The 144,179-nt window shown below is 39.5% G+C and overlaps 1 protein-coding gene and 1 pseudogene across 1 annotated transcript; one reads left to right on the top strand and one right to left on the bottom strand.

Moving 5' to 3' along the window:
* Nucleotides 1-48,631: 48,631 nt before the first annotated feature.
* On the top strand, nucleotides 48,632-137,938 carry SIAH3 (siah E3 ubiquitin protein ligase family member 3). Its single transcript, XM_072617204.1, has 2 exons — nucleotides 48,632-48,873; nucleotides 136,857-137,938. Exons 1-2 carry the CDS (start codon nucleotides 48,739-48,741, stop codon nucleotides 137,538-137,540), a joined length of 819 nt encoding a protein of 272 aa, XP_072473305.1. The 5' UTR covers nucleotides 48,632-48,738; the 3' UTR covers nucleotides 137,541-137,938.
* LOC140509579 (ATP synthase F(0) complex subunit C2, mitochondrial pseudogene) lies at nucleotides 76,925-77,471 on the bottom strand (annotated as a pseudogene).
* Nucleotides 137,939-144,179: the final 6,241 nt, after the last annotated feature.

Raw genomic sequence — 144,179 nt, 5'->3', positions numbered from 1 at the left:
CAGGGCAAATTTATTACTAACTTATTAAGTTTAATATATGTATATACATATATATTTAAAAAAACCCTATATGTAATAGAAACTCATGGCTTCTATACAATCCTCTTCATGAATGTTGATGATTACTGATAATTATTAAATAAATAATAAATATTTTTTTAAAAAGAGGATAGACTTTAGATTGTAAAGGACAGAGATTGTGATTGAAGGAAGGCCTGACAAAGAAAATAGAGCTCTTAAAGCAGTATATAGCCACTCATTTTATGTAGAAAGGAGCAGAGGAAAAATTGTGCCCTTCCAATTATCTTTTTTTAAAATTTATCTTATTTATTTTTAGTTTTCAACATTCACTTCCATAAGATTTTGAGTTTTAAATTTTCTCTCCCTCTTTCTCCTCACCCCCTCCTTACGATAGCATGCAATCTGACATAGGCTATACATATGCACTCATATTAAGCATATTTTCATATTAGTTGTGATATAAAGAAGAATTATAACCAACTGGAGGAACCATGAACAAGAAGAAACAAAACAGTAATAACAAAAAGAGAGCGAATAGTCTGCTTCCATCTGCATTCGAACTCCAAAGCTCTTTTCCTGGATGTAGATGGCATTTTCCATCACGAGTCTTTTGGAGTTGTCTTAGGTCTTTGCATTGCTGGGAAGAACTATGTCTATCAGAGTTGGTTATTGTACAATGTGGCTGTTACTTTGTACCATGTTCTCCTGGTTCCGCTCACTTCACTCAGCATCAGTTCTTGTTTCCAAGTTTTTTCTGAAGTTCATCTGCTCATCCTTTCTTAAAGAACAGTAGTATTCTATTACATTTGTATATCATAACTTGTTCAGTCATTCCCCAATTGATGGGCATTGCCTCAATTTCCAATTCTTGGCCACCACAAAAAGAGCTGCTATAAACCTTTTTGTACATGTGGGCCCTTTTCCTATTTTTATGATCTCTTCAGAATACAGACCTAGAAGTGATATTACTGGATCAAAGATTATACATAGTTTTATAGCCCTTTGGACACACCTTCCAGTTATCTTGAGTTAGAGTAACTGGGAAGGCTTTTGTTGACACTGGTCTCACTGTCTCTATAATGAAAGATGTGATTATTGTAGGTGGGGGTGGGGGGTGGGCAGATCACAGGGTGCTGGCATCCTATTTCCTTTCAGAGTGTTGCCACCCTCTTTTCTCTCTTGTAGTTCACCCCTGAGCCTTTTCTGGAAGGATCAGAAGAAGAGTTATATTTTCATGCCTCTCAAAATATTTTTAACAAATAGGAATAGTTAAAATCAAAGCTGAAGTAGCAGGGCTGAGTCAAAATGACAGAGTAGAAGAAGGGACCTACTTGAAGTCTTCCCCCAAGCCCCTCAAAATACCTGTAAAAATGACTCTGAACAGATTTCTAGCCCAAGACAATCTGCAAGGATGACAGGAAGGGTCTATTGTACTGGGCTCAGGCTGTGCTGGCACAGACAGAACTGGAGCAGGCCTTAGGGCACTGATTGATTCGCAGTTGTAGCGGTTTCTGGACTTCTCAACCCATAAACACCAAAGACAGCTTCAAAGGTCATTGAGAACACTCTCTCACCTTGGGTAAGAGGGTAGCATGGTCCAGCCCCAGCCCCAGCCCCAGGACTGTGGCAGCAGCCACTGCTATATCAGATTTCTTTTTTTTTCTTCTTTTTTTTAAATTTAACTTATAACATTCATTTTAACAAAATTTTGGGTTCCAAATTTTCTCCGCTTTTGTACCCTCCCCCCACCCCAAAACACCAAGCATTCTAATTGCCCCTATCACCAATCTGCTCTCTTCTATCATCCCTCTCTGCCCTTGTCTCCATCTTCTCTTTTGTCCTGTAGAGCCAAATAACTTTCTGTACCCCTTTACCTGTATTTCTTATCTCCTAGTGGCAAGAACAGTACTCGACATTTGTTCCTAAAACTTTGAGTTCCAATTTCTTTACCTCCCTCCCTCCCCACCCCTTCCCTTTGGAAGGCAAGCAATTCAACGTAGGCCAAATCTACGTAGTTTTGCAAATGACTTCCATAATAGTCGTGTTGTATAAGACTAACTATATTTCCCTCCATCCTATCTTGTCCCCCATTACTTCTATTCTCTCTTTTTATCCTGTCCCTCCCTATGAGTGTCGACCTCAAATTGCTCCCTCCCCTCCACCCTGCTTATCCCCTTATCCCCTACTTTTCTGTATTGTAAGATAGGTTTTCATACCAAAATGAGTGTGCATTTTATTCCTTCCTTTAGTGGAATGTGATGAGAGTAAACTTCATGTTTTTCTCTCCCCTCCCCTCTTTATCCCTTCACTAATAAGTCTTTTGCTTGCCTCTTTTATGAGAGATAATTTGCCCCATTCCATTTCTCCCTTTCTCCTCCCAATATATTTCTCTCTCACTGCTTGATTTCATTTTTTTAAGATATGATCCCATCCTTTTCAATTCACTCTTTGCACTCTGTCTCTATGTGTGTGTGCATGTGTGTGTGCATGTGTGTGTGCATGTGTGTGTGTGTAATCCCACCCAGTACCCAGATACTGAAAAGTTTCAAGAGTTACAAATATTGTCTTTCCATGTAGGAATGTAAACAGTTCAACTTTAGTAAGTCCCTTATGACTTCTCTTTGCTGTTCACCTTTTCATGCTTCTCTTGATTCTTGTGTTTGAAAGTCAGATTTTCTTTTCAGCTCTGGTCTTTTCATCAAGAATGTTTGAAAGTCCTCTATTTCATTGAAAGACCAATTTTTCCCCTGAAGTATTATACTCAGTTTTTCTGGGTAGGTGATTCTTGGTTTTAGTCCTAGTTCCTTTGACTTCTGGAATATCCTATTCCACACCCTTTGATCCCTTAATGTAGAAGCTGCTAGATCTTGTGTTATCCTGATTGTATTTCCACAATACTTGAATTGTTTCCTTCTAGCTGCTTGCAATATTTTCTTCTTGACCTGGGAACTCTGGAATTTGGCCACAATGTTCCTAGGAGTTTCTCTTTTTGGATCTCTTTCAGGCGGTGTTCTGTGGATTCCTTGAATATTTATTTTGCCCTCTGGGTCTAGAATCTCAGGGCAGTTTTCCTTGATAATTTCATGAAAGATGATGTCTAGGCTCTTTTTTGGATCATGGCTTTCAGGTAGTCCCATAATTTTTAAATTGTCTCTCCTGAATCTATTTTCCAGGTCAGTTGTTTTTCCAATGAGATATTGGACATTATCTTCCATTTTTTCATTCTTTTGGTTTTGTTTTGTGATTTCTTGGTTTCTCATAAAGTCATTAGCCTCCATCTGTTCCATTCTAATTTTGAAAGAATTATTTTCTTCAGTGAGCTTTTGAACCTCCTTTTCCATTTGGTTAATTCTGCTTTTGAAAGCATTCTTCTCCTTATTGGCTTTTTGAACCTCTTTTGCCAATTGAGTTAGCCTATTTTTCAAGGTGTTATTTTCTTCAGCATTTTTTTGGGTCTCCTTTAGCAGGGTGTTTACTTGTTTTTCATGCTTTGCTTACATGTCTCTCATTGCTCTTCCCAGTTTTTCCTCCACCTCTCTAACTTGATTTTCAAAATCCTTTTTGAGCTCTTCCATGGCCTGAGCCCATTGAGTGGGCCTGAGCCCATTGAGTGGGCTGGGATACAGAAGCCTTGACTTCTGTGTCTTTCCCTGATGGTAAGCATTGTTCTTCCTCATCAGAAAGGAAGGGAGGAAATGCCTGTTCACCAAGAAAGTAACCTTCTATGGTCTTATTTTTTTTCACTTTTCTGGGGATTTTCCCAGCCAGTGACTTGACTTCTGAATATTCTCTTCACAACCACTTTGCCTCCAGATCTGCCCAGCCAGCGCTTGGGGTCTGAGATTCAAATGCTGCTTCCCAGCCTCAGGGTGTTGGGCAGGGGCAGGGCTGCTAGTCAGTGTGAGATCAAGTTCAGGTGCTCAGGTGCGGGCAGGGCCGCCTCACAGGGCTCAGTTCCCTCAGGGGGTTTATGCAGAGACCTTCAACAATGGATCAGAGCTCCTGCCTGCTTGGGGAGCCCTGGTCTGCTCCCGCCTGTGCTGCTGCCTCCCGAGGGGGCCTGAGTTATGGGGGTACCCCACTCCCCTCTTGACCCACCAAAGAGACCCTCTCACCGACCCCGTCACCTGTGGGTGGAGGGACTTGCATGGCCACTGGAGATTCTGTCCCTGAAGCCTGCTCGGATCTGCTCCTCTTGGTGCCACACAGCCGAGGCAGGGCTGTGCTCAGCTCCTGGTCCACAGCGTGACAGACCTTTTGAGGAGGTTTTCAGGCTCTCTGGAACAGAAGTCTCCTCTGCTCCACCGTTCTGTGGCCTCTGCTGCTCCAGAATTCGCCGGGAGTTCTTTTTTACAGATGTTCTATGGGCTGTGGGTTTGGAGCTAGTGTATATGTGTCTTTCTACTCCGCCATCTTGGCTCCGCCCCTGCTATATCAGATTTCACACCATCTTGGGGAGGCAGGAGGAGGTGGGAGAGAAAATTTAAAACTCAAAATCTTATGAAAGTGAATGTTGAAAACTAACAGTAAAGAAGCGGTTGCTTCTACAGCTCACAGCCTACAGACAGTGCAGGAATCGAGCAGCTGATCTGGGTCTCAGTCCTGAATGGCAGTCCTGGAGTGAGGAGGAGCACTGGCCTGGCAAAGCTGCTAGTGACTGTGGAGAGCAGAAAAGAGTGCTGATGGTTGCTCACAGACTATAGCACAGGCCAGGAGAGGAGTTAACCACTTTTCCCTTGATTATACCACTTTGGAGGAACTGAGAACTTACAGGTCCCCAGAGATATCTCTGAAAACAGCTACACAAGCCCCCTGAAACTTGGAGTAGTACACCTTCCACTTAATAAAGAGCTCAAAATCAAGTAATTGGCTAGGAAAATGTCCAAAAAAAAAGGGAAAAAGTAAGACTATAGAAGCTTACTTTCTTAGTGAAAAGGTATTTTCTTCTGTCTTTTTGGATGGGGAAGATCAAAGCATAGAACTAGAGGAAGATAGCAAGGGCAAGGCTCCTACATCCAAAACTTCCAAAAAAATATGAAATGGTCTCAGGCCATGGAAGAGCTCAAAAAGGATTTTGAAAATCAAGTAAGAGAAGTAGAGGAAAAATTGGGAAGAGAAATGAGAGAAATGCAAGAAAATAATGAAAAATGAGTCAACAGTTTGCTAAAGGAGACCCCCAAAATGCTGAAGAAAATAGCATCTTTAAAATTAGACTAACTCAAAGCTGAAGCAGGCAAAGTTGTTTGTCTCTCCAGTTAGCACTCAAGCTCTTTGAAGACAGGGTCTGTATCATATTTGTCTAACATAATACCTGGCATGTACTTGTTGAAAAGGGTTGATGTTCTCCTGCCTTCCTTTCTGGCCCCTCTTCCCTGACTTTGTCCCTAGCTACCTCCCATAGGCACATATCCTGCTTCCTTTTCCTAACAGATATTATTCTCCATTGATGTCAGTTTCAACCTACTAAATGGTTTACCTCTAATCACATTGTTAACTGAGCAGGTAAGAACTTCCCAGTAGACCTCAAAGACCAAAGAGCCTTTAGCAAACAAGAGTTTTTTACTAGTAAAAATGAGAGCCATAATTTTCCCAAGAGGATTCCTTCTATCAGTTAATCAACAAGCCTTTACTGTTTCAGGTATCAAGCATGCACAGGCAAAGTGAATTAATTCCTGACCTCAAAGAGCTGTAGAACCAAACCAGACCACTGTAGGCAGCTCCTTGTAAGCTTAGCCAGACTGACAATTTTACTTAAGAAAAGAACAAGTGTTTATTAACTACACAATCTGTGTCAGGCACTGGACTAAATGTTTTCTCAAATATTATCTTATTTGTTCCTTACAACAACCTACAATAGGTAGGTACTATTTTTATTACCCCATTTTACAATTGAGGGAACTGAGGCAGATGGGGGAGAAGTGACTTGCTCAGAGTCACACAGCTAGGAAGTATCTGAGGCTGGATTGGAACTCTGTTTTTCCTGCTTCCCAGCTATCTATCTATCTATCTATCTATCTATCTATCTATCTATCTATCTGTCTGTCTGTGTCTATCTATCTTCTATCTACCATCATCATCATTGTCATCATTCTATCATCTTTTCATCCATCTATGCATTCGTCTGTCCATCCATCCATCTGTCCATCCATCCATCCATCCATCCATCCATCTATCCATCCATCCATTCATCCATCCATCCATTATCATTTATCCCCATGTCACTTTGCCTGTCAAGGATCAAATCATTCTCTGTGAAACCCATGTATGTCTGGGATGGGAACAATTCCCCTTTTTCACTGGGGCCATGTAGCATATATGGACTACTAATGGAAGGAATGAAGGAAAGAAAGAAGAAAGGAAGGAAGGAAAGAAGAAGCATTTATTAATTCCCTACTACGCAACAGGCACTGTGCTAAATATTTTACAAATATTACCTCATTTGATCCTCATAACAACTCGGGGAGGTAGGTAATATTATCTCCATTTTACAGATATGGAAACTGAGGCAGATAGAGGTTAAATGACTTGCCCAGGATCACACAACCAGTAAGTGTTTGGGGCCATATTTGAACTCAGGTCTTCTTGACTCCAGGTTCAGCACTAAAACCACTGTGCAACCTGGGTGCCCAAGTAATGACTTGAATACTACTCTAACATGGTCTAATTTCAAACAATCTAAAAAGAAAATAGTACCACTTCACACTACTGCCATTCTGCTTTTCATGCCCTTGTACATGGTAACCTTTTTAAATTTGGCTCTGTTTCCAAATCTGAGGTTCTCTCATGCTGAGTATAAACCTCAGCTAAAGTTGGAGCTGGAGAGAAATGGAGATTTCTCCCCAACCCCAGGACAAAAACATTTCACATTTATATGGAACTTTTATTCCAGCAATTTTGTCAAGTAAGTATATGATGCAATTATTTTTATCTTCATTTTACCAGTGAGGAAACTAGGACAATGAAATTACTTGCCCAAGGATGTAAGATTAATTTGTGACAGAGTTGGAAATGGAACAGATCTTTTGACACTAGGTCCAATGTCCTTTCCACTACATTACGTTGCTGAGAACTACCTATTCTTGAATGTTTAGCTCTTAGGAATGCTATCTTCTAGTTATAGATCATATCTATCTAACCAAATGTTGCATAAATCCCTCTCAACTCTGCAATGCCTTGCTATGCTTGGACTTAACATGCAGTGTGTTCGATAATTGTAATTATGCAAATATATCTTAAGTCCCCATCCAGTACAACATCTTTTGATCAGACCAATAGGAATCATCAATCAATAAAACAGCATTTGCGTGTGTGTATGTGTGTGTATGTGTGTGTGTGTGTGTGTGTGTGTGTGTGTGTGTGTGTGTGTGTTTGTCCTTCGTTGCCGAAGACCATGCCATCAGAGAAATAATGACATGACTTGCACTTGACTTTGTTTGGAGTAAGGGAGGGCTGTGCAGGTCACCAGCCTCCCTTCTCCTCCAGAGCCATCTGAATCCGGTGACCAGATATTCATCAGGATGACTGGAGATGACCCAGGATGGCAATTGGGATTAAGTGACTTGCCCAAGGTCACAGAGCTAATGAGTGTCAAGTATCTGAGGTGAGATTTGAACTCAGGTCCTCCTGACTCCTGCACTGGTGTTCTATTCACTGCACCACCTAGCTGCCCAAAACAACATTTATTTACTCTTTGGGGATTCAAATAAATGTGAAAACAATCTTTGTCCTCAAGGGGCTCACATTCTAATGAGGGAGATAACTTGTAAATAATTTGTTATATTCAAGATACGTAGCAAAGGATTTAATTGAGACAGAACAGTGAGGTACATAATAAAGGGTGAGGCAAATCAAATAACAGAATTATTTTAAGCCTCTAGACATAAAATGGATACAGTCTCCCACAGACTCTCACGCTGGAAAAAGGAAACACTCTTTGGACAACTCATTCTCTGAGGTGAGGAAGGGCTGCATTCTGATGGAAAGACTCCAGAGTTTAGGTTGAATGACTTCCACGTAATCTGCAAGTCAATGAGACTGGGGAAAAATACATATACCATCATACTCCTGGCAACTAGCTGGGGAGACATGCAAATTGCCTGGAATGATAACCTTCAAGGAGGCACTTAGTAACACTAGAATATAAGAAGCAAATCTGATAACCTTTCCCCTGAATTCTTAGCATCATGTTAAAAAGTCTCAGTCCTGATTACACAGTTATGGCTAACAAATTTTCTACCCAAGTCCTACTCATGATTCATTGAGTGCAGAGGACCATTGTTTCTCAAAGACTCTGCCAGTGAAGGGTAAGGTCTGGTAGTTCTTACCAATCTATAAAGGATTCAAATAGAAGTATTTATATGTATATACGTAATGTATTTATATGTATACATGTAATGAATTACATATCTCATCCAAGGGCCAGCCCAATTAAAATTGGAAGGGCTTGTCACTATAAGGTTAGCCATTAAATGACGAAGATTTTGGCTACAGAAACTTAAAGAGATCATCTCCTGAGGTCTATAAGGAGTTGTAAACTGCTTTATAGAAGAAACTCCCACACCAATGAAATCCAAGATATTTTGATGTATTTGAGTAAGAGGCACCTATAAAAAGCAGTTAGGCTACACTTCTCTGGCATAGAAGGGAGGCTGGGTTGTTCAGGATAGGCCTTTGAATGCAAATCTTTGTTGGGTGTGGAAGAAAATGGCCCCTTTAAAGTGGGCCTCCTGATGATATGACTGAGCCTTTTTCTCAAGTATGGACTCAAGACTATAGTAGTTTTTAAATCTTTAACAGCAAGTTTCTCATGGGATTTTATATTGTCTATCAATCTTCTAAATAATTTCTGTTGTAACCCAGACTTAATTATCTTTTAAACACTTTAAGATTCTGCTCTCTAGCAATGTAACAGAAACAGGAGGTACTATTGGCAAGGGTTCAATGAGCATGAAAGAATTCTTTATTGAACAAAATCTTGGAGTTTCTTTTTGAAGAATGGGTTTGATTGCTATCTCTTGTTTTTATATCACCTAGAATTTCCTCAGAATCCTTCCCCTTTATTCTCCCTCTCCTACAGGGTAATCTTTTATAGGAAAGAATTTTTAAAAAAGAAGAGAAAAAATCAGTAAAATCAATCAACACATTGGAAAAATAAACATGACATTATATTTAACGTCTTACACTCATGGACACTCACCTTTGCAAAGGAGTAAGGGGGAAATGTCTGCTCATATCTCTTCTTTAGGACCAAGCTTGGTCTTTTAAATTTTACAGCCTTCCATTTTGATTATCGTGGTCATTCTTTATAATAGTTATTGTATATATTCTTTTCCAGACTCTGCTTACAATATTTATTTACATCATTTTAGGTAAGTCTTTCCATGCCTCTCTGTATTCATCATGTTTATTGTTTCTTAGAACACGGTAAATATTCCATTACAGACATATATCACAATTTGTCGAGTTATTCAGCCATCTATGGGCATCTGCTTTGTTTCTGTTTCTCTACTAAGGTGGGAGCCTTTTGGTCATTTTTAGGATACCATGATGCTGAGACATGCCACAACATGACTTGATTCCTTCAAGGTTTCCCTCTTTGTACATACATTCACTAGTTTCCCCTTTGCTTGGGTTCAAGTTAGGATAAAAGGGAGACTAGCTCTCTGACTACCAGCAGCCTTTTAATGTGGACAAAACAATTTTAGTGTGCTATTTCTGAATCAGCACAAGGTTCTTACAATGGCAGCCACTATGAGAGCAGACAAATGATCATTTATATATTTTTTCCCTAAACATATCTCAGTTACGGCTTCCTTCGGGAATATATGGCTCAAGATTGGCTAACTGGTACCCTTACCCTATTTGACTCAATATCCAGTTCTCATTTCAGGGTACAGCAGTATCAAGGAAACAGAGGAAAGACTGTCAAAGAAAGGGTGGCCCATAGGCTTCAAAGCAGCATTGACTTGTGCTAGGTCAAGGTAGCCTTCTCTCTTTACATGTTGTTCTTGCCAGTGAACTTAGCACTGCATTTTATGGTAGACATATCAAAATCAGCACAATATGTCACTTTTCCTAGTTCACCTAGATCCTTTGCTATGTGTAGCAATGACCAATGTGGCTCTCTCAACTGGCAAGCAAATTCTGAAACATCCCTTGTCCTTTTGGGCTATCCACTTGTATTTCAGCTACAAAGCTTTTTCCCTGCAAAAGCTGTTCAGGGAATAGTTGATTATTGTTTTTCAGAATCAGATGTCCTCATCATCTGATTTAAATAGATGAGAAAAGAGTATTCTTGGGGGCTCTCTGTCTAGTTCAGAATAACAACATTTTGGAAAGGTGACCAGGAATGGATCATCCAAGACAGAAGAAGAAATGGAAGCTATTTACAAATATAGTGGGGAGTGAGAATGGCAATGAACATATATCTGAAGGACAGGGTAGGCTGAGATGAAACTAGATCCCTAATCAAGCATCCTATGGAATGCCACCTTGTGCAGATGCTTTCCTGTTGTGGTTGGCAAATTATGTGGAGGGGGCAGCTTGTGGATGAAAGAATTTCTTGCCGGTCAGATAAGAGAGCAGTAGTAGAAACAATCAATAGACAAACAGCAAACTTTCCCTTAGTGCTTAAATTACTAAGAATATCATTCGCAAGTAATTCACTGTAGGCATTACATTTTAAGGTCAAGAAAAAGGCAGGCCCTCTACTTAAACCTACATGTATCATTTGCCCATCTATGGTGGTAGAATTGGCCAGTTGGCAGGAGCTGAAAGGCTACACCAAGTTTCTTTTCATGCAGAATGTTAACTACTACTGCTTTTCCTAGCATTCCTACAGATACAACCCATCATTCGAGCAGACCTTGGGACCCATAGTCTCTAGGTTGCCAAATGGCCCTGACAAAATGATGTATTGGCTTTCCAAGATTTCTCTCCCAGCCCCTGAATGATGGCCCCAAGTATTCTGTCCCTGTCTTGTCCTCAGAGATTTTCTTTTAGATTTTGTATCAAAAAAAGAAACTGCATAGGACGTATTGTGCTAGAATTTCTCTTGCTCATGAATTGCCACCTGGGATTTAGAGCTCCAAGGGACCTTAAATACATCCAATCCAGGCATTTTTAAACTTTTTTTATGTCATGGATCCCTTTGGGAGGCTACTACAGCCTATGAATCTCTTCTCAGAATAATGTTTTTAAATCCATAGAGTAAGATATAGGTAGAGTAAGAGGATTACAAAGGAAGCCAATTATGTTGAAGTATGGTTATCAAAATATAGCCAAAAAAAGTTAAGAATTCCTGATTTGATCCAGTCCCTCCTCACTCTACCGATTTTATATATTAGGAATTTGAAGTCCAGAGAGGTGGAATGTCTTAGCCAAGGAGATACAGCTGCTAAGTGACAGGAAAGGGACTTGAACCCAAATCCTTGGACTCAATACAACCCTCTTGGTAGTCCATCATGCTGCCTCCTGGCTCGCAGCACATTGTTATTCATTTCGCAGGAGTCTCAGAAAGAGAAATGGAAGCAGTAGGAAGGATTTTCTCAGGGGAATCCAGAGGTCAAATTTAATTTCTTCATAGCTCCTAGCATAAAATCATGGGCACATGGGTGCTATGAAAATATTCCTCTCATACATAAATAACTCAGAGACAGGGTTGGAACAAGACAATCATATGAGTCCCAGATGATCTTTGTGTTAATTACAGGAGAGCCTAGGTCCATATGGAATTGGTAAAGGGGAGAGGGGGAGGTCATGAAATACATGGTGTTTTCCTTCTCTTCTCCTTTATGTGTTTTCTGACTTACCTGTCAGTAAAACAGAATAATACAATTTGCTAGAATCCCCAAATGTCAGAGCTGGTTAGTGCAACTTATAAATGAGCAGGAATCCCTTCTGCAGCATATATACTGAATAAGTGGTCATCTATTCCCTATTTGAGAACACTTTAGTGACAGAGACTTCACTAGTTCTCAAGTCAGCCCCTTCTTTTGGACAGCTCTAGCTTTTCCTCACATGGAACTAAAACTTCCTTTGTGTAACATCTACCCATGGGAAGAATTATGGACTTGGAGTTGAAAGATCTGAGTTCAGATGCAAGCACTAGTAATTGCTAGTTAGGGAAATCTCAATTTCTTGATCTGTAATATGGAGATAATACTTGTTCCATTGACTTCAAAGAGTTGTGAATAAAGCTTGAAATATTAATGTGAGGAAGTATTAATATTATTAATAATGAGTTGAAAGATAGAGAACTGCCCTTTCAGTCAGAAAGAACTGAATTTCAGTGCTGCTGCATGACCCTGGGGAGTCATGGAAGCCTTTGATGCCCCAGGAAATTCTTTAAGACCATAAATCACAGAACAAGTGATGATCCTTGGTAAATGGAGTGTCTCATTGGGTATTGAGTCTCCCCATGCCAGTGAAATCACAGATCTGCATACACACACATGTGTTTAGTGTTACTGCTCCTACCTCTTTTCTCTGATATCAAGTATAACAAAGGCAATCCTTCTTCCACATGAGAACTCGTCATATATTTGAAGATAGATAGCTATCGTGTCCTCCTCCTTTCCACTCCTCTTCCTTCCAAGTCCTTTCTTCTCCTTAGTTCCTTCAACAAATTGTCATATGACCCACTGCCTCAAGACCCCCCAGTCTCCTGCTCCCCTCTGTCTGGATATGACCCAGTTTGTCACAGTCAAGCTGACCTTCTAAGATAATCCTTTCCATCCACACACGGTTCAATGGTTACTTAAGGAAGTTGTCACATTCTTAAATTCTGTCAACACTATAAATCACTGGAGTTACATTTTTGGAGAGGAGCATCTTGAACCACTGTGTCACCATCTCCTAAAGTCTTTTATTTTGTATGAAGGATTTTGGGCTGTGTGGAAAAACTAAATTCCTTGCATCTTCTAGAAGAATGCATGAAGGGAAATCTGCTGTGACAGCCAGAATTTATATAAGCACTTGTGAATGTTACCCAGTTTGATTAGAGGTGCTATTATTTATCTTCATTTTACATATAAGGAAATTGAGACTGAGAGACTTGCCCAGGGCCAAACATCTACTAAGTATCTGAGGCAGGATTTGAACTCCAGTGATCTTTCTCACTCCAAGGTCAGTGCTCTATTTGCTATGCCAACTAGCTACCTCATGATGGCACAAAAATCTAGGCAGAAAGTATTTTTTCCCATCCTCTGAAAACTGCTCGTAATTCTTTGGCCTTTTGTGGTCAGGAGGTTGTGATTTTGCAGCATACAGGTAGTGTGTGTTTGCGTGTATGGATAGGGGAGTACAGGTATAGTAGTTTTAAGGGAGAGTAGCGGTACCATTTTTCCTCTTGAGGGCCCTCAGTCCTCAGATCCCATTAATTACCTGACTAAGCAATTCAACAAATATTTATTAAGCCCTTACTCACTATGTGCCAGGCATTGTGTTAAGTGCTTTGGATACAAAGAGAAAGCAAAAACAGTCACTGTCTTCAAGTGGTTTACCTTCTAATGGAGGATGTTGACCTATAAAACTTGGGTTATCTTTGGTTTGGTTATCCAGACTTGCTCATGAAGGAGCCATGACTGTGAAACACACCACACAGGTGACTCACTTGCCCCCAAAAGGACGATCCAAGTTTGGGGAGATCCTTAGGAAGGCATCCTCAAACAAATAAGATTTTCAGATTTGGTGTGCCCTTCTTGGTTAAAAAAAATTAAGCTGGCATGGATTTTTCCTGTCCTACTTGCAGATGCACCCAGAGGGCAATAAGCCATGAGCACATCCAATAACTGTAGTAATTGAATAATAAATAAATACGCAGTGAGGACAGACAGTTTAGAACTGGAAAGAGGCAATTCAGCCAAGCTAGAGAAGCATTTCCCTCCCAACAGTGCAAAAGCAAGTTGAGACAGATCAAAGAGGGAATATTATGATAACCCTCTATAGATTTCCTGACCTTGGCACTGGTCCAGGCTTAACTGTCACAAGCACACCAACCAACCAGTCAACCCTGGAATGTGCATCCTTGCATACCCAATCTCACTGCAGTTGGGAAAACACCTGCTGGCTGGGTCCTTGTTTTAGTGTGGGGTTAAGAATGCATTGGCTTCTGCAGCGGTTCAATGGTCCCGAGTCATACAGATCCTCTTTGCTAAATTGGATGGATTCTGACTGCAACATCAATCAGCTTCTTCTACTCCAGGATGGGGATGGAAGGCGATAGAGAGGGAAGAATGAAAATATTGGGTAGGAAGGAATTAGCATAATGGAAAGGGGTGGGAGTCCACTGTAAAGTGTAGAATCCCTTAAAGAATGTGATTTGTTTGTAGGGTTCTTTCTTTCAGGACTCTTGGCCAGCTTTAGTCGGACTCATTTAGGGAAGTGACTTTTTCTTCCATTTCAGTGGCAGGTGGGGTCATGTGGAAGGGCCTCTCTGCAGCAAAGAAAGCAAACTGACCTCAGACCCATAGAGAAGGCCGGGGATGCATCTCACAGCTGTTTGCATTTCATGAGGGAGTTACAAAGCAAGGCACAATCTAATTACAAGGGACACCACTCTTCCTCCAAAGAGTTTCTTATGCATTGCTGCCATGGCTACGTTTAATTTAAACACATAGAGCTTGCTGAAGGCCACCTTACTTTGGGTACTGGTAAGAGGAAGGAGCGGGTGCCAAATGCACTGTCGTGCATCGTTTTATTAAGGAGCATTTTTGTTAAGCACCTACAATGTACAAGGATATTATTCAGAACCGAAGATAGGCCCTTACTTTAAATCTAAAATGGAAAAACCAAGCCATTAAAAAGATTTATCTGTGCAGACTAATCTCTTACATTTGCAGAGCACTTTGCAATTTAAGATCAGAGATTTATAGCTGGAAAGGAACTCAGAGGCCATTGCATCCAACCCTCTCATTTTACAAGGTGCTTTCATGCACATTATCTCATATGATCTCTACAACAACCCCACGAACTAGGCGGGAAGGACCTTATGAATACCATTTTATAGATGAGGAAACCAAGGCTCAGAGAGATTGTGAATCGTCCAGGATCATGTAATAATAGTAGAGGGTAGAACTGGGACTTAAGCCAGGGTCTTCTGTGTGATCTTGACTTAGCCTCCTTAGGAATGGAGACAGGAAGACCTGCCTCAGACACGTAATAGCTGTGTGATCCTGGGCAAGTCACTTAACCCTGTTTGCCTCAGTTTCCTCATCAGGCTGAGCTGGAAAAGGAAATGTCAAACTCCTCCAGTATCTTTGCCAAGAAAACTCTAAACAGGGTCCTGAAGAGTCAGACAAGTCCAAAAAATGATTGAAACCCAACATGAAGTTTAGCCCATTGGACATGAAGGCTTACTCATCTCTTAGAGCAATAGTGATGCACGTGCATGTACTGAATGAAAGACATCAGAAACTGAAGAAATCTGTCTCATTCACAGAATATTAGAGCTGGAAGGGATTTTAGTTAGAAGGCAATACCCTTATTTTACAGATGAGAAAGCCGAAGTCTAAGTTGGCCAAATGGCCCACTACAGTTTATATACACTTTGACCTTTGTCTTAAAGAGTTTATAATTTCTTAATTTCTCTGTCCAGAGAGGCATTTGTTATTTACATGAATACATAGAAAAACAAAGCAAACCAATCTATCATGGGGTGCCAATTACCAAAGCCAATTTACAGTCTTTGCCATCCCATCAACCCTCTGAGTTTCTACCCAGTAGGCAATGGAGTGATTTTTATTTTGTCCAATGTCCAGAAGCCCGTGTCTCCTTCAAATGGTCTTAACATTTGTGCAATGAGTTAAGACGAGACTCTGATTACAAGTCAGCAATGGAGATAAGCGTGCCATAATAACATAATATCCTGACATTACTGCAGTGTTCCATCTGAAACAGGACTGGCTGTTTGCTTAGGTTGAGAATAAGTACTCATGGCAAGAGCTTAGAAGCTGAGAACACTGAAGCTGGAAAGGACGTTGGAGAACGATCAGACATTATTGAGAAGCTATAGAATCTTAAGCCTCAGCGTCATAGGTATGTGACATATTCTCCCACCAACACACATACACAGGCACTTTCTATGATTTTTAAAGCTATCTTTTATTATAATGATTATTAATGACATTATTTACACTAATTATTCTATTTGATACATGCTTATAAAGTGAACTAATGGTGCAGTAGATAGAGCACTGAACCTGGAGTCAGGAAGACCTGTGTTCAAATATGGCCACAAACACTGGTTGAGTGACCAGGGGTGTTATAAGGCTTAAATGAGATAATGAGCAGAAAGTGGTTTGTAAACCTTAAAGCTATATATATAAATGCTCATTATTATTATTTTTATTACTATCCTACAGTCACTAGGCTGGTGATAACTTCATTGCCTGAGCTTTCTCTTGTACTCCTGCTGATCTCAAGCAATGTTTATATAGCAATAGATGGATGTGGTGGTAACTGTTTAAAAGTTAGTCTCTCCCAGAAAAAAGTGTACACACTCACTTTTAAAGTTATTAACACTTTCTTAAATCTAAATAATCAACAATAACAAATCAAGTTCTGATTTTAGCAATTGCTAAGTTTGTAAGAGCTGGTTATAGTATGTCTCTATCACTGGGCAAGTCTCTATCTGTCTGTCTCAATCTTCTGATGGGAAAAATGGGGATAATCATAGCCCATACTTCCCAGGGTTGTTGGGAGGATGAAATGATGTAATATTTGTAAAATGTTTTGCAAATATTATAGATAGGCTATCCAAAGCACCACTGTAGGCATAAGGATATGAAGATGGAACAGAACTCATCTTGTCTGAATGGAGCTTCTAGTCTGATAGGAAAGATACAGTATATACACAAGTAAGTGGGATGAAAAGTAGCCATGGTCATTAACAAGCATTTACTGAGCATCTTCTATATGCCAGGAACTGTGCTACGTGCTGAGGACAGAATGGTAAAAACAGAGCGCTTGGCAGCAGGGACCTCACATTCTCATGGGGAAGACAACATGTAGACAACTGTAGATAGAAGATAAATAGAGTGTAAATGGGAGGTAATTTAAGAGGTAATGAAGGGAGTAAGGGAGAGACCAGAAGGGACTCTTGTAGAAGGTATAATTTGAACTGAATCCTAAAGGGAAACAGGAAAGCCAGGAAGCAGATGTGAAAAGGGAGACTATATTAGGGAAAGGGGTCAGCCAGTTAAAAGCATGGAGGACATATCCAAGGAATACCAAGATGGTGGATATCCCTGGATCCCTCAGAAGAGAGGGAAGCATAAAACGAACGGAAGAAAAGGAAAGGGCCAGGCTGTGAAGAGCTTTAAAATGCTTGGCCATGCTGTTGAATGGGAGGAAGACAAAAGAAAACTCAAAGTGTAAAAAAAAAGGTACTTTGAGGGAAGAGAAGCCATTTTTTAGCAGTAGGGATGAGGAGAGGTTTCAAGAAAGAAGCTGACCCCTGGGCTGTGCCTTGAACAAAGTAAGGAAGACTGTCTTTATCCAGAAAGCTAGGAAGTGCAAGATTGGAGGATGAAGCCAAGAAAGAGCTGGCAGTTCAGTTTGGTTGAATTGTCAAATAAGGTGAGCAGCATGCAATGAGTCCAGAAAGGAAGGTTGGAGCCAGACTCTAGGTCTTAAATGCCAGACAATGGAATTTGTGTCTTATCCTAAAGGAAATATGGAGCCACAGAGGCTTTCTGAGGAGGCAGTAACATGATCAGACATATATTAGGACTGGCTGCTATTTTGAAAAATTACTGGAGAAGGACAAACTGGGAAAAGGTAGACTAGCAAGAGGCAAGTGTAATGAATCCAGTGAGATGGGAAAAGGGGGCTGAGCCAACAGGGTAGTAGCCATGGAAGTGTAGAGGATAGGGGTAGATACAAGAGGTGTTATGGACATAGAACTGACAGGATTTGACAAGTAGGTGTCAATGTGGGGTACGTGGTGAGGGAATGGGAAGAGTCAAAGGGAACTTTGATGTTTTGAATCTTGGTTACTAGGAGGAATGGTAATGAAGAAAGGGAAACATGAAAGCTGAGAGGAGGGAGGGAGGGAGAGAGGGAGAAATAAAGAGAGAGAAATACAGAGAGACAGACAGAGAAAGAGAGAGGAGAGAGAGGAAAGAGAGAGGAGAGAAGATAGAAGAGAGAGAAGAGAGAGAGGAGAGAGAGAGAGAGAGAGAGAGAGACAGAGACAGAGACAGAGACAGAGAGAGGCAGAGACAGAGACAGAGACAGACAGAGACAGAGAGAGAGAGAATGCAAATTGAACTGTTCAGTTTTGGATGAGTTTGGGGTGCCAATTAAACATACAAATGAAATCAATTCAACTCAACAAGCATTTATTAAGTTCTATGTTCCAGGCACTGTACTAAGCTAGGAGATATAAATATAAAAGAAAATAAAGGCAGTCCATACCCTCAAGGAACTTAAATTTTTAAGAAAGACAACATATAAAAAGAGAGCTGAAAAGTAGGGGCATGGTTTCAAAGTCCAGAGAGGACAAAGCATAATCAGGAGAGGAAATAAAAGGATGACCCATCCAGGTGGAACCTTCTACAAAATGGAGGTTCTTGGAGGAAAGTGAGAAAGCTTCAAGGATGGAAGGATGTTCCAGGATGACAGAATAGTTGAGAGGTGTTGGCAAAGTCCAGAGAAAGAGAAGGAGAGTCAGGAGAGGTGAGGATGTCCAACAAGAAGCTGGTTATATGGCACAGTAGTACAGGAAATAGATAGAGGCTGGTTAGATAGATTTGGGAGTCATCTGGATTGAGGTGATGATCAGAACCATGTAAGTAGATGAGATTGTCAAATGCAAAAGTATGGAGAGAGGATTAGGGAGAGAGACCTGGGGAAAACTCATATTATAGGAACAGGAGGAGGAAGATGAACCAACAAAGGAGATGGAGTTATCAGAAAGGGAGTATGGCAAGGAGAGAACAGTATTATGAAAAGGCTGCCTTTCTTCAAGCAGAGAGTGAATGACCACATAGGTATGTTCTACTGAGCATTCCTTTGAAAATGGATTGTATTAGATGCCCTCTATGGGACCTTCTAATTGCAATCTTGTCATTTTGAGATACTGTGAATACAGACTATCAAGAAGGAAGGGGCTATCAATTATGCCAAAAGCCAAAGAGGGCAAGGACTGAGAAAAGTAAAGTGGATTTGTGGATTAAGAAGTTGCAAGAAAATTAGAGGAACATGAAACATTTTATTTTATCAAACTTACAGATAGGCTAAAAAAGAAATAAAAAGCAAAGTCAGGTGTAAAATGAGTAATTTTGATTACACTAAATTAAAAGAAGTTTTTATACAAATGAAAAATGTAACTAAGATCAGAAGGAATGTAGAAAATTGGGGAAAAATTTAATAGTTTATCAAATAAAGATCTCATATCTAAAATATATGAAGAGTTTTGTCAAATTTATAAGAATATGAGTCATTATTCAATTAATAAGTGGTCAAAGGATATGAACAGGCAGTATTCCAATGAAGAAATCAAAACAATTTACAGTCGTATGAAAAAATGCTCTAAATCATTATTGATTAGAGAAATGCAAATTAAAACAACCTTGAGATATCATTTTACACTTACCAAATTGGCTAAAATGATAGAAGGGGAAAGTGACAAATATTGGAGGGGATGTGGAAAAATTGGGACATTAATTCACGGTTGGTGGAACTGGGAAATAATCCTACCATTTTGGAGAGCAATATGGAATTATACCCAAGAATTATTAAACTACCTATGCCCTTTGACTCAACAGTACCACTACTTGGTCTAGTTTTGAAGATAATTAGGGAAAAAGGAAAAGAACCTATATGTCCTAAAATATTTATAGCAGTTCTCTTTGTAGTAAAAAAGACCCCAAAATCATGGGGAGGCCCATCCGTTGGAGAATGGCTGAACAAGTTGTGGTATGATTGTGCTATACTGCTGTGCTATAAGAAATGTTGAGCTCAGTTAGAAAAAACATGGAAAGACTTGCATGAAGTAATGAAGAGAGAAATTATTATAAATACCTAAATTAATTACTAAGGATACATGAAGAAAGACATTTTCATCTAGAGAAAGATCTGACAAATAGAAGTACAGAATAATTTTACTTACACATATACACATACGTCTATTTATGTCTAATGATAGTCATCTCTAGGTTGGAGAGGGGCAAGAGAAGAAAAAAAGAAATTTACATGATAATTTCATTGTACATTTGAAAGGAATAGCAAATTGTGCATTGTAGATCTGCAGTTTTATATACAATCATCTTTTTTAGTGCTATATTATGGAAATGCTTGTTTTATTCCATAAATTAAGAATAAAAAAAGAAGTTTCTAGTGATTTTGCAAAGAGTAATTTAAGTCAAACAACAGGATCAGAAGCCAGATTATGGTGTGTGTATCTATCTATCTATCTATCTATCTATCTATCTATCTATCTATCTATCTATCTATCTATCTATCTGTCTGTCTGTCTGTCTGTCTGTCTGTCTGTCTGTCTGTCTGTCTGTCTGTCTATCTACTCATAATGAGTATGAGTGGGTGGTGAGGAAATAAAGTCAATTGTTGTAAATTACTATTTCTAGTAGAGAAGAGGAGATACCTTTAAGGTCAACTAATCCAACAGATGAGGAAACTGAGGCTCAGAGAAGGTAAATGATTTGGCTTACAGTCAGTATCTCATCATACTCCTATTGTACCATGCTGCCTATAAGGCAATAGGTAGGGGTAGGGAAAGGTGTATTTATTTATGAATTTTGTTTCATTTTGTTTTAGAATATGGGAAACTTGAGCATGCCTGTAGAAGGATAGAATGTCCAGACTGTAAGGAAGTTCTAAAACCATTTAATCCTTGAGCAGGAATCCTCTCAATTACATTTCTGACCAGAGATCCTCCATCTTTGCTTTGGAGATTGGTAGTGATTAGGAATTCACTCCTTCATGAGTGAAGGTCTATTCTACTATTGGATATCATGAAGTGTTAGGAAGTTTTATTTATGCCGAACTCAAATCTACCGGGAAGAAGAAGTCTAATCCCTCTTTTGTATTACAGTTTGTTAAATACTTGGGTAATTATCATACTAATGAGCATTTGCCTAGTGCTTCAAACTTTACAAAGTACTTTACATGAGTTATTTCGTTTCATCTTCACAAAGACTCTGTAGGGGAGGTGCTATTATTATTCTCATTTAACAGATAAGGAAATTGAGTCTGAGAGGTTAAATGATGTGCCCAGGGTCATATGACTGATGTCTAAATCTGTATTCAAACCCAGGTCTTCCTGATTTCCAGTCCAATAGTCTATCCACTGTGCTACTTAGCTTCCTATCACATTCCCTTCTTCTATCCTCCAGCTTCAACATCTCAGTTTCTTCAAGAGATTCTCATAAAGCTTGATTCCGAGGAGCATCACTCATCTAGGAGTGCTTCAGCTGTCAATGGCCTTCCTAAATATGGTTCACAGAACTAAACACAAGGCTGTGTGGCCACAAACAGTCTGGTGGGACTATCACTTGTTTCTTTTTGCACATGATGCTTCTTTCAGTGAACACAATCTGAGATCACATTGGTTACAGGACTTCCATGTAACACTGTTGATTTACGTAGAGGTGGCAGTCTGATAAAAACCCTAGATGTTTTTTGCAGGAACAGTAATCTAGACACATTTCCTGAATCCTATGCTTGTCCAACTGATTTTTCAAACCAAAGAACAGGACATAACTTTTATTCTTATCCATTTTCAACTTCTTAGTTTCAGCTGATAGAGATCTCTGTGGATCCCAGTTCTACCCCTGACAGGTTAACTAGTATTCCCAGCTATGTCATCCACAAATTTTAGAAGCATCTTCTCCACTTTCATCCAAGTAATTGATTTTTAAAAATTGCTATGGCTAAGGTCAGATGTCTAGGGCATTCTTCTAGAGACCATTCTCCATGTTGACATGCATGATATTAATGGATCAACATTTTCTGAGTCCAGTTTTTTAAACTAATTCTGAAACCATTTAATTTTTCTGTTACCCAATCCATATCTCTGTATTTTTTGAAATTTATATTTTGGAAACTTTGTTCAATGTTTTGCTAAAATCCAGGTATAATTTGTCAGTGGCATTTCCCTAATCTACCACTTAAAACATTGATTTTTTTTTTAAACGAAAAAGGATGCAGGGTTAGTGTGGTAGGAGCAACCAATGCTGGCTCTTAATTATCACTACTTCTCTTTTTATGTGCTAACAAATCATCATTTTAATAATAGATTCTAGAATTTCCTCAGGAATCAAAATCAAGCTCGTAGACTTCCACTTTAAATAATCCACCATATTCCCTGCTCTTGAAAATCAGGACAGATCACACAGAAAATCAGGCGGATGCCTGTTGCCGGTTCTGTTAACACTCCTTTCATTCTTCAACAATCAATAAACAAGCATTTATTAAAAGCTTACTATGTTACTTAGTCACTATGTGGCACTGATTTTAGGGCTAGTGATACAAAGGAAATGCAAAAACAGTCTCAGAACTCAAGTAGTTTATATTCTAATGGGAAAGACTGAACCCTGAACAGCCACATCTGCAAATTCTTTGAGTATTCTTGGATATAATCTATCTATATCTGTAAACTTGAACTCATTAAGGGTATCAAGGTGCTCTCCTCTCTCCTCACTTGAATTTCAATTCCTTATTTACCACTTTTGTTGTACACTTCCCAAGTGTAAAGAATATTCTTTGTGGAATTCTATGTGGAAAAATTCAACAAAATAAAATTTTAGTAGTTCTGGGTTCTCTCTGTTGCCCGTTATTATTGGTCTTCCTAGTTGCTTCTTAAATTTTCTTTTGACTTTGTTACAACTAAAAAAATTATTTTCTTGGTATTGATCAAAAATTCATTGTGGGCCTTACCATTCTTAGTGTTATTCTTACATGACCAGGCCACTGTTTTATATTTAAACTCAGTAACCCATATTTGTTTCCACATGTGCACAATTTTTTCCTATTGTACATGTTTTAAAGTATATGTTTATTATACACATAACATACATACATATTGTCAACATTCAGAATTTGGTCTAAGAAAAACAAATGGAATTAGGCTGTCTGCATGTTTATTTCTCTCAAAGCATGCATGGGAGCTGGCGTCAGAACTGAGCATGCTTTGGGGTTGGGCAGCACAGATTATAAAATCTTATAAAATAAATAATTAAATAAATAATTAAATAAAAATCTTATTAAATAAATAATTAAAAAAATAAAATAAAAATCTTATAAAATAAGATTATAAAATCATGAAGCAAGGAAGTGCCCCTGACTCAGGATGTTTGGCCATTTGTCATCTGAGATTACAGAGATTACAGTTTCCAATAACTGCAAGCTCCATCTGGTCTTGTGATTGCTGACGTAGCAGAAAGATTTTCCAGTTCACTCCGAGAGCATCAGAAAGCATCGCTGGTATGTCAGTCCAAAAGGGCTCAAATCATCCTCTCGATTGGCTCGTCCCAGGTTTTCAGCCTTCTTTAGACGGTGAGGGGGTCTCACAATATACACATGCATATATATGTAAACCAGTTTGCTTCCTCTGGCTTCTTTTTTCATCTTTGGAATCATTTGTACTTGTGCCATCAAAATTTTGCTCTTGAACATCACTGAGTCTTCTATTCCTTGCAGAATGTGAGCTTTGAGATACTGCCTTGATAGGAAAATATCTCGTCCAAACTCTTTCAAATCTATTCCCTCCCAATTTATGGTGGATGTCAGATTATGCTCAGCTTCCCCTTCCTTATCTATCATGACAGTGTGTGGATGTGACATCATGACACATGATGGTGTGATCACTTGGATCCATCCATTCTTCTTTAGCAGTGCATCCTTTTTGTTGTTCAGAAAAGCCATTTTCCTTATTGCTTCTTCTGCTTTTTGAAGAATAAAGCCATCATTAAGGAAGTTAAGAGCTTATCAGTTACTCTCAGTGGCAGAGAGTAACCTCAGAAGATGTCCAGTTACCTCAAATTCCCCATTACCAAGAACGATATCTCAGCACTAAGACCATGACCTATTTCCCAAACTCCTCATTCATTTCCTCCTCTCTGGGTGTTCTATAGCAGTGGCATCAAACTCACATAGAAATGGGAGCCACTAGTAGGCATCCACAAGGATTCTTACAGGTGGCATATTAGAAAACCACATAATAACATTGTGTTCTATTGTATTTTTATTTATTTGGTGAAATATTTCCCAATTACATTTAATCTGGTCAGGCTGCATTCAGGAGTGTTGTAGCTACCATATGGCCTGTTGACCTTATGTTTGATGACTGTGTTCTATGGTATGGTATAATCCCACCATAATATTTATCTTTCTTTGATCTTTAACCAAATTTTCATCATTCTAATCTACTCCCTTTCATGGGTTTCCCCACAGGAAAAGTAGACAGTGGTGAACCTTCTACTCCACCATTTCTTTTCTTTTTTTTTTTTAACCCAGTAGTGGAACAGCATAATGTTAGTGGAGCATAGGTCTTCATTTAACCAAAAGTCAGGCATGAAAGTAGAGACACCATCATTCCATCAGTCAGGGTTCAGTCTGCACCCCTCACTCTTCTCAGGGACTGGGTTTGGAGTATTCTGCCTTCTGGTACTTTCTATGAGGCAGCTCAGGTAGTTTAGGGGATAAAGGGTTGAATTTGGAGTCAGGAGTTGGAATCATGCTTCAGAAACTTACTGGCTGTGTGACCAGCATGTACTTGAATCTCAGATTTCAAACCTACCTCACAGTTTTGTGAAGGTCAAATGTGAAGGTCCTTTGTACACCTTAAAGCAGCACATGTTATTAGTCATTACAGTATCATTACTGCCCATATTCTATCCCCTCATAGGCTGTGTCTACTCTGCCCTGTGTCACTGAACCATGCCTTAGCTATCCATCACCCTCAGATACTCAAGAAAGTGGAAGCCTTCACTTACATTGAGAGCCTTTACCTAGCACCTACTCCTCCCTTCCAAATCTGGGGCTCTGACCCTGGCCCCTGTCAGGAAATGGATTTATTAGTTTCCTTGCTCTGAAACTTACTTTCAAAGGTGGAGGAACTGACTCTTTTCTTTCTTCACCACATTGTCTAGGGAAAATGTTAACAAGTTAGCCCCTTCAAGGGCTTAGACACCAGGCCTCTTACCACAAGATCCCTATTCAGGACCAATACTTCATACTCCAAGACTGACCAGGAGCCATGTGCATTTTCTATTTGTTGGCTATCAGTTCAGCATGTGGTCCCATCATCTAGAGATGAGGCAGATGATGAATGAGTTGTCAGTCTTTTGGGTATCTGATCAGCAAGTATTCAGCAACACAGAGTCAGTCTTTTTGCTGACTCAATCTTTTCTTCCCCGAGGTATGAAAACAGACTGACCCTATCCAGTCTTTCACCCCCAGAGAGCTAATATCCACTCCTCAGTTCCTTTCTTTCTTTATCCTTCATTTTATCCTCTGAAATTCTCTATCATTAACCAATTTCCCTTTCTCCTAACCTTTTTTTTTTATGACATTCCATGTTCTTATACTTATAGAAACTTGGTTCCCTCCAGAAGAAACTATCCCTGGCCACTCTCTCCAGTACTGGGTGTTCCCTTTCTCATATCTCATTTCCTGAAGTGGGCCAAGAGAGGCATACTCCTTTATCCTTACTATCATTCCTCTACCCTATCTCTACCAAAATCACTCAAAAATCACTTTCTATGAGTTTCAATCCATCTGTCTATATCTTCCTGTTCATATCATTCTTCCTCTTTGGTCAAGAAGTTCAATACCTGGCTTATAGTCTTCCTTTCCATTCCAATCCCTACCCAAACTTCAATATACACATTTACATCCCCTCAAACACCCTGGCCTTCAGATGAATCAATTCCTGCAACCCTGATGATTTATCATCCCATATGAACCACTGACAGAGATGGTCATACCTTAGATCTCACTGTCACCCATAAAAATGCCACCTCTCTGATATTAAAATCCTAACTCCCTCACTGATCATAAATTCCTATCTTATCATTCTTCTCTCTGCATTGTACCTCCTAAATCTATGCTTTGATGTCAGTGATCCTTCCAGTATCTCCATTTCTCTCTATTCTTCTAGCTTTCACCTCCCTGTTCTAAACCCCAGTTTATCTCCTACCCTGTCCTTCTTGTTCTTGCCTCACTTTCCTTCCTTTATGATCTTAACTCTATAGTTATAACAGTTGTATAATCATTTAAATTGTATACCATTTTCTACTACTGAATAACTTTTGCCACTGTCCTGCTGCTTCTCACAAATACCAAATTCCAACCCTGGGTTACCCTGATGTAAGAGTTCACCTTTTCTGCTCCAACTCATAAGCCTCTGAGCAAAGTAACATGATTGTGCCAACTGGGTCCTCTACAAATTTATGTTATCTAATCTCAACTGAGCCTTCACTGCCACAAAGCAATCTGTTACTCTTTCCTGACTGACTCTCTCATATTCCCCAAAGCAGCTGTTCTCTTCTTTCTTAAGCCCCCTACATATCACAGAATTACAGAATTTGGGAGCCGGGAGGGATCTTAGTTGCCATCTATCCCAACTAGTATCTTAAAGAAATCCCCACAAGAACATATCTGACAAGGGTCATCTAGCCTTGGCTTGAGGACCCAAGGAAGCCTTGTAGCTCAAGGCAGTCTATTTCACTTTTGGAGAGCTCTAATTGGGAATTTTTTTTTCTGACATCAAGCCTAAATTCGACTTGTTGCAACCTTTCCCCATTGCTCTTGTTTCTGCTTCCTAGAACCAAACAGAATTAGCCCCTCCTCCATGTGATAGTTCTTTAGAATATCCAATCTGATATTTCTCTCCTTTAACCTAAACATTCCAAGTTCTTAGACTCAAGACTTTTCACCATCCTAGTTGCCCTTTGGACACCCTCCAGCTTCTCAGTGGTACCCACAACTGAATACAATACAATACTTGAAATAAATTCTGATGATAGCAGAATACAGTGGAACTATTACCTCCTTATTCCTGGAAGCTATGCTTTCTTTTTGTTACTGCTCAATATGGTCTTATTGGAGCTCTTTTGGCTGCCATATCATATTGCGGTCTCATATTGAGCTATTATTCCATATGAGACCATGAAAACCCCCTGATGTTTTTCAGACAAATTACTGTCAAACCATGCCTCCCCCATCTTGGACCTGAAGATGCTCACTTGTACCCAAGGGTAAGGCTCTATATTTTATGATATTTAATTCACTTTATTAGATTCAACTCCAGTGCTTTAACCTGTCACAATCTGACTCTGGACTCTGACTTGGTCATTGAGTGTTTGATGTGCCATCTATGAAAGGAATGTGCCCATCTATGCTTTTAGCCAATTCATTGACAAAAATAATGAATAATTCAGGATGAAACACGAATTCTGGGGGTACTTTGCTGGAAACCTCCTGCATCAGTGATACTGAACCATCAACAACTGCTCTTTGAATCCAGTCAGTCAAGTAGTATTGAACTTTATATCTCTCCATCTTCTCCTAAAAAGTAGTAAAGAGATATTTTATCAAAAGTTTTGCCAATGTCTAGCGAAACTATGTTGGCAGTATTCCCTTCATATGCCAGTTTAGTAACCTTGTCAAAAAACCAAGTAAGGTTAGATGGGCATAAACAGCTCTTGATGAAGCCATATTGGATCTTTGCATTCACTGATTCTCTTTCTAGATCATGGGATCATAAGATTATGTCTTTAGAAGTGGAAGTGACCTCAGGACAAATCATCTAGCTAGGCCATTCATTTTATAGAGGAGACTAAGGCTGAGGGAAGTTTTGTCTTGTCCAGTGTCACACAGGTAGAATCACAGGTTAACCAATTCTTTTGCAATTTCATTCTTGAATTTTTACATACACTGATATCAAGTTCACTGGTCTAGAGTTAGCAGCCTCTGATTTCTTTCATAAAAACAAATTAGCACAACATTTGGCCTTCTCCAATCTTGTGGTTCAATTTAGTCATTTCGGACTCTTCCTGACCCCATTTGGGATTTTCTTGGCAAAGATATTAGAATGATTTGCCATATCCTTCTCCAGCTAGCTTATTTTACAGATGAAGAAAATGAGGCCAACAGGGTTAAGTGACTTGCCTAGAGTCACACAGGTAGTAAGTGTCTGAGGCTGGATTTGAACTCAGGAAGATGAGTCCTTTTGACTCCAGGCCCATGTAGCAGCAAGTACCCTGACACATCCAGGATGGCTTGCTAGTACAGGTTCTTAGATCTGCTTTTCTAAAAGGAGAACAACTTTTGAGGGGTCAACAAATCTTCTTTAATAACATATGCCAACAGAGAAAATACAAGCAGAGAAATAAAGAACAACAGAAGGGCTTCTAACTGCCTGACCATAGGCAATACATACATCATAGATCAACAGACAGATCCAATTGTCTGACCTTTACATACATATAGTTACCAGAGAGAGAAGCACCAACATCTGGATTTTCAAAGTCAGGGGGGCTCCTTAACGGCTACCCAGAGTCTCATCTGGTCATATCACACTAGAGTAAGCCCTGAAAGCAAAACCTCACCTCAGAGTATGTATACACTTTTCAGAGCCAGAGGGTATCACGACCCTTGTGACCCAGTACCTCATTAACAATTAACAAAAGGTGTCAGCCTTCCTACAAAACAAGCCTCCCCTAATCAAGCTTCCCCCAATAGATTCCACCTGAGGCCTATTAATGGGTGGGGAAGATCATTCATTAACATAAATCTTATTAGCCTTACAACCCAGCATTCTATCCACCGAGGCACCACCAAGGCACTACCTGGGGATGCTCCTCCTGTTTTCCATGATCCAAGGTCCTTGCCTACTGCTTTACTGAGGAAATTGAGACCATGAGCTCTCTTTTCTCCCTTATTATAAATATCTTAAAACCTTTCTATATTATCCCCCACTTTCCCCTACTTTTCTCTATTCTCTTAGAAAGAGGTAGACCTGCTCCTTTGTGAAGACCAGTCTCTACCTAAATCTTTAATTCTACCCGCTCTGGTTTCTTTTGGGTACCTATATCTTTGATGATTCCCTTTATCTCCCTTTCATCTTCAATCTCTACTTAATCTATCAGCTCATTTCCTACTGCCAAGAAGAACTCAGGCCTTTTCCATCATTAATTACACCTTCACTTGACCCTGCCAAGCTTTCAATGTATTGTTCTATATTCTAAATTGTTCTTGGCCTGTTGCTTTACCTACAATTCACAGCCAAATTCATAGAAGTTTTCTATACCTGTTACATCCATGGCCTCACCTCCCACTCCTCAAAGCCTATCTTCTGGATCTTATCTTCTGACCTCTGATCTCCACCATCCAATCTCTGACTAAGGTCATCAGACACTCTTTTAACTGGTAAATCTGAAGGACTTTTCCTAGGCTTTATCCTGCTTACCTTTATAAAGCTTCTGGCACTGTCAGTAAGTCACTCTTTCTGAATACTATCTCCTTTCTTGACTTCTGTAACAATGTTACCTCTTAGTTCACATTTTTTCTCTTCTGTCCAATTACTCCATCTTGCTCTTCTTTTCACACCTTTATCCAACTTCTGTCCCCTAAGTGAGGGTGTACCCACAAAGAACTGCCCTTGGCTCTTCTCTCTCTTTTCTCTTAGCACTGCCATCTGCTGTCATGGGTTCAGTTATTAATTTAATTAATTAATCTAGAATGTAAGTGTCTTGAGGGTAGGGTATTATTGGCTTTGTATGCCCATGTAGGTAATGGGGTTGATGTACAAGGCTCCAGCATAGTGTCTTGTACAGGAAAGGCATGTAACAATTATTAACTCTATTTGGACTATTCCCAAATGGTTATGTCTAGCCCTATTCTCTTTCCTAAACTCTAATAACTCACCACTAGTCAATCAATAAGGATTTGTTACAGGAACAACAAGCCTGCTAGATATCCTCACTTGATATCCCATCAGCATCTCAAACTCAACCTGTCTAAAGCAAAAGTCATTATCTTCCCCATAATTTTTCTCTTCTTCCAAACTGCCCTGTTTCTTTGGTGGTTCTACAATTTTTCCAATGGTCTAGGATCATAATGTCAGAGCAATTCTTAATGTTGTTCTTTCTCTGTATCTCTGTGTGTCTCTTTTCTGTTTGCTGTTTCTGTCTGTCTACTGCTTACTCTTTCAACACCCCTCCTCCATCAATTAGATTTCATTTTAAGTTGTTGTCCATTTTGTCTCCAAAACATAACTCTCACTCATTCCTTTTTTTCAGTAACATGGCTATTATCCAAGGTCAGGTACTCATCATCTTTGATCTTAGCACTAGAATAGCCTGCCCTAGCCAATCTGCCTTGCAAAGAGCCCCCCCATAAAATCTTCCTAGATTATAGATCTATGTCACTCCCCTTCTGAAAACAAATCTTCACCTGCTCCCTATTACCTACAGGATAAAACACAAACATTTTAAGCCTGGTGCTTCGGGCCCTCTGCAATCTGACTCCAGTTTATCTTTCTACATTTATTCCACATTATTCTCCTGGATAGACTATGTTCTGACCTATTAGCAGTTCCCTGAGCTTTGCATTCCCAGATTTTGTTTTTATGCCTTTGCTATCTGAACTGCCCAGAATCCTTCCTAACTTTGACTTTTTAGGATTTTTATCTTCCCTTAAACCTCATCCCAGGAGCCTTTGCTTAACTTCCCTGTGGTAAGTGCCTTATCCATCTTCAAAAGAACTAATATTTACTAATCTAGAATGTAAACTCCTTGAGGGCAGGGACTATTTATAACTGTCTTTGTACGCCCCAGTAGGTAATGGGGTTGAGGAGGCTGATGCCCTAGCACAGAGCCTTGTACAGGAAAGGTGTGTAACAAATGTTCGTTGTTGTTGAATCGAATCTTTTCCTTTTGAATGAGAAATACGTTGCTCTTGTAATTTTCTACTCCTTAGTTGCACCCTACCAAGACTTTGGAATCAGAGACCAAAGGAATTCTTTGCACTGAGTTCATTTTATTGCCCATACGCTGGTCATACAGGCATAAAGGACATGGGTGTATTATTCATCCAGTCCTTGAATGATGCCTCCTGTGAATTCCTGGGTCTCTTCCCTGATGTTTTTTGTCTTTTGTGATACCTGCATGGTATTTGTCATAGTGGATATATGTGGGGCAGTTTGTTCTCTCCATTTTCAGCTGAAAATCCTCTCAATCAGATTTTCAGCTCTCCAGGCAAATACATACACTGACCATCTATCACTGGATGTGTTTCCTCTCCAGCCAAGAGCCCATCATTTCTGCATCTTAAGGCCAACTTAAGAACCAGACTCCCTTCTTTGTCATCATCCTCCTGACTAGCTATTCATTTTCTCTATCTATCTTTCCCTTTTAAAATCCCTAACATGCAGCAGTGATGAAAACGTCATCTGTGCCTGAACCGATTGATCAGCAAGCATTTCTTAAACACCTATTACAAGCCAAGCACTGTGCTAGGCTCTAGAGATGCAAAGACAAAAAACAAGTCCTACTTTTAAGGATCAAACAGTCTATCTGGGAAGATAACACCTACAGGTATATGTTGCAGGGAGATTATTAGTTGGGGGGAATCAGGAAGTCATTGTGTGGTGCTTGAACTGGATTTTAAAGGAAGTTAGTCAGAGATCCTATGAGGCAGAGGTGAGAAGGGAGGGCATTCCTGGCATAACAATAATAGGGCTTTAAGTCTGTTCTAATAGGCCCATAGTCTGTTCATTCGGGCATAAAGGACTACAAGCATTATCTCATTCAATCTCCACAGCCCTGGGAAGTAGCTGCCATTATTATCTCCATTTCACAGATGGGGAAACTGAGGCAGACAGAGGTTAAGTGACTTGGTCAGGGTCACACAGCTAATAAGTGTCTGAGGTAGAATTTGAACTCAGGTCTTCCTGACTTGCAGGTCCAGCACTCTGTCCACTATATCACCTAGGTGGCTAGCACAAAGGTATATTCTGAGTAAATGAAGTGACCCGTGTGAAGTCCAGTTTATCTGGACCATGGAGTGTCAAAGTAACAAGACGGCAAGTTAGCTCATGGCCAAGTTATGAAGGGATTTTAAAAAGTCAAACAGAGGAATTCACTTTTATCATAAGGGCGATAGCGAGCCAGGGGAGGTTATTGAGCAAGGATGTGACATGGTTAGATTAGGTTCTACAATCACTACTAATGCCTTTTCAAATGCTTTCCTGGATGGATCTCATTTGAATCACCAGAAGCTCATATTGTGAGCATACTTAACTATGCTCCCTGGAAAGATAAACTTCTTTCCTGATTGTTCACACAAAGATAAAAATGAGTTTCTCTCTGCAGAGCTGCCACTTACCTCCCATTATCAGCTGGATCTGTCTTCTCAAATATCCGCACCCAAGGCTCCTCACCAATGGCAGAGCAGGGATTAAAAGCTTCTAAACTTGGCTTCTGGAAGAGCTGGCATTCAGATTCTTATTAACTGGGTGATTCTGGAAAAGTCAACTACCATCTCCTAGCCTCAGTTTTCTCATCTGTAAAAATGGGGATAATAACATCTGTAACATTGATTTCACAAAGTGGTGGTGAAGACTTAGATAATGATGAGCTAACATAGCTCAGAATTAGCTAGCTTAGCTAGCGGGGAAGGCACCAGACAACTGGGGCTATTGGTTTCAGCAAGTCCTCTAGAGGGTGCTAGCAAGGGGGAGGAGATGACTTGGTTTTCCAGCAGCTATTGCTCTCATCACTATCATCACTCGATAGGGGCAGCTTGGTTAGAAAGTCCCAGGTTCAAATCCCACCCCTGACACAAGCTTTCTGATTTTAGGCAAGTCACCTAATCCTTAGTGTGCCTCAAGCAGTTCTCTGGGATTTAGCCATTGAGTGACAGAGGAATTGTGTCAAAGGGTCAGAGGGAATTCTTGTTTTCCTTTGTATGTCACTGTATTCATTCCATAGAACAAGAGTGCTTTTTGTCCCTCCTCAGAGAGTCCAGCTCAAAATGCAGTCTGATATGCTAGAGGCAGCATAGTACTGTGGAAAAAACCCTGTCTGAGGAGTCAGAGGCCCTCAGTTCAAATCCTGCCTCTGGCATTTATTACTTGTGTGACCTTGGGTAAGTCATTTTTCTTTTCCTGGACTTGGTTTGCCCCCCTGCCCTTTCCTTTTCACTTTAGATCTCTGAGACATGCAGTGTCACATTTTTTTCACTTTAGATCTCTGAAACAATGCAATGCCTCATTCCCCCCCCCATCACCCCAAAAGTTCACTGGTCTTTTTTTCTCTCCTTCCTTCTCTGGGTAACATTCTTCTGAACTCCTGGAACTAGTTAGGATTCTCCTCTGTCCTCTTTAGCTTCAGCTCTCACCTCTGTTTTCCCCTTGAAACCCACCCCTGCCCTGCCTTGGTTTTTCTCTTGGTTCCAGGAGCACTTTCTCCTTTCTGAAAGAGAGAACAGCATTTCTCCCACCCTTTGCTGTTCTCTGTAGGAAAATCAGCCTGCATTTTGTGCACACACAATAGCTACTTTGCGCTGTCTGAAGCACAGATAGCTGGATTTCTGTTCTCACTGGTGTATTGCCTTTCTGGAGGTTATGCTTGACAAGGGTGTCCTCGAAATAAAGAGACTGGGGAGAGGAGGACAGATGACAAAGGCCCGAGGTCCAGTAAGAGACAAGTGTATCTAATGAGAACATGGAGCAGGGGGTGTGTGCTTAGCATGTGTGTGTGTGGGGGAGAAGATTGGGGGACTCCAGGAAAGAGCTAGTTTGGAACAACTCTTGGGGGGAGTTTGAATGGAGTGTAAAAATGGAAGCAAGCAGAATTAAACGAAAGGATTGCCATATAGTTGGTGTTAGATAGCAAGAATTAATAGGGGATCTCAGGTGAGGAGAAGGTCAATGGTGGAGGGATGATTGAGGTGTAGGTGTTAGTTGGGCAAAGACAATGGAAATATAACAAACCAAAGAATGCAAAGGTGGAAGACAGTGCCTTGTTGAAATGGCTGCCTAGAATCAGAAAGAATGGTGGTTGTCCTTTCTTCTTGAAGAAGACCAAAATGACATCACTATGCTAGCGTTTTAGTGTGTCCAACTGTGGCTGATCAGACCAATATAAGCTTGGAATGCTTTGCCACAGGTTGGGCATAAATAGTCGGTGTGAACATTTGGGGTGGATTTTCTAAATTTCTGCATATTGAGTTTCTTTTGAGCTATTTCAATTCTGATAGAGCACAGCACCTTCTCTGCATGCTTGAGAGGTCCTGTGCCAGGGTCTCCCAGGTCACACAATCAATTAGAAAGTTCTTAAGAGAGACCTTGAGAGTATCCTTGTATCACTTCTTCTGACTACCATGTGGATGCTTGCCCTGTAAGTTCTCCATAAGATAGTCTTTTTGGCAAGAGTATGAAAAGAGGAAAATAAAAGTAAATTAGAGTACAGAGGGACCATGGGACCCAAAGGGTTCTACACCTCAGGCAGTTAGGTGGCTGAGTGGATAGAGTACCAGACCCAGCGTCAAGAAGACTCCTCTTCCTGAGTTCAAAGCTGATCTCGGACATTTAACTAGCTGTGTGACTCTGGGAAAGTCATTTACAACCCCCTACTACTCTTTGTTTCAGTTCATCATCTATAAAATAATCTGGAGAAAGAAATGGCAAACACTCTGGAAGATCTGAATTCAAATCCTACCTTTCTAGTTGTGTGACCCTGGGCCACATCACTTAACTTCTGTCTGTCTCAGTGTCCTCATCTGTAAAATGAGGATAATAATAGCACCTACTACCCAATGCTGATGTGAGGATTAAATGAGGGGATATTTATGAAGCTCTTTGCAAACCTTAAAATGCTAGCTATTCTTTGGTTGATTTGGCTGGAACATAGAGTATAAACAAGCATTTATTAAGCACCTACTATATTCCAGGTACTGTGTTTTACAATAGTATCTTATTTGACTGTTACAACAGCTTTGTGACATAAATGTTATTATTACTCTGATTTTATTAGTGGGGAAACTAAGACAGAGGTTAGATGGCTTGTCTGGCATCTCATAGCTACTAAGTGTTGGAAGGTAGATTTGAACTCAGGTCTTCCTGATTTCAAGCCCAACTGTATCTACTATGCCACTTAGCTGCCTCTAAGGTGAGTAATGTACAATAAGCAAGGAAAAGATAGCCAAATTGTGAAGTACTCTAAGTGCTAAATGGCGGAGTTTGTAAATTATCCTTGGAGGCAATGGAGGGTCAGAGATGCTTTATGAATAGAGAGTTCTGTGTATATTGATTTGTGAGTTGTGGAATGGAGTATGAATGGAAGAGGGGAGAGACTTAAGACAGGGAGACAATGAGGATGCTATTGCATTGGCCCAGGAGAGAAATGATGAGGGTCTAAATATTGATTTCCAAACAAATATTAAAATCACCAAATGGGATGGTGGGATTTGGGGTGATGAAGGAGAGCAGCAGGAAAGTGCTGTCATCATTGGGGAATATGGGAGGGTACCCTTGGAGACAGAATATCTCAGTGGAAAGGCTGAGGACAGGGTTACCAAATCATCTTGGACAAGTTAGATACAGTCCCTCCTGAAGGCAGCAAAATGAGTCTTAATATTTATTAAAATCCCTGTGATGTATATATGTTTTTATGTTAATACTGGTGCCAGAGCAGTTTATGGAATTGCTTTGTTTGTGAGTTTATTATGGAAAAAGTTATCAGGTCTCTCTGTCTCTGCCTCTGTCTCTCTGTCTCTGTCTGTCTCTGTCTGTCTCTCTGTCTCTCTGTCTCTCTCTCACACACACACACACACGCACGCGCGCGCACACACACACACACACACACACACACACACACACACAAACATTTCTCAGAATCAGCCTAAGATATAATCTCTACCATGCAGACGGGCCAATATAGGTGAGAAAGAAGTGAGCACCTTGGTGAGTTGTAATTTAGGAAAGGAAACAGTCATCCTCCTTCCCCAGAAGCCCACACACTCCTCAGGGACACATGAAAAATCCATTGCCTTTTGGCTTCGGTGGAGAGAACACCACAGAGAAGTAATATTACCCATCCACAAGAGGCACCTTTGAAACTCCTTTCCATCACCTGTGCCCTTGAACGCCTGAGGGAAGTGTAGGACTTTGCTGATGAGAGGTTAACAGGAAAGGTTTTGTACAGCTTCTGAGTAGCAAACAAAGAAAACTGGGCAGACAGCCATGAGCCGGAAAAATATCTCTTGACAGGGGAACAGAGGCAGGTGAACTGGTTCCAGTGGGTGATAAAAGAACTCAGAAGGTCAAGTTGTTCCCAGGGCCATGCCCTTTGAATGGTTTCATTGTCTCTTTTTCTTCCTTTTGCAAGTAAGGACAGCACTAATACTTCGTATTTATATCTTGCCAATCTTCTGAAAAGTTAAAAGGAGCTGGTAAATATCATCTTGACAGTTTTCTTGGCATCCCTCAAAGAAAGAGAAGACAGATGTGCTAAGAACCCTTTCACAGGTAGCAGAACTAATGCCAGTTAAAGTGGATGGCTTGTCGAAGGTTGGAGAATGGAAGATGGAGCCACTATGTAAAGTCTTACAGCTTTAGTCATAATTTTCGGTCTCACAACTTTCTGTGTTGTATCATAACCACTGAGAAGTATGATATAGACTTTCTAGTCCAAATGTCAATATGACATTAGTTTTTCGAATGGTTGAAGTTTATTCTATTTTCCTACTTCTTTTAGCTTCTTTTTTGTACTGTTAATGAGACTTTCTGTTCCCATCTTTATACAACGTCTTAAGATGCATTAGGAAATTTTTAAGATATCCTTGACTCTCTTTATCCTTTCTATGCTCCCTCCACCCCCATCTGTTAGGGTTTCCATGGTAATTATTCAGGCTCATTGAACTATTCACAGCTGTGTTTAGAATTTAAGTAAAATTTTGGAACCTGGATTCAAGGTTTCTTAATGTAGCCTCTAATTCAGCTTAGATAAAATGAACTTACACATGAATTAACACCCTTCCTCCTTAGAGACATTTTATGTTCATAGAATTCACTTGGATAAATGTTAATTTTATATTTCCATGTTCAGTCTTCCTTGTTAGACTGTAAGTAACTTGAGGGAATGCTGGTATGCACTTTCAAGTGTTTGTTTAGATTGGGAGAAAGATACCAAGCTGATACTGAAACTTGGTTGATGCCTAGGCTAAGGACCTGAAATAAATTGAACTGTGTCCAAGTAAAAATTTGATTTGAATAAAAATGGAAAATACAATACAACTCTGATAACCTAGAATGTTGAGGGGATGAGGGACTGTAATAAATTGAATTTCTAAGTTTCCTTGGGGTACAATAAAACAGACCTAGGCTTCCTGAATTTAACTGCTGGCAGCTTCTCCATGCTACCACCTGAGAATTTAGGAGCTCAAAGAATAAATCTAATCCCTCTTCCTCATGACAATCCTTCACGGATTTGATGGCAGATATAAGGTGTCCCCTTAAATCTTCCTTTCTCCAAGCTTAGCACTTCTACTTCTTTCAATCTGTTCTTTTACTACATGGTTTTTGAGCACCCTCCCCCTCCTATATTATTCCAGTCACCCTCTTCTTAACATTCTTTAGCTTCTCAATATTTTTAAATTACGGCCTAGAATTGAACCTAATAGTTCAAGTGTGGCTGAGCAGGATAGAGTATTGTGGGAACGTACACTTTGATTTTTCTATTTGTGTTGGAATGATTGTTAAGGGACTTCATCTTACTTCATCCATTGAAATGATACTCCTTTCCTCCCCTCTCCTCCCCTCCCCTCCCCTCTCCTCCCCTCCCTTCCTCTCCTTTCTTCTTCCTGGGCAATTTTCCACCAGATAACTATCATGGCATATTGAAGAACTTCTTTGTCACAACCTTACTTCTTATTTAAGTCTACATGTTACTGATTAGTGATGATTCAATATAATAGCCAAACTAATTTACCTTTCTTCATTGTTCCTTCATGTGCCAAGAACCTTACAGAACTTTCCCTCCTTTGTTGAGTGGCAGAGAGGCATAGTAGAAAGAATCCAAACTTAAATCAGAAGTCTTGAGTTTGCATCTTGATTCTGCCATGTATAAGTTTTGTGACCTTGGGGAGATCATTTGCTGAGACTTATTTTCTTCACCTATAAAATGAGGACATAATAACTGTACTACCTACTTCACAGGATTTCTGTGAAATTCAAATTAGGTAACTTGAGCAAAGTATTTTTTTTTAATCTCTAAGGCTCCTTGTAAATGTCTGTTACCACAGTTAGTCTGACTCTGACTCTTAGAACAGTCCAAATAATATTAGGTTTCACTCATCTACAATGAAAAAAGCAGAAAAAAAAATCCAACGGTTTGCCACAACATTTATCTGCCTGGGGAATTGCCCAGGATGAGGCAAGAAGAATGAGCATGTTGATTTACCAGTTGCTATACATACGTATATATGTATAACCCCAACATTGGAGGCTCTCTCCTTCCTTCCCTATCTTAAGTCTTTGGGGAATCAGTTCAGCACTACACTGTCCTCTTGTCTGTTTGTCCTACTGCTGATCATACCTTACCAAACTTTAGGTTATTCTTACCATCCATCACTTTCATTCCTATTCATGTGCTATGTGAAGAAAGTGATGAAATTATACTGTTTGGGTTCAGTACAAATTTATGTTACATGTGCACTGTCCAAGTAAGGTGTACTTTTTCCATGTGAAATATTGTCTATACTATCTAAATGTATAGGCAGTTGACTCAAGGAGATTTTTCTGAAATCTTGCCTACCACTCTGCAAGGGAGACTTGCCTGTTCCCCACATGTATCCCCACTATTGACTTCCCTTCCCTTCCCTTCCCTTTCCTTCCCTTCCCTTCCCTTTCTTTCCCTTCTCTCTTTCCTTCCATACCATTTTCTTTTCCCTCTTTACTGTCTTGCTTAGTGACCTCAGCAGCTATCATGGCTTTAATTACCATCTTTATGCAGATGATTCCCCAATCTATATATCTAACACCAATTTCTCTCTTGAGCTATCATATCACCAGCTGCCTTCTGGACATCTCAAGCTGGATGTTCTGTAAACATCTTCAACTCTACTTGTCCAAAAAGAACTCATCTTTTCCCCTCCTCTCCCTTACCATTGAAGGCACCACCACCTTCCCACTGACTCTCATTAACAACTTTGGTATTATCCTCAATACCCTCATCCCCTTATATTCATTCCACATTGCTAATCTGCTCCCGAGCCTGTTTTTTTTCTACCTTCACAGCATCTCTCCTCTAATTCTCTTTTCTTTCATGCACACGGTCAACCCCTGGTATAAGCCATCATCATCTCACACTTAGACTACTTCAATAGCCTTGAAGTTAGTCTATGTGCCTCAGGTCTTCCTCTACTCCAAACCTTCCTTCATCCAGTTGTCAAACTGATTGTCTTAAAGTTCATGCCTGACCATGTTACACCCTACTTAATAAACTTCGTTGACTGTCTATTATCTTTAAGATCAAATATAAAACTCTTTCATATTTAAAGCCCTTCTCAACCCATCCCCTTCCTATCTTTCTGGTTTTCTTATACTTTCCTCCCTTCCACATATTTTATGATCCAGAATGCTGGCCTTAAGCACATAACACATCATTGCTTGACTCTATGTGTTTTCCCTGGCTGTCCCTCTTGTCTGGAAGGCACTCCCCCTTCATCTCTGCCTCCAGGCTTCCCTGGCCTCCTCCAGAATTCAGCTCAGATGCCCTCTGACATTATCTTCCATTTGCTCTTGTGAACATATGTATGGTTATTTGCTTTTATTTCCTCCATTAAAATATGAGCTTCTCAAGGGTAGAGACCAAACTTTAGCCTTTCTTTGTATCCCAGTTTTTAGCACACAGTGATTGGTACATAGTAAGAGTTTAATGAATGCTTATTGATTGACTAATAATAGATGCTGAAATTTTATCATGTTACACTATTTTTAAAAGTTAATCCCTCACAATTGAGCTTAAAATAAGGATAGAACAAGGTCCTTATTTGGAAGACTTTAATTTTATTCTATTTGAGAAAGAGTAGCATGATGCAATTGTAATATTAGTAGTAGCTGACATTTACGTAGTCCTATAAGGCCTACAGAGCACTGTAATGTATTAATTTCAGGTGGCCGTTAGAGATCATGGGGGATGGAGAGCTGGATTTTCAGGAAGATTTAAGTTTTAATTTTGTCTCTGACCCTTCCTGGCAGTATGTTCATAGGTGTATCATTTAACTTCTTTTAGACTCAATTTTCTCTGTCTGTAAAATGGGGATAATAATATACCTCCTACTTCACAAGGCTATTATGAGACTTGAAAGAAATATACCTAAAGCCATCTGCAAACATTAAAGGCCTATATAAATGCTGCTATTATTACAGACTTACAACCATGGGAGGTCGTTGCTGCAGGAAATATCACCCTCATTTTATGGAGAAAGAAACTGAGGTACAGAGCAGTAAAGTGAGTGTCATTGCTAGTCTGTGTCAGAGGGAGGATTTGAAGCTAGGTCAACCTGACTCTAAGCCCAGAATTCTAGAGCAAAGTGAGCCCTACACTGGGACTAGTGGGTTGGATTCTAGTCCAAATTCTTACGTCCTTAAGCAAATGATTTCACCATTCTGGGCCTCAGTTTCCCATGAAATGAGGTGGCTGGATGACATGAACTTTAGAGGTCCTTTCAGCTCTAACATTCTATAGTCTGGGTAAAAACCACCCTAGAATGTTGTCCTAATCTCCCAATTTGTTTTTACTTACTCTTCTTTCTAATCCTTTCCTCTCCTTTTCCTCTGATAAAAGGAAGGGAAAGAGGGTATGTGGGGGGATGACAGAAGAATTTGAAGGGGGAAGAGAAAGAGAATAATTTGAATGCCATCCCCCATCCAGTTTACTGATAACAATAACAGCCTCATAGGCATCTTTCACCCAGATGAATAGAAGTTATGATATTCACAGCTGTGAATACCATGAAAACATCAATGCATTTTAACGCTCAAGGGATAAAGCTACAAGTAGTAAGCTTTCTTCCCCACTGCTCTGGCTTATGGAGGAGAAATTGGCAATCTGACCAGGAGATCATGATACCATATGTAGGGCCACAGGTTATGGTGACAGGTGGACTATGGTATTAAAAATCACTCTATAAATACCCTTTCACTGAAAAACCTTCAAGGGCCTTACAAACACCACCAGGTAGAAATATCTGGTGCCTTCTGATTTCCTTGCTATTTTCCTGGCTATAAGTTGACAGCGTCCTCTTGTCTGTGTGTTTCAGAATATTTTCCCTCCCTGAGCATCCCAGAAGCAGCTGTGGTTGCCTTGGTAACATTTCAGTGTATGCTTTTGGGCCATCTGTATACAGTGTGGTGAGTTGTGTTTGGGCTGTTTGTTTCCTTTACTCAGTTGTCTGGTCGTCTGTAAATCAGTCCTGTTTAGTTCCAATGCTTGCTTTACAGAACGCTTTATGAAAACCACAAGAAATCTACTTTACCATAACTTTTGTTTCAAGGAAACTGAGAGATGTACACTCCAATGTCAACCATAAAATCAGACTAAATAAGTTGACATGTGTAAAGCCCTTTGTGAATTTAAAAGCCCTGCATGCATTCTGTTATTGTTAGAAGGTTCTCCTATAGATAAGATCATAGATTTAGAGGTGATAGGATTCTCTAGGCACATTCAGTTCTCTTTTTACAGATGTGGAAACTGAGGTCTAAGATCAGTAAGCCCCTGAGCTGGGATTTAAATCTCTGACAATACATGACCTCTTTTTCATCCATCTGCTTTCCCTCCACCAGTTTGTAATTTTCTTCATGCCTCAGGAGACATTTTATGAGTTCCTAAAACAAAACAAAACTAAACTATAAAAGGCATTGCCTGTTGACCAACCCTCTGATGTTGGATCTCTTTGTACTTAGTTTGACTTGTCCTCAGAGCCAAACAGACAGAGTCTGTTACCAGGTCTTGCCTCGAAGCTTTTTTGATCCAGCAACACTGGCCTTCTGACTGTTCCGTGAACAAGATGCTCCATTTCCAGACTCTGGGTACTTTTTTCTGTCTGTTCTCCATGTCTGGAATCCTCACCTCATCTCTGTCTCTGTCTCCTGGCTTCGAGTTCCAACTACAATCCCACTTTCTACTTAACCTTAATCCCTCCTCTTTCCCTCTTAATTCTTTCCTATTTATCCAATTGGTTACTTTATATATATTTGTATGTCATCTCCCCCATTAGATTGTAAGTTCCTTGAGAGCAGAGACTGCCTTCTGCCTCTTTTTGTATCCTTAATGCCTGGCATACACTAGGTACTTAATACATTTTTTATTGACTGACTTGTGCTCCAAAGGCACAATCTTTAAGAGATCATAATCACCGCTCCTCTGGGATGAGGCATCAGAGGACTTTAGTGGAATAATGCTTTTGCTGCTGCTAAGAATGATGCTATCCTACACCTGCATGATCTTATCACTACTGGAGCCATTTTGTGATAGCATCATTAATACCTGACAACCAACCCTCCGCTATCAGGCGCCATGACCACATGGCAAACATTTCTTACCAAGCTAACTGACCCTCTATAACAGTGGTGTCAAACTCAAATAGAAACAGGGAGCACTATAAAGGATCCTCATAGGCCACATATTGACTTAGTTTTAGAATGTTGCATTTTTATTGATTTAAAAAATATTTCCCAATTTTATTTTAATCTCTTAAAAATTTTAATTTTAAAATTAAAATTTAATTTAATTGAAATAAATTTAAATTTAAATTTTTAATATTTTAATGGTTCATATCGCACTGGAGTGTGATGTGGGCCATATTGAGGCCTTGGGCCACAAATGGACACTTTTGCTCTGTAACATTGTTTACTATTACCATGGAACTAATGTACAGTCTTAGGGCATGTTTATGGAGTACATTATAGTTTACACAGGGACTTTACCTACTGGGCTCTTCTGATCTTTTGATAAGAAGAGATGATCAATGATTTGTATAAGGTCACAGAATTAGTGAGTTGAGGATACAGGTCTAGAATCCAGATCTTCTGACTATAAGTTCAGTGTCAATGGGCTGAGAAAATCCTGTCTGACTCAAAGTCTGTGTCTTTCTTCAAGATTCAGCTCAAGATTTCTCCATGAATTCTTTTCTGGTCCTCCTAAATGCTAGTGCTTTCCTTCTAAACTAACTCATCTTTATTTTCTTTAGGGTAGCTAGATGATGCTGTGGATAGAGCAGTGGGCCTGGAATCAGGAGGATCTGAGTTCCAATCTGGTCTCAGACACAGGTTACGTGATCCTGGGCAAGTCACTTAAGCCTCTTTGCCTCAGTTTACTCATCTGTAAAATGACCTAGAGATGGAAATGGTAAACCACTCTAGTATCTGTGCCAAGAAAACCCCAAATGAGGTCATGGAGAATTGGGCACAACTGAAAGAAATGAACAACAAATTTATTTTTCTTATACTTATTCTATATAATGGTAGCTAGAGTTTACATAGCACTTTAAGATTTGCAAAACACTTTGCAAATATAATCTTGTTTTATCCCCACAATTACCTTAGGAGGTAGAGGCTGTTATAATATCCCCATTTTAGGGATGAGGAAACTGAGGTCCAAGGAGGTTAAGTGACAATGCATGGTCATAGGGTAGTTGAGTGGCTGAGGCAGGATTGAAACGCAGGTCTTTCTGACTCCAGGTCCAGCAACTGCCATGTGTACTTCCTAATGTGCTTGTTTTTCTGCCAAGAATGTAAACCTCCTGGGAGTAGGGTTTGTTGAATTCTTTGCATTTGTTTCCTCAGCTCCTTGTACAGTGCCTGGCATGTAAAAAGGTGCTAATAAATGCTCACTTGCTTGATTGACTAATTGAGGCAGTGCAGGTTGGTATAAAATGGGGATATTAACACTTAAACTACAAAGATATTTTTATACCCTAAACTACCAAAGGAGATAACAGATGTAAAATGCTTTACTACAGAATTAGAATAACAATAGCTCATATTTTTAAAGCCCTCTAAGTCTTAGAAAGCACTTCCCATATAGCCAGGGAGTTGACCCATCCACTCTGCTTCTGGCTTTCTATACATCATGACTCAGCTGCCTTCTCACCCTGGAATATCCTTGTGTATTCCAGCCCCCTTTTCCTTTTTTTGGGGGGGGGTGGAGTCTTCTGGGGATAGATCTAGTTTGGTTATTCCCCTTCCAGCTGTATCTCTGACTCTCTGGATTTCACCATCATGACTCAATTGACTTCTCACATACAGGTATCATCCTACTGTGATAAATGCTTAATAAATGCTGCCTGACTTCTTGACTAGGCCTTAAATACAAATAAATGAGAGCATTTGCTAATGAATCAGAGATACTTAGGAAATAAGAGAAAGACAGATATCTCCCGTAGGTCCCCAATTCTATTCCAGAGAGAGTAGCAAATGACTCGGTCCCCTGGACCTGGAGATCAGAGCCAGGATGGACTGGTATCCCTGGAGACAGGCCTACATGTCCGTACAGACTCCAAGAGAAAAGATGCCAAGGCTTGGAAGATAAGCAACCTGAACATAGCCCTTCAAAAGTATTGTGAGTCATGTATACTGTATAGGTTCCTGGGGTGTAGGATCACTAAAGAATCAAAGCTGTCTTGACTACTTAAAAGTCTGACTGTGTCCTATGCATTTTCTGTCTCTTCAACAAACCCTTTCCCACATTCAATATCTTGTTAACCTGAGTGCTTTCATGGGAAGTGAGACCTTTTTCTCTTCCTTTCCTTTCTTTTAGGAGAGCTAGACATAAGATGAATTCTGATGTTCCTAGGGGAATCCCTAGGTAGGAGAACAAATATTTAAGACTGACCTTGGAAAGATCCCACAACACCAAAACATTCACAATAGCCCTCTTTAAAGGGAACCCCCACTCACCCATAAACACTACGTGGGTATTCATTATTTTGTAGAATTGCCAAAGAAAGTGTGGTATATAAATATGGGCTTTTATTGCACCATAAGCAATGGTGAATATGAGGAATTCAGAGAAATTTGGAAAGATTTGTATGCAGAGTGAAATAGTGCAAAATCGGATTCACTCCTGAACCAAGAGAGCAATAGACATAATGACAAGAAAGGAAAGGAAAACAGCATTAAAAAAAATCAGAATTTAGATTAAGGAAATGACCAGTATTGACCTCAGAGGGCTAGAGATGAAGCATATCACATTCCTCTTAGTTAAGAGGAGTAATCCACAGGTTCAGAATGGGGCATATGTTGTCAGAAGCCTGATGTGTCAATTTGTTTTATTTAACTGTACTGCCTTAGAACAAGGGAGGGTTCTTTTGGATTAGTGGGATGTGACAGACAGCTAGGCAGTACAGTAGAGAGACACTGGCCCTGGAGGCAGGAAGACGAGTTCAAACCCAGCTCAGGCACTTATTAATTATTTGAGCCTGGGCAAGTCACTAAATTTTGGTTCCTCGTCTGTAAAAGGGGATAATAATAGAATCTACTACCAGTAGTGGTAAGGTTGTGCAGGTGGAAGCATCTTGACTTTTGTCTTGCCACTGGACTTCAGTGACTGGAGGAAAGAGTGAGGCTGATGACTTTGTGCAGCTCTGCCTCACTTAAGCCCATTTTTAGAGTAAGTCAAGACCTCACCCTTGTGATGTGATTGGTCCTCTTGGAGAATGAAGGACAAACAACGAGAATACTTACCAGGGTTGTTGTGAGAATAAAGTGAGGTAATATTTGTAAAGCGCTTTGCAAAATGGAACTATCTCAGGGGGAATCTGTGACCTGGAGGCCACATATAGCCCTCTAGATCTTCAAGTGTGACCTTTTGAATCCAGACGTCACAGAAAAATTGACCACATGCAAACTCCACGTCCTAGGTTCCTCACCCCTGATCTAAATAGTAGTTACTATTACATAAATGAATCCAGGGGTGTGTGTATGTGTGTGTGTGTGTGTGTGTGCATGCGCACATGCATGTGTGTGCACGTATGTGCTTTAAAAAGACTGAAAGAACCTGGCTCATATGAACCCAGTATTTCAGTTAATAGACCACCCAACAATTGCATGTATACTGAATGATTTCTAAAGGCTTTTTAATAAAATCTTAGATCTTCCCAATTACAGTAGGGAAAGATCATAAAGATCATCTCATCTCACCTTCTCTTCCCATATGAGGAAACTGAGACCCAGAAAGGTTAAGCAGCTTACCCAAGGTGAAAAAGGTGATAAGGGGTAGAGCTGGAATTAATCATTTTGCCCTATATATCTCATGAGGTAGTAATGAGTATCGTGTGACATTTTATAGTGAAGAAAGAACTTCTTATACATTTGAACGCTAAACATTATTAAAAGATCACATATCAGAGGCCATTTAGTCCAGACCTCATTTTACAGATGCAGAAAATGAGGCCAAGGAAAGTGGAGAGACTTGCCTAAAGTCCCACAAGCATCAGTAGAAGGACTGAAGCCAAGCTCCCTAACTCCAAAGCCAACGTACTCTCCGCCATCCTAGCCACTGGAGGCCATAATATCATAATATTGTGGGTTTTTAAAAAAGTTAAGTTAAGAATACTCTGGGGATCCTTTCATCTAACAGCACTGATGATAATAATAACAATTAATAATAAGCACTTAAAAGTTGCTTAGAATGGAGACTTTTCTATATTTGTCCCGGTGATTTGAGGGCAGAATCCCTTGCTGTCTCATTTTTCTTCTCTGCTGTATTAGAAAGCTCCAGGGATTTTCCTGAAATAAATTATTAGTTCAAATTCAATAAAGAGAATATTCTGATATTCTGATTTACTGCCAGCTTAATAATTTGCTTTCTGTTTAAATTCTCTGAGTATCTGAGGGAGAAAAAGTTTAGTTTACAATTCAGTTAAAGAATCAGCACCTGAGAAGCTTAGCTCAGCAGACAAATTCAGTTTCTTCTGATTTTGTAGTTCATCATCCAAATAAATTTCCCAAAACCACATGTGTTATAGGCATGTAGTTTTTGCATATGTTGACTCATGGGGAAGGACTGGTATTTCTGGAAATCTTCCTTTTCTGGGTATAGCTCATGAAACAGGATGGCTTCAGAAATGAGCAGTGGGTACAGGGTGACTGCAGTTCAGATACACAAACCAGCAGTTAGTCGACACAGCATGGGGGCTTTTCTGACCTGAGCAGAATCCTGATGCCATTCAGGGTTGATTTTACATGAAAGAGAAGACACAAGAATACGGATGAGAGAACACACACATAGACACACACACAGACACAGACACACACACACACACCCTTTCTCATCCCCACTACACACCCCAACCTTCCCAAATCTACCTCTTCTTGTTTGGTTGGTTGTTTTGTTTTTTCCCAGGAAAAAAAGGAGAATTGTACATAGTAAAAGAGCTATCAACCCCTTTCTGTCAGAAAACCTAAATAGCGCCCCTACAGGATGGCTTGGCAGAAAGCTAATTCAATTAGTTCCCTTTGATTCATTAACCAGCAGAACTGGCTGTCACTCAGGTTGGCCCTCCACAACAAATCAGCTTTTTGATCTACATAGGCTGACTCTGTTCACTCACAGTCTAAGCATTTTGGGATAGCTCCCTTTCAGGCTCAAGTAGAGAAATGCGTTACTGCTGGAAGCAGAGGGGAAAAAAATATAAGGGATCGCGTACATGCGGACTTAATCTCTATTTTAAATGTCACTAACAATCCAGTGGTTAATCAGCAATTTGCTGCCCACCAGTATGCAAATGAATGACAAGCAAAGACCCTCAGCAGCTGTAATTATTTTGCTGATTTTTACAAGCCACTTTCCCCCTCAGTGTTAGTTTTTCTGTGTGTGAGTGCATTCATGCATCATGGATTTCATTATTTTTAGAAGCTTGCTCTATGTATTTTTATGCTTTCATACTTCTAGCTTCTAGTAATTAGTGCTCTTGAGTACTACATGTATATGTGTGTGTGCAAGTATATATGTGTATATTTTAATAAAGATGCATTTGCTAGAATTTCCTTTGCCCACAGGGAGTGGAAAATAAGATGTAGCAAGCATCTGAAATCCAAATCGCAATGTGTAGAGAGGCAGAGCCTAAGACTGAGAGCGACTCACTTTTCCTCTTGCTGCCAAATTCTTCCGGGGGACTGTTCTAGTCTTGTAATATTTGGTTTTTCCTTAAGCAGCTTGTGAGAGACAAGCTTCACTCTTTGTGTGTCTGACTACTTTTGAGCAGGATATCTAAGGCTTAAACGCTCCTCTTTTGGGGGGCGGGGGGCGGGGCGCTAAGGAGGGTTCTCATGTTAAATTAAGTCAATTAATAAATGGAGACATTAAGCAATCAATTTGGTCAGCCCATCTCCCCAGCATTATGTATGGTTGGCTGTAATCACAAGATAAATGCAATGTGCTGATATATGGTAATGTTCAATAATCCATTCTCCACCAGGCTCAATTCATCAGGGAGTTTCTGGAGGGGAGGCATTTGTTATTGGCTGTCTCTGCACCTCAAGGATAACATTTCTGTCCTTTTGATTGGCCGACCCACTGCTGCAAGATTCTAACCGTCTTATTTTGATGATGAATATGAAGGCATGCTAAGCGGTGCCGGAGAGTAGTTTTTCCGAGCGCTGCACTCTTCCGAGCACAGCTCAAGGACTGACAGCCTCCTCCGCTGTTTTCCTCTACCAACAACCCCCCAGCCCCAAAAGTTGTGATGCTTTTCTTCACCCAGTGTTTTGGGGCTGTGTTAGATCTCATTCATCTCAGGTTTCAGCACTACAAGGCGAAGAGGGTCTTCTCCGCTGCCGGGCAACTTGTGTGCGTGGTAAACCCGACGCGCAACCTAAAGGTGAGCTGCTCTCCGTCTGAACCTCACCCAGCTTGGGTTCCAGTGCGTGGTTTTCCAGACATTTGTACGCAGTTGGAGACAATTCTGTCCCATTCTCTCTCTCTCTCTCTCTCTCTCTCTCTCTCTCTCTCTCTCTCTCTCTCTCTCTCTCTCTCTCTCTCTCTCTCTCTCTCTCTCCCCCTCTCCCCCCCCCCCCCCCCCCCCCAGGAAGCTCGGAGATATTTTGTGGTTGTTTTGTTTGCTCAGAAAAAGAAAGGTAGCCAGAATGTATTCTCATTGCTTTTCATAAAAGGCATCCAAGTGGGACTGGGGTGGAAGAGCAAGGGTGCCTGCACCCTCTTCTTATCCTTCTGTCACAAATATTCATGGGACAAATGTTCAGGAGAAATGATTTGAAAAGTTAGAGAAATGGCAATCTGTTCCAATGTGTTTGGAGAAACACTAACCACATGGATGCTGGAAGCTCCGTCTGGCTGGTGCCAAAGTGAGCGATGTGCCTGATGGGAAGACTTCAAGGGGCGGGGGACATCAGAGAGAAGAGAGAGAGTTCTCTTCTGTAAGTTGTTTGCCCTTGCCCTTAGAAGGGTAATTGCATTTGGTTTGCTACTCTGGACCCTGTGAGCTAGCTGTGCTTCAACCCTGAAGCCAAGGGAGAGGAAAAGAAAGGAAGGAAAGAGATTTGTCTGAGGCTACCTTAAAACACGTTGGTCCTGTTGCTTGGGCTAGCTATGGCCTCTGTACTGAGAATCTTGGAGCTGCAGCTGCTCCAGACCTTGTGAGTTAGTGTCTCTGTTAGAGAGCAGCCAGGTTAAAGGGAAACCACTGATGGATTCTTAACAGATATTATCAGTGGGGAGATAAGTATCAGCAGCTCAGCTAAGAGAATGTTGAGAGAGGAGAACAGCAGGATATATATGATTCTGCTGAATATTCTCTGAATATGCTGTAAAAACATAAAATGGATTCTTAAGGACTTGTTCCCCTTTCACTGATGCCCGCCTCTTTTGCATTTCCTGTTCCTACATTCTGTTTGAGAGAAGAGGCTATGTCAGTAAAATGTATGGGCATCCTCAAATAGGATAAATAGGGTATTCTCCCAAACTCTCCTCTGATCACCTGGGGAAGCTGCCATTGGTTTATTTTTCCTCTTGTGAATCAGTGCTAAAGTGTAGGGGCCATCAACCCAATCTTGAACTTCATAGGAGTCTTTAGGAGAGACAGTCACCTACATGCTAGGGTCAAGATGCAAGAGGGTTACTTCTTCCTAGAGGGAAGTTATGTGCTCTTCAGCTATGGAAAGGACCTGTCCCAGGTGCTGGGTCTTTATCTTTGAACAGGTGACGGACTGACTTTGTGTTTTCATCTTTGCCTGAAAAGCATGTCCCTCTTCCTAACCCCATTCAGAAATATGTTTTTCTTAATGACTTATTCTTATAAATGAAGTTTATTCTCAGTGAGTTTCAGCAGTGTGTTTGTATAGGATATCTTTTCAAATTCCATTTCATGGCCAATTTGAGGCCATATCTACTGTTCCTTTAATAATTATACTTCTTTGTCACTTTAGTTACCTAGTGCAGAGAGGAAAGGACCATTTATTATTATGATTTTTAAAAAAAAGTTCTATCTTTTTAAATGTTTTATCAAAATTGCTTTTACTTAGTAACTTAATACATTTTAAAGATTTATAATACATTTTTATATTTATAATTTTTTAGATTTATAACCTTAATACGTTTTTAGATTTATAGATAAAGTTGATATGAGAAGATACCCTTGTTAATGGCTTGAAAAGAAGAAGCGATATATGAAAGGTTTCCAAGTAAATAAGAAGAGTTTAATTGTGAAATAGCAGCCCTGATCCTATTCCAAAAGGAAGTTCTAAATTGTCACTTAAAGTCTTTAGACTTTTGTTTTTTTCATTTTGGACTGGACCTGTGATTTTTATTGGTATGAGGAACTACCAGTGAGGAAACTCCCTTTATCAATGCATGTCAACATCTGCTCTGCAACTTGCAGTCTTTTAGAGTTGCCAGAGGCAAGTGACTAGCCCAGGGTCACATAGTCTATGACCATTCTGCTTCAGAGGTGGAATTTGAATCCTGGACTTCCTCCATCAGAGGACAGTTCTCTATCTACACAATGCTACCTCTTCTACAGAAAAGTCATGTGAGAAATAGCTCTTTATATAAAAGCAGCATATATCTTAGTCACCAGATATGACTCATTTTCCCAGTGCTTTCTTTTTGCTTTTCATTTTCCACACAAAACCATTTGTGGATTTTGCTCAAACAGTCCTTACAATAGGTAAACAGAGCAAGCTGGGTGATCTGTTAAGGGTGCGTGTAGCATGACAAATAAGCCTGCTTGCATTGGGGAAAGGGCTGTAGCAGAGCTAGACACATAGTTACAGCCCATGCTGCTGCTGCCCCCTCTCTGGTATATCTGCAGCCCACCAGGACTGGTTTCTAGAGTCCCCTTGATCACTCACCTATCTCTTTTAGGGGGTAGAAAAAACACTCCAGCAGCTAGTTAACTAGCCAAGCAATAGGAAGCAGAGATCTCTTGTATTAATAGCCCATGTGCCCTCAAAGGAGATTCCCCATTCTAAATTTTCATTTTTACAGAAAAGGGAAACAGCCTATCAGACATAGAGACTTAGGAGCTTCTTTCATTTAAGAAATAAAATTTAAAAAGAAAAAGAAAAAAAATTACCGACCAAAGACTGGCTATTGATCTCCTCCTCTCCCCTACCCCCAACCCCTTTTGTATGAAAGGCTAATCCATGTGATTGTGACCAAGGACAGATAGATTGTAACCTTGGTTTCAATTTTCTGGGTTAAATCTGGCCACAAATAGGGTTGGGAAGCCAATGTTTTTCTTTGTGGAAACATTTGCACTTTGTTCTTCCCTGAGCTTTCTTGAGAATGCTAACAGCATCTTAGGACCCAAGGCAAGTGCTGAGTTATAATCAAAATTCACTTGCTGAGCAGAGAAAATCATGTATTTACCATGCTTCTATAGGTCACCTTCATTCTCAATCTTATTATGGCTATTACTCAGTAACCTGGGATTCTTTCAAGCAGAGACAAGCTGATGCCTCCCTTTTGAAATTAAAGCCAAAGCTTTCTTGAGATTGCAGACGCTCTGGTTAAACAATTACACTCTGTAAGCCAACCCTAATTAAAGAGGATTGCTTTGAGTGCCAGTGTGCCGTTGCCTCTGACATTAGGGACATAGCTTTCGGGGAAAGTTTTAAAAGTGTTTACTAGGCATGGGAAGAATCTGTAAATGAAGCATTCTTGTTTAAGTGCAAATGAGTCTCAGTGTCCCTCCTTATCTGTAGGTGACTGTTTCCATAGATTTCCCTGGATTTCTTCTTTCCCAAAGATCTCTGTGACTCAGTATACCAGGATACTTCATCCCTATACAAAGAAAAGGTTTGACCACAAAGTAGTGGACAACCCTGGCTTGGTGTCCTCTACTTCTCCATTCACAAAGAGTTTTTGGAATGTGGGCAAAGTGGGCAACAAGCCTGGAGACACCAATCAACCAGACCTACATCTTCCTCTGAATTATATTTCTTCCCTTTATCCTCTAGCTTCTAACCACTGCTCAAGGCTTTTCTTCAAAAGGACACACACACACGCACACACATACACACACACACACACTCTAAACCCTTTTCTTCACTTTGCAATAGCAACATGGTGTATTAGATTGAAAGTCAGAAGATCTGGGTCCAATTATTTGGTTCTATTATCCTCTATGGACAGCTAGGTGATTCAGTGGTTAGGGTACTGGACTTGGAATCAGGAAGGCTCATCTTTTTGAGTTTAAATCTGGCCTCAGACACTTACTATATGACTCTGGGCAAGTCACTTAACTCCATTTGCCTCAGTTTCCTCATCTGTAAAATGAGCTGGAGAAGGAAATAGCAAACCACTCCAGCATCTTTGCCAAGAAAACCCTAAATGGGGTCAGTCAGACATGACTGAACAACAAAAATGATTTCCTAGATGAATGACCTAGGGCAAATCATTGAATGTTCTTGAGGCTGTTTCCTCATTTGCAAAATGACAGGAAGAGACTAAACAATTTCTAAAATTTCTTCCAAATCTCTCAAAGATCCAGGCAGCATGATATAGTGGAAAGAGTGCATGTCTGTCAGAGGCCCTGGGCTGGCATCCCAGTTCTACCATTCACTGTATGTACCTTAAGTGACCACTGTATTACCTTAAGTGACTTTAATTCTCTAGATCTCAGTTTCCTCCTCTGAAAAATGAAGTAGAGTAAATAATGTCTGATTTTCCTCCCATCTCCAAGTCTATAATCATTTGTACTTAAATATTTTGCCTTTGATCAGACATTGGTACACATATCTTACCTTCCTAATAGAATCTAAGATTCTAGAGGGCTTGTACTGTGTTTTTTGTTTTGTTTTGTATTTGTATCCGTAGGGTCTAGAATAATACCTTGCTTGTAGGTATTGTGATAAGGACTAGAGCTGTGATTTCATAGGTACAGGGAACTCCTGGGTGAGGAAATTCCCTCTACCAATGCATATGGGCACCTTTTCTGTAACTTCTCTGTAATTCTGTAATTATATGGATCTTCAAGAGTTGCCCAGAGCAATAAGAGATTAATTTACTTGCTCACAGTCATACAAGCAGTATGTGGCCAAGGAACAACCTAAGTCCAAGGATTCCTGGCTTTGAGTTCCATTTCCTATTCATTAAGCCACACTGCCTCTCACCTTCAACAGAGTGGCTATTCTGGGTGGTCGATATCTTCTTGTCATTCTCCTCCTCCCCCTTCCACTGTGTGACTTTCTCCATCACCTGATTCTTCTGTCTTCCAGTGCCTGTCCCAGATTCCAAACTTCTAGAATTAGGATGATTGAAGCTTGTGAGGGCAAAGGTTTTTGGGTGAACACTCAGCACTTCCCAGGTGGGACAGCATAGCTTTGAAGACTAATTGCTGCAACTCCTTAACTCTTCAAAATGTAGATCAGCAATGCTGTTTTGAGGTAAACAGTCAGAAGTCTCTCCACTGTTGTCTACACATTGTTGCCAATGCATCATTTAGAGGCCGGTCTCCTTCCTCTCAGTATCAAAATCAAGGGAGCAAATGCCTCACCAACTCTCCCTGAATTGAATACCCAGTCCCTTGAGTTGTTTCCTTACGGAGCTCGTTAACTAAGATTTCAGAGACAAAAGCACACAGAGGTGCAGCACAGGGTATATGGGACAAGCGCTTAATCCGAATTATTTATTTAATTATTTTGCATTTGCCAAAGGGGGCAGTTTCAGGACAATTACTTGAAATTACTTTGGATTAAAAAAAAGTCTATGGGTCTGTAAGATGAGTGGGGATGAGGGGTCAAGGGAGAGAAAAAGAACAGGGTTGTTAAGTCTTGTCAACTTCTACTTGATCCCATGGACAAAAATCCATGTGATTTTCTTTGCAAAGATACTGGAGTGGTTTACCATTTCCTTCTCCAGTGTGTCCTCATTTTATAGATGAGGAACTGAGGCAGATAAGGGCTCAGAGATTTGCCCAGGGTCACACAACTAGTAAGTATTTGAGGCCAAATTTGAATTCAGTTCCTGACTCCAAGCCCACTGTTCTATCCATTGCACCATCTAGCTGTCCCAGAAGAAAATCAACAAACAATTGTAGTGTAGACCAATGCTAAGAGTCAATCCTAAAAGTAAAGGGCTTATCTTGTGAAATCCTTTTTCTTCCTCAGCTACAGCTTCCATCCCTAACCCACTTTCTTTCCTTGAATAGCTTTTGTTTGTATTCTGTACACATTCATTAAATCCCTTCTATGTGCAAAACATTGAGGGGAAGGAGGGATATCAAGATGAATAAGGTAGATTCTGTCCTCATGGAGTTTACAATCTTCTAAGGGAGGTTGCATGAGGACATGGATATAATAATGGGAATTAGAATATGATAAGTGTGTGTGTGGGGTGGGTGGTTGGGTGGGAGATAGTGGTAGTGCAAAGTACTAGCAGAGAGGTCGTGATTATTAAAATGCCACCGGCATGGAGGTGGGGAATAGGAAAGACTTCCACGAGGAGGTTGCACCTTAATAACACTTAGGGATGAGGCAGCATGACAGCTAAATATCTTGGCATTGCTTTTAGAACAGACTTTTTTTAAAGGGAAAATTTTTCTGGAAAATAAATGCTTTAAAGGAGATAAAGACTTCCAACAAAAGCTTTCAACTCCATCATGTGTTATTGACGTTGGACCCATGGAGCTATCCCTCAATATTTCAGGGACTCAGGATTCCATTTGTGAGCTTTCTAGCACTCATCTCTTTTCCCTTCTGTTGTCTAGTCATTTCACTTCCCTTTTGTATCTTTAGCGCTGGACAGGGGAAAGAGATGAAGATGAATCCATAACCCAGGAATGGTATGTTATGAAAGGGAAGAGATGAAGCCATAACCCAGTGTTGACTGTGTTCACAATCTGAATCCAACCTAGCTTTTCATACTGATTTCCCTTTATTACCCCTTATGTACTAGATGTATCAGTCATATTGGTTTACTGCTTTCCATGACATCCTCTCTTTTCTCTGTCTCTTGACACAGGTTGTCCCCTGTGCCTGGAATGCACTTCCTCCTCACTGTTATTTCTTAGAATCTCTAGCTTCCTTCCAAGCTCAACTTAAAGGACCTAGCCCCTTTTACAATGACTTTGTATATATTTTTGTGTTGTCGTCTCATTTGTGTTATGTGTTATTTCCCTCAATTGACTGTAAGCTGCTTGACAGTAAGGGCTATTTAATTTTTGTTTGTATTTCTATCCGTAGGTCTCATACAATTCTTTGAACATGGTAGGTGCTTAATCAATACTTGGTGAATAAATAAATGAATACTCAGACATAATACTTTCCGCAACTTACTCCAGCTCTTTGAGCCTTAACTCTGAGTCAGAACATTGCATTGTATTAAGTTTTATAGGGCATATAATATCACAGAACACTTTGGTTAATGGGGATTTGCAAGTATAGCCCCAGAGTCACATAACAACTACTGTCCCAACTAGTCAATTTATTAGAGACTTATTAGCAATTTGAATGAAAGACGAGCAGCAAAGAAAGTTGATGCTAATAGCTAAAATGAGATTAGGGAATTATCTATGTGTTATTTATCCAATAACATAATGCTGGTCTGTGATCAAATTGTATGAAGTTTCCTCCTATGTGGGCCCAAAGAGGGTATTTTGGGAGTAGTTACTTTTACGTATGACATCCTTTTCCCCTTACCAAAATGAATAAAGAGCAGGCTGGAATGAGAACCCTGAAACTTAAACCTTCATTTCAACATTTCAAGACTCTTCCTCATGATTGTAATTCAGATACTTGAAAATAGCTCAGTTCCATTTTCTCTATGGTAAGCGTGCCATCCAAGCTTTCATCTGAGATATCCATTGGAAAGGATGAGGTAAGAGAAGAATCTCTGGGGCACTCTGTTAGAAATTTTCCTTCAGGGTGGCATCAGCCCATTAATCACTGCTCTTTGGGTATGGCTATTCATTTGCCAGCTCTTGATCTGCCTACCTGTTTTGTCTGTCATTTACTCTATTATCTTCATACTTTCCCACAAAGATCTCACAAACGACTTAATTAAGTTCTTCATTGGAATCCAGGTATGCATGACATCCTACTGACCTACTGGTTGAGTAACCAACATTCCTTATCAAAGAAAAATGGAAGAAGAAATGATCCTTTTGACCTGACCTTTTTTGATGAATCTGTGCTTGCACTTAGTGATCTGTGTTTTTTTTTCTAAATGCTCATGAACCACAATAGGGGTAGGGACAGGGATTGATGCTTGTGTAGCATTTTAAAGTTTGAAAAGCACTTTACCTATGTTACCTCTTTGGAACCTTACCAAAACCCTGGAAGGTGATTACCACAGGCATTATTGTCATTGACAAATTAAGAATTCATCTGCTCTGCTCTTCATGGAGAGAGCTCTAGGATGCATCCAGATAATTGAAATTTCCCCATCACTGCTACATTCTTCACTGACAAGTTTGTTATTGACTTCCTACACCATTTATTTCCTTCTTCTGTCCAGGTGGTCTATAGTATATTGCCCTTAAATTGCAACATATTGCTTCAGTTTCTCCTCTTAATGATCTTCATTCAAATGCTTCTCACTATGCTTCTCTTTTTCTGGTTCACGGATTCCCTTACATGAGTGTATCTTCTTGTTTTTCAATACTACTCCAATATCTCTTTTTTCTTAATCTATTCTTTTTAATGTGATATACCCTGTCATATTCCACTATGCCTCCTAGTGACCTTACATGCAGTCAATTACTATTGTGTAAAGGATGAGGATGAATGGGTGAAGTGGAAAGAAAAATGATTGCAGAGCTCATGGGGAGGAGGGATGTATTCTACCCAAGGACATTCTCTTTCTAATCTGTCATATTCCATATGAGTTGCATCCCACCATTTTTCTATGATACTAATGAAGTCAAATTTAGCTTCTTGATTTCAGGTCTTTGGCTCACCTTGCTGATTTCTCATCTTTGACACATGCATGCAGAGATAGTCTAGATTATTAGTTCTAAGTTTGCCTCTTGTCTAGGATATTATCTTCTGGAAATTATTGCATATTTCCACTGATATTCTTCCTCTATGATAATATATCTCTCATGCTTGTACTGAGGCTGGTCAATTTAAATAGACAGTTTTCTCCTTCCCCTTTCCATTTTCTCTTTGAATTTTGAAAAAATTCAAAATTCTCCACACAAATGTTTTAATCCTTATTTTAAAATTGGTACTTCCTAATATCCCATTCTTTTGCTTCTGATGCTCCAATCAATGCTGAGGACGTAGACAGAAGCAGCTAGCCTACCAAATAGTGCAGTATCTATGATTTCTAAACAGCATGGTGGTATAATGGGAAGAATGCTAAACTCAAAAGACAAAGGGCCCCACCACCATGACTCCATATACAAGTCATATGACAGAGGTCAAATCAGATAACTTCTCTGAGCATCGATTTCCTCATCTGTGAAATCTGGATAATATTAGTAATACTTATGCTACCTAATTCACAGAGTTGTTAAAAGCAAAGGACATTGTAAATGATAATAAACTTTATAAATGTTTCCTTATTAATTTATATGATCCTCAACTGGAGTTCCACTTGTCCTTATGGTGGTATAGAAGTGACTCTGGCTGCTATTTCAGCAGGACTTACCCTCTGGCAGATTTTTCCAAGCCAAAGAGGCTGTTATATCATTCCTCCTTGGACTGCAAAGCCAAATGACTCTATATAGAAGTATAATTTTCATAGGATACAAAGTTCTATGAATGGAGCTTACTAGTTTTCCCTTCTACAGTGAGGTGAGAGATAAGGAATAATAGTAATAGCTAGCATTTATATAGCCCTTTCAAGTTTGCAGAGTGCTTTATATAGCTGTCTCATTTGATGTTCAAAATAACGCTATGAAGTAGATGCTATTTATTATATATGCACATTTTACAGATGAAGAAGCAGACAGAGAAAGGTTAAATGACTTGCCCAGGAATACATATATAGTAAAAAACTAAGACAGAATTTGAACTCAGGTCTTTCTGACTCCAGGTCCATTACACTTCCTAGTGACCTTACATTCAGCCAATTACTATTGTGTAAAGGATGAGGATGACTGGGTGAAGGGGAAAGAAAAATGATTGCAGGGTTCATAGGGAGGAGGGATGTATTCTAGCCAAGGGCACTGTCTTTCTAATCTGTCCTCCCAGCAGAACTGGACCTCTTCCCAAGTGCACCTTGTCCTTAGCTCCTTGATGCTGTGTAAATCATAGGGGGAAGTAGCAGGGATTTAAAAAGGAAAACTAATTACTGGTTCCCTGGTGCTGGGCCAAATATAGTAGAGAAGAGGAAGAAGATTCTCAAAGTTAGAGGTCATACAAAGTCATTCTCCAGACTTGTAAATAACTGCATTGTGTCTTAATTTTTAAAAAAGGCTATATTTTCATTTAGGCTGCTGATGCAGATGAAAAGTACCCTCAGAAAACAGATCTGAAATCAAGCAAATGTGTTTTAGTAGGGTAACAGTTACTAATTTGGAAGATGGGTTTAACTGGAAACATGTCTTACTTGCACATTCCTGTGTCTCTTAATCATTTCTTGGTCCTGTAATGTATTTTTAATAGTGAGTCTGTGATTAGGAGGGAGAGCCCTGATTGCTGCAGAGCTGGCTGGTGCAGTAGCTGTGGGAATCCTGGCAGCTGCAGGGTATGGCCTGTGGCGTCTTTGGGTATGGCGCCGGCTTGGAGCTTACTGGGGCACAGTGGCCAGGAGCAAAATACCAGAAGGCTAGTGGAAGATAATACTTGCAGACAGCAGACGAGACTTAGCTGGGCATCAGGAAGACGTTACTTCTTAAGAATAAACCAAACCCAGATCAATACCTGACATTTTGAAAAAAAGCTGCTGGGAAGTCTGATCCTGTTCATCAGTGACCATCATCCTAAGAAGAAGCTGGGACTCCTTGTGTTCAGTACTTGAGGCTTCTGTCAGGAATTTGCTAAGTGATTCTCCGGCAAGTTGCCACTTTCTGAAGAACGGGGTGGATATTTTTAAGGATAACTTATACTGTTGTCAGGGTCATCTCTGAGTAAGGGGCTCTCCACCTGAAATGAACATGTGTTGAAGGAGCGGGAAACTCTCAGAAGGCGTTAGTGATTTTGTGAAGCCATTTCATCAAAGCCCCTGGCTTTCTCCTGAGACCTGACACAGATCAGCACAATGGCCAGAAGCGCAAGACCCTCCCGGAATACCCACAGATCCCAGGAGAAGCATAGGCACTGATAAAAATAGAGCTCCTGATCCTTACAACCTATTGCTTGCTACAAATTGCTCTGATATAGCAAGTTTCCACCCCTCTGCTATGCTCTCACCTCTGTCCTGATAGCATGATAAGGATCAGTCTTGAAAACACCAATAGTAAAAGCTCTGCTTCTCCTTGCCTCAAAGGTGCCCCCCTCAGGGCTATACCACCTCCTCATCCCCATAGCTCAATCTCTTTCCTCTCTGGGTCAACAACTGTGTTTATTAATCAAACTGAAAGCCTCAGAAAATGATTTTCTATGGCTATGGGGAAGAAGGACCACTGGGCCATATTTTCCTTAGGGCTCCTCTCTCAATTATTTTGAATTGGATCTGGGCTAGTTTAATAGGTTTAGAGTGATCTGACAATGTAAAGATCTGCCTGCAAAACGAAGTAAGCCACCCCAAACTGGAGTCAATCCATGCAAGATTATCCTTGATCAAGGAATCCACCATGGTCCCTTATACTCATCTCCTTGACTTCTTATATTCTATAAGAGTACAACATTTTTAAAGGTAAGGATTGTTTCTGTCTACGTACATCCCTCGTGTCTAGTATAGTATTCTGAATTTGTGTGTGTGTGTGTGTGTCTGTGTGTGTCGGTGTGTGTGTGTGTCTGTGTGTATTCTAGACCTGTAATTTTGTTGGTGTTGGGAATTCCCATCCTTGCTAGGCAAATGGTAACTTCTTAATACATGCTTTGCAATGATTCATTGCTTTGAATCAACTATGAAAACTTCCTCTATTTTCATAAACACCTCATTTATCATTTATAGACTTAGTTGCCTAGGAGTCTGAGAGGCTAAGTAAGTTACCTGCCACTAGTCACATGGCAAATGAAGATGTGTGAGTTAGGACTTGAACCTAGATCTTCCTTGATTCAAATACAACCTTCTGTCAGCTATTTGTCTCTGCCTCTCCCTTCACATGCTTTGAATACAGTAGGTGCTTAATAAATATTTGTTGAATTTAATTAGATTTTCTTACATTTCCTCTCCTTCCCTCCTTTCCTTCTTTACCTCCTTCTCTACTTCTTTCCTTCCCTCCTTCCTCCTTTCCTTTTTCCCTCTTTCCTTCCTTTTCTTCCTCTCTCCCTTCCTTTTTCCTTCCTTCTTTCCTTTTTCCTTTCTCTTTCCCTCCCTCCCTTCCTTCTTTTCTTCCTTCTTCCCTCTGTGTTTTTCTTCTCTTCCTTTTCTATTCCATTTTTCCTGTTTTTCTTAGCCTTTCAGTGACACGCGTAGGTACTGCTCAAACCTATCACCTCCAGAATCAAATATAAAATTCTCTATTTAGCATTCAAAGCCCTTCATAACATGCCCTCCTCCCCACCTTTTCTACTCACTGCAGCCCTATCACATACTCTTTGACCCAGTGACATGGGCCTCCTTGCTGTTCCTCAAACAAGAAGCCCCCCCCCCCCCCAATCTCCAGACTCTGGGCATTTTCATTCATTATTCCACATGCCTAGAATCTTATACCTCCCCATTTCTCCCTCCTGACTTCCCTGGCTTGCTTCAAGTCCCAGTTTAAATCTCATCTTCTACAGGAAGCCTTTCCTGATACCTCTTAAACTCTAGTTCCTTCCTTCCGTTGGTTATTTCCATTTTATCCAATACATACAATTTTGTACATAATTCTTTTTATGTTAACTCCTCCATTAGATTTCAAGCTCCTGGAGGTCAGGAACTTTTACCTTTCCTTGTATTCCTGGTGCTTATCAATAAATGTTTATTGACTGACTGACCAATAGTAGCACTGACAAATAAAAGAGTCTCCAGCTCCTAATCTAGTCTATTCTCCGTTCTTATAGAATAATTTCACTTATTGCTGGCAGGTCGGTAGCAACCTTATTCCTTAAGGTCCCCAATAACCTGTTCTCTCCGTAATCTGTTTCACTACTTATGAGCTATCACTAATAAGAAATTTTTACTGCTCCTAGAATCAGAGAACTGGAAATTTACCCAGAGACGATCTAGTCCATAATACATACATACACATACAGAAACATACATAATAGCATCTATCTATCTATCATCTATCTATCTATCTATCATCTATCTATCTATCTATAGCTTAGAAAGATCTATAGAAAAGAGAATTTCATGGTTTCACCTGCACAGTTATCCAAGTTTCCTCTTCTTCTTCTAAGAGGAGTCTGTGCCTTTTCATTTTCTCTTCTATGAAAAATAGCTTGTTGAATGAGAAATTCAGAACCTGCCCACTCTGAACATTAAGGGAATATAGGCAGTTAAGACTCATACAGAGACAGAAGACAGAGACTTTTATCCTTCCCCAGGAATAATCCTTTTATACAGAAGCAAAATTACTTCAAGAGAAGTTTTCTCTTATCGGAACAACACCTGTTTTGTATAAATGCTGCTGGCCTCTGAAATTCTGTACTTGATTAGTATTCACACTGTATTGCTGCAATTTATTTTTTCTAAACTCCAAGAGGAAGAAAAAAAATCAATGGAAACAACAAGAAATTTGCCTATGAGAAAGAAGAAGCTAATCTTACTAAGAAAAAACCCATACATTTTATAGGAAATTCAACCAAGTCTTTGCCCCAATTCACCACAAAATTGGAGCAAAACTCTTTAAGGAACTTCAGGCATCTTCCTATAATTTTATTTAAAAAATGAAAAAAAAAGAAGATCTTGGGGCACCTTTAGCATGATGAATGGTAGGTCTGTCAGAATAAGGTAAAATCAAGCCAGAATTTTAAGTGTGAGTTAGGGGGGCTTATTCTTCCTTTGAAGTTGAATTTTGACACAGTGGAATCTCAGCAAAGAAGTCCCTTAGTTTCTCTGCCTGCCCAGTACAGTCAGTTAATCGTTAAGCATTTATTAAATACCTACTATGTGCTATGCACTAGGGATACAGAGAAAGGCAAAAACAGCCCCATTTCTCAAGGAGCTCACAACCTAGTAGGGGAGATAGCATGCAAACAGCTATATACAAACAAACTATGCACAGGATAAATTGGAAATAATTAACAGAGAGAAGGCAATAGAATTAAGGGGGATCAAGACAGGCTTCCTGTAGAAGGTAGGATATTTAGCTGAGACTTGAAGCAAACCAGGGAAACCAGGAGGTGGAGGTGAGGAGAGGGAGACTTCCAAGCATGGGAAACAGCCAGCAAAATGCCTGGATGCTGGAGATGGGAGTCTCTTGTTTGAGGAAGAGAAAGTCAGTGTCACTGGATTGCTGAGTATGTGATGGGGTGTAAGATGTAAGAGGACTGAAAAGGTAGGGGGTGGAGGAGATTGTGAAGGGCACTGAAGGCCAAACAGAAGGCTTTCTATTTGATGCTGGAGATGCTGGGGAGCCACTGGAGTTTATTGAGTGGAGGGGGATGGTAACATGGTCAGACTTGTGCTTTAGGAAGATCAGTTTGACAGCTGAATGGAGGATGGACTGCAGTGGGGAGAAAATCGTGGAAGGGAGATTAACCAGAAGGCTATTGCATTAGCCCAGGGGAGAAGTGATAAGGGTCTACACCAGAGTAGTAGCAATGTCCGAGGAAAGAAAGGGCATATGTGAGAGATATTATGAAGGTAGAACTGGAAGGCTTTGGCAATAAATTGGATATGGGTGTGGGTGAAAGAGATTGAGAAATTGAAGATGCCACCTTTAGTGTGAAATTGGGTGACTGGGAGGATGTTAGTGCTCTCAAGCGTCATAGGGGAAAGAGGTAATGTCAAGATGGCAGAGAAACCAGAAGAATTACAGCTTAGTTCTCCTACCAGACTTCCTCTACAAAGATCTTGAAAATGTACTAGATCAAATTCTAAAAGCCATCATGGGACATTCCCCTCCCCCAGCCCAATATGGCTTAGGGAGATGGACAGACAGAAAGGTCTGTTTTGGACACTGGGGTTGGAATCTGGTCAGGAGCTCCCACAAATGGAGCATTCCAGTATCCAGGGACACAAAGAAGGCTGAGACTGGTCACCAGAACAGGAAGTATGGGGCAGAGAGAGAGATTCCCAGGGATACCTGAACTACTAAAGTATACAGTTACAGGTACCCCTTAGTAGCTGTGTCACCCACTACTGGATTCTGGGTCACAGTTTCAGGGTTACCTGAAGGGACAACTTACATATTTGGGCCTTAGCTGTGTACTTAGTAAGGACAAATTTTGAAAGCAAACAGTAGCCGTGTGGAGTCTGATCTCAGGAGCAGAATAGGAACTCAGTTCTAGCCTCGTGCTTAGGCTGAAACTGCAGTGGAATACCTGGGAAGGAGGACCCACAGTTAAATCACTCTGAACCTTTTGATCCTTCCAAAGGCAGAGTCGAAAAGTAGGCTACTGAAACTTCCATCTTTGGACAAGCCAATAGACCAATTTGCAGAGCTCATACCAAGAAGGCAGCGAGCAGACTTTGCCCTGGATCATATCACTTTCAGCAGTAAAAACTTGAAGGCCCTCCCAGCTGAACTTGGAAAACAGAGGGATACAAGAGGATAGAAGCTCAACCCAGATATTCCCTTCAGAAGTAGGCAGAATGCAGCCCTACCATAAAGTCAAGAAGGAGGCTAGAAGAATCAGCAAACAAACAAAAAATTAATTACCACAAAGAATTACTATGGCAACAGGTAAGACACAAATCCAGAAGAAGAAAACAACTCCAAAAGTCTACAATTAAAGTCTCAAAGAAAAATGCAACTTGGACACAAGTTCAACTAGAATTCTTGAAAGAGATGAAGTAAGATTTTTTTTTTTAAAAGCTAAAGATGATTTTTTAAAAATGAAAGGGGCAGAGGAAAAAATCAGAAGAGCAATGAGAGCTATGAAGGAAAGATATGAAATTAGAATTAACAGCTTGGAGGGCAAAACTTTACCCAAGAAAATTCGTCCCTGAAAATTAGAATGACCATTCCATGAGACATCAAGAAATATTAAATATTAAAGTCAAAAGACTGAAGATAAAGAAAATATTATGTATCTCATAACAAAAACAACTGACTTGGAGAACAAATTGAAGAGAAATAATTTAAGAACCACTGGATTACTTGAAAGCTATCACCAAAAAAAAAGAGTCTAGACATCATATTTAAAAAGACATAAAAAACAGTGTACATATCTTTTAGAGCCAGAGGACAAAGTAGAAAGAAGTAAACAAAGAATCCACAAATCACTTTCTGAAAACCTTCCCAAAGTGAAGACTCCCAGGAATATTATAGCTGTTGTCCACAACTTGCAAATCAAAGAAAAAAGTCCTACAAGTAGCCAGAAAGGAAGAGGAGCTATAGTCAGGACCACTATAAAAGAGCAGAGAGGTTGGAACTTTATATTCTAGAAGGCAAAAGTCTAGGCTTTCAACCAAGAATAATTTACCCAGCAAAACTGAGTATAAGTATGAGTATAGGAGGAAAGACTGGACCTTCCATGAAATATAAGACTTCTAAGCATTCCTGATGATAGAATCAGAGTCGAATAGAAAATTTAACATACAAATATAGGAGCCAAGTGAAACATTAAAAAAGTAAATTTGAGTGAGTAATTATAAAAGACTAAATAAGGTTAAACTGTTTACATTGTTATATGGGAAGATGATACACTCAGCTGCTCAGAGCTTAGAGATCATCAGGGTTTTAGAGGGAGTCTAATTTGAAAGAAGACCTGGCAGTGATTCTGTTATGTTCTGATGATCTTAAAAGATGAATGGAAAGGGAGGAGAAAGGGACTACATGGAGGGGGCAGAGAAGATAGAGGAAGAGTGGGGGAAATTATCTTATGTAAAGGAAGTACACAAGTAGAAGTTGATACAACAAGGAGGAGGGAGTGAAGGGAATTAGGAAACATTTGCACCTTACTCTCATCTGAACTGATTGAAGGGTAGAAGGGTAAGAGAAATAAGGAGGGAATGAAAAGCAGGGTAAATTAAGGTAAGCAAAGCAAATTCTTAAAGTGGGGGCAGGAAATAAAGAGAAGGAAAAGCATAAGAGAATATGGTAGAAGGAAATAAACAGTTAACAATCAAAACTGTGAATGTCAATGGGATGAATTAACTCATAAAAATGAAGAAGAAAGGAGAATGGATTAGAAACCAGAATCCAACAATATGTTGTTAACAAGAAAGATAAGCTCAGGGTTGAAATAAGGAGATGTAATGGAATCTTTTATGAAGTGAAAAAGGCAGAGGATAGCAATCATGATTTCAGACAAAGTAGCGGCAAAAATAGACTCAATTAAGAGAAATAAACATAGAAACTATATTTTGCTGAAGGGTATCACAGACAATGAATTAATCTCAGTACTAAACATATATGCATCGAATGACATAGCATATAAATTCTTTTTTTTTTGTTGTTGTTTTTTTTACTTATTTATTTATTTAACTTTTAATATTCATTTTCACAAAATTTTGGGTTCCAAATTTTGTCCCCTTTTTTCCCCTCTCCCCACCCCAAAACACCAAGCATTCTAATTGCCCCTATCACCAATCTGCTCTCTCTTCTATCATCCCTCTCTGCCCTTGTCCCCATCTTCTCTTTTGTCCTGTAGGGCCAAATAACTTTCTATACCCCTTTACCTGTATTTCTTATTTCCTAGTGGCAAGAATAGTACTTGACAGTTGTTCCTAAAACTTTGAGTTCCAACTTCTTTCCCTCCCTCCCTCCCCACCCCTTCCCTTTGGAAGACAAGCAATTCAATATAGGCCAAATATGTGTAGTTTTGCAAATGACTTCCATAAGAGTTGTGTTGTGTAGGACTAAATATATTTCCCTCCATCCTATCCTGCCCCCCATTACTTCTGTTCTCTCTTTTGATCCTGTCCCTCCCCATGAGTGTCGACCTCAAATTGCTCCTTCCTTCCCATGCCCTCCCTTCCATCATCCCCCCCACCCTGCTTATCCCCTTATCCCCCACTTTCCTCTATTGTAAGATAGGTTTTCATACCAAAATGAGTGTGCATTTTATTCCTTCCTTTAGTGGAATGTGATGAGAGTAAACTTCATGTTTTTCTCTCCCCTCCCCTCTTTATCCCTCCACTAATAAGTCTTTTGCTTGACTCTTTTATGAGAGATAATTTGCCCCATTCCATTTCTCCCTTTCTCCTCCCAATATATTTCTCTCTCACTGCTTAATTTCATTTTTTTAAGATATGATCCCATCCTCTTCAATTCACTCTGTGCACTCTGTCTCTATGTGTGTGTGTGTGTGCGTGTGCATGTGTGTGTGTGTAATCCCAGTCAGTACCCAGATACTGAATAGTTTCAAGAGTTACAAATATTGTCTTTCCATGTAGGAATGTAAACAGTTCTACTTTAGTAAGTCCCTTATGACTTCTCTTTGCTGTTCACCTTTTCATGCTTCTCTTGATTCTTGTGTTTGAAAGTCAAATTTTCTTTTCAGCTCTGGTCTTTTCATCAAGAATGCTTGAAAGTCCTCTATTTCATGGAAAGACCAATTTTTCCCCTGAAGTATTATACTCAGTTTTGCTGGGTAGGTGATTCTTGGATTTAGTCCTAATTCCTTTGACTTCTGGAATATCCTATTCCACACCCTTCGATCCCTTAATGTAGAAGCTACTAGATCTTGTGTTATCCTGATTGTATTTCCACAATACTTGAATTGTTTCCTTCTAGCTGCTTGCAATATTTTCTCCTTGACCTGGGAACTCTGGAATTTGGCCACAATGTTCCTAGGAGTTTCTCTTTTTGGATATCTTTCAGGAGGTGATTGGTGGATTCTTTCAATATTTATTTTGCCTTCTGGTTCTAGAATCTCAGGGCAGTTTTCCTTGATAATTTCATGAAAGATGATGTCTAGGCTCTTTTTTGGATCATGGCTTTCAGGTAGTCCCATAATTTTTAAATTGTCTCTCCTGGATCTATTTTCCAGGTCAGTTGTTTTTCCAATGAGATATTGGACATTATCTTCCATTTTTTCATTCTTTTGGTTTTGTTTTGTGATTTCTTGGTTTCTCATAAAGTCATTAGCCTCCATCAGTTCCATTCTAATTTTGAAAGAACTATTTTCTTCAGTGAGCTTTTTAACCTCCTTTTCCATTTGGCTAATTCTGCTTTTGAAAGCATTCTTCTCCTCATTGGCTTTTTGAACCTGTTTTGCCAATTGAGTTAGCCTATTTTTCAAGGTGTTATTTTCTTCAGCATTTTTTTGGGTCTCCTTTAGCAGGGTGTTTACGTGTTTTTCATGCTTTGCTTGCATGTCTCTCATTTCTCTTCCCAGTTTTTCCTCCACCTCTCTAACTTGATTTTCAAAATCCTTTTTGAGCTCTTCCATGGCCTGAGCCCATTGAGTAGGCTGGGATACAGAAGCCTTGACTTCTGTGATTTTCCCTGATGGTAAGCATTGTTCTTCCTCATCAGAAAGGAAATACCTGTTCACCAAGAAAGTATCCTTCTGTAGTCTTATTTTTTTCCCTTTTCTGGGCATTTTCTCAGCCAGTGACTTGACTTCTGAATATTCTCTTCACACCCACTTTGCCTCCAGATCTGCCCAGCCAGCGCTTGGGGTCTGAGATTCAAATGCTGCTTCCCAGCCTCAGGGCTTTGGGTGGGGGTGGAGCTGCTATTCAGTGTGAGATTAAGTTTAGGTGCTCAGGTGGGGCAGGGCCACCTCACAGGGCTCAGTTCCCTCAGGGGATTTATGCAGATACCTTCAACAATGGATCTGGGCTCCTGCCTGTTTGGGGAGCCCCTGTCTGCCCTCGCCTCTGCTGCTGCCTCCTGAGGGGGCCTGAGTTATGGGGGCACTCCATTCCCCTCTCGACCCAGCAAAGAGACCCTCTCACCGACCCTTGTCACCTGTGGGTGGAGGGACCCGAGCGGCTGCTGGAGATTCTGTCCCTGAAGCCTGCTCGGATCAGCTCCTCTCAGTGCTGCCCAGCCAAGGCAGGGCTGGGCTCGGCTCTGGGTCTGCAGCACGACAGACCTTTTGCGAGAGATTTTCTGGCTCTCTGGAACAGAAATCTCCTCTGCTCCGTTGTTCTGTGGCTTCTGCTGCAGAATTTGTTGAGAGTTCTTTTTTACAGATATTTTATGGGCTGTGAGTTCAGAGCTATCATATGTGTGTCTTTCTACTCCGCCATCTCGGCTCCGCCCCCAGCATATAAATTCTTAAAGGAAAAATTAAATGAGTAACAAGGAGAAACAAAATAAAGTAAAATTATGACAGCTGTTGTCATTGTTATTGTTGAGTCATGTCCTAACCTACTTGACCCAGATACTGGAGTGGTTTGCCATTTCCTTCTCTAGTGGATCAAGGTAAACAGAGGTGAAGTGATTTGCCCAGGGTTTTGCAGTGGGTAAGTGTCTGAGGTCACATTTGAACTTGGATCTTCCTTACTCCAAATCCAGTGCATTATTCATTGTACCACCTAGATGCCCAAAATATCAGTGAACTTCAGTTTCCCTTTGACAGACATAGATGAATCTAACAAAAAAATGAGATATCTGAATAGAATTTTAGAAAAGTTTGATATGGTAGACCTCTGAAGGATATTGAGTGGAACAGAAAGAAGAATACTATTTCTAAACTATACATGCACCTTCACAAAAATTGACCATGCATTAAGGCATTAAAACCTCCCAAAGAAATACAGAAGAACAAAAATATAAAATGCATCTTTTACTGAAAACAATGCAATAAAGTTATATTCAATAAAAGACTTTCAAAGCAAAGATTAAAAATTAATTGGAAGCCAAATAACTTAATCGTAAAGAATGGGTGAGTCAAAGAACAAACCATAGAAATAATCAATAATTTCATTAAGTATGATGACAACAATGAAACAACATTCTAAAATTTTGGGGATACAGCCAAAGCAGTACTTAACGGGAAATTTTATATCTCTAAACAGTTTCATCAATAAAAGAAAGGGCCAATCAACAAATTGGATCTGGAACTACAAAAACAAGAAATGCAAAGGTAGAAAGAAGGGAAGATTTGGGGTGGGAGAGGTTTGAACATGTTGAGTTTAAGAACATCCAGTCTGAGATGTCCAATAGTTGAAGAATAGTTGAAGTCTGGAGTTTAAGAGAAAGATTGGGCCTGGATAAATAGCCCTGAGAATCATCTGCATATATAATAACTGAATCTGTGGCATCAATGAGATCACTAGGAGAAATAGAACAGAGGAAGAAAAGAAAAGATCTTAGGACAGAATCCTGTGAAATCCATGATTAGCAGAAAGAACACTGTATTTGGAGATAGGAAACCACGTTTGAGCTCTGACCTATACTGTGTGACCTTGGATACTTTACTAAAACTCTCTGGTCCCCAGTTTCCACATTTGTAAAATAAGAACAATAATATTAGCATTACCGACCTCACTGAGGTGGTATGAGGCAAGTGCTATACAATGTTAAATCACTATTTACGTGTGAATTATTAATTGATAACTGTTGTTAATAATAACAAAAATATTCATGACTCCTCATAATCTAGCTTCCATTCCCACAACTTTACTAAATGATCTAATTGCAATGGTCTTCATTTCAATTTTATCTTTCTTGACTATCAGGGAGCATTTGACCTTTACTCCCTGTTTTGATTACTACATGTCCTATAGAAACACCAACCCTTCCTTCTTCTTTAACTATTTCTTCTGTATCCCTTTAACTGGTTTCTAATCTCCAAAACCTTCAAGTAGTGTTCCCCAAGGATAGAAGGGAAAAGAAAGATTTATAATAGCTTCTCCTATTTTCTACCCCAATTTCCTTTAGTAGTCCTGGGGAATTGGATCGTATCAAATCCACTTAAAGATAGTGAAGACAAGACCCAGAAAAGTGGTGATTCATGTGTGACTTAAGACAGCTTAATTAAACCATCCAGGGTCTCAGTTTCTCTATCTAGAAAAGAGAAGTGACAACACTATGTGCCTTTTGCCACATGAGAAGGGGCTCATAAGAAATGAGAACAGTGTAGCTGTTTTGAGACCCTCCAAGAAAGTTGCTGAAGGGAGTTCAGCTCTGATCAATCCATGAATGTTTTAGGAAAGTAGTTTTCAGGATTGTTTGAAGTATATGGACAAGTGGAATAAAAAACAGTGACTACTAAGGCTTTGTTTTCTTTTGTTCATCTAGAATACAATTAATCTAAATGTTCTAGAAGAGTCATTGAGTGGCAAATCAAGTTTGAAATGATTGGTTACTCAATGGCTATGACTGACCACATGACAACTGTCATCCATAGACCAACTCCTTTATTCATCACTGAAATGCATAGGGTGTCTAGTTCCCAGGTTGAAGGGGAGCACTTCTACCTATAGAAATTGGATCTAGTTTCAAAACCTGAACATTCTTACAGACACAAAGTATTCACAGGTCATACCATTTCTAAAGGGAAATGGTGGAATCATTTAGTCCACTGGTAGAATCACTTATTCATCTCTTTTGTTGTAGTATAGTCTCAGAAAGCACACTTGGAATAAGGAAATGGGGCTAACCAATGAGGGAAAAATAATTAAATTGAATAAAACTGTCTAGCCTAGTTTTTTTATACATAGAAGTCACAAAATGACAGTGTACAGATAGCAGGCTTGGGATCTGATAAAGATTTCCAAGGTGAAAATGTAAAAAGAAATGAAAACAAGGTCAAGGATACAACCTTAGGGACACTGCTTGAAGGTGTTGGAGACAAGAAGCCAGTTAAGGAGAGAAAGAAGAAACAATTAAAGAAGTTTTATTTCAATGCCTTATTCAGATGTAGAGTTGACCATTGGTTTTCAATGGCTATGCTGGTGATCCGTCAATTGTGTCAGGTTCTAACAGCTGGAAAAGCTTAGCACATGGGGTGTATGTCTCTCATTTGAAGAACAGTCTAGCTAAATTCAGAGAGTTTCAATGCCATTACCTGGGCACCAGGCAATGAAATTAAGAAGACCGTTATAACTCTTGAAGAGTCTCTAATAAAGACTGCAGAAGCTGATGACCTTCATTAGTGGAGCTAATATTCATAACTGATGAAATCACAAGTCCTTATAGTATTGGAGTACAATCTTAGGGAGAGATCTCTACGTTTCTGTTCAGGAAAGCAGAGAAATGTCAATGTTTGAAGTCTGAGGAAAAACAACTTCTATATCAAAGCCAAGAGATGACTTTAGGAGTCTGAGAATTTGTTCTGGATTTGTTGTTATTCCTTAAATGATGTATTCATGTCTTCCTTTTCTTAATGATCTGACCATGTCACCCTCCAATTCAATAGACTCCTGTGACTCCCTATTACTTCTAGGATTCTCCATTTGGCATTCAAAGTCTTTTGCAACCTGCCCCCCAACCTTTGCAATCTTCTTACACCTTACCTTCCCCTCCTATTCTGTGATTCAATGATACTGGTCTCCTTCCACATCCAAACTCCAGACATTTTCATTGCCTGTTCTCTATGCCTGTTTTCTCTCCTTCCTCATCTCTGCCTCCTGGCTTTCCTGTGGTTCTTCAGGTTCTAACTAAAATCCCATCATCCATGAGAAGTCTTTCTTGATCCTCCTCATGTCCATGCCTTCCTCTATTGGTTATCTCCAATTTATCCCATAGATATCTTGTTTGCGTATAGTTGTTTTTACTCCTTGAGAGCAGGGATTGTCTTTTGCCTTTGCATGCCCTTAGCACAGTCCTAGCACATGGTGGGCACTTAATACTTACTGACTGACCTCTTTAATCCTAGATTTCAAGGTTTGGAAAGGGAAGATGAGGAACCAAAGATTCTGAGTGAAATGGCTCGCCCTGAAGTTTCCAAACTAGATAATAGAAGAACCTGAATTAGAACTCCGGATTCTATAACCGGGTGCACTTTTCTTTCTACTTCTTTTTTCTCCATCTGCCCTGGCTTCCTCAGCCCAATTATTCCCAGAAGGAGAAACACTGAATCCCCCATCAGTGACACCGAAGTGCCCCCTAACATTTCCTCTGTTTAGAGAGCTTTTTTCTGTTCCCACAATTCCCTGGGTGGATTCATTCTGTCACCCGAAGCAGCAGGCAGTCAGGCAACTTTCAAAATGAAACCATTCTCCATCCCCCCCGGAGCTGTGCCCACCCCTATGCTTTGGGCATGAATGGCTGGGGAGCTTGCCTGTGCCCAATCGACTGAGAAGTCTCATTTGTTTCTTTGGTTGTCTTTCATATATCAGCCCACTTCAGATCTTGGCAATTTCAGTCGTCTCTGGGACTTTCAGTCCACTAGCCTTGCTTCCATGGCCGCTAAAAGGGAGCATGAAGCACTAGTGCATCCCACAAGTGTCAGTAAATGGGCTGGGTAACTGTAAAAGTTATCACCACTCAGCAGCCCTTTCTTTCCCCTTGACAGGGATAAATGTTGATAACTCAATGATGATGAAAGCATCAGAAACTGCCCATGTTTGTCACGCTGTCTTACACAAGCTGGGGAAATTTGCTGCAGCCTTCCTTACTGTGAAGAAAACCAGTTGTCGGAGCCAGAATAATTCTAGTCAAGAAATTCGTGTTGGGGGATTAATTGTTTAGAAGGTAATGGTTAGTACAATCCAAATTAATGACAGCACAAGGCAATTTGCAGCATTGCATTTTCAATCAGAATTTCTGGACTCGAATAAGATTTGTTAGACTGGTTGGAGCAGAAAAGGGGAAAAGGAAAGCCATTTTTTCCTCTCCTTAGAGTTATTTGAACTTGGTGGTACTGATGAAAACAAATGAAAGTGTCTACAATAACTACTTCAGAGATGAGTTCCATTCAGTCTTCCTAGAGATGATTGATTTGTTTGTTTTACTGGCTTCTGAAAGCTGACTGGAAAAAGGACATAATAATAACAGCTAGCACTTATAAAGTATTTCAAGATTTGCCAAGCACATTAAGAAATATCTCACTTGATGCTCACAGTAGCTCTGTGAAGTAGGTGCTATTATTACTTTCTTATAGATGAGGAAACTGAGGCTTCCGAGAAAGGGATTCCTTTTAAGAAAGGGATTCCTTTTATATATGGGTTAGATTGGATGGTTGCTGAAGACCCACCTCTCAAAATATGTGATTCTGTGAGTTCAGATGCTTTAAGTGGAGATATCTGCCCATGGATCCCTATCCTGGTTCACTAGGTATCATTGAATTCAGTTCAAAACCAATTCAGAACTCAGAATTTTGGTTCAAGGATGGGCTAAGCCTTCATTCCTCCCTATATATAGATTCCATCCTTCCTGTCTTTCCTTATGGCTACCCCACCTCATTGGCATCCACTGTGTTACAGTATTTTCCTCTGTTCTCACCATTATTCTATATCCTCCCATCTGAATTCCTCTAAATTCCTTCTGAAGATGCTAACAGGTTGGCCCCCAAATTCCCCAGCCTGAACTAGAAGGTATTTTTGCTAAAAAAACTCATCAAGAAATAAATGGCTCCCTGCCAGATTTAAAATCACCTTGGGAACCAAAGCTGTTTCAAAGAGTGAATTTTGCCATAAAACTGAAAATATCTTGATGTTTCTGTGCAAATTCAGTACCACTTCTGGTATCCTTATGTTAGGAGGCAACACATAATGTATTGTAGACTCTGGAATGGGGAGGTTCTGTGTTCTGGACCCCTACCAATAAGGAAATCCTTAAAATCACAGAATCATACATAAACTCATACTCAGGAGTTGAAAGGAAAATCTAAGTCCTCTAGAGCTCATTTAAACAACAATAATCACTAAGTATTCATTAAGCCCCTACTATGTACTAGTTATGATGCTAAGGTCTAGGGATACAAGGAAAGGCAAAATATAGCCCCTGTCCTGAAGAAGTTTACAACCTAACAAACAAATATATACAGACAAACTGTGTACAAGACAAATAGGAAATAATTAAGAGAAAGAAGGCACGATAGGTAAGAGGGGATAGGAAAGGCTTCCTTTATTGGCGGGATTTTAGATGGAACTTCAGGGAAACAGGGGGCAGAGATGAGGAAGCACAGGGGATAGTAGAGAGAATGCCTAGAGCTGAACGATGGAGGGTTTGGTACATGGATCAGCCAGTCCTATGCCACTGGGATAGAAGAGTGTAGAAGGAAGTGAGACGTAAAAAGACTGGAGGTAGGAGGGAAAGAAGTTAGGAAGGGCTTTAAATACCAAACAAAGGATTTTGTACTTGATCCTAGGGATAATAGGGAGCCATTGGAGTTTATTGAGTATGCACTTTAGGGAAGAAGGACTTGCAGGCAGCTTCCCCAGCAGACCATTATAATAGTCCAGGTTGAAGGAGTGAGGTCTTATACCTGGGTGGTAGCAGTGTCAGAGGAGAGAAGTGGGGAGGTTTGAGAAGTGTTGTGGAACTGAAGTAGACAGATTGGCAACAGATAAGTTACAGGGGGTCTAAGATAGAGAGGAGTTCAGACTGACTTTGAGGTTTCAAGCCTGAAGTCTTGGAAGGATAGGGTTGCCCTTTGCAGTAACAGGGAAGGTAAGAGATAGGGAAGGTTTGGAGGAAAGATAATGACTCAGGGAAGATAGGTGGCATAGTGGATAGGGAGAATTTCTTGGACTCAGGAAGAACTGAGAAAGGGATTCATTTCATGTATGAATTGAACTGGATGGTAACTGAGGCCCCTTCCAACTTTCAAAATCTGTAATTCTGAGTTCAAATCTTGCTTCAGATACTTTTTAGCACTGAGGCCCTGAACAAGTGACTTAACCTCTCTCAATTTGTTTCCTCCTTCGTAAAATGGAGATAATACTAGAATCTACCTCAGAAGGTTATTGTGAGGATCAAATAAGATAGGGTATATAGAGTAGTTTGCAAATATTAAAGTGCCATATGTGTGTGAACTCTTAATGTTATCTACTCCAGGGGTTCTTAACTTGAGGTCTATGAACTTGGTTTTTAAATATATACATGTAAATATATAACTGTATTTCAATGTAATCAGGGTCGTTTGTTTAGTCTTTTCAACCATGTCCAATTCTTTGTGACTCCATTTGAGGTTTTCTTGGCAAAGATATTGGGAATGGTTTGCCGTTCCTTTCTCAAGCTCATTTTATAGAAGAGGAAACTGAGACAAATATCGTCCAGGGTTATACAGCTAGCTAGTAAGTGTCTGAGTCCATATTTGAACTCAGACCTGGTGCTCTGTCCACTGTGCCACCTAATTGCCCCCCAATAACCTAGCTTTCCTGGTATTTTTGGTGAGACCTCACAGAATACTTCGAATCCAATCAGAAAGGAAAACTCAGATTTCTGTGGTTGAAAAGAGGTTGCTGGGGGCAATTTTATATTGGTGAGATTGTCACTTCTCAGGAAAAATCTCAATCCAGGAGATCTTTGGGGGACTTGGCTACCAGTTCTGTATGCATTGAGAATAATGGTGATGGTTTATGTTTGCATATTACGTTATATTTTAAGAAGCAGAATCATAGGTGGTTAGAGCTAGTTAGGACCTTTGTGATCATATAAGGCAGTATGGCATAATGGTAGACTTGCAATCCAGAAGACGTGAGTTCAAATCTTGCCTTGTGTATGACCATGGGTAGAATATCTCTGAGTCTGTTTCTTCATCTGTAAAATGAGGATGATAATAATTGTAAGGGCTTACTTCATTGGGTTCAATATGTGGTCATTATTTTTCTTCTCAAAGCTTTTAAAAACCCACCTTGTAAAGATTCACTCTTCTTTGCCTTTAAAAAACACATACATGTCAGAGGTGGGATTCAGCCCTGGGCATTACAGGGCATCCCCAGTGCTATCCTCTCCTCTGTCATTCAGCCCCACCCTGGGAGAATAAAATGAGATAATTATATGGACAGTCCTTTGCAAATGAAAAAGCCCTATATAAGTATCATTTATCATCTTATCAAACAACCTTATTTTGCAGATGAGGACCTGACAGGTTAAGTGGGACCAGCTGACCTTTGAGTTCCTTTCCAACTCAGATACTGTGATTCTGTGAGGGTCTGATTAACCATGATTTGATGTCCACATGGCATTAAAGGAGAAGAATTTGGGAATCCTGTGCATATCACATCTAGGAGATGACTGAGAAGTGTGCTCCACATGCACTGAAATGACCTGTGCGATTTTATATAGAAAAGCAGATGCTTTAACAATTCTCATGCATAGCCTACACTTAAACAGTTCTTTACTTCTTTATAAAGTGTTTTTCTCACAACAGCCCTGTGAATAATACCACCCTTTCCATTTTATTTTATTTTTATTTTGCTTATTAATACAGTATTTATTTTTGTTCCTTCTGTCAAAGCCTGAGCCTGTGGCTTTCCCCAGGGCCACCTAGTGTGATGGAGGGAGAGGTATTCACAGGCTGCAAGAGACATGGAGGGACCAGGAGGATGAGGAGGAACATTCAGAAATGTTGGAGGATAGAAATGGCTCCATCACGTGGCAAAGAGGATGAGGAAAGCCACCATCAGACAAAAGAGCCCCATGGCCTCAGGTAGGGCAAAGCCTAGGATGGTGTAGGAAAAGAGCTGCTGCTTCAAGGAGAGGTTCCTGGCATAACCAATGATGAGACTTCCAAACACAGTTCCAATAACAGCTCCAGAGCCAGCCACCCCCACAGTGGCAGCCCCAGCCCCAATGAACTTGGCTGCTGTGTCAATGTCCCTTGAGATGGCGGCGTTAGTTTGGAATCTACATCTGGGGACAAGTGAGGTCAAGGGACCTGATGCTGCCAGAATACTGAGGTTCTCATCAGTCTGAACCTCTGGCCATTTTAGCACCACTGCAGATAACAATCTACTCAGCAACTGAGAGCTGCTCTTCACCAAGGCAGGGGTAGAGATGAACTTGGTGCAGGCCTACATTCTCAAGGGGTGAGGGGCAAAGGTGAAGAGCTGAGGAGACAGAGACACCCTCTCCATTTTATAAAGATATTAAGGCTCAGAAATATGGAGTGATTTTCTTGACAAGTGGCAGAATTGGGGCTTAAACTGAGGCCTGATAGGTCCAAATCTAATTTTCTTGCCATAGTAACATTTTGGATCATGGAATAAATCAATATTAAGCTGGAAAGGACCTCTGAGATCCTTTTACAGATGAGGAATCCAAAGTCGAGGGACAGTAAGTCACTTGCCCAAGGGAAGTGCTTGCTTCATAGGGAGCACACCCCAAAAGTGGAATTTTGAACTCAGATCCTCTGATTCCTTAGCCAATGCTGTTTTATTATACCACACTTTGTGTCTTTCTTGTCATTTGGATAATTAAAGGTAGTAGAGAAGAATCTTGCATGATTTTCATTAGTGTTATAATAATGATCATTACTTTAAGTTGGAGGGGAGAAGAATGTTGGTCTTGCTATACCCATTAAACCTGGCCATCACTATTTTTTTTACAGACTACCCAGAGGTGGCCATATGCTAGGAGAAGTTTTGGAAAAAGAAAATACTTTCTGGCTTTACTACATTCCAGCTCAATGCACCTAAGTCTAATCATTAAGCAGTTCCATTTGCTCACTGTAAAATGAAGGGATTAGACAAGAAAAATTAGGTGTCTTCTAGCTTGTTAGCAGTTGGAGTGCTAGTCTCAGAGCCAGGAAGACCTGTATTCAAGCCCTACCTTTAACCCATACTGACCACGTGATCCAAGGCAAATGATTTAAACTTTCAGTATCCTGTGAAATTTATGAAGACTCTAAGCTGCAAAGAATGTGCCAACTGGTTCTTGGTTGAAGCAGTTCCCTCACCTGGGATTTCCTCGTACCAATTAAACCACAGACCCAGTTCTTCTCTTTTAATATTCAGTGATACAGTGAAATGGCCTGCCTCTTGCTTACCTTGGGGATTCGTAACAAAAGCTGATTTCTACATGTCCTATTACCAGTACCTTCTTGGGGAGGGCAAGCTGAAAGTCTTGCTCAGTCACACTGAGCAAAACCTTCCTACCCTACCTGGGAGTTAAAGTGGCTTCTTGCCAGTTGTCTTAACAGAGATTGGCTTAGAGAGTGATGGTGAGAATGATAATAGTTATTGCATGTAATCAGGAGAGGGATTCTTGTCTTTCTTTTGTAGTCCAAATCCCTCTTTATTAATGCAGATACTCCCAGAGCAGAGAGAATGATTTAAAAGCTCTAATTTTGTTACCTTCTAAAGCCATGAACCACCTAAGCTGATTGTAATGAGATTGGGGGAAAGAGTTAAGCTCTTAGCTGAGGTCAATTTATCTTAGGGAGAAAGTGCTATCATCAAAATGCTTAGAAATTATTAGCACTTAGGGTAAACCTGAAGAGACCTATTAATGTAAGATGCTTAGCCAAGCTACAAATGCAAGAAGGGATTACAATTCTGATTTATTTTCCTTTGCTTCATATTTAAGCATGAAAGAAGATGGCTAGGTGAGATTTCATGAAAAACAATTGATGAAATAATAACTATTTATGAAGTAGCTATTCTGCTATCATTCTAGGCTGTGTGGGGCATGCAAAGGAATATAGTTCCTGCCCTCAAGGAGCTTTTAATCTTCAGAAGGAGCAGTACATGCCAAAACATTTGTCAAGTGCTTGCTTTGCACAAAATGCTGTGCTAAACCCTGAAGGTATAAACAGAAAAATAAGATAGTTCCTTCTCTCTAGGAGCTCACTTGATAATGGGAGAGACATATGGAAAGTTTCACTTGCAAGACAGATGGAAACATGGTGGTAATGCTTCTTTGTTAATGTGATTTCTAATGATAAAATCATATCAGTCTCTGGTATTGGATGGACAGATGAACTTTGGTGGTGAGAACTTTCTTGAGTTATACGCTGTATACCAATGAGTGGAAAAGACAATAAATTTTATGGTGGTTCAAAAAAAAGATAGATCATTATGAATTGGGAAGGTTTCACATAGGAGAGAGATGGTAACTAGAACTGGACCTTGAAGAGTAGGCAGAATTTGGATTAGTGCAAAGCAATGGGGGGTTCCATGTGTCAAGAATTAGTTTTAAAAAAAGATGTCGAGGAAGGTGTTCCTCAAGGTATGCTGAGATGGGTACCAGTTTAGTTAGGACTGAGAGTTTGTGTTAATGATTAGGGGGAGATAAAATTGTGAAAGTAGGTTGGGCTTCCATAGTGCTTCAAAGACTTTGAATGGCAGATGAATGAATTTGAATTTTGTATGAAGTAGGCAACGAGGGAGTCATGGAAGATTTTTTTAAGCAAGACAGTAATATAATAAAATACAATATTTTGAGGATAGTTATCCATATCAATTGGAATTGATTTGTAGTATGAAGCGGAAGAGGGTAAAAGATTGGAGGCTGGAAGATCAATTAAAAGGCTATTGTAATAATCCAAGGTAAGGTGATGAGAGTCTGAACTAAGACAGTGATAGTAGGAATGGAAAGGCAGACATCGATTCTTTATGCTATTGAGAGACAGTATAAAGAAACAATCAATAGGATGTAGTAACTATTTGTTTGGATATTAGCCAAGGGACAGTGCCATGAGGAAAGGAGTGAAATAGAGATGACGAGCATTTTCAGCATAGTTCCTGGGAGAAGATATCATTGGTGAAAACAGAGAAGTCAGTGGGTATGGAGAAAGAGGAAGGAAGGAATATCAGTTTTGTAGTGAAGAGAATGAATTTCATTTTAGGTATATTTAATGTGAGTTGACTTCTGAGTATCCAAGTATAAATGCCCAGTAAGCATTTGTAAATGTAGAACAGAAGCTTGGGGGAGAAAAAGAGAAAGGTACAAATTCTGTAGATTTAGAAGTCATCCGTGTGGAAGTCAAAGCTGTTGGAATGTATACAACCTTAAAGGAGGATATAAATCATAAGATCATAGATTTTAGAGGTGGAAAAAACCTTAGAGATCATCAAAACCAGACCCCTAATTTTACAGATGAAGAAACTGAGGGACATAGAGATTTCAACTTAACCCAGGTTCATATAGCTAGTAAAAGTATATGAGGCAGGATTTTAATCCACGTCTGCATGATTCCAAGTCCAGTTCTCTAAAAGAAAAAGCCAATGGGTTGAATTTTGGAAGAAGAACTATAATGAGGGTGTGAGGGGGAGAGGAAGAGTGAAGAATCAGTCTCTGATTCTTAACAACCAGGCATTTGTGGTACTTGGGGTCTGCTGCCCACAGTTAATATACCAGCAGTGATCTGGGTAAGCATGTTTCTATCCCTGAAATAAAGAAGTTTTTGATAGGAGGAAGGAAGTGTTGGCAATATAGGAACATCATATTGTCATAGCAAGATAAACTATTCCAACAGTCCATTGAACTAGCCCATGTTCCTAATGAATTTGAATTATATCCTATAGGCAGTAGGGAGTTATTGAAAGTTTTTGAGTAGAAGAATAACGTGGGGAGAGCCTCTAATATTCTGGGACTATTTAACCTGGAGAAGATGAGACAGAGGTGAGGTTTGTTAATAGTCTTTGAATATATCCAGGTTTATAATATGGAAGGTAGTGACCAGCTATTCATTCATTCATTCATTCAACAAGGATTTATATGCTCCTACTATGTGACAAGCACTTTGCTAAGCACTGGGGATACAAAGAAAGCCAAAAGCAACAATGATGCATAGCTGTTCACCTCTACTGAAGCTGAAATAAGAGGCAATTGAACCATATAGTATTGATTATGGTTAGAGATGAAGAGGAATATTCTGAACATGCAGAGTCTTTTACTAGGCTGTCAAAAGAGGAAGTAGAGTTTCCTTCTTGGGAATGGTTTCATCCTGCAAGAACAGGATGTCTTCAGGTCTGCCTTTCTACCCTAAGCATCTACAACCTCTTAGCTCAGAGTGGATGTTTCTCTTTTGGCCAGCAACTCTGATGGTTTTCCCCTCCCAGTTTGATTTTTTTTTAATTAAAGGGGCCATCCCTTGACTCACTTTTAAAAAAATCACATTAGTCATGATATAAAGCAGAATTAGAACAATGAGAAAGAAGAAACAAAGCAAAACAATAAAAGGAAAGCAAATAGTATGCTTCCATCTGCATTCAGACCCTGAAGTTCTTTCTCTGGATGTGGACAACATTTTCTATCATGAGTCTTTTGGAATTGCCTTGACTCACTTCTTAAAGAGGTCTATTCACTGAATGGGTATTGCCTTGCTCAAAGTGAGAACCTGAGAATACCTCAACTTAAAAGGGGTCACTCCAGTGGCATCCTGGGTCATCTTCAGTCATCCTGATGGATATCTGGCCACTAGATCTAGATGGCTCCAGAGGAGAAAGTGAAGCTGGTGACCTTGTACATCCCTCCCTCACTCAAATCAAAGTCAACTGCAAGTCATGTCATCATCTCCTTGATGTCATGGTCCTCTCTGGAAACAAAGGACAAACCACAACACAACCAAAATCTATAACACTAATCATTTCCTCATCAAAATATAAAAAAGTTGATGATTATCTCCTCTAACTAGATTGTAGCACATCTGTGATTTAATAGAACTATGTTGACCAAAAATATTCATCGCCTGCTGGCCAACCTTCTGATGATGAAATCGTTTCCAAATTTAGCTAGTCTGGACCTTAGTCAAGTCCATTGTTGGGTCAGCATTGTAATCCTTTTTAGCTTAGTGGGAGCAGCCCGAGTGTTTGATCTACGAGGAACCTGGGATTATTTCTATACTCTGATGAAGAGGGACAACATGACATAATAGTTAAAGCACTAGACTTGAAGTCAAGAAGACTGGCTTCACATTCTGCCTCAAATATTATCTGTGTGGCCATGGGCAAGTCACTTAACCTCTGAGCTTCCATTCCCTTGCATATTAAGTGATGATAACTAAACTTGTAATGTTGGGGTTGAGGAAAGCACACAGTGGAAATTCACCAATTCAGATGACCAAGCCTGTAGGTCAGTGCAGTTACCTGGTCATCAATCTTCTGTTAATGAACCTCTCTGTGCCTTGCTAGACTGACATGCATTCTTTTTTCTGGCTCTCCATTTTCAAAGGAGCTGTCAGATTGTCCACTCCTGTTAACATGACCTTTAATAACTTATCATTAACACCACATCACAATGAAGTACTGGAGTACAAATGTAGTGGGGAGTAGAAAGGAACACTTTAAAAAGATAAAACATAATTACCAGGGAGATGATTATTCTCCAAACAAATTGGTAATAAAACAGTCCTTTAGCTTCTAATCACGTCCCAGAAAACCAGCACCTTTTGTTTTCATGATTTTTCTAGTAATGTAAGTAGGATATTTTAATAGATTCAAATCAAGACTCAAGAGTATTTTTACATGTAATTGGAAGGAAAAAACAAAGTAGTTGTTTTTTTTTTCAGCTCAAAACCAAAAACCTTGAGTCTTTAGTAAACAGTTGGGTCACTGCAGTCAAGTTGGGCACATTTTCTTCCATGGAATTTGAATCGCCCCTGCCAGGTCTTGATACTGATGCTATTCAGGCTTAGACTTTGTAACTCTCAGAAGTCCAATTTCCCTGAAAGGTCCAAGTCTCTGAGTGTCACTTGGCATAGGTGGCCATGTAGCATTAGAGGAAAGTCATGTGGTCCAGAGCCAAGAATAGGCAGGTAAGATTAATTCACTGTAACTGCAACTCATTGGTCTCATCAATCACACTTGACTTTTAAGCCAGGCTCTACCCTCTGTTTTATGGATCATGATGCTGAAAGTCAAGACCCCCAAATCAATTTGGCACATGAAAAAGATCTTCCTGATTTTTAATGATGAAAATCTCTTCTAACATGGAAGGTTCTTACTCATCCCCAACACACTCAATGAGAAAAACATTTGCTCCTGAGTATCTTTCCATCTTCACTCTACTCCCTCTGCTTTTGTGCCCCCAATAATTTGAAACAGTTGTCTCTATTATGGTTTTCCGAAGAGCCACATCTAAATACATGATAGAGTTATGAGTCACACACATTTGCATATCATTTACATCTGTGTTGCATCTGCCTAGGAATACTGCACAGGATATTCTCAGGCAGTTTTCCATTTAAAACTTAATTATCATTACCCTTGGGGTTCTTGTTTCTTGTTCAACTCTTCTCCCCTCCCCCCTTGAAGCAGTGTAGTGTGGTGGAAAGAATAAGGGTTTTAGAATCATGGGACTTGGTCTTGAGACCAACCTTCCAAGGAGGTTATAATCTAATGAGGGGAGATGGTAATAAGAAAAAAAAAAACTAAACTAAACTAAAAAAAAAGATGAAAAGGGGAGTTGGGGTGGGGCAGATACTTGGCACTGGGATAAGATAGCAAAGTCCAAAGGAGTGGGAAATGAAAGATGTTTATAAAAAGATCATTTGAAGGGACTGGAGTTGAGGTCAGTGTTTATTCTGCAAAAGACAAGGCTCAGGGCAATAAGCTAACTCTTTTGAAGGATTTGAAGGGCTGTCACATGGAAAAGGGGATAAGGGAGTAATTTAGGGCTCTGCTTGGCCCTAGAGAGTGACTTGGGAGCATTGGGTGGAAATTCCAGACATGGAGATTTAGATTTGATGTGAGAAAAAAAACTTCCTAATGAGAACTATCCAAAAGTGGAAAGGACTGTGTTAGGAGGTAGTAGTTTCCTCCCTCTTGGATTTTGTTAAGCAAAAACTAGATTATACTTGTTGGGTATGTTACATAGAAGAGTCTTGTTCTAGTATGGGTTGGCTTAGTTGACCTCTGAGGTCTTTTCCAACTCTGAAACTTTGCTTATCCCATTCCTGGTTCAAGAAAGTGACTTTCCCTGTTAACTTCTACCTCTGTGACCTTGGGCAAGTCTCTTAATCTTTCTAAGAGCAAGTCTTTCTTTCTAAGGGCGAGTCTCAATCTTTCTTCCTAAGACTCACTTTCCTCATCTATATAACAAAGGGGTTGGAAGGACTATGATGGAAGTGTTTTGCATGGTTACACATGTATAATCTATATCGAATTGTTTGCCTTCTCAAGGAGGGGGAGTGGGGTGGGAGGAAGGGAGAGAATTTGGGACTCAAAATTTTAAAAATGAATAAAGCATTTTTACATGTAACTGGGGAAAAACAAAATACTAAACAAATAAAAAAGGAAAGAAAATAAAACAAAAAAAAAACCCCAAAAGTTTTGGATCCAATCACCTTTAAGGAAGGTCTCTTTCAGCTCTAAATCAGGCAGCTCAGTGGTAAGATGGATAAAGTGAGCATTTGACCCAGAGTCAAGAAGACCTGATTTCAAATCCATCCTAGATATTTAGTAATAACTTATAACATTGGTCAATTCACTTAACTTCTGTCCAGCTCACTTACAGTATTCATAAAATGGGAATAACAATGTACCTACATCACGGAGTGAGAATAAAATGAGGTAATATGTGTAAAGAACTATGTAAATGCTAGCTATTATTAAATCTAAAATCCTATGATCCTATGTAGATGACACATCACAATGTGAGGTGACTATTAGATAGTGCATTGGACTAGGAAGTCAGGACAACCAAAGTTCAAATCTTGCCTCAGGCACTAGTTTTGTGACCCTGGGCAAGTCATTTAATCTGTTTCAGCCTCAATTCCCGCATCTATAAAATGGGATTGATAGTACCTACTTCATGGGATTTTTGAGAGGGCTAAATGATATAACACATGTAAAACACTTCACAAATCTAAAAGTGCTGTATATATGCAATTTATTTAATGAATAATAATATTTATTTAAATTAATATCTAATTAACGTGGAGTGACCTTTGTGGCTCTCACTTGAGGACTTGAAATCCTTGCTGGCCAAACAGGCTTATATTCTGAAGAGGCATAAAAATTGCGTCAAGTGGTGAAGCTTTTTTTGAAAAGGGTCTAGGAAGGCAATAGAGTAAGTATAGAGACTAATTTGGTCCCATGAGGAAGACTGTTCTTGCTGAATTCTCTTAGTCTGGGTAGCTCTGTCTGGGTTGACTATTTTCTTGCCTAGATGCCCATAATCCTTAGTTCTGATTGTATTCTCACTCTGTATAAAACTCTATCTCCTAGTTACCCAACTAAGAAGTTTTTTTCTGGTTTCCCGCCCCAACAATTCCTATCTTTCATTGAACTAACAATCATTTTTCTCTTTCTGATTATTCCCTCTGTCCTGTCCAGAATCCGAGATCCCATTTGGAATCTGGGCAGGCATAGGCAGTTGGGAAGACACTCACCTTTGTTTACTGGGGTTCTCTTGTTACTCCGTTGGTGCTTTTCCAAAGCATGTGTGGAAAAAGTTAAATGTTACTCAAATTAAAGAAGGGTGTTTTCTGGAAACATTTTATGTTGGGGGAAACACACACACACATACACACACGCGCACACACATTAAATGTTCAGCATCTCTTTGATGCAAGCCAGGCAAAGGTTAGCAGTGCACTTTCTTATAGTTATGGCTGGAAGAAGAGTAATTATTGTAAGCTGCTTCAAAGTGCTGCCTGGTGAAGAGTCTGTTGACATTTGCATTATGAGGAATGTCATTCTCCAAGGGTTTTCTAACTCAGCTGTTCTCAGTTCTAATAAGATTTTTGTAAAAGCCACACACAAACACATAACTTTCCAGTCCTAGTGTTGGAAGAAAAAACAACGGCTGAAAATCCCTCCTTGATGGAATATTAACGTTTCACTTAATGAGCCTATCCTAACTGTCCTTATCTCAGCCTAGTTTCCAAGAGCAAAGATGAAAAAGAAGCACAAAAACAAGTTATTATATGCCCAATTTTTATTAAAACTAATTGATTTCTTTAAAACATTTCAACCTGAAATCTCCAAACAAACTCCTATGTTGTAACAGGGTCCCAGCATCTTTCCTTGCTGGGACTTTATAAGATGACTTTTTATACCTTTCTTATTTGAGTTCTATTTTTGAAAGGTAGCACAGCCTAGGAAAGAAAGTGGTGGACTCATTCAAAAAGACCTGGGTTTAAGTCCTGGCCCCTCACACTTTCTGACTGTGTAACTCTGGGCAGTTCTCTGAGCTTTCAGCCTTCTCCTCTTTTTAAAGGGCGGGTAATATTCATCTCCTGTACATTGATGCTGCAGCTGCCTATGAAGGCTCTGTAGGATTTTCAGTTTAAAACCTAATTATTCCCACCTTTAAACTTCTTATCTCCTGATGCGATTCTTATCCCATGTAGTTCACAGGGTTGTTGTGAGACTCAAATAAACAAACCTATATAAATGTTAAAGTGTCAATGTATAAATGTCAATTATTATCATTTTGTATTATAGTTCTCTGGGTGCACATCTTCTGTCCCCTAATGTACAGGAAGTTTTATGAGGGCATGGACTATGTCATATTCATCTTGAATTTTTCCCTTTCCAACTACCCCCAGCCATACCTGGCCCAGCCCAGCACATGGAGCCTGAAGGACAGATTTAATTGTTGAAGTGAACTAATTGAATTTTGAGACTTCCCCACACTCTAGTCATTTGTATGAATGTTATATCTTTTTACAGATGAAGTCAAGTCCAGAGAAATTAAGTGATTTGCTGAAGGTTGACAGTATGGGACCTAGGGTTTGTGACAGCTGTCCTTTGCTACGAAAATGTAGCATTTCCTAAAATAACCAGGAAAGATTGTGTGGCTCAGAGTATGTTTCTCCCCTCATCCCCACCGCAATACCCCTTAATGTGTTATCTTCCACCTATTAGAATGTGAGTTCCTTGAGGTCAGACAATGTCTTGCTTGCCTGAATTTCTACCTTCAGCTCTTAGTAAGCACATAATAAATTCTCTCTCTCTCTCTCTCTCTCTCTCTCTCTCTCTCTCTCTCTCTCTCTCTCTCTCTCTCTCTCTCTCTCTCTCCCTTCACCATCTATCTTCTATTTATCTATCATTTATTAATTTTATTATCTATTATTCATCTAATTGGGATAGTAATACCTATTTGTTGAGAACATAAAAGAGATAATGTGTGTAATATATTTTGCAAACTTTATAATGGTATATTGGTTGTTGTTGGTTTAGAGGTGGGATTTCACTGGTGTAGGAAACTCCCAATGAAGAAGATTCATCTACCAGTGCAGATGGGGAATTGCTCTTTGACTTTTAGTAAGAGACTTGTTTAGGGCATTGAAAAGTTCCTTGGCTTGCCCAGTGTCACAGAGCTAGTATGTTCAAGAAGGGGGACTTGACTCCAAGGTCACCTTTTTCTCTTCACTGTCCTCTTCCTTTATCCCTCCTCCTCCTCCTTCTTCTCCTCCTCCTCTGCTTCTTCTCCTTCTTCTTCTCCATCTCCTTCTTCTTCTTCTCTTCCTCCTCCTCCTTTTTCTCATTCTTCTTTTCTCTTTTCCTCTTCTGCCTCCTTTTCCTCTAACTCCTCCTCCACTTCCACCTTTTTTTCTCCTCCTCTTTTCATTTGAGCTGTACTGAATGACATGATGGTTGAGATTCTCTGGTTGCTCCCCCAAAGCAACAGATAACTAGGTAAAATTAGACCAGAGTAGTTGTCTTGGTCCTAAAGTTCTTTGGGCATTGTTAAAAGCTTACCCATTGCTTTATGTGCATTTTATGATTAAGGGTCCAGAGACCAGGGATGCCATTCAGTTTAGCCAGGCTGGCTCTCCAAGAAACAGCAGTCTGGGATAGGAGGAACGGGGCAAATATAAGCAAACATTTCATGCAGATGGTAGTAGCACTAGTACCTCTGTTTGCATCTTATGAGAATCCCAATCCTTTCATCTCCGGTGTTCCAATCCCATCCCTTACCCGTACCCCAACAGCAGTGAATTAATGAATGAATGAAAAGGATTTATTAAGTGCTTATTTTGTTCCAGGCACCGTACAGATACAAAACAGAAATATTTGAGGGTACATATTTGAAATATTTGAGCAGGTTTCAAGGAGCTTGCATTCTAATAACAAAGCAATACAGCACATATAAGGAAATGGTGTCCAAGGAGTAGTAGTGTGGACTGAGAAGAACGTGGGTGTTGAAGAGATCCATAGGAAAATGGATATTTTCTTTCTGGAAATGGTAGTGTAGATTTGATTCTTGTTCCCAGAACTAGTGGTAGAAAAGAGGAGAGGAAGGGTGTGTGAGTGGTGGAATAGTAAAGTGCTTTGAGTTCCTTAGGAAATTGGGGTTGTAGCTATAACCCAATGCCATTCTTATTATGTTACTAATCAATGCAAGCCAAGTTTTAGAACAATACCAGTGCTGAAGACCTAAGGAACAGACTGATAGCTCTTATTTTGAACTCAGGTCCCATTAAGTCATTTATTTCCTCTACATCTCCAGTATTTCTGGTAGGAGTCTTTTTGACAAAGATCTCAGGATAAAAAGGAATGAAAGGATGGGGGACTGGTTTCCATTATTGAATGTATGCTCAGCATCAAGAATCAGGTAATAACATCTCTTAATTAATCATGGAGACATCCCCTCCACCCTGCCGCCATCCCTCTCCCACCGCAATCAAATTAAAATAGAACACTCTCCAAGTCTGGGGAGTGGCAGATCTATCTGTGGGCTCTGAACTTAAGAAAAGGCTGGTACAGGATAAAAGGCTATACAACTCCCAGTGGAGACACACAAGTGCTTTATTTTCAGAGGGTACATTTTCCAAAATGGACTCAGTTTCTTGGGTCAGTGGAGGTTAATGTACATAAAAAGAAGAAATCAAACGTTGACAACAGTAACATCCAGGAAAGCAATATGGCATGATCACAAAAGGAAAATGGAATTGGCAAAATTTAGAGTAGGAATTCTTCACATGGGTCTTTGAACTTTTAAAAAATATATATTTTTATAATTGTATTTCAAAATAATTGGTTTCCCTTGTAATGCTCTGTGCTTTATTTTCTGCATTTAAAATTTTTTTTTTCTGAGAAGGGGTCCGTTGGCTTCACCAGACTGACTGCCAAAGGAATCAATGGTGCAAAGAAGGTTAAACCCTTGATTTAAGTCCAAACTGTATACCTCTTGCCATGCTATCATATCACTTCATAAGAGTGTGGTACAAAAGAGACCAGTTCATAGAATGTGAATGATGTGGTCTCCAAAATGGGGTGTGTATACCCCAGGCAGTCCATACGATGATGACAGTATAGAAGAACAATAGCAGAACTTCTTTTTCTGAGTATAAAAGGTAAGAGAAAATTAAGCTGCACTAATATTTACTATATAGTTGATGTTAGCTCCCACATTCGATCTGTGCATCAAATGATCATGGAAACTACACAAAATTCAAAGCACCTTAAAGGAAGAATGAAAATTCCATAAGGTAAAAGTGACCCTTTCATTTTTTTCCTTTGTTTCCAGCTTTTTATGAAAAATATTTATGTGTGTCTGGTTAAATGAATTTACAGATTAATTTTAACTAAGCTAATGCTTGGTGCATAATTTCAGGTATGGAATCAGGATGACTCCAGTTTGTGAGTTTAAATCCTACCTCAGACACTCACTAGCTGTGTGATCCTGGGCACTACATAATTGTGTTTGCCTCACTTTCCTCATCTGTAAATTGAGCTGGAGAAGGATATGGCAAGCCTTCCAGTATCTTTGCCAAGAAAACCTCAAATGGGGTCATGAAAAGTTTGCTATAACTGAAATGACTCAACAATCTTCACAAAATGGATAAGGTACTTTATAAGTGTCCTTCAAAGAAATGGTAAATTGAAGATAACAGTAATAATGACAGCATGATGAATAAAAAAATGTCAGAGTAGAGAGAGATATTATTTTCTTGTCCTAGTGTGGAGGTTCTCACTTTGGTATCTGTAAACCTATTTTAAAAATATTTTGATGACTTTATTTTAGCATAACTATCTTCCTTTGTAATCCCATGTATTTTATTTTAAACTTTGGGAGACCTGATTCTGAGCAGACTTCAGCGGACTGCCAGAAGGATCCATCACACAAAAAGGATGAAAATTCCTATTTTAGTATGAACTTTTTATCAATTGTATTACAAGGTGAAGACAATACTGATCTAATCAGATCTGACTAGGTACCAGATAAAAAAATGAGATTATCAAGATTACTTGAAATATGGATTTTCATTTGCCACTAATAATCAATCTCTAAGTGCATATTGTACGTTAAGATATTAACTAATGATATGAAGCCATCACAGAAGAATGAACGAATGAAGCATTTATGAAGCACATAGTATGTGCAAAGAACTTTGTTAAGTGCTAAAATAAGCAAGACATTTAAAAACTAAGCTTTTGTTACTGAAAATGATTGGTATATCATGTGTAAGAACTAATATCTATGCAGAATTTTCTAACCTCTTTTAAAATCTTCAAAATGAATAGTTTCAATGACTTTCAGACGTCTTTATTAAAGATATAAAAATGCAATACCATCTGATTAATTTCCAAGAACACGTGATTGACATTTTTGAAGATGGATATTTCCTACCTGAATTTAAGGAAAACCTTTGTATGACTAGTGAGTTGGATTGAAAAAAATGAGTGTCATGATTCAGTAAGCACAGCCAACAATATGCTTTTTTCCATTCAGACCTACTTATCTTTGTGAGGCATCTTTTTCAGTCATGGCAGCTATTTAAACCAAACCTCAAAATAAACTAGAAACATTTTTTTTAAATGAAACATATTCAGTGACATTGCTTCTTATTGAGAGTAAGAAATGTTTGTACTATTAATAAATAAAATATTGTTATTCAAATCCAGATAATAGCAACAGCTTGTTAAATGGATGGACACCTAGACCCTGCTCCTGTCTCTTTTCTTTCCCCCTTCCACAATGGAGTAGCCTCTTAGTTTTACTTCTCATTTTTCTCCCTAAATGAGTAGAGAAGTAGAAGCTTTTCTCATTTTCTCCTGTCCCTGTTGCTGAGAAGAAGATCTGAAGTTTGGCTTCACTAATATCTTTGACTTTCTCTTGGTGGAGATGGATGTTGACATACCAGAGTGTCTGGGAAGGTCCCACTAGGTCAAAGATAAGTATCAGTTGTGATCCACTGGGTTCTTCTTTATAAGGAAAGTTGTGCACCTTATTTGCTTGGAATTGTTGCTAAGAATTCTATTTTCATGACATTAAGGACCATTTTAATATACTTATATGTTCATTATTGAGTTTAAAATTGCCTAGTCTATCTGGTCTGTAAAAGTTGATGATTTCCATTCAATATCCCTCATTCTCTAGATTAAATCAACAACATATACTTATTGTATGAAATCCAGCCATACTGGCATACTATAACTAAGGCTTAAAGACCCCAGGAGTCTAGAAGTCCCAACAGATTATAGACTATAGCTGACTGAACACATGGTAGAAATTAGAGTCTTCTTTTCTATCTGGCATAATCATGCTCTCTAAATAATTGATAGCCTGTTTCTTCAATCTACCATCCAGTCTCTTTTCTACCTTTCACTTCCACTTTTCTTGAAATCAACTGTCTATACCCAATGTCTGTAGTTCTTAACCTCATCTTCTGTCCTTCATGGATTGTAACCACATACTTTGACCCTTTCCATTCAACTGAAACTGCTCTCTCAAAAACTGCCAGTGATCTAATCACAAAATACAATAGCAATTTTTAGTAGTAATCTTTCTTTGCCTTCACAAAGTCTTTGACACTAATTCCTTTGACTTAGTTGATGACACACTTATTGATTCTCCTACATTTTTAACTGTTCCTTCTCTGTTTCCTTGTCCTTCCCTCTACTTTGTACTCTCTGGTCACCTCCTCTGTAGCTTTGATAACCATCCTCTATTCTCTGTCTACACCACCTTCTCTTGAGCTTCAGTTTTGGAACTGTGATCATGGTTAAATTAGTTTGGTGAGCCATTCCAATCCATACATGCATTGTTTATTTAATCTTTATATTATCCTTTTAAATGTCTATTTTTATATGTGTTTTATAGTATATATCAACATAGCAGTACATGTTGGTAATTTGTAAATAAGTATACATATATTGGGGGAGGCATCAAATTACTGATAGAGATGGATGCATGACCACAAATTTTGGAAGCCACTGGTATAGTGGATGGAGTGCTGTGCTTGGGGTAAGAAAGACGTAGGTTCAAATTCTACCTGTGTCTAAGAAAATTCCCTACAACTTTTCTGCAAGATCATAGTGGGGAGAGGGATATATTTAGATATAAATATGTTGTAAAAGAAAGAAGCATCAATAAAATAAAACTTGGGTAATAATATTTGCCCAACTATGTTATAGCTTGTGACAATGGAATTCATTATCTTTCTTCCTAACCTTCCTTCCCTCCTCCCTTTCCTGTTAATTGTAGAGGACAACATCATCCACCTGTTTGCCTAGACTCACAACTTAGGAGTCATCCTGAACTCCTCCCTATCTTTCATCCTCCATATCCAAGTGGTTGCCAAGCTTTGTTGATTCCTCCTTTGCAATATCTCTCAGCCTCCTTATCTCTTCTGATGAGTCCTATCTCTCTAGTCTATTTATGCCTTACACACCCACACACCCACAAACACATACCCCTCCCCCCACATGCTTTGATCCAGTGACGCTGGCCCCCTGCCTGTTTCATGAACAAGACCCTCTATCTCTCAGCTCTAGACATTTTCTCTGGCTGTCCACCATGTCTGGAATGTTCTCTCTCCTCTACTCTGAGCACTGACTTCTTTTAAGTCCCAAGTAAAATGCTACCTTCTACAGGAAACCTTTCCCAAATCCTCTTGAATCCAATGCCTTTCCTCTGTTAATTTTTTTCTCTTTATCCTGTATACTGCTTGCTTGGTTGTCTCCCCCATTAGGTTGTAAGGGCAGGTACTGTCTTTTGCCTCTTTTTGCATCTCCAGCACTTAGAACAGTGCCTGGCACATAGTAGGCACTCAGTAAATGTTTACTGATTCATTGAATTGTTATTACATCATCCCAGATGCAAAGTTGGAAGGGAACTAAAAGATCATTTTATTTTCATCATGTTGTGGCAGTTAAAGTATAGTGTAAGGTATATGTGCATAGTTTTTTGGGAAGGTGGTCAATGAATGGGGTATGTTCCCCATCATGACACATACACTTATTCTTAGTAGCAACGTGTACATTTGCAAGAGAAGGCAGGGCTCCAAGGAGTAGTACTATCATGGGAAAGCATGCACAAGCAAAAGTCTCAGCATTACTGAGGCAATACTATCTCTATTCAAGAGAACTATATGAGGCATGAATTATATTTGTGTGTGCATAGCAACAGGGAAATTAAACACAGTTAAACAGTAACACCACTGTCATAGCTCAGTAGTAAGTAGCCTTTGGCTAAAGTCACTGAACTTATTACCATATTCCACTAGGTTAAGAAATAAATACACATAAAATAAATACACATAAAAACCATTTTTTAAAATCAGAGGTTAGTGGGTGGACACTGAGTGCTCCCTTCCCTGATGAAATCACACTCCCTTTGTGTATTTCTGTGCAGCACTGAAGAAATCCTTGTATTTGCATGTGATATGGAAGTGATTTCCTGAGATGACAAGTAAAGAGAAGAAGACAAAGTTTCAGTTTAAAGGTTTTGAAAGTATTTTTTCAGACTGTGTCATTATCTATCAATATAATTTAGTTGATAATAGTAATGATGATATATACTAAAGTTTGCCAAATGATTTACTGTTTGAAGTCAGGTGAACACGAGTTCAAATCTCATGTCTGCTACTTCTATCTGTGTGACCATGGTCAAGGCTAATAAAACTCTTTGATCTTCAGTTTCCTCACCTGTAAAATTGGGCATGTACCCATAAGACTCTGAGGCTCAAATGCCAGACTTTATATAAAGTGTTTTTGCAGACTTTAAAGGTCTCCTGTGTATTAGTTATCATCATCACTATTATTGGTAATAACCATCTTATTCTTCTCATTTTTTTCTCTGGGGTTAGAAATGGTCCACGGACAAGTCTTATCCTTGCCAATAATTTTTTACATTTAATGTTCTTCAAATTTTCACATATGAATAAAATAGCTTCTTTTTGTAATTGAATTTGACTATGTCAATTTACCCTCACACCAACCCTCTGAGTGAGGTGCTATGCCTGTTATTTACTCCATTTTGTAGACCTATAGACCTATATTTAATGAATGTTAGACGTGAGATTTAAATTTAGGTCTTCCTAACTCCAAGTGCAGCATTCTGTCCACTATATCACCTTCATTATGTGTTAGAGAACCTTGTAAATAATGTCCCCAAACTCTATTTGTCTTGCAATATATATACATGTATATATACATATATGTATACATACACATACATACATATATATGTATACATATATACTTGTATGTATGTATATACACATAAATATATACATATTTATTCTATCATTTTAAAAACTGGGACAATTAACTCTTTTGCCCCACGTAGTTTTATTCATGATTCTTGTAATACAGCACTGAATAATCCAGCTTTCATGAATCTTATTGGGATTCAAATGGAGCTATCCAGCCATGCCTTAAACCCAAATCACTTTGGCTGTCATTGATTGGCCAACAACAGGTCCAAGCCCAAGCTTCTTTGATCATTGTTTTAGGTTTTGATGGTTCAGACTGAATGTAAATAACAATTATTTTTGTTCTGACTAGAAACCTTGAGGGTTTTCCCCTCTCAAACTGGTTTTTTTTGAGTAGGTAAAAGAGGCCATTTTTTGCCTCATTTCTTATCTAGCCTTAATCACTGAATGGATGTGTCCTCAGACATACTGAGACCTGGGAAAGGTCAAGGTCTTCCACTAAATTTGGGGCCATCTCCCGTCTTCTTGAGCTACATCTGGACCCAGATGGCTTGAGGAGAGAGCGAGGCTGGTGACATTGCCCAGCTCTGCCTTACTTAAATACAAATGACTTGCAAGTCAAGACATCACCTTCCTGATGTCATTGTTCCTCTTCAAGAATGAAGGACAAACACTAACAAACTCTCCCTCCTCCCTCTCTCTCTCTCTTTCTCTCTCTCTTCCTCTCTCTCTCTCTCTCTCTCTCTCTCTCTCTCTCTCTCTCTCTCTCTCTCTCACACACACACACACACACACACACACACACACACACACACGCATCTATCCATCTCTGCTACTTTTTCTATCTTCTCCCTTGGCTCTCATATCACTAAACTGATGATTTGTGTATCTAATGGTGTGTGCATGTGTGTGTGTTTCTGAACCCAAACTCTCTGTTGTCCACCAAATAACAATCTCAGAAGAACTAAACCAAAAGGAGTGGATAGGAAAGTCAAAGTTTTCAAGATGGCTCCTTTTGACCCTATGCTTTAGTTCGATTAGGCACATCCTAATTTCTTTTAGATTTGGTGTGTGTAGTTCATTACTCCAATTCAGCCATGAAAAAAGAAGATAGAGGAGCCAGAAAGAGAACTAGTTGTAATTTTTATTTCTGAAATCTTCTGACTAGATGTTACCTGACCCAGGTGATGATGAGGCATAGTCAGTTATTTGCAGCAGAACTTGGGTAAGAAGCTTCTTCTCACACTATCTGTATATGTCTATTAGATTCACGTGCTAAGTGACGTCTTCTTTTACTTTGCCTCTGACTCAAAGTCTGGGGGATAAATGGAGCAAAGTATAGGAGCTATGCTGAGCACTTCATTCCAGGCAAATGGACTGGATCAAGCTCATAACAGAGTCATCCCTTTCTCCATCCTGGTATCTCTTCATTCTCTGGCAACTCTTGGTTGCTGTTTCAGGACACATCAATACATTGATTTCTGCAAGCAACTAAATATGTCAGTTTATAGCAGGACTTGATAAATGTCTCAGGGATTCCAGCCCACCAAAGAGTGGAAAGTTTCTTGTATAAACTATCCTAAAAGGGACCCAATCTGAAAACTGATTCTGCCATAAGATGCCTGGTTTTGTTTACTCCCTCAGCAATTTTTGGTCATTCTCATTTAACAGTGCCAAGTAGGAATTCATTCATTCATTCATTCAGTTAATAAATACTTGTCAGTTATATATTTTTAGTCAGAATTTTTCATCTCACATTCACATAAAGGGGAGAAAATGAGTGGTTTCAGGATGAATGAATCTCTCTAAGAGAGTAGAGAGGACAATACTTAGTGTCCTGAAAAATACCGAAACACGAGGTTCATTGCTGACAAAGTGCCAACTAGGTAAACTGAAGATACTGTTATTCTACACAACCTGGTAATCATCTTCAGTAACACTACTTGGACTGGTTTATTACTTCTGGTCAACTGGAAAATCTTGAGAAGGGAGAGGGAAGCTAAGGCAAAGCTGCATTATATGGTGTCATCCTATGGAAAATACTCTTGGCCACTCCAGTAAATAAGGTTCTAAGGTATTTACCCAGTGGCCAGGTTATATATAATTTATTTTAGGCAACAGATGGAGGAGAGGGACTCTAATAAAGCTGAGTTTCTTAGATGAATCTTTCAACACAGTGACATTTCAGGGGTCCCTGGGTCATACATTAAAGGTTGTTATATCTCTTCCTCATACACCTTAAGGATTTGCCCTTTCCTCTGTTGGATTCCCAAGGGAATCCTGTGTAGAAGAGAATCTAGATGCACTTCCACAACTCTGGGGGCTGATTGAATGGGAAACATCTTTAAGGTCCAGAATGGCATGATCTATTCAGATGATCCCAACAGAGAGTACTCATTAGGGGAGATAGATAAGAGCTGAAATTTGGGCAGCATCATACTTAGATTGACAGCAAGTTGAATTTTAAAAGCGTTTGTTGGGCTAATATGCCAGAAGTCATAAAATATGGCACTGCATTCAGTGAAGGGTCCTGCTCCAATTTGTGTCAAGGAGCTATATTAATCTGTAAAATTACCAGATGAAGGATTGAACTAAGTTTCAAGGACACTATGGATTCCACTCTGTTGGTTCTGGTATCCCAGTAATCAAAGGTTACAATCAGGGATGCCTGTACCTCCCAGGTTCTCTTTCTTTTTGCCATTTAAGCTAAACAGGTCTGTTCTGAATTGTTCTCTTTCTTTTTGATGATTTCTGTCTTGTCTGACATTCTCCAGATGGCTTACTGAAATTTAAGCAAGGATATTTATGTATAATGGTCTAACTCTGCTAGGATCAGGGATCATGGAGTATATAACTGTTGATCATTTAGCTGTCTACCACTTATTGTCATATCTTAGGTTCTTTTGTTTAGGACGGTGTGTCAGTTATGATGTGTCTCTTATGTCTATGACCCTATCTATGAAGCTCTTTTATTTCTTCCAGAGCTAGATCTTTGTTTCAGTCACTCAGACTTAAATGATCATGGTTAAAAAATCCATTTAATTAAGGAAAAACATAGTCAAATCCAAGAATGCATTAGCCATTTATAATATAATATAATATGATATAATATAATATAATATAAATGTGATATTCCCAAAGGTTCTCAGATTCAACCCTTCAAAGTCAAAACCTCCTTCCAGTTCCTCCGTAGTCTTCCATGTGTAGCCCAAGCATGGAAGAGAGACAATTCCTAAGTTCAGCATCTTATAATAGCCCTCTCATCTCCTGCTGTCCCAGGCACAAGAGGATGGATGATGATCATAACATAATAATATTTACTAGAGAGCCAGATGACTAGCCCTTGCAAAGGGTGATTACAATCACTACAGAAGTGAGTAAGCAATGAATTGGGGGCTGGGATTCTCCATTGGGGTCATTGCTGCTTTCACAGAAATTGGAATATCAAGGATCATGACTTCCAGGGTTCCTAGCACTAATGTTTATTGATCTGGCTTGTCAGAGTAAGAGGAAAGCAGTCAGAGCACAGGAAGGAGGAGGGGAAAACACTCCAAGCAAGTCCTATGTTCTCCTGAGTGAGGGGAAACCACAGGAAATAGTCCTAGTTTTGGAACATATTCTGATCATTATTTTGTGCTCTGTCCTTCAAAGCTCTGTAGTCTACCATCACTTTACTCCTACCCAAGCACTATGTATATCAAGAGGAAAAAGGGCAAATGAAGTTAATTCAGGGCACTAGAGTTCTAGCAAGGAAGTAGGCCCTCTTCCCCTTATACCTCTAAAGGAAAAATAAGGAATATAAATAATGAAATGATACATCAGGTTAAAGATAATCAAAAGTACATATAAAAGAAAACAATTCAGTACAGACTAATCTAGCCTGTTATGATATATAGGTGGCTGCCACCTGGATTTTTGGTATCCAGGGAGCTAAACCTAGACTTTCTGGCTCCCTGTGGTGGGTGCGATATTTTGGAAAAGCTAAGGGATTTTGGATAGGACAGTATAAATATGGAGCGCTCCCTCAAGTGAATTAGAAGCTAAGTAGAAATAGTTAGGACAGATCCACCAGCAGAGACCTAAGTAGACAAGCAAAACTCAATTTCCAGGAAAGGCTATTTGGATTAGGAGACTGGATACTGAGGAATATCACAGACATCAAAAGGAATGGGTTGATGAACTCACCTTCACGTTTTTTAGCAATAACTATTGGCCACTCCCCCCTCCCCCATACCATTCTTCCAAATGGATCAAACAAGAAAATATTTGTATAATGCTTAGAACGATGCCTGGCATACAGTAGGGATCTAATAAATTCTTATTCTTTTCCCTTCATTCATTCCTGTTTAATATTCTGAAGCTGTGCTGTGAGCCTGCTCTAATCCATTGTTTAGTTCCATTTTTTCACATCCCTTCTATTTAAAACAATTTTAAATTTTTTTAATTAAGCAAAAAAATTCTCTCCCTTCTATCTTCTCTAGTCCCTACACCATTGGAAAGAACAAAAAAACTAGAACAAAACCATTTTGATAACTATGCATAGTCAAGCCAAACAAATTCCCTCATTAACTGTGTCCAAAATATATGTGTCTCATTTTGTACCTTGAGTTTATCACCTCTCTGATGAATAGGTAGATAGAATGCTTCATTACTGGTCTTCCGGAATTGTGGTTATCATTACATTGATTAGAGTTCTTAAGTCATTCAAAATCGTAGGATGACTTTTCACTTCCTCTGCAGAAGTTATGCTTAGAGGATATTAGCCATTATTTTCTTCAAATCTGGAATATCAAGTCTTTGAAATTGACTTCTATTCACTAACTTGCTAAATAAGTTTCTCTTCTTCCCAACCAATGGAAAGGTATGGTAACGGTACTGTCCAGGAATGATAACAGATAAAGACAAATTTTCAATCATCTCAAATACAATATCCTGAAAATACAAGGATAGCTTCTTGCTTTGGATAGAACTGTCGGATTTTAGACCTATGAGTGACCTTAGATCTCACCTAATACCCTCAAATTACACATGAGAAAACTGAAAATCTGAGAGGTAAAAGTTATTTGTCTAAGGTTGTACAAATTGCACGTGGCAGAGTTGGGATTTGAACTGTTCCTTCCATTCACTGTTCCTTCCATTTGTTTTCATGTCCTCTCAAAAAACTGTCACCAACTTCTGAAAGGGAGACTTACTGTCCACTGAAAACTTCTTAGGGTCAAAATAGAGCATCTCAGCCCAAGTGACCCAGCCCTGGTATAGGAGGAAAAACCCAGGGATTTGCACCACCTTATTTTTCAAGGCTGCACAGGGGACTGAAGAATTTGTATTCCAATGGTTGAAATATAGTGCTAATTATTAAACTGATTAACAATTAGTATTTGAATGTACACAATTCAATGAACAAAAGCCAGATGTTGCAACTGTTTGTGATGTTTTACAAACAAAAACTGTGTACTTTTAAGTGTCCAGCAAAATGAGAAAATCCTTTCAAGGACTTTCAAGGAATCTAAAAGACGGGGGAAAATGACATTGAAAAAAAATCAGACCTTATTACTGAGAAGAGAGCCAGTAACAATTGACCTCCATACCGACCTTCCTGTCTATACAAAATATTTGTGAGAGTCAGCTATACATGAAGGAAGGGCAGACTTGATGCAGATGTTAGTGGGAAACAGGCAGCTTCTTCAGGCCATATTCAATAACAGGTCCCATTTTTACCACTTCACAATTAACTGAAACATGTAGAAAATATAAGATCCTATTATAATTATTGTTTGCTGATTATTTTAAAAAAGCAATTGATTGGATGGAACAAAATGTGACCTCACAAGAACTTTAATAACAATTATCTTAATCTCACGTCAATGTATTGTTTGGAAATGGATGTTTCTTGTTTGTCCTTTTTCTCCCTAATTATCTATTTGTGAACATCTTATATTCCCCAGTAGAATTCTTTTTTGTATTTTTGTATTTTATCTCTGGTACCTAGCAGAGTGCCTGGAACATAGTAGTTCTTTAAAAAATGTTTGTCAAGTAATTGATTTATCCTCCAGCTTGGTTATTTCAGAGAGTTCCAACTGAGCTGGGATGGAGGCTCAAATCAAATGAAGTGACTTCCCCAGGTCACACAGCCACATTCTAATATATCGCACCTTGGTCCTAACAGTTCACATCGGTCCAGAATTGAGTGGAATGTGAGCTACACAAATGAAATAAAAGTATACCTTATCATGATCATACCATTATCAACTTTCTAAATTAAGGGTGACTGCCTTTCCTAAACTAAAAAATGGGACATGAGCAGATAATGTAGTAGTATAAAAGACAAGTTGGGATACCACTGAAGGATGGAGGGGAGTGATTATAGTAATAGCTAGCATGTATAAAGCACTTTAAGGTGTGTGAAGCACTTTACAAACATTCATTTTTATCTTCACAACAACTCTTGGAGATAGATGCTATTATTATCTGCATTTTACATATAGGGAAACTGAGGCATGCAGATTAACTCATTTACCCAGGGTCACAAGGCTAGTAAGTGTCTGAGGTCAATTTGAACTCTGGCACTCTATCCACTGGGTCACCAACTAGTCTAGGAAAGAAAAAGAGAAAGCCACTATATATTAAGTAGAATGGCAATCCCCTACTAGTTCTGAGCTACACTGTTTTCTGTCTCTGAGCTGAAATCCAGGCCCTTCCCCATTACAATAGCACCTTTTACTTCAACTCCTCCAATATGTCCAATACCATCAAATACCCAACTTCTCATACTAAATTTGAGGAGATTTGAAGACCCCAGCTTTGGATTCTTGGTACTCAGTCTTGCTAAGTTAGCTCTTCCTTTGACATGAATTTTCGTAGTATTTCAGTATCCATTCTCTGAGAAAGGAGGTAGCTTCTGAAGTCCTAAGTTATCACTGTGGCCCCGGGGCAGTTATTAAAATATGACTCATGGGGGTACAGCAACCTCCTGGAGAAGTTCTCCAGGCAGGATTCGGGGCTCTCATCTCAACTCTGTGAATGTGCTTCATTCCTCACTCTCAAGTCAAGCTTCTCTTTAAATGATTACCTTCGTTGTTTGGTTAGTCCTTATAGTTCACCTGAGCTGTGTTTATTCAGATGTATCATACTTGCAGATCACTCAGCATGTATGCACAACCCAAATATTCTGTACAGACAAATGAAGGAGAGATTATTTTCATTTCAAAAGATGTCTTTGCTTTTTATTATAACAAACTTAATCCAGGATCTCTTTAAACACTGAGCTATCCTGATGGTATAAATGAATCCTATGTACAAAAATTCTAGGTACCTACCACTTTTTAGGAACTCATCTGTTGTGAATATATAACTGTACAAATGTACAAAGCATTGTTGGGTAGAACAGATATGAATGTGCATTTTGTAAAGGCTATTATGGTGTATCCCAGAGTACTGTCATAGAAAATCTCCTTAATCCAATTTTAGAAATCAAAGGATTTAGAGATGGAAGGAAATTTAGAGACCAGTTAGTCCAATCATCCAATTTTATAGTTGAGAAAAATGAGGCCCAGAGAGGGGGATGAATTCCCCCAAAGCCACTCAGGTTTTAAGTAGCAAGTTTGGGATTCAAACCCAGATGCCATGAAAATACATATTTTAGGAAGGACATTGACAAACTGGAACTTGTTTAAGAGTCACCAGTAAGGAAAAGGCCCTAGAAAACATGCCAGATGAAGATAAATTAGGAGAACTGTGGATGTTTAGCCTGGAACAGAGAAGACATAGAGGGGAAATGACAACTATCTTCGGGTACTTGAGGGAATATCCTGTGAAAGAGAGATTATCAGATTTATTCTGCTTGGTCCTGAGAGTCAGAACTAGGGGGAAAAATGGGTGAAAGTTGTTTTAGAGAAAAAGCTTGCTCACAATTAGAACCGTACAAAAGTGAAATGGGCCACTACATGCAGAATGGAATTTAGCATCCGCTGAGGTTTTTAAAGTACAGGATGAATAACCAAATACTGAATATATTATCATTTCTTATTCAGGTTCCAGTTGGGCTACATGACCTCCAAAGACCAAGGGGAGGCCCACAGAAGTTGTCACTTACCCAGAGTAACATAGGAATAGTGGCTGAGATGGGATTCTAAAGTTTTCTTTTGGCCACACTCTTCTATTTTAATTTCTACCTTGTCTAGAATCAAAGAAATTTAGGGTATTTTAGAACTGGAAGGAACCTTAGAAATCATCTGTTCTAATCCTCTCATTTTACACCCCAGTCAATCAAAACTCAAATCCTTTGTCATTCTTATTGTTGAGTTGTGTCTGACTTTTTGGTTTTCTTCGCAAAGATCCTGAAGTGGATTGCCATTTCCTTCTCCAGCTCATTTTATGGATGAGGAAACTGAGGCAAATAGGGTTAAGTGACTTGTCTAGGTTCACAAAGCTAGTAAGTATCTTAAACTGAATTTGAACTCAAGGGGATGAGTCTTCTTGACTTCAGGTCTAGTGCTCTATCCATTATACCACCTAGCAGCCCCAAAGTCATTTACCCAAGAGGAAAAAAGGCAGATGGAGGCTTGAACCTTTATTTCCCAACTTTTATAGTTCAGTGCTCTTTCCATTATGCCTTGCCAAGTCTTATTTCTTACATCTTAGGCTGTCGCAGTCTTTTAAACGCACTCTAATAGTTCCCATCTCTTTACTATGTTCTTGTTTATTTCTTTCTCACAGACTACTCTCCTCTTATCTATCCAAGCTCCATCTAGTGCTCAGGGGGCAGCTAGGTGGTGCAGTGGATAGAGCACCAGTGCAGGAGTCAGGAGGACCTGACTTCAAATCTTCCCTCAGACGCTTGACACTCACTAGCTGTGTGACCTTGGGCAAGTCACTTAACCCCAGTTGTCTCATTTTGGGTCATCTCCAGTCATCCTGATGAATATTGGTCACTGGATTCAGAGGGCTGTGAAGGAGAAGTAAGGCTGGTGACCTGCACAGCCCTCCCTCACTCAAAACAAAGTCAAGTGCAAGTCATGTCATCATTTCTCTGATGGCATGGTCTTCTTTGGCAACAAAGGACGAACACACACATCTAGTGCTCAAGGTCCACCTGTCTTCTGTGAATCCTTCCCTGACCACTGTTGCACTTACTGCCATCCAAACCTCCCATTCCAACCCAAGAAGAAAAGACCCTTCTAATGCCTATTCCTGCTCTGTAATCTATTCAGCATTGGAGTGAGTCCTGGGGTCGAACTGAGCTGCCTGAGGGAGAGTACCTTCAAACATACCTTACTCCTCCATAACAGTGCTGCCCTCAGGATTTTGCTGACCCTCTTTTTGACTGTTAGGACCAGACACTAGACATCTGCTTTGCGGCTGAGCGTGTGCTCCTCCCTCCATCGGCTTCTCAGGGATTGGGAATCAAATCAACAGCACCTTTGTTACTATGAATTATATAACAATCTATTACTCTCTGGCTCTTCTGAGAATCCCTGGGGTGCTGAGTCATAGGCTGCATTCGAGGAAACTCCTTTTCCTGATCAGCCTTTGCTACTACCTCCTGTCTATCCTTCTGAAGTCTATTTCTCTGACATCCCTGTCCTTCCATTGTACCTTCTGAAACTTTTGTTCTATTGTTACAACCCACCCTTTATGTTAAAAATATCCCTCCCCACCAAAAAATTACTGCCTATTTTGTATTTAACAATTTATGTACATGTTGTTTCTGACATATAGAAAGTAAGCTCCTTGAGGCTGGGGACTGATTCCTATTTTGCCTAACACCTGACACAGAGGAGGTATTCAGTAAAGGCTTGTGGGATTAAATTATCTTCCTCTTCTTTGAACATCTAAAATCACAGCATTTTAAAGCAAAATAGGACCTAAGAGATCATCTCATAATTTATTTGGTCATTTTATTGATCAGGAAACCGTAACCTAGGAAAGTTCAAATCACTTGTCCAAGGACACACAGATGTTCAGCAGCTTTCCTGGAACTAGCTCTCCAATTCCTAGTTTCCTTCCTGCTATCTTGGGCTGGCTTACTGTCCTAGCCCTTAGAATCTGTATCACACCCCTTAGCACTTAATTATTCCTTGCTGTATATCACTGATGGTAGTTTCCTGTGTATTAGGTTCACCTAAACCTTTCAGCAGCCATCACTACATCCCATAACTTCTTATCTCTCTCAGCAACAACTCGGTAATAGGTACTTGGTAGATGATGATTGAGTCCTGGTTGATTGATAATAAACCCGTCAGAAATCTAGCAAATGTGCAGCCATTCTCATAGAGGAAAAAACCCTTTCAAGGTCATGTGAATATCAAGGCTCAGGAGTCTTCCTCTTTTCTTCCTGTACACAGCACCTAAAGACCCTGCTCATTAAGATAAGGTTCCATCTCATTACTGTGGCAACCCTTGCTGGAGCCCCTTAATTTCTCGTGTTAAAACAGCAAATGAAATGATTCAAGCATGATTTCTAATAGGTACTGTGGGTCAGTCGTTATTCATTTGTTCTAGTGCTTTTCACTTGACCAGCTGAGATGAAAATTTGTCCTGATCCTGGCAAGAGCTATAAATTAGTTTTATGCCCACACTAAACCCAGATGCATAAAGAGGAGAGAGGCAGGGAAAGATGACCAGGTTTGAACTGCTCCCCAGCTGTATGGATAGCGGGATGCTTTACACTAGGACTGAGTCAGACAGATTAAACGAGGGATTGTGTCAGGCAGAAAGTGGACACTCTTTACAAGTTGCTGAGTAACCCCTTAATGTAAATTAGCAGGGGTACTAGTAAATGTTTAACAACTAACTTTCTGTTTAAAAATATACTCACAACATACTTTTAAGTTGAATTTAAATTATTAACATTTTGTCTGTCACTTTCTTAAGTACAGACAATCAACAAAACAAGACCTGGTTTGTAACTTTTTTGAGATGTAAATGCTCATGCTGAGAATTTAACAATCATCTTTCTTCAGCTGATTTGACCTGGTTTCAGCACACCCGATGCATATTAAGTTAAAGCTTGAAAAGCAAGTTGGGGTTAGACTGTGGAGGGCTTTGAATAAAAATTCAAGTAATTTATTATGTTATATAATAAGAATACAGAGTTTATTATATTTTACTTAGAAGGCAAGGAGGAACTACTCAAGATTTTTGTGTAGGGAAGTTGCTTGATCTGATTTAGGTATTTGCTAGCTGACTTTGTCAGGTGGGAACAATAGATACAAGCAAGAACGCTGCCATAATACAAGAAAGGTCATTAGGAACACTTTGTTCTCTCCTACTAAGAGATTGAATTAAATGGATTATTTTAAAATATCATTATTTCTTATTATCTGTGCTAGTGGAATAGATAATATAGTACAATAGTTAATCTCTAAATTTCCAGTATGTGACTTTGGAACATACGACATAATTTTCCTCATCATAAGATTTACCTTCCTAATTATGTTTTGCAGTCACTTAATAATAAAATTAATTCTCATTCCTTGGGCACACGTGACAATTTATGAGTCATACTGGGTGATGAGAGGGAAATCACACTAAAAAGCAATATTTGCTAGAGATAATAATAATTTGATAGAGAACCTGAGTGTTGGATAGACAGTTGGCTGGAACTCAGGAAGAATTGAGAGTCGTCTTACTTTTGATACATCCTGTCTCTGTAACCCCCTGGCAAGTCATTGGACCTCTCAGTGCCCTTAGGCAACTCAGTAAGGCAATAAATGGAAGACAAGTTGATAGAGAGCTAGCCCTGGACCCAAGAAAACTTGTTTTCAAATTCCTCCTCAGACCCATATGGGTTTTGTGATCATGGGCAAGTTATATACCCTCTCACTGCTCTAGCTAATGGTGTCAAACTCAGATATAAATGGCAGCTACTAAACTATACATAAGGATCCCTGTGAGCCACATATTCACTTAGAAAACCACACATATTTATATGTTTCTTTTTAAATAGCATGTCAACACATTAAAATCAGATAGGAACTACATTTTAATTTGGGTTTGGGCTACACTGGTTCTAGAATGTTGTGGATTCCATATACATGGTTGGTACCTCTATTGTAGGCAACTCTGAGGCTACAAGTTGTAGAGGGAAGGCCAACCTGCATTGGTGGAGGAGTTTCATCATCCAGGGAGTTCTGTATACCATTGAAATCACAGATCCAGTCCCTATCCCTTTACTCTAAATAATCAAGCTATTGTTTGTATTTATAGGGCACTTTCAAGTAGTTTTAAAATCTTACCAAATCACTTTTAAAGTTTCTTTATTGTTATATGGTAGGGATCAGAAAGCACTGCCATTCTCATTTTACTCATGAAAATTGATCAGAAAGTGGTAAAATGACTTGGTCATGGTCCCATAGAGGAAGGGATGGAACTGGGACAAGACCACAGGTTTTATTGTGGTTATTGTTCAGTCATTTCAGTTATGTCTGATTCTTTGTGACCTCATTTGGGGTTTTGACAGAAATACTGGAGTGGTTTGCCATTTCCTTTTCCAGATAAGGAAATTGAGGCAAACAGGGGTGAGTGACTTTCCCAGGGTCACACAACTAGTAAGTGTCTGAGACTGGATTGGAACTCAGGAAGATGAATTTCCCCTCACTCCAGGGCTGGCACTCTATCCACTGCACCACTGACCTCCAAACTTTCCCTATGATATATACCAACTCACTTTCATTCTCTAGCTAAACTTCTCACTAGCCTCAGGTGCCATCGTGTTGTCCACTGAGACACTGTCATTTTCTGGAAGAAGATTACAGAGTCCAACACTATACTGATCAGATAGCTACATTGACCAAGACTGTTTTCATGGTCTCTAGATGGCAGGATGCCTCTGTAGAAACCAGCACTTAGGACCCAGTGTGACTCCACCTCACAGGTTGTTGGTGTTTGTTTCTATGTTTTGCTTTAAGTCCCATTTGTCTTTATGCTATCTTAAAGGAGGCTCACCTGAGATGCATCCCTAGTAGTAGGATCTACTAAATGGGGCCCAAAACATGACCACAAATCTACTGGGGATGCTCACCCCAAACCAGCCTCTTTCATCCACGCACTGATTCACACACCTTCAGCTTGCTAAGCTCATCAATAACTAATCACTCTCTCACCCTAGCTCACATCAGGTATCACTCCAAGATGAATGCTTCTATCTCCTCTCAAATCCCACTCCATACACCATTTGCAACACTTTCTATCTTAACCACCCAGAAACTTATCCTAACTGCCCCAATTCCTAGCCTCATATAAGGATGCCAAGGAGATAATCAGTCACTTTGGACAGCTGTGAGCTCTCTTCAGTTCTATCACACAGCTGCTACATCTCCAGAGTCTCACTCTGTTGGTTTCTACTGAATCTGAAAAGTACTATGTATGGCTTAGTTTCCATATCTGCTCAACACTGTGAAAAAGATATCTCATCTTGACTCACTCATCCATCAATTCCCAAGGAATATTATAGAGAAAGACCAGCTTATTATTGTCAAGTTCTTTTGCAAAGGTCAGGTGCTATAGAAATGTCAAGTAAAGATGAATCCCCAACATATGAATGTTTAAGTTATGTTCTAAAAAGTTTTTATGCCAGTCCTTTATTGTTTGTTACTCAATACACATTTTCCCATAAAAATAATATTATTTAGGACATTTGATAGTATCTTTCCTCCACTTAACCCATAAATATGCCTGAGTATGGTACAATTCAGTAGAATCATAGATTTAGGGCTAGAAGGGACCTTAAAGGGCATCAAGGTCAACCCCTTCATTTTAGAGATGAGGCAACTAAGGAATGCTTGGGGAACTCACATAACCAGTAAGTATCTAAGACAGGACCTGAACTCAAGTCTGTGTGGCTGTATCTGAAAAGAGTCCAGCTCTCTACCCATGACTCCATACTATATGTGTTTCCTATGGGAACACATCTGTAATGGGAAAAGAGAGTCTGACCTCCCCTTTAATTGACCCCACCTAAGAAGCAATGAGAAGGATTCCACCAACTCAACTAACAAGCCAGGGTATTTTGGAGGGGAAAGTAGCCAAGAAGGATGGAGAGTAGGAGGAGGTTGTTGAAGGGCAGGAATGGGAACTCTGGTGTGGACTGAGAAGAGGACTGAAGTAGGTCTGCTGATTATATTATTTATATGGGTAATGGGCATAGGAGTACATGTGTTTGCAAGGAAGCTTCTATGGAGATTTTAACTATATAAATATGAATTAGTGTTGATAAAAGCAACAAGAATAATTTGGACTTAGGGGTAAGGAGCTGTAGGGATAGAACCTCTGAAAAGGTATAGCCCCCCAGGGACTTTTTTTCATCTTGATCTAGCTTCCCCAGTTCACCTCCATTCTTTTCTTCCTCTAGGTGAGGGATCAGCCCACCAAAGCACCCCTCTCCCTTCATTGTGAAAGATTAATTAACCTGGGGTTTATAGACCCCCCCTAAAGCATGCATAGATAGATTTCAGAGGGTCCATGAACTTGGATGGGCAAAATTACATCTTTATTTTCACTAACATCTATGTGAAATTTAGCATTTCCTTCAATTATGAATGTTTAAAAACAATTATCCCAAGAAGAAATCCGTAGGCTTCACCACACTTCCAAATGAGTCCTTGGAACACAAAAATAGTTAAGGGCTCCTGGATTAAATCATTCCTTCCCCTACCCCTTACCCTTCTTATCTCCTCCTCCCCATTTGCCTTTTAAATATCATTTGGATCTTTGGAGAGAAAGTTGCATCCAAGTATTAAAGAGGTCAATGGGTACACAAAAGATAGAAGAAAGATTTGTCTTCATTTCTGAGGGAAAAAAATATATGTAGGCTATCCAGTTCACTTTATCGCAGAATTGGGGAAAGAGAAGTCTCTGGAATAAAGAGCAAGGCTGGGTCTATGGGAGATGGGTCTGCAATAGCCTCTGTGGCTCTAGAGCTGTGTATGTGTGTATGCATGTGTATGCGTGTGTATGTGTGTGTTTGTGTGTGAGTAGGTGTGTGCATGAGTACATGGATGGATGTTGAGAAGAGGAAGGTGGCTAACATAGCCCTGGACAACCAGGACATACATAAAGCATAGTGCCTATCCATATGATGCCTCACTCAATCCTCTGACTCTAGTTTGCTTATGGTAATAGCTGGCATTTATATTGCACTTGAAGGTTTGTAAAACATTTTACCTATATTATTTCATTTGCTCCTCACAACAGTCTTGTGGGACAGGTGCTATTATTGTCTTCATTTTACAGATGTGGAAGCTGAGGCTGAGAATTTATATGGCTTGTCTAGGAGACGTAATTTGGATTTAAGTCTTCCCGACTTCATGTTCAAACTCTAAGTTATACACCTGGATCTCATTTCATCCAAGTGCCATTGCGCTAAAACTGCCTATCAGCCTCACAGAAAAGCCTCTTTTACCCTTCAGGACCCCAGTTGGTGTTTGGCTTTTTGGACCAATGAGCCAACCCTGTCACAACTCCTGTGACAGGCTCACTCTCCTATGATATACTCAGGAAGCCTTGATGGATCAGTGTGGTTCTCTACTTGGCAGGTTTCTTCCTGAGTCATGAACAAAGAGAGATGGAGAGCCAGGAACACTCTCAGAGGAGATGAACACTCGTGACAGGAGTTTGGGGGGTGGACCCCAGAGATTTCTTTTTACTCCTCCCTGATACTCTTAATTTCTTTCCCCCATACTTGAGGTCCTGTGAGAAGCTGGAATGGACAGAGATTATATGAGGGGAAGGGAACAAAGGTTTTGTCAGAGGGTATAGAAAACAATATTATACCTTCAACAGCTAGAAGCAATCGAGCTTAGCACTTCACCAGGAAAAAGAGGAAATAGAAGAGGAAGCTACTAGATATCAAGTTTCCTCTATGTATGCCCCATCCTTCGCCCTGTCCTACTTGGAAGCAGTGAGCTCCAGTTATACTGTAGGTTCTGTCTCCTTGCCATCATTTCCCCTCTTTCTCCCCCATTCCCATAAACCTATAACCCTCCTCCAACACACAGATGAGATGATGTCTCTATGGCTTCTTCTATGATTCAGCTTTATGTTCGAAGGTCCAAGAACTCCCCTTTCTACCCCCCAACTGTGCCATAAAAATGTTGATTTTGAGGCATTTAACTCTGCTTGCCTTCAGTTAGATTTTCTGGATCTTGCCTCAAGTATCAGCATCACTAAGTACAGCACCATGGGTTAGTCCTAAGGGATAGTGAGAGGGGACACAGAAGAAAATTGAGTTTTCTGCCACAGTAGGGGAAATAGGGAAAGTTTCATAGCCAGTGCACCACCGAGGTGGGGTTCATGATTTCCAAGCATCTTTCACATAAAAGGCATGTGGAAAAGTTAGCAGTTTTATAGGAGCTGGGTGTTGTCTGTATTTAAGGTGAAGAAAAAAACCCCAAGGAAGGACCAATGATGAAAATATGGGGGACAGAGAGTCTCCCTTACCTTCTTCCCTGGTATCTGGTAGGCGAACAAAGTTAAGAGGCAAGACTTTTCATTGCTCTTACTCTGAGGAGTGAGCATCTAGTTCCACCACTAACCAGGTAGGTACCCTTTAGAAACATTCAATTCACTGAAGTCTATTTTTTCCAAGGTGGAGGAGGAGATGGATAAGGAGGATGGGTGGTCAGGACCTTCTAAACTTTCCACATTCTCTATAAATAGGTTCAATTTTCTCTCGCTATAGGTGGGACACATGTTAGGCTGAATTTTGACCTCTTTCTTCACCTGCTCACTTCTAATGAAGAGCCAAAGTCAGACTTCATAAAAACTCCTTTCTCTCCCATAGGTTTTGAGATGAGGGGAGGAGCAGGTGATAAGAAAGCAGTGATTTGCACAACTCATAGCTCTGTCAGACGCTGGACAGCACCGTTCTCAGCCTGTTCGCCTATAAATAAGTCTCTTCTTTCTTAGCACAAAGGCTTTACTCCCCATGTGGCGGAAAAGCTTCAAAGGAACATAACAGAGTTTTCTTTATTTATTTTTCTATATTTATTTTATTTGATTTCTTTATAAAGTGAAGGGAGGAAAGTATCTGCAAACCTTGAACACAAAAACCCAATTTAGTCTTCTAGGTGTCAAGTAAATAGTAGGAAATTGCGAGCAGCCATGGAAAATGGAGGATTTACTCATTCTGACCAAGCTGTCTTCTAACAGAGGGGCTCAAGTTCCATGAAAAGAGGGAAAATAAACAATTCTCTGCTGTCTACTTAAGGATTCCTCAATGACTATGTTTCCCCTCTGTTTTCTTTCTGAACATCCTAAGGGTCATGTGGCTCTCTGACTTGGCACAGAGTTAATGAAATGGTAAACACATCTGTTAGCTGAATGGTTAACAGCTCATACTGTTATTATTGTAAAATAGATTAGCTACCTTAACCTCTCACTATAGAAAATGGAAATAGCTAAGTGTAACACTTGGGCTTTCTCTTTACCCCTTGCCTCTCCTCTCCTCCAACCCCCCCCCAAAAACCCAACTATTTTAGTTTTGAAGTACTCTGGAAGTCATAATCCATTTAAAACCATAGCCTCTGAGCCCCTACTTATATGTTTGCTTTTATAAACCAGAAAGTAGACATATTAATTCAAAACAAAAGACATTTATCTAATCAAACAGTAGAGCAAATAAAGTGATAAGAAAAGATTCCACTCTAAGGGTTCACCCAGCAAATGGGCAAAGATGACCAAAAAAAAAAAAAAAGCAAGCAATGTTAGATAGATTGTAGAGAGACAGATGCTGTGAAATGGTCTAGTCATCTGGGAAAACAAATTGAAATTCTTCAAGAAAAGTAACTAAGCTATTCATCCCCTTCTACCCAGAAATAACTACTAGGCACACTCCCTGAAAAGGTCAAAGAAAGACATAAAAATACCAAAATATTCATAGCAGCACTTTGTGTGATAACAGCAGAAAAGAAATTGTCTGACCATCAACTGGGGAATGGGGAATCAAACAAGCATATGACTATAATGGAATATTATTATGTTGAAAGAATTGACAAATATGAAAAATTCAGAAAAACATGAGAAATTATATATAACTTTATATATTAATTGATGGAATATGAAATAAGCTGATCCTTATGAAGAACTATATGCATAATGACTATAACAAGGTAAATGAAACAAACACTAAAAAGAAGATAAAATCTGACTAAATGTCATAACCAATACTGACCTCAGAGAATAGACAGACACCTTCCTCTTCTCTTTGCAGGGAGGCAGAGGACTATGGGGGCAGAATGGTGCATACACTATCAGATGTAGTGATTTTATTAGTGGTTTTTAATTTAACTTTTTCTTTATTACAAGGGAGGATTCACTTCTGGGTGGAAAAGTACCTATATGATTAGTAGGTAAAAACAAAATGTATCAGTCTTGTGTGTTGGCAGTTGTTTTTTTTTTTAAGAAGAAAAGATCTTCCTAAGGACATATTTGTTCTTCTACGTGTTACTATACCACCAGTGGAGTAAGACACACACATATACAGATGTACACAAAACATGTATGTCCAAGGAACATACAAGGGAGCATGGACCAGGAATTTGTGTGGCTAGGGTACATGTGTGGAAAGCACATGTACACTCCATGGCTGCCTATGTATTCTAGTAACATTTTCATGCTGTTTTCTTACATCGTTTCTGCTGTATTTTTCTCTACTACCCTTTTCTGGACGTTTGCTCTTCCTATCTACTGGCTCCCTGCTCCTATGTATCTATGTGGTCCGTAGAAAGCCTCTTTCTGGTGAGAACAGGTTGAACTCTTTTAATTTATAACACTATCTATGAGCCTTCATACTTAGCTAAGGGCAGCAGAACAAAAGCCAGACAGAGTGCCCCGCCCCCCACCCCCCCACAAGCTCAGATTGAATCTGTTTTTTTCACCACCTATGACCAATGATTTGAGGACTACAGTCCCAAACAACCGTCTAATTCAGAATTAGGAAAATCTTTGTAACTCTCATCTGAATCCTTGAAACATTGGTTCCAACCCCAACTCTATTTTCTAGGGCTCCATCAAATAAAACCCCCCAGAGTTATGTAGAAGTTGAAGTGACAAAACTGACTTTGATGTCTTTTGGAATGTCATTCAGATGAAGTTGTGAAAGAGCAAAAGCTGAGCAACAAAAAGAAAAATAATTGCCCAGAACTTTCCTGGTTCATGTTACTGCTTTTAGTATGTATGTATACATACATGTATATATAATGTATACACATGCACATACACATGTGTGTGTGTATATATGGGGTATGTGTGTATATGTATATATATATATTATATATAGGGACTAGATCTCTGATTTCACTGATAGAATAAACTTCCTAGGGAGAAAACTCTCTCTGTAAGTGCAGGTCAGTCCTTTCTCTGCAACTTGTAGTCTAAAAGAGGTATTCAGAGCACTGAGGTTAAACGACTTTCCCAACCAGCATGAACCAAAAATGGGGCTTGAATCCAGGCCAACTTTCTATCTACTCTGCCATGATGCCTCGCCTTAGGACTGCAGCTCAAACAAATGATTACAAAGTATTTTCCAAAGGGTGCAGTGGAATTTGGAGACAAAGGATCTGAGTCCAAATTATTATTAGGAGAAGGGGTGGTTCTGGGAAAAGCACTTACTTGGAAGCCAGAGAATCTAGGTTCAAATCCTGCTTTGCATACTCACCATGTGGGAAATCTTAAGCAAGTCTCAACTCTCCTAAGGTCTCAGTTTCCTCCTCTGGATAATAAGGGGGTTGAATTAGATGATCTCTAAGATCTCTGTCAGCTCTAAATCTAAAATCTCAATCCAAAATAAAGACCACATACACAAGTAAAGGATTGCTACAGGAAATTCCCATTATTAGATTCAACCTTAACTTTTCTTTTTCCAGATTCAACCATAACTTTTCTTTTTCCAGTTAAGCTGAGACCTGCTAAAGACCTTACCTTAAAAAGACCAAGGTCTCCCACTTTATCTGGGGCCATCGCCTGATCTATGTTTTGCCACAAGACTGATAACTCTGGAGGAGAGGGTGGAGTTGATGACTTTGCACAGCTCTATCTCACTTAAATCCGATTCACTTGCAAGTCATGACATCACCTTCCTGATGTCATGATCCTCTTCTAGAACAAAGGACAAACAAATAAGATGGTCTAGATGACCGCTGAGTTTCCTTAGGGCTCTGAGCTATTGTCATTTGGTGACTATATGGAAGTTTCTTTTCCCTCTCTTTCCCTTTTCTCCTATTTCTCTTTCTCTCATGCAGTAGAGTATGGCATCTTCCCCAGTTGTTCTTTCCAAAGTTGGTATAGGTTGAGCCTCAGAATACTTTGTCAGACATGCTTATTCTATAAATTAAATTGAGATACACTTCCATCCATCACTTTCAGTCCTCAGTAAATGAAACTGCTCAGGATCTGCCTCTGAATTTCTCCAGCTGCACAAATATACACAAAATTTTAAAGAACCTACAAAAGAATTCTGCCTGCCTGAAATGCAGTGTATTAGAAAACTGTAAAACCATGACCACAATGCTTGTGTGAGAATCATGGGGAAAATTCTTTAAGGCAAGGGGAAGAAAAGAGGGCAAGGAAGGTCTGATGAAGAATAGGACATTTGAAATAGTGTTTAAAGGATAGGTGGAATTTAATCAAGTGATGAGAGCAAGGGAGGGCATTCCAAACATAAGGCATGTTATGAGCAAAGGCATGGAGGTAGGAAAGCCTAGAGCATGTTCATGGCTCATAACGAGCTATATTTCTGCTTGCAAATGGGAGGAAGCATCTCCTTGTGGTATATCTGCAGTGTGGTCTGTGGTCTCTTTGTGGAATACCAATGACTGTTCCCAAGTTGAAATCTGCTATGGATATGCCAACTCCTACTGTCTGTCACAACCTCCCTGAGGTGAACAAACCAGTCACAAAGATGCACAGTCTTTATGTGGAGTTGCCACTCATAGCCTCAGGGTCCCTCAGTTAAAGTCTATGGGTCCATCTTCTCTCATCGTTGACTCAATGAACAACTCTAGTCTCTCAGTAGGGCTCACTCAGGACAGAAGTTTGACCACACAGGACATTGAAATGTAATCATGATGGCATCCGGAATTTCTTGGGTTTATGGGGAGAATTCCTGTCATTCTGAAGTGGGTTTGGCACCATTTTCTCAGCTGAAAACAATCAACCTGCTCCTTGGAGGTAGTGCTGTTGCTGTAGTAACTCAGCAGTGAATACTGGATGAAAGAAAGAGTTATTAGGACTGGGCAGAGCAGTGAGGTCCCCAAACCCAACAGGAAGCAATTTTCCCATCTCCTTGTTTTTCCACCCTTCTCAATATCTTTATATAAGAACAGAAAGCTAGTAGTAGGCTCACAGATTTAGAGCCACAGAAATCATTTAACTCAACTTATTCATTTTAGAGATGAAGAAACTGAAACCTGTGTAGGTGAAATAACTTGTTAAAGTTTGTACAGCCCACTGAAAGAGGATTTGAACCCAGATCCAGAGATCTGGCATCTCATGATACCTTTTGCTTCTCATTATGTTTATGTTGATTCTGTCCCTCATATCACTTACAGAGACCTTCATCATTATTAATATTCTGTAGCTTATTTGCACTCACTCTGGTATTGATCTATCATCCTTTAGACTTCCAACAGCATGATTCTTTGTAAAGAGTATCCTTCTGTGATGTACAACTATGTAGCATCAGAAGAGAATATTATTATTTTTTTTAAATGTACCTTCATGGCAGGAGCACTCAGGGGTCATTGAAAGGACTTGCCAATTTCACCAATGAGGCCAAGCCAGACTTCTTCTTCCCGTTCATTTCTGGGTCCATTTCATTACCCATCTGCCCGTGCTTGCCCATGATAGAGGTCCTGATGAGCTCACACCATGGCTGCAATCTAAAGATACATCATCATCTAAGCTACGGACACTCTGTGCATTTTATCACTCAACGGGTTTTTCCTCACTTCCTTTCATAAGGGTTTACACAGAAATGTCATCCAATGGTCCATAAGTATTTATTAAACACTTACTATGTGCCAAGCACCATGCTAAATGCTAGAGATTCAAAGGAAGTCATGTTAGTCCCTGTCCTCAAGGAGATTACAATCTAATGGAAAAAGATGACACACAAAAAGAAGCTAAGATAAGGGAGGGTGGTTGGGAGGGGAGCACACATGATGAAGTCCTGGAGCTAGGGTGGAAAATGATCTGAGGCGGTATGAGTTACAAAGCTGATTTCATCTTGCAGAGTGATGAGTTTCTGGAGATTGTGAAATCCAAGAGGTCAACAGGGTAGGAAATGATGATGTGAATTCCTTGAGTGCCCTCCTTAAATGGTAAAGAACTAGCTACTGGCATATTTAAGATCCATGGAGTGCCTTTTGGGCAATCCCTCAAGATTCAAAGATGTTACCTCTCCTCTACCCCTTCCTGAAGGAGTCTTTATCCAAAGAGATCCTGAGAGAATTTCTTTTACTTCTTCATGCATGGATATGACCATGCTAATCTACTAAAATATCTTCAATGGATCCCATGTTTTACTGAGGAAAAGTTCAAACTCCGTTTCTTTCCTGGACCCTCTACAGTACAGCTCTATCTGATTTTTCTAGGCTTATCACTTACTACTCCCCATCATGCACTCTATGCTCTAGTAGTCAAACTAGACTGTTCCTTGTCCTCTGGGACTGTCCATGTCCTTGGCTCTTTGCTCATTGCCTTGGCTCACCTCATTCCCTATACCTAGAACATCCCTTCTTTTCCTCTGCTGACTCTTTACTGCAACCTCTTTTTAGTCTGTAACTTCCACCAAGGCCTACCCTATCTTAACTGAATTATTAATTAACCACTATTAATTAATTACTCCTGTCTTAAACATGGCATGGTGCTTTGCACATAGTAGGAGCTTAATGAGTGCTGATTGGTTGTTGAATTGAATTGATAATTTAATCAATAGAATGTAGACTCTTTGTGGAAGACTGTTTTATTTTTGTCTTTGCATAATAAACCCTCTAATTTGATGGATGGGAAAACTGAGAATGGAAGGGGTTAAAGCAACTTCATCAGAGTCATGTGGCTAGTCAGTGATAGAAGATCTCCTACTCCCAATTCATGCCTTTATTCCAGTACCAAGATGCTATTGACTGTCCCTAGTATCAGACTACCATATTGACAAGATTGCCCTTTAATATTAACTTAGTGATAAATAAATAGGATGTGAAATATTGAATGAATCATAAATAAGCCAGATTTGCTTTACTTTTCAGGAAGAAAGTCACACAGGACAAATTTCTTTCAGTCAACAAAGTTCAAACATGGAAAAAGAGGGAGTATTTATATAGATCCTGCTATGTGTAAGGCAACTATATTAAGTGCTTTACAAATATTATCTCATTCAATCCTCATAATAACCCTGCAAGGTAAGCGATGTTATTATCCCCATTTTACAGATGAGGAAACAGAAGCAAACAAAGGTTAAGTGGCTTGCCCAAGGTCATACAGCTAGTAAGTGTCTGAGGATGGATTTGAATTCAAGTCTTCCTAACTCCAGGCTTAGCACGCTATCTATTGAGTCATCTAGATGCCTGTAACATGGAAAGATTCTATTAAACTGGGCTGAATATCTCCCAGACAAGAACTAAAAAGTAATAGGAAGGCCACACTGCCCAAAAAAATTTCACAAAATCACAGTTGGATGGGACTTGGGCAGGGCTGGAAGTCTACTAGATGGCAAATAGTATGGGCCTGAACAAGTCACTTAGCCTGTTTGCCTCAGTTTTGTCATCTGCAAAGTAGGGATAACAATAGCACCTACCTCTCAGGGTTGTTGTGAGGATCAAATGAGATAAAAAGGTAATGCACTTAGCACAGTAGCTAGCATATAGTAAATGCTATATTTATTGTTGTTCAGTTGTATCTAACTCTTCATGACCCCATTTGAGGTCTTCTTGGCAAAGATCAGTATCAGAGCGGCTTAAAATTTCCTCTCCCAGCTCATTTTACAGATGAGAAAACTGAGGCAAAAAGTGACTTGCCCAAGGTCACACAACTAGTAAGCACGTGAGGCAGGATTTGAACTCAGGTCTTCCTGACGCCAGACCTAACACTCTATCCATTGTACCCCCTAGCTATTCCTTGGTGGTCCTTTCCAATTCTAAATCAATGATCTTGTAATCAAAGTTAGATCTTTATTTTCACTAACATTTGACTTTCTTGGTATTCCTATGTTCTTATGTATTGGATCATATACTTTTAAAAACATGGTTCTGAGAAGGGGTCCATAAGCTTCACCTGTTGCCAAAGAGGTTCATGGCACAAAAAAAGTTATCCTGTCTCAGGGGATTTCATATTTTGAGTGAAAGAATTGGCATGACCAATGTATGAAAGTAACATGGTTCCCCACTGCCTTGTGGCTGTTCTGGTTTCTTCTAATTTAACAGTGTGGACACAAAGACAGTTCTGCATGACCTGAACTGGGTCAAGTGCAAAGAGACTAGAACAACAGAAATTTTGGACCGCCTGCTTTACCAGCACTCAGTCTGTGGCCATGTTTCTGTGGGAATGCTGTGAAGTATGTTAAAATAGGTAGAATAATAGTTAGCATTTGTATAAATAAATAAATGTAATAGATATGTGTGTATGTTTATGTGTGTAGCTAGATAGAGAGAAATAGATATAAAGGAGTCCCTGGGATGCAAGGGCTGATGGAGAAGGAAAAAAGAAAAGATAGTCATAACCAGCACTTTAAAGTTAGCAAAGTGCCTTCCATATTATCCTATAAGAAATGGAGAATTGGTTGCAATTATTATTCCCATTTTACAGATGAGGAAACTGAGGCTGAGAGAGGTTAAATAATTTTCCCAAGTGTTACAAAGCTAGGATTTGAAGTGAGGTCTTCCTGACTCTAACTCTAGTCCTTTTTCCACTGTAGCACCAAAGTTCCATTAAGATAATGCTAAGGGAGAATGGTGATATAACTGACAGAAATAGAAAAGACAGAGAAGGAGCAGACTTTGGAGAAAGGAATGTTTGATTTGGTATAGGTTGAGTTTGGAGTGATGGAGAGACATCAAAATGAATATGTCTGGTGGTCACCTTGAGAAGTGGATCTGAAACTCTGGAGGAAAAAAAATAGGACTAGAGATTAGGAAGTTTTATACATACACACACACACACACACACACACACACACACACACATATATGTATATATGAGTGACTTCTTTGGAATGGATGAGATTGTTAAGGGAGAGAATGTAAAAAGACAATATATATGAATGTTGATAACAAAGCCTTGAGGAACACCAACATTGAAGGGCTGGGAAGAGAAAGGAGAAATCAAAGGATTCAAAAGGAAGTACTTAGAGGTAGAAGATCCAGGACAGTTGCCTTATCTTGGGAGCCAAGAGGACAGTGTAGCCAAGAGAAAGAAGTGGTAAATGGCATCAAATGTTTCAGAAAAGTCAAAGAGGATGAGGACTGAAAAAAAACACTTTTAGATTTGGGGATAAAGAGATTGGAGCTTCAGTAGAATGATGGAGATCAGGACACAGTGGTGATAAAATGGAGTCATCAGACTACTTTTTCAAGCAGTTTGTTGGTGAAAGGGAGGAGAGAGATGGGGTGATAATATGATGTGATAAAAAGGAATTGAATTGAGAATACATTGGAGTAGGAATAGTAATGTATTCCACCCTTTGCCATGCCTACAAAGGCTTGGCCAAGGAAAAGTTGTAGAGAGTCAGGAACCTACTTCCTAATAGGGAGGACTACTCAGAAGTTCCTGAGTTCCAGTAGCCATGCACTTCCCTGACTACCCAGACTTCCCAGATATCTATGCATGATGCTCCCTTTCTCTAATAGTGCAATTTCAAGTATCATGATATGTATTGATCTGTTTTGGAGGGTAAAAGAGCAAGGCATTTTTGGGTAGAATACCCTTTCTATCACCACTCAGATCATGCAACCATCTACACCGCCACATCGTAAGACTAGCTCTTGTCTGTTCTTAAGGTTTGTACATTCACATTTGTAAATATTTTCAACTGCTATGCACAGTTGAGGATATTGGCTCATTCCTGTTCTGGTATATGAGTTAGTTCCAATTTTGAGATTGGATTCTATTCCAAGCCCCTGATGCATGTGCAATACTCTTACCAGATGAGCTATTTGTAAATTGGCTTGTGGTCTGTAACGGGCAGAGAGGGAAAAAACAGCAGTCTTGTACAAACCGGTCTTCAGCAAACTAAGGGCTGGTACTCAAGTGATCTTACAGATATATTCATAATTAATAGGACTTCAGGTAATTACATTTTAACTCAAAATTACCCATATGAGCCCAAGGTTTCATTTAGCAATCTCAGATAGGAAAATCTGATGTTCTACAAAGAGTTACCTTTGGAGTGGGGGGAGAAGATCTTTCATCTTCAAGATTCATAAAACACATTAGCATGCCCCAAACCTAGCAGTTGAAAAACAGCCAAAGATTAAAAAGAGTGGAAGCCACAGTCTCTTAGTAGATAGTAGAACTGAGGTGATGCCTTTACCTGGTTGGGAGCTGATAGAAAAGGAATCATGGAAGTAGGGGCCTGGCCCTTTGTTAGTTAAATGCAAATTGGGAGTCAGAGATGACCCTCAGTAGTGAGGAGGAGCAAAGATATGGATCTATCTAGGAGGAGAGATTTCCTGGGTTGAATCAGCAAATGTACGTATGTACACTTCTTAGACTCATTCACTGATGGATACGTAAAGGTTAGATAAACAATGAGACAATGCTCTGCATGTCAAAATGAATCCCTGATGTTTCTAGTCATCTCCTAAAAAGAATAGTAGAAATGTTAATATCACCCTGGGATGAGTTCTCTATCCCTGAAGCATTTTTGTTTCAATTTCAGAGGATGAAACGTGTTCATTTATCTGAACCAGAGATGATGGGATCATAGATTTAGAAGAAGAAGGGACCTGGGAAAATACTTAGATCATCTCTCCTTCTCCCCAACCCCCCACATTCATTTTATAGAGGTAAAAACTGAGGCCCAGAGAAATGAAATGATTTATTTATTTTTTTCCTCCTCTGAATTTATTTATTTGTTTTCAAATTTCAACAATCACTTCCCTAAGTTTTAAATTTTCTCCCCCTTCCTCTCCCAAAAGGCATGCAATCTTATATGGGCTCTACACATGCATTCTTATTAAACACATTTTCACATTAGTCATATTGCATAGAAGAACTAAAATGAATGGGAGAAAGCATGAGTAAAACTAAACAAAACCAAAACAACGTAACAAAACAACAAAACAAAACAAAAACAACAAAACAAAACAATGTAACAAAGTAACAAAAGAAAAAATAGTCTGCTTCATTCTGTGTTCTTATTCCATAGTTCTTTCTCTGGATGTGGATGGCATTTTGCATCATGAGTCCTTTGGGAGTGTTTTAGGTCCTTGCATTGCTGTGAAGGGCTAAGTCAATTAGAAACAGTCCTCGCACACTGTGGGTGTTACTGTGTATAACATTCTCCTGCTTCTGCTCACTTCACTCAGCATCAGTTCATATAAGTCTATCCAGGTATTTCTGAAGTCTGCCTGTTCTTAATTTCTTATAGCATAATAATTCTCCATTACATTCATATCATATCACAACTTGCTAAGCCATTCCCCAATTGATGGGCATCCCTTCAATTTCCAGTTCTTAGCCACTACAAAAAGCGCTGCTATAAATATTTTTGTACACATGGGTCCTTTTCCCATTTTTATGATCTCTTTGAGATACAACCCTAGAAACAGCATTGCTGGGTCAAAGGGTATGCACATTTTTATATCCCTTTGGGCATAGTTCCAAGCTTTTCTCCAGAATAGTTGAATCAGCTCACAGCTCCATCAACAATGAATTAGTGTTCCAACTTTCCCACATCTTTAACATTTATCATTTTCCTGTTTTATCATGTTAGCCAGTCTGATAGGTGTGATGTGGTACCTCAGAGCTATTTTGATTTGCTTTTCTCTAATCAGTGATTTAGAGTATTTAGAAAGGAAGTGATTTAATCAAGGTTAATCATCTTCAAAAAACAAGGAAAGATTCTGGACTTGCCATCAGGGAACATACATTCTAACTCTACCTTTTATTAGTCACCTTGGGTAAATCATTCAACTTCTCTAATCTAATCTAGAGGCAGCTAGGTGGACCAGTGGATAGAGAGATAGAACCTGGGCTCAAGAAGACCAGAGCTCAAATCTAGCCTCTCACACTTATTATCTGGGGGCTTCATCTCCAGTGGTCCTGCTCTACATCTTGCCACTGGATCCAGTTGGCTAGAAAGGAGAAAGTTAGGCTGGTGACTTTGCATATCCCTCTCTCACTTGCAAGTCATCTTCCTGATGCCATGGTTCTCTTTGAGAACAAAGGACAAACGACAACACTTATTATCTATGTGACCCTGAACAAGACATTTGACTGCTGTCTGCCTCACTTTCCTCATCTGCAAAATGGAGTTAATCATAGCACCTACTTCCCTGTGTTGTTACAAAGATCAAATGAAATAATATTTGTAAGGTACTTTGCAAATATTAAATGCTAGTTATTATTATCATCACCCACATTTTCCTCATCTATAAAATGAGGGTGAAAAGAATTCTGGAACATTAAATACAGGGTGACCCTCAAAATCAAGAAAATCTGTATTCAAGCCATTCATTCAGTTCCTCCAGGTAACTGTTAGACAGTAAGTTGGGACAAGTTAATCTTTTCAATGGAGTCAGTTTCCACGCTGGGAGATGCTTACACTGATGAAATACCAAGCCTAGACTAAAAAAGAAAGAAAGAGGGGTGGGGTGATGGAAGTGAATAAAAATGCAGTATTTATAGCATGTAGTGAATAATAACATAGTATTTGTGAGGATCAAATGAGATAATATGTATAAAGCTCTTTGTAACAGTCAAGTGCTATGCAAATGGAAGTGGTTTATGTAGTTAAATTAGTAGTAGTAGTGGTAGTAGAGGTAGTATGATGGTATTATTATTATTATTATTATTATTATTGTTATTATTATTAATTGTAGTAGTAGTAGTAGTAGTAGAGATAGTAGTAGTAGTTTGAAACTGTCTAGTCGCTGAGGCTATTTTGTGGAGAACTGTCAAAATGTCTTTCTTCTGAGGGAACCATGATCTTTAGGGATTGGGCTACCTCATGTCTTGATGTGGCATCTGCTCACACTCACTGATGCACACATTTTGAGAAAGCAACAGCAGAGATGTAGGGGGAAAGCTAAGGTAAGAGTCTTGGTAGTAGGGAAATATTTGGAAAGCACAAAGCTTTCCTGAAGAAGTGGTGTTCTGAGCATTGTTAATAAGTTGTCAGACAAGTGATCTTACTGTGTACCAGAACTGTGCCAATCTTTGGGAGTGGGAGCATAGAATAAATAGCACAGGATTTCTACTTTAGTTTGGAAATCAAAGAGTAACGCATCCAGGAAACAAGAGTGAACAGTACAGGGCAATGTATACTTGTAACCCTGGAACCCCAAACTCAAGGCCTGCATAGATCCCAGTTCAATCTTAAAGGCTTCTCTAAAATTTATATCCTCTATGGATCATATTCTTTTTAAAGATATTAATTCACAGTATTCATTAGAAAGTGAATACTGAAGTTTAACTACTTTGGCCACATAATGAAAAGATGGGACTTATTGGAAAAGACCCTGATCTTGGGAAAAATTGAAGGCAAAAAGGAAAAGGGGAAAGCAAGGAATGAGATGGAGAGATAGTGTCATGGAAGCAATGAACATGAGCTTGGACAGACTTTGGGAGATAGTGGAGGATAGAAGGGCCTGGCATATTATGGTCCAAGGGGTCATGAAGAATTGGACACAACTGAATGACTGAACAACATCAAAAATGCTTGTTTGCCCCGCGCCCAGAAATCTCTGTGGAAACAACAGAATTTGGTTCAATTTTAGCTCTCCCCAACAAACAACATTTGTCTTCCCTTCCTACAAGCAAGAGAGGCTACCAAGTTCAAATAGTTATACTTTATTATGAAACATGTAAGGATGGGTAAATATGGCACCCTTATGGAAGAGCAAATATGGCACCCCTTGCATCGAACCTAGGCTTCACCATTACAGTTTAGTTCATAGTCCCTGGAAGATTCATAACGTTATCAATCACTCAAGTACACAGTGGTCCTGGGCCCAGTTCAGGATCTCTTACTCCCTGTATTCTCCATGGTGGTGGCCCTCCATTAGCTCTGGCTCTTAGTATTTGCTATCATTCCCAGCTTGCCTCAGACACTTCTGTCCTTTGCCTTTTGGGCAGGGCCTCCAGCTGCTGGAGAGTACCTTCACCTTTCTCATTACTACCATCTTCTAGACTTTTCTCCCCCCACCCCAACATGGAAGCCCCTGTGACCCAGCAATTATTTTCTGGGCATGTGTGGAAAAGTGAGCTCTTTCCTTATCGAGGCATGCATCTTCCTGACTCCTTCCTTTCCCTTTACAATGCAAGGAAAAGGAGCAGAGACACGAATGAGACCCATGAAGTTCTCTTTTGTGTGGTACAAGCAGCCTGTATCATGGGAGTTCAGAAGAGATGGGGAAACTTGGTCTCTGACCCCTGGGAATTTAGCATTTAAAGCAAGCAACGTAAGGATGAATAGACACGCAACAATCACCTCCATTGGATTGTAAACTTCATTAAGGCCGGGACCTCAAGTTATCTAAGCTCTATTCTCCTAGCACCTAGAGCATGGAGCAGAGAACTCTGCACACAGTAGGTATTTAATAAATGATTACTGAATTTAGCCCACCGAAAGTGCTATTCCTTATACAGGATGTTTGTCTGATCCCCCTCCCCATTGCATATATTTTGAGATGGCTTTCAGCAGTACTGTTAGTAAAGGTTCAGCCTTCTGCAACCTTGTCCAGTTTGCCTTGTGGCCAAGGGCATGGATTTCTTAGAGAACGAGAGAGCAGGGAAGGCATGGTTAGAGATACGTTCTGAGAATATGAAATCCAACAAAGCTAGCTGGCCCAAAAAGAAATTAGCTGCTAGCTTAGGTCTCCTTAGCAACAAGCAGTAACCAATGGAACTGAGCCAGACACTGATAAATAACTATAATACCTTGCATTTACATATTGCCGTTTCATTGACAAAGTATGAGAGAAAGAAAACTGAATTGAACTTTAGAAAACTCAAATTTGAATCCTGCCCCTGTCTCCTAGTACCTAAAGCTTTGAGCCTGTCACTATATTTTTCTACCTGTGTGACTTTGGGCAAGTCCCCTTAACTTTGAAATATCCTTTGAGGTTCTTTTCAGTTCTGAAACGATGATTCCATTATCCTCTGGAAGCTTTCCCTGATCCTTCCAGGTGTGATAGCTCTCCCCTTCCTTGAGCCTTTTTACTTGTTGCATCCCAAAAGCCAATAAACTCCTTGGGACAGGGATTATTTTCATCTCTCCAACACTTAGCTGAGGTCTGGTGTGTGGTAGGCTCTTAATAAATGTTTGTTGGATTCGGGTGAGGCATAGGGTTGGTGGAGCATCTTCTAACAAATAGCATGAAAATAATCCCTCATCAAGGACATTAGGACAAATATTTTATTCCTCTACCCTAAGGGAAAATATATTACCCACTTCAGAAGATGGCTAATACCATGCAAAGGGCTTTGGCGCTAGAGTTAGAGGACTGTATTCAAATCCTGCCTCTAATGATTACTATATCACTTTGGGAAAGTCCTTTAATCATGCTGAGTCTTGACAATCATGCTGAGATGGCCTTCTAAGGTCTTTTCCATCTCTGTGACTACATATCTACAAATACATACAGATATGTAGATATACATACGTATGTGCACATATATTATATTAATATATTACACTTTACAGATATTCATATTATATATTTTAATGTATATTACATATATACTTTGCTTCCATATCTATAGTGTACATATATGCATATATATGTATTTCATTTCCTCAGTTTAGATCCCTTCTATAGGACGATTCAGTAATGAAAACTCACATGACATTGCTTTACAATTTCCCCATCACCGCCCCCACCAAAATTCCTGCTCTTTCCTTTTTTTACTACAACCTTATGAGTCAGGTAATATCTCTTTTTTTACAGATGAAGAAACCATGGTTCAGAGACACAAACCAGGGTTTTCTAACTCCCAGTTCACTTCTTTCCCCACTACATCATGTTTCATCAATAAATGGTCATAAGAGAGATTGGTACATTGTGTCCTGAGGGACCTGAGATACAGAAAATCATAGATTTAAAACTGGAGGGGAATTTGCCAAAGACTCCAATACCCTGATTTTACAGATAAATAAACTGAGGCAGATGGCGGTTAAGTAATTTGACCAGGGTCACACAGGTACTAAGTGTCCAAAATGGGATTTGAACTTGGGTCTTCCTGACTCTGGGTCCAGGTTTCTGTCCACTACAGCACTGCTTCTGCAGAAAGGTTCACATCTGGCAAACCAGCTTTGTTTCCCTCCTTCTCTCAACTTTCCTCAAAACCAGAGAATTTCCATGAAACATCACCCACAAGGAAGCACTTTGTGTGCACACGATTTCACCCTTCCTCCCCTCACGCCCTGGCTCCAAGGGTTAAAATAGCCATTCAGGAGTTCAAACTAGCATGATATGGATGGTCTGTATGAACTGACTGTACCAGGTATGAAGTGACTGAGAACAGAGAGCAAAGAAGTCCAAGATCCCCTTTCTAATTTGAGCTTTATTTCTCCCACTGAAAAGTGAAGCCTTGTTATCGCCACTTTCACTCATTATGTGGTTTTTTGTTGTTTTTTTTTTGCTACTTGGCAGCCACTCAGCACCAACATCTCTGGGGACTTTGGACGCACCAGGCAGTCGTACGCAGGCTATTAAAATAGAGCTCGTGAAGGTGACATGCCATGAAATTGGTGTGGGGAAAACAGTGAGCTTGGTATGTCTGCACAATCCATACCAGCCCTGACACGGTTTCCTCTTGACAAGAGGGGATTTTTTAAAGATCCCCAATAAGTTGGAGCTGAAAACCACTTGCTGCTTTCCCCCAAATGCTCTGGGAAGGGTTTAGAGAGAACCTGCCAACTGCTTTCATTCCACAAAGAGGAAAAAGCTTAAAATGCAAATATCCTGGGAAGAAGAAGCATGCAAAACTAGTTTCAGCCAAATCATAAATGCCCACGAGGCAGCGTGGTGGAGTGCTGATACTGGAGTCAGGCACCACCTGCCTCTGACATTTCCTCCCTGTGTGACTATGAACTAGTCACTTAATCTCAGAGAGCCTCCATTTCCCCATCTGTAAAATGAGAGAATTCAACTAGATGGTTTTGTAAAGTCCTTTCCAATTTTAAATTTATAATTGTATGACTGATAACAGAGCCTTCCCAGAGTACACTCTTATTTTGCTAGGGGGAGTAGAGAGAGAACACAAGTCCCAGGACATTTGGGATGGCAGAACACAAAGAAGAGGGTCAGAAAGAAAAGACTGAGGTCATTAAAGATGTTCCATGTTTGTCTTTACATCCTCAGCCTTACCGTGGTACTTGGCACCAAGTAGGTACTTAATTAATTTAATCGAACTAAAACAAGTTTCATAATTTTTCCAGGGTCTAGCTTTGACTTTCTCACATCAGGTATTATCCTCCCAGGATATATCCCTAAGGGAATTCAGTAATTGAGAAGGGGCCTGAGGTTTTCTTATTTTTCTGAAGAAACATCTGAGACACAGAGAAGTAAAATGACTTGCTTATGGGATGGAATGGAAAAGCATTTATTAAGCACTTACTGTGTGCCAAGCACTCTGCCAAGTGTTTTAGAGAGAAGATCAGGTAATTTCTTTCAAGTAGCATACATTCTAGTTAGTATAGGCAACACATATAAGAGGATTTAGCTTCAGGGTAGATGGAATGGTTAAGTGGTCCTTAGGATGCAACAGTAGGATGAATGACAAAGAGTCTTTGGTGTACAACAGGACATAAGGCAATGTCTAAGAAGGATAGTGTATAAGGGTGTAAAGGTAGGGTAAATGGCAAGGTCCACCACCTAATCAGAAGGATTTTTTTGTTGGTGATTCCCTGCTTATCCAAGTTATGTAAGTGACCATATCCCCATCTAGTGACTATTGGGATAGGGTAGTGGACTCAAAGGTAGGAGTGGAGCAGGGCTTTGAGCTACTTCTGGCATGATGGTGAACATCCAGCTGGGATCAAAAGTCAAGCACCTAGTGCCAGAGATGAGGAAAGTCTTTCCACCAGAAGCAGCACTTGAGCTGAAGCTTAAAAAGAGCTAAGGATTCTAAGAGGTAGAGGTCAGGAAGGAGTGTTTTCTAGGAATGGGAAGCAGCCTATACAAAGATAGAGAGCCAGGAGAGAAAGGGCTGACTTTGAGAAATAACAAGTTCATAAAAAGGAGCAATATTCCACAAATTTAGAAGTCATATAACGATGAGTTTTTAATGTCAAGGTGAGGGGTTGTATGTTTTATCCTAGAGGCAATGGGGAGTCATTGCTCCTTGAGCTGGTGAATGATATGGTCGTGCAAGAGTATCATTAGAAGATTTTGCAATAGCCAAGACAGAAGAACTGATAAGAGTATGACCTAGGGTGGTCATCTTATGGGTGGAAAGCTGTTGAAGACATAAGATCAATGAAACTTGTCAAGGAATTGGATACTGAGAGCAAAGGTAAATTTGAAAATGATTCCAAGGTTGCAAACCTGGGTGCCTAGAAGAATGGTGGTGCCCTTTAAGAGAAGCAGAGAAATTTGGTTTATGGGGTAAGTTTAACATTGGGTTTCATTTTAGACATATTGAATCCAAAGATGAATGTGAACTTGTTCTCCAGATCCTGGAACGAGAGAATCAAAGAGAACCCCTTGTATCAGAAAAGAGACTATCTTAGGACAATCAAAAGTAAAGGAGAATCTTTTATGTATGTTTCACTGTGTTTTTTTTAATATATTTTTTTTTATTTCTTTAAATATTTCCCAATTACATATACACTTTTTAAACAATCCTTTAAAAAAATTTTAGTTCCAAATTCTCTCCCTTCCATTCTGCTTCTTTCCTTGAGAAGGCAAGTAGTTTGATTTTGATCCTATTTGTAATGTCATGCATGGTTCATGATTACAAAGATTCAGCTGTACACTTGATCAAATTATATGCCTGGAATATATAAGCCCCACAACAGGTATTCTAAATCTTTTCCTATCTCCTTAATCCCCTAAGTCTACCTCTCTGTTGTCAGATGGTCCCACTCTTACTTTGCTAAGATGGAAGCCATCAGTTGTGAACCTCCTACTGTGCATCACACATAAACAGAATTTCTCAGCTGTTCCTTTGACCAGACCCAAACTGTCATCACCAATCACCTATTAGACATTCAACCCATGGATCCCAGTTCTGGGCGTAGAGGCATACCTGGTTATCATTATATAAAAAAGATCTCCAATTTTCAATTAATGAATCAATTTAAAAAGCGTTTATGGAGAGCATACTTTGTGCAGAATACTGTGCAAGGTTCTAGTAAAGTTATGAAGCTTAGATATTTGTCCTCATAGAGTTTCTAGTCTAGGAAGAGGTATGTTATACAAATACAGATTATTATCACATACAATAACACCTTGATAAATGCAGTGGAGAGACAGGGAATAGCAGGCAATAATGAAAGGTTTGAGGAAGCTAGAAAAGATTTTGAGTCAACTCCTGTATGGAGCTTTTCCTTTACCAGAGTGGGAGACAGGTTAGTGTTTCCAGAGAGCTTGATTTAAGTAATCTGGTATTCCAGTGACAGAGGAAACTGAGGGTGGAGGGAGGTGTGCCCCACCACTGGTGGTCTACATCAGCTTCTGACCCTGAGTGATTAAGTGACTCTTAGGTTAGCTCCTTTGCCTTTTTCCTCCTAGTGTAAAATGAGAAGGACGGTACCTTTGCCCTCCTTCTGGTACTAGGGAGCCTTTTCTTAATTAATGCTCATTAATGAGGTCATGAATGAGTATAAAGCAAATGAATGTACGCAGCAGTCACTTAGAATTGAGTATAAAATCCCCCTCCTGTTGAAAAGGATTACCATGGTAATGTTCTGGGAAGGGAGGACTTTCGAGGGAAATACAGTCCTGTAAATCAGATTTCTGACCTGCAAGGAGAAAGACAGTCGTCAGAAAAGGAGTGTCATGGGATATGAACAGAGACAAACTCTTTCTTACTTGGCCTGAGATCCCATAGCCTGACTGCTAGACACCACACCAGTGTAGTTTATCATATTAGCGAAAGCATTTTCAAATTCAATTACACTGATGCTGGAAATGGCCCCATGGATGCTGTTAATCTCTGGGAAAGAATTATACCAGGTCTCTGAAGCTTCCTATTTCTACACCCAATCTCAAGCATTATTCTAAAGGTTAATTTAAGATCCATCGTCCAAGAGAGAAGTTAACCATAACTGTTGAAAGGACTGTCCTCTCCCGCTTGACTGACTGGGGGTTTTATCAGTGTGTAAGAGTTCATTAGTTTTAATTAGTGTAATCACTAATGTTGCATTAACAGTTTAGTGAGGGAAAGTAATTACTCACACATCCACTGTATTAGATAGGAAAATGAGAATTCATTTTCCGAGACCATTAACATTTCAGATTAACATTGCAGCAATTAAAAAACACTTTCTCCCAGTCACCATCCCAATGACCTGCTTACCCACAGATAGTTTAAATTAACCATATCTTTCATCAGGAGAAGTAGAGAGAAATATAGAATGAAGGCCAAGTAGATTATTTTATAATCCCTTCTACAGCCACACAGCAAGAGTAGAAATCTTGATTAGTTCATAATGTCCTGCTTGATTTGCATAGTCATTGGGTCTCTGCACTGGGGATTATAAACTTGGCTACACTGTAACCCAGAAGCAATAAAGCCCTGTGAAAGCAAGAAACAAAAGAATAGCAGGCAAGTCTAGATGGACTGATGTTCCCTGGGTCCAGGAATGTGTACGGATCACTGTTAGCAGGGTTAGGGGTTCATTATTCTTTCTATCAGGAACCGTAGGTTAGGGCAAGCTATTATATTTGTTCATAGAGGATCTTGGTTTAAATTAAAGCACGTCACCACCTCTGCCAGGCCAATGAGAAATCTTTGTGCCTGTCAGAGCCATTCCAATGCCTGAGGGACCAAAGGTCCCTCCAGTCTGCCCTTTTAAATCATTAAGGGTCAAATGAAATGAAACAGTAGCCATTTCCCTTGAACTAGGAATTCCCTGCTCTCCTCAACCCTCATCCTTTCATTCTGTCATGAGTTTCCAAAGTCCCCATGACAGACACATCATTTTCGAGTCAGACACTCAGAATTTTTTCTTTTGCAGGTCATTATGTGTGACCATGGAGCCCTAGGCTAAGGACATTAGGACCTCTTCCCTGGGGTTTGATGAAGAAACAACTAAACTATGTCCCAAGGCTGCTTCCCTTAGAGGGCAAGATGTGGAGGGAAGAGACAAGAGGTCTGTGGAGAGAGTTAATTAGGCTAAATGCCACCAGATCTCTCCATATTTGAGCCTCATGTTTGCTTAGCATCCCACATTTTTCATAATGCTTAAATATGATATGCCAGGCCTAGAGGCCTGAGGGCTACCCGAGTCTTACCTTACCTATCGCAGGTCTTCGGCTGGTCAAACCGGATAAACGTATGAGAGAAGAGACTTTCCGGAGTCGAACAAGGGTTAGGCTTTATTCAGGGTCTTGGTTACATGTGCAGGGGGAACTCTTCCTTAGGAGAGAGAGAAATCTCCCAAGGAGGCAAAGATCTTACAGTAAGAGATTGGAAATGGAAGTGGAAGTGGGGAGAGAGGGGAGAGGGAAGAAAGAAGAGAGGAGAGAAGGAAGAGGGGCCTTCTGTCCTGTAAGGGCCCCTCAGCGCTAAGAGCGCCTTCAGGCTTTCCTGACCCTACTTAAGCTCTCCTGCCACATAGTTTGCACCTGAATACCGTGCCTGTTAGATAACAATAGGTGTGCTCAAACCCGGGCCAATCTCAAGGGCGGGGGATGCTCTCTCCCATCACGTTTCCCACGGGAAGAGGCGGAAATGCACGAGATAGCTCGGTCTCACACCTCAATTCCCTGCTGTTCCCTGGGGGGCCTCATGAGAACTCTAAGGTTTAGAAGTCCTCACTTTTACCTGCCCGAGACTGTCCACATGGAACTGAGCTTCCACCCCCAACAATGATACCTCTCTGGGACCTCACCAAAATGCAGAATTATAACAGAAATACCCCTACTACCAATTATATAGCACTTTAAATTTTGCAAAGCACTTTACAAATAATATCTCATTTAGGGACTCACAACAATCCTGAGAAGTAGGTGCTATTATTATCTGCATTCTACAGATGAGAAAACTGAGGTAAATAGAAATTAAATGACTTGCTGGGGCATATTACTAATAAGTACTGAGGTAGGATTCAAATTCAGATCTTGAATCCAGGTCCTGTACTCTATCCACTGCACTACCTAGCTGTTAGGATTATTATCTAAATCTATGATGCTGAGGAGAGGAGGCCAGATGTAGTGGGTAGAGAACCAATCTTAGAGTTAGGGAGAGCTGGCCTTAAGTCTTATCTCAAAACTATCTGTATGACTCTGGAGAGGTTATTTAACCTTATCAATGCATCAGGACACTGTAGGACTATAAGTGACAGAGAAAGTGGCATTCTTTAAAGCAAAAGGGAGTTTCCTCAACAGGGATTTCCTAAGACAATGAAAGTACAGGTGGGAAGGGAAAGGAAGAGAAGGGGAGATAAAGGGAGGGAAGGTAAGACAAAGCAAGGGAAGGGATGGTAAGGGAAGGCAAAGGAAGGGAAGGGAAAGAAAGAGAAGTCAAGAGAAGACAAGGGGAGACAAAGGGAGAGAAGGCAAGGCAAAACAAGGGAAAGGATGGGAAAGGAAGAGGGAATGGAATGCAGGGGAAGAAATCCTATGATCCCCATTTGATAGATTGGCTAGGAGAATTTCAACAGCTTGACCAACTTTGGGCAGATTTAAATGGAAGTAGTGGGGAAAGTAATGCAAAACTTATGGCTCCCAGTGTAGATCTTCTACTACACCCCTGCCCTCAACTCCTTCCTCTCCAAGAAACAAACATTCAGGCAACATCATGTATTGGCGAATCAGGATAGAGAGATTGACAAAGTACTGGATTTACAATACGAATACAATACGAAGACCTGGGTTTGAATGTGGGCTCTAATAGTTGCCAGAACCATAGATTTAGGGTTGAAAGTTGCCTCAGGGGTCATCTATTCCAAACACCTCATTTCACAGAATAAAACCGAGGCCCAGAGAAATTAAGTGATTTTCCCAAAGTCACACAGATAGTAAGTGGTCTACCATTTATCAGAATTTGAACCCAGGTTCTCTGATTCTTTCCAATTTATCAGACTACCTGTTGGGCAAGTCCCTTTAACTCTGTGAGCCTCAGTTTCTTTATCTGTAAAATTGGGGGATTGGATTAGATAACCTCTTAGGTTCACTCATGCTCTAAATTTTATGATCTCATTGCCTCAAAATATAGACATGCATGTGAGTTCCTTCAAAAGAATGGTGGCTAACAGAGGAATGGGACAACTAGGTGTCATGGTGGATAAAGTGCCCAACTTCAGACATTTACTGGCTGTGTGAACCTGGGCAAGTCACTTAACCTTGTTTGCCTCAGTTTCCTCATCTGTAAAATGAACTGGAAAAAGAAATGGCAAATCACTCCACTATCTTTGCCAGGAAAACCCAAAATGGGGTTACAACAAGTCAGACAGGACTGACACAACATAATAGGGGGAGTAGAAATAGGATTAGAGTGGCTCTTTTTAATAAAAAGCACCAAATACATGGGGATTCTGGGAGGAAGAATTGAAAAGAGCTCAGGGCTCTACTCATAGCACCCACAGTTAAGCCACACACTAAAATATATTATTTCCCAGAATGCTATATGTAAAGGACTATGGACCATTAGAACTGGTGTTTTCAGTATGGAGAGATAATACTGAATAGTGCATCATAGAGTCAAGAACTTGAAACTAGGAAGATCTGAGTTCAAAACCTGCCACATATGTGTCCGTGGGCAAGTTATTTAACCTCTGTTTGTCTCAGTTTTCTTGCCTGTAAAATGGGAATAATAATAGCACCTACCTCCAAAGGTTATTTTGAGGATCAGATGAGTTAATCTTTGTGTGTGCGAAATGTTTTGTAAACCTTAATGTGATAGATAAATCTAGCAATTATTTTAGCACAATCTTTAAATGTGAAAGAAAATACCACTTTTTAAAAGCCAGGGATCGTCATAGAGTTATCTGAGTGCTAGTGACTATGCCTTTGGAATGTGTGCAGCAAGACATGCTAGAGTTTTAATGCCATTGAGAAATAAACATGTCAGCACTTGGGGCTAATGAAGGGAGAGGAACACTGAGCTGTTCTCTCCTTTAAGATACAAGCACCCCGAGTTCAGAAATGTTTTTGCTTTTCCTCTATGTCCTCAGCACTTGGCACAATGCCGGTCATCTAGAAAGCATTTACCAAGTGCTGGTTGGCTGGTTTCTTGGTTCTTTCAAGTCTCTCCCTTGGCAATTTTCTCTTTCTGTAATTTCAGCCATTACCTCTTCATAAACAACCACTAAATCTTTACATTCAGCCCTGTTTTCTCTCTTTCAAGCCCCAGACTCCCATTTCCAGCTGTCTACAGGACATATCACCCCATATATCCCATTGACACCTTCGATTCAACTTGTCTATGAAATATTATTTCAAAGAATCACAGAAAAAAAAATCTCAGATTTGGAAAAATCTCAGAAGTCATCTGATTCAATGAGTAATTGACTATTCAATAGTCCATAAACATTTATTAAGCACTTATTATGTTCCAAACACTGCGCTAAGTCCTGAGGATACAAATATGGGGGAGGGAAAGCACTTCCTGCCCTCAAGGATATCACAGTCTAATGGGGGAAGTGACAATACACAAAAGGTGACTTAAAAGGGAGAGGAGAAGGAGGAGGAGGTAACCCACTTGGGGTGCATGATGGAGAAGTCAGTCAAAGAAGTGCTAAAGTAGTATCACCGGGTGAGAAATGAGATGTTTGACCTGAGCTCTCTCCTTCAATGGAGGTTTGGAGTTCATGGCCTCACCCACCAATCAGAGAGGCAGAGGTAGGGCTGAGGAGGAGACCAATGTTCATAATCTCATCCGACTGAAGAATCAAGAAGGCTTAATTACTGTTTTCCCTCTGTCTGAATTGATCTCTTAAGAACAGTAAGTTCATAATATACACCCCTGCTTTAAAAATAGAAATCTTGACACTTTTACTTATTTTCTGCAGCACAATAGTTGAGTTGTCTCTTCTTCAGCAGAAACCCTAGGCTAGGGTTCTTTTCATCTGTGTCATATCTTTCTCACCCATGGGGTTCCTCAAAAGGCAAGGGTTATTAATATGGGGTCCGTATACACATATACATATGTGTTATATGTGTATGGACTATATCTAATATGTATATTGTATATATAGGTATTTCTATATTATATATATCCATTATATATATGTGTGTGTATACAATGTGTATATATATATATATATATGTATGTATATATATATATATACACATATGTGTGTGTGTATATATATATACATATATACGCTGAAAATTTTCTTTTAATATAATTTATTTCTCTGGTAATTCTACATATTTTGTTTTATGCACTTAAAAACATGATGCTGAGAAGGGTCCATTTTTGTTTTTTATGCTGTTCAGTCGTTTTAGTTGTTCACCTCTTTGTGAACCCATTTGGCTTTTTCTTGGCAAGGACGCTAGACTGGTTTCCTGTTTCTTCTCCAGCTTATTTTACAGATGAGGAAACTGAGGCAAACAGGATCAAATGACTTGCCCAGGGTGACATAGTAAGTGTCTGAGGCTGAATTTGAACTCAGGAAGACTCAGAAAGGCCTGGCATTCTGTCCACCACACCAACTAACAGCCCAAAGGGGTCCATAGGTTTCTTCAAACTGCCAAAGGGATGTATGACACAAAATACTAAAAATTCCCGACCTAGAAGTTTCTCAGACTGGGGATAAGGCCTAGCCTCATTTCTCACTAACCTCTTTCTTTTTTCTTTGCAGTATGTGTCTACCAGACGTGCAGTCACACAGAGCCCTCCAGAGCCAGTTGGCTTCCATCCTCACCATCACCTCCGCCACCATCACCACTACCACCACCAGCAACAACGCCACCATCATCACCACCACCATCACTCCCTCCCTCACCACCTTCACCATCAGGAAGCAGTGTTGCACGAGGCACCGCTCCCCCTCTGTATCTGTCCCTTATTCTCTTGTCAGTGGGAAGGCCAGCTGGAGGTGGTATTGTCCCACCTGAGGCAAAGCCACAGAATCGACATCCTCCAGGGAGCAGAGATAGTCTTCCTGGCTACAGACATGAACCTCCCAGCACCAGCTGATTGGATCATCGTGCATTCCTGTTTGGGTCACCACTTCTTGCTGGTGCTGAGAAAGCAAGAGAAGTACGAGGGCCACCCACAATTCTTCGCCACTATGATGCTGATTGGAACTCCAACTCAGGCTGACTGCTTCACCTACCGCCTGGAACTCAACAGGAACCAAAGGCGCCTCAAGTGGGAGGCCACCCCCAGATCAGTCCTGGAGTGCGTGGACTCCATCATCACTGATGGTGACTGCTTGGTACTGAACACTTCCCTGGCTCAGCTCTTTTCTGACAATGGCAGTCTGGCAATTGGAATTGCGATCTCAGCGAGCAAGGTCCATGCCTCTGAAGTTGAGATTTGAAGGACAGAGACAAGGACACACAACTACTGCCTCCAAGAACAACAAACCATTGGCTGTGTCTCCATGGTTTCTGGATGTCAAGACTCTAAATTTTCTTCTTTTTTAGTCTCAGGTCTTTTGTGATATTTAGAATTTGTCTGCCATGGGCATTATGTTACGTATACATATTGTGATTTAAGGTCTCAGTGTAATGCATCATCTGTTTTGTTGGTACAATTTTATGTAGTATTTTAAAGATAGTTATCCAATCAGAATGGTTATTTCTGTCCACCATGACTCTCCACCCAAACACATGCACACGCATACAGGTGTGATTGAACAAAACTAAATAAGTTCATCAAACCACTTGCATGTAATTGGACAAAACCAGCAAGTCCATTAAACCAATTAGAAAGATACATGGTGTCTTGAAAGAAGTAGATTGCTTTTTTCTCCTATCTATTTCATAAAGGACTAAATCTGAAGTGCCCTTTTTCAGCACATCAAGTAAGAAGGTCTAGTTGATTCAGACATCAAGCAGCTCCTAATTAGCACTTAACCACAAAGATGACATCTATATACAGTATCAGGGGCAGGGATAGGAATTGTAATATGTATTCTGTATGTACAGGTCTAGTCCTGTGATTCAAGACTGACATTAAATACTAAGTGCAGCTTTGGAAGGTTCTCATTGGTTTCTTCCACTTTAAGCGATAGTGTTGTTCATTGGAAAGAGCATAGGCTTTTGAAACAAAGGACATGGGTTCAAATCACAGCTCTCATTTATTAGCCACGTTTAACTTTGGTATTCCTTTTTCTTACAGGATCATGGGAATTTGCAGTTGGAAGGGACCTTAGAGATCAACTTATCCAACCCTTCAGTTTACAATAAATGTTTACTGAATGGATTTAAGGATGAGGAGACAAATGCAGAGAATTAGAGGTCACACAGATAGCAAATAGCAGAGTTGGACCTTCGTCCCAAATTTTGTGACTCACAATCCAGTTCTTTTCCCAATACAAGGATGATAGTGAGTCTTATCTTCCCTTGAACCAGACTTAAAATTACCTGTCTTTTTTTGATGCCCTCCTGAGCATTCCTTTGTCCTGTAATTTTCAAGACAAATTCACTATCACATCAAATGTGAGAGAAGGAAAGAAAGGCAGAAAAAGCCAGAAAGGAAAGTAAAGCAAACATCTCCTGTCTCTGAAATGAAGATATTTCCTCAGAGAGTCTGCTTCATGATACAATTATGAAGCCTGTCAATCCCTTCACTTGGCTCCTAACTCTTTACAATCTATAGTTTCATAACTAGGATGAACTTAAGAGTATAATACACAGATCCCATGTCATAAATGAGAAATGTCATATTCAAAATAAAGGATCCTCTGTTCTGTCTTCTGCAGACAACTGAACAGCATCCTCTTCATAGATAGTCCTTCAAATATTTTAGTTCAATGCAATGTAGCAGATATTGATTGAGTACCTATGATGGGCAAGGGAATGATACAGTATACATAGATGAAGAAGACCAGATTCCTGCCCAAGCTCATAACTTCCTAAGAGATTTTTTCACCTATATTTTATATTCTAAAACTTTCCATGGACACCATCATTCAGCACAAAAGCATAATTACTGGAAATATAAATATCATTGGCACCCATCTGTCCATAGATTGGTGCTGAATATTATGCAAGGCTACTTAGGTGAACCCAGAAGCCTTTAAGAGTTTAAGATTAAGAGTCATAGAAAAGATTAGGAAGAAATGTCAGGCAGGAAACAATACTAACCCTTGAGGCTACAGAAAGGTAGTGGACTTGGTCACATTTCCAGGGCCAAGAGGAACACTTGTACTTGTCACTGCAGGGGAGCAAGGTCCCTTTCTGGGAAAAGAGCAGACAGAACACAGTTCAGGAGAGCAGTGACCACACCTCTCCGTGGATCATACCACCTTGTAAGCACTAAAACCTTAACAGATCTCCAGAACTAGTTCTGAAAATAGCAGCATGAAAAACCTGAAACTTAGGACAAAACCCCCTCCACCCCAAAAGAATGCAACTTTAACAAGAAGTTAAAAGTCAAGAAATAGGCCAGAAAAAGGGATGAATAACAAAAAAGAACCTGATCATTAAAAACTACAATGGTGACAGGGAAGATCCTGACACAAACTCAGAAGAAGACAATGCTATCAAAATAGCTACAAGCAAAACCTCAGAGAAAAAGTGAATTGAACACAAATTCAACAAAAATTCCTGGAAGCACTCAAAAAGGCTTATAAAAATCAAATAAGAGAACCAGAAAAAATTTGGGCAAATGAGAATAAGGCAATATTATTATGAAAAGATAATCTTGGTAAAAATTATTATTAAAATTATGAAAACAGTTTGATAAAAAGATACACAAAAATACTAAAGAAAATAACACATTAAAAAGCAGAATTGGCCAAATGGAAAAAGAAGAACAAAAGCTCACTGAGGAAAGTAATCCTTTAAAAATTTGAATTGGGCAAGTAGACTCTAATGACTCCATGATAGATCAAGAAATAATCAAAATCAAAAGAAAAAAAATAGAAGAAAATGTGAAATATCTCACTGGCAAAACAATTGACCTGGGAAATAGATCAAGAAGAGAATTATTGAGCTTCCTGAAAACCATGAAATTAAAAAGTGTTTAGATACATATTTCAAGAAATTATCAAGTAAAATAGAAATGGAAAGAATCCACTGAGTACCACCTGAAGGAAATCCTAAAATGAAAATTCCAAGGAATATTATAGCCAAATTTCAGAACTCCTAGTTCAAGGAGAAAACATTGCAAGCAACTATAAAGAAACAATTCAAATATAATGGAGCCACAGTCTGGATCACACAAGATTTAACAGCTTCCATATTAAAGGAGTGAAGGACTTGGGATATTATATTCCAGAAGACAAAAGAACTAGGATTACAACTAAGAATAATCTACTCAACAAAATTAAATATGATCTTTCGGGGGGGGGGGATGGATATATAATGAAAGAGAACACTTTTAAGCATTTCTGCTGAAAAGATCAGAACTGAATAGAAAATTTGACTTTCAAGTATAAGACTTAAGAACAACATAAAAAGGTAAACATGAAAGAGAAATCATAAAGGACTCAATAACATTCCTATGTGGGAAGATAATACTTATCATTACATTCCTATATACAAAAATAACACTTATCATTTCTGAGAACTTTATTATTATTAGGGCAGTTAGAAGGAGTGTGAATAGACAGAGGGCATGAGTATTAGTTGCCTGTGATGGGATGATCTCAAAAAAATAAAGGGTGAGAAAGAGAGATTCACTGGAAAAAGGTGGAAAGGGAAAGAAGAACAGGGGACCTTATCTAACATAAAAGAGGCTTGAAAGAGAGAGCTTTTACAGAGGAAGGGGAAATGGAGGAGGAGAGCAATGGGCAACACCCAAACCTTACTCTTATTGGAATTGGCTCAAAGAGGGAACAACATACACACTCAGTTGAGTATAGAAATCTATCTTCCCCAAGAAGGAAGTAGGAGGGGAAGGGGACAAAATGGAGGGCTGATAGAAGGGAAGGCAGATTAAGGGAGGCAGTGGTCAGAAGTGAAACACACTTTTGAGGAAGGATCATGTAAAAAAAAGAGAGAGAGAGAGAAAGATAAATTTGGTGGGGGGAGGGAATGGAAGGAAATATGCAGTTAGTAACTACAACTGTGAATGTGAATGGGCTTAACTCACCTACAAAAAGGAAGTGCATAGCAGAACAGATTAGAAACCAGACTCCAACAATATGTTATTTATATGAAACACATTTGAAACAGAGAAACACACAAAGTAAAAATGAGGAGTTGGAGCATAATCTATCATGCTTCAGCTGAGGCTAAAAAAAAGGCAAAGGTAGTAATCACGATCTCAGACAAAGCAAAAGTAAAAATAGACTGTAATAAAAGAGACAATCAGTACATTTTTGGCGAAACATACCATAGAAGATGAAGTAATATCAATGCTAAACATATGTGCACCAAAAGGCAAAGCATCCAAATGCTTAAAGAAAAAGTTAAATTTATTACAGGAGGAAATCAACAGTAAACTATACTGATGGAGGACTTCAACTTTCCCTCTCAGAACTAAATAAATCTAATCATAAAGTAAGAAATAAATTAAGAAAATGAATTGAATTTTAGAAACATTAGATATGATAAACCAGTGGACAAAGGAGTATACCTTTTCCTCATCTGCACATGGCACCTTCACAAAAAGACCACATAGTGGGCCATTAAAAATCTCACAACCAAAAGCATAAAAATTAAATGCACCCTTCCCAAACAATAATGTAATAAAAAATACAAAAGGGGCATGGAAACATAGGTTAAAAATTAGTTGGAAATGAAATAATCTAATCCTAAGGAATGAGCAGATCAAGGAACAAATCATAGAAACAACAAATAGTATCATTAAAGAGAATTAAAACAATGAGACAACATACTAATATTACAGAATGTAGCCAAAGCAGTACTTAGGGGGAAATTTGTATTTCTAAATGTTTACATCAATTAAATAGAGAAAGAGCAAATCAACAAATTGGGCATGCAATGATGAAAGAAAACTTACTCTTTGCAGATGATATGGTGCTATACTTAGGGAATCCCAAAGGAACAACTAAAAAAGGAGTTGAAATAATTAAATGTTAGCAAAGTTGTAGGATATAAAATAGACTCCCAGAAATCATCACCATTTCTATAAATTACCAACAAAGTCAAGCAACAAGAGCTAGAAAGAGAAATTCCATGTAAAATAACTGCAGACAATATACAATACTCATGAATCTATCCTCCAAGACAAACCCAGAAACTTTATGAACACAAGTTTAAGATACTTTTCACACAGATCTAAACAATTTGATAAATTAATTGCACATAGAGAGGCTGAATTAATATAATACAAAATGACAATTCTGCCTATATTAATTTAGTTATCCAGTGCTATACCAATCAAACTATCAAAACACTATTTTATAGAGCTAGAAAAAAATAACAAAAGATCGAAATGTCAAAGGAATCAATGGAAAAAATATAAAAGAAGGTGGACTAGCAATACCAGATCTCAAACTATATAACAAGATATTAATTATGTAAACAATCTGGTACTAGCTAAGAAATAGAATGGTGGATCACTGGAATAGATTAGGTATTTTATGATACACATTAGTAAATGATCATAGCAATCCAGGATTTAATAAACCCCAAGATATAAGCTTTTGGAATGAGAACTCACAATTTGACAAAAAATTGCTGGAAAAACTGGAAAGCAGTTTGGTAGAAACTAGGTATAGACCAATGTTTCACAACATAAGATTAAGTCAAAATAGGTATTTAATTTAAATATAAAGGGTGGTATTATAAACAAATTAGGGGAGCATGAAAAATTTTGCCTGTCAGGTCTATAAGATAAGAAAAGAACATGACAAAACAAGAGATAGAGAGCATCATGAGAAGTAAAACGGATAATTTTGATTACATTAAATTAAAAAGGATTTGCTCAAACAAAACCAATGCAGCCAAGATTAGAAGGAAATCAGGAAATTTTGGGGAAATTTACAGCAAGTTTCTCTGATAAAGGTCTCACTTCTCAACTATACAAAGAACTGAGTCAAATTTATAAGAACACAAGTCATTCCCCAATTGGTCAAATAATAGAACAGGTAGGTTTTTAGACAAAGAAATGAAAGCTATCTATAGATAGTCATATGAAAAAAAATGCTCTAAATCACTATTAATTAGAGAAACACAATTTAAAACAGTTCTGAGGTACCACCTCATACCTATCAGATTGGTTAATAGGACAGAAAAGGAAAATGACAAATGTTGAAGGGGATATGGAAAAACTGGGACACTAATGCATTGTTGATAGAGTTGTGAATTGATCCAACCATTCTGGAGAGCAATTTGGAACTATGCCCAACTATGACCAAAGTGCTATAAAACTGTGCACTTTGACCTAGCAATACCGCTGCCTGGTCTATATCTCAAAGAGATCAAAGGAAATGGAAAAAGACCTATATGTATAAAAATATTTATAGCAGCTCTTTTTGTGGTGGGAATACCCATCAGTTGGGGAATGGATGAACCACTTGTAATATGTGATGTAATACTATTATGCTATAAGCAGGATGGTTTCAGAAAAACCTGGGAAGACATATGAACTGATGAAAAGTGAAGTGAGCAGAACCAAGAAAACATGAAACATAGCAACAGCAATATTGTACAGTGATCAACTGTGAATGACTTAGCTATTCTCAGCAATACAATGATTTAGACAATTCTGAAGGACTTATGCAAAATATTATCCACCTCTAGAGAAAGAACTTATGGAGTCTGAATGCAGATAGAAGCATATTTTTTTCACTTTATTTTTCTTATTTTTTTTAACAAGCTAACATGGAAATGTTTTGCATGATTTCATATGTATAATCGATATCATATTTCTTACATTTACAATGGGTGTGGGAGGGGTAAGATGGAAAGAATTCAGAACTCAAATTTTTTTTAAAATTAATGCTTAAAATAAATTTTAAAAAGAAACAAATAAAGGAAATTTAAATGTCTTAGAATGGTTATGATAATCATTTTGATCTCATGGCCTATCCTGTTCCTAT

The sequence above is a fragment of the Notamacropus eugenii genome, chromosome 6 (assembly GCF_028372415.1).
Source record: "Notamacropus eugenii isolate mMacEug1 chromosome 6, mMacEug1.pri_v2, whole genome shotgun sequence".
NCBI classification, from domain to species: Eukaryota; Metazoa; Chordata; class Mammalia; order Diprotodontia; family Macropodidae; genus Notamacropus; species Notamacropus eugenii.
This window is presented reverse-complemented; position numbering and strand designations above follow the sequence as displayed.

Excerpts from the sequence above, each read along its gene's own strand:
- SIAH3 (XM_072617204.1), top strand. The coding sequence starts at position 48,739 with ATGCTTTTCTTCACCCAGTGTTTTGGGGCTGTGTTAGATCTCATTCAT. Across the intron at positions 48,874-136,856 it reads ACCCGACGCGCAACCTAAAG|TATGTGTCTACCAGACGTGC; the intron begins GTGAGCTGCTCT and ends TTTTCTTTGCAG.